Source organism: Carassius carassius, chromosome 16 (genome assembly GCF_963082965.1).
Source record: "Carassius carassius chromosome 16, fCarCar2.1, whole genome shotgun sequence".
In the NCBI taxonomy this organism is placed as follows: Eukaryota; Metazoa; Chordata; class Actinopteri; order Cypriniformes; family Cyprinidae; genus Carassius; species Carassius carassius.
This window is the reverse complement of record NC_081770.1, coordinates 18345296-18467191: the sequence shown is the minus strand read 5'-3', so window position 1 is coordinate 18467191 and position 121896 is coordinate 18345296. Positions and strand designations below refer to the sequence as shown.

Sequence of the window (121896 nt, the reverse complement as noted above, 5' to 3'; positions counted from 1 at the left end):
GTGTCATGTATATAAAATAAAAAATTATATATAATTTATATATATATATATATATATATATATATATATATATATATATATATATATATATATAAAACCCTGGTTCAAATGGTGGCATTGACGTCGGTCAGCATCCCGTCCAGTTACGTTTCCTCAACTTCCTTCCAGCAGCGCGGTGCTGATAAACTCTCTGTGAGTCAGCCTGCAGATGTTGTGTTTATCCTCCTCCAGAAGTTTGGCAGAATATCGATTGGAGCCTTGCATGAGATAGCTGTGACAAATAGGTGTAAGAAATGAGTCATTGGAAAGGGAAAGCGTGAGAAGAGATGGTGACAATAACACGGGACCTCTTGAGACTGACTGTGAACCTGTGTATATATTGTGAGTGTGTGTGTGTGTGTGTGTTGTGGCAGGCTTTGCCATTGTCACCAGAATGACATTTCTGAAAGTTGGAATAATGTTTCAAGAAAACAGATGGACTAAACAGTGTTTTAATTTGAGGGGTTTGGTAAGCCAAGCATCACTATTACTATTGCCAATAAAATTACTATTAAACGTCAGTACCTCGAATACCACAAAATGGAGAGCAAAGCCATGCTTCTACTTTCCTAAGCCATTGGATTTACAATTTTTGCATGTGGCAATTTTCCATTTCAATGAAGGTATGAGACAAACGTCTTTTGAAGATTAATTTTCTTGCAATAAAAGATCTATATTCAAAACAGTCATTCAAGTTGGCTGCAGAGTGCAACAAAAGGAAAACACATCGACTCAGCATTTATACTCCAATCAAATCAGGATGCTTCTATTTCATCCAATCATAATGCATATACAACAAATGTGTCCATTTAGGACAGGTGTGTCAAACTCCATTCCTGGAGGGCTGGAGCTCTGCAGAGTTTTGTTCCAACCCTGCTCCAACACACATACCACGTATCTTTCACTTAACCCTGAAAGACTTATTAGTTGAATCAGGTGTGTTTAATTAGGGTTGAATATAAACTATGCAGGGCTCTGGCCCTCCACACTGTAAAAAATATTGTGCCCGTTTTACTCAATAAAACTGAGGCAACTATTTGCATCAGCTTTTGAAGTATTTTTAACTCTTTTTTTTATTATTCTTGTTTGTTCTATTAGACTTTACTTGTTTCCAACTTGAACTCTTAAGTAATAGCAACTACATTTTCTCAATTGACAAATTATAATTTTAAGTTCATCAAACATCAACCTCATTGATTTTAAAGTAATAAACAAATTTATCCTTATTTAGCCATATTTTTTTATTTTAAAAATGTATTCAATCTGTTTTTAAATATTTCTAAAATGTTCTAGTGTAATGCAACAGTAAACATCTCAAAACAAAACATTTATTCACTTTATAATGTTACAAAAGTGCAACGATGCAAATTACAGAGTATCATTAACACAAATTCTCTCTGTTAGCTAGTTGCTTATTAGCATGCATATTGCTAGCAAACTGACTCTTTATTAGTACATATAGGCCTATATATAGCCTATATAAGTAAGAATTGTGAAAATATATAGTATTTAATCATAAAAAACTTGCTTAGCATATATCAAAGTCTAACTTTGCTTATGTGAATTAAAAAAAGTGTAAATACTGAAAAACATTTTAGTGTAATAATTCTTAAAACATTAATATATAAAAAGTATGAAATAATATATAGAGAGAGAATAATAAAAAGCATCTCGACGCTTGTCAACAAAGTTTCTCTCACCTTTTGCAAAATAATAATTTATCATTAAATTCTTCGTCCACACATCTGGCCGTGCAGTGAATGGATGTCTGTAGGTGTTTAGCTTTGTCTTGCTCAGTGAACCTCAAGAGAAACAGACGAGGAGCGTCGTTATTTGGGAAACATTCCTCGGCTGCTCCAGCTGGGCATGTGGAACTAATTACTGTCGAGGAATTTACACAGCAAGTGAAACCGAGCACATGTGCTGTGTGTCACGAAGCTCGCGCGAGTCGTGGGAGCCGTCTTCTTGAAGATGTTACGAGCGTCTTCCTGTCTCAGGTTAAAGGGACGAAACTCGAGCGGACGAAACTCGAGGTTAATTTGGTGCAAGTGAAGCCAGCTATCACTAGGTGTCTTCGAGATATTAACCGGTGTTTATTAATTACTAATGACTTGACGGAAGTAGTTTTAGCTAGCTGTTAGCGTTACGTTTTTACGATAGCTTAGCCTGTCAGGAGCAGAAGGATGCAGGGTTTTGGGAGAGATCAGGATTGTGAATGAGAGAGTAAACGCTGTTGCTGATCTGCCGTTTTGAAGCCGTTTAATTTCCCTATCTGGCATTTCAAAACAATTATGTGGACTAACTGAAAGAGGAGCTATTTGTGGCGTGTTTCAGACGGGCAGCGTGACCTCGGAAACCGAATATTGCTGTCCTGTCCTCTTTCCTTCTTACTAAGAACAATATTTCTTTATCCGTCACATTTCCCACATTTGTCAGCTAGATCGTGTCAGCCTGTGTAAACCCCTGGATGGCCTTGTTAAAACAGCAGCACCTCATGTGTGTGTGTGTGTGTGTGTGTGTGTGTGTTGGCTAGCTGTAGCCCGTCAATTCATTTGCTGTTTCCTGAGATCAGGGAATGCTTTATGAGGTCAATTTAATTGAGTGACTACAAGTTACAGCCGTTTTTATTACCCATGCTTGAAGGGGCACCAGATCTTTACACTTTTTTTTTTTTTGAAGACTTGACTGTTCTGGATACAAAGACATGATCTGTGTTTAATATTCAAGATAAGCTCTGTAGACAGCGTCTGTACTAAAGTAGTAAACTAATCATAAGTAATAACTAGTATTAATAAAATGATAAACTCTAAAATATTTAAATAGTAAATTGTTTTCTTTACATATTTCTATACACTATAAATATCATTTAAAGAAATTAATATAAACATGTTTTATATAATTATTTCAGGTTATAAATGTATTTATTAATAATCATCTAAAATGGTAAATAATAAATGTATAATTATAATATTATTTAGATGTTTAGTTGTATTAGTATACCACTGCTACTAATAAAAATCATTGTTAAATATTTAAATAATAATTGTATTATTTAAATGTTTTATTATTTATAGAATTGATATAATTGTAAACATTTATTCTATAACTTATAATTGTATTTATTTATTTATAATCATTGAAATATTTAAATGCAGAATGCATTCATTAGATTATTATTAAAATCTATAGATGTTGTTCTTATTATCATGAGTTGATTTAGACATTTATTATATAATTGTATTATTTTTTTGTAATTAAGATATTTAAACACATATATTGATTCATTTATTTACATTTTTAATTGTCGCTGTGTTTATTTAAACAATGTAAATAATAAATTAATTTGTTTTTAATAATTATTAATTTAATAAATTATCACTGTTGTTATTATTAGTAGTAGTAAGAGTAGAAGTAATAATAATAATCGATTAATAATAATAAATTGGTTCATTTAATCTGATACATTTATAAATAAATACTTATTTTATGGACTAAGGTTGAAGAACATTTCTTTCCAAGAATATCATTGTTATTCCATAAATGCTCAAACAGCACAATTTTGTACTGATAATATAATAAATTAATTAAATGTAAAGAAGTTAATTAAAAATATGAGCTATTTTAACCCTCCTGAATCTTGTCCTATAGAGATCCATTGTTAAGTATGGTAATGTAAACACATTTTTGGTTTGTTTGTTTGTTTTTGCATAGGTAGGGTTGAATGGATATTGTTTGTGGACTTGTTTTCATCCCAGAACTCATCAAAGTGTTGCCTCAGAGATTCATGTGAGCCATGTGATGGAAACAGGATTTGTGATATTTTCTGCGTGGGTCAAACATCCTTTGGCTCCACCAATCATCAGTTTGGCACTAATTGTAAAGCTTTTTGATCATGAAATGTGAACTGCAGCTGTAGAGGAAATTCTTGTACACTAAGTGCCGAAGAATTCACAGATTTCGTGTTGACTGACTTATGTGCGAATCGTGCACGATGCCCCGGACACTTTCCATGGAATGTTTCTTTAATTGTCCGTTGTAATGGCTAAAAGTCATCTGCCCATAGTTGGTATGGGAACAAATGGGGTGCGTAGTTGACAGGAAACACATGACATGTTAGGTGAAAGGCTGGGAAAAGGAAAGAAACAAATGTCACGATATCTCACACACACATCACATACACACATCACGTGTCGCGTCGGTGCTCAGAAATGTTTTGAAGAGCTTTCTTAGAAGACACAGCGAATTCTTCTGCCCCCAATGGGACTATTGGCTTTCCTGAAGCGGTGAAACCGTACCATAGGTGAAGTCAGAGAAACACCATTAAAAATAGTGCTCCATCTTCAACTTTGTCCCCCCCTCCCTTCCCACCGAGTCGCTCCGAAAAATATACAGCTGGCAGGGTTTCTCACAGCAGCGCCTGGTGTGTGACCTTTGACCTCTTGCAACCTTGACCTCTCGATCTGATCTTTAAAGAAGCCGCTTTAACAAGAACAGTCACTCTTGAGGACGTGTCTTAAAGATTATGTGGCTAAACAAAGAACACAAACAGAGCTGGGTAGTAACGGATTACATAATCATATTCAAAAAATTAAGTACTTTTTTACATTTTAAAATGCTTGTAATCAGACTACAGTTACTTTTATGGATTACATGATTATATATTATTCACGCTATAGCAATACTTTATTCATAATTTATTGATTCTCCTTAATTCCTCTTGTTTATTTTTTAAATGTTCTTTTCTAAAATAACCTACCTTCATGTTGTTGATAACAACAAATGGAATATATTTTCTTATGCTTTGTATTTTTGTATTGATATGGTACAAGATGATTATATTACCTTAAATCTGTGATGTAACGGGTTATGTTACTAACTACATTTTTTGTCATAGAATTTGGAATCAGTAACAGATTACAATTTGTAAGCTATTTACACAGCTCTGCACATAGAAATACAATGACAACCACCTAGAACTCCCTAGAAACCACTGAGCAACCACTCATAACACCCTGGCAACCACTAACAATGAACAATCTCTTCAGAGTATATGTTTTTAGAATTCTGTGACTGAATACCGTGGCAACCACCCAAAACACTCCAGCAACTGTATATTGATACTCTATCAACACACTAGTAGCCACCTAACAACACACAGCAACTAGATAGAAATGCCCTATAAACTGCCTAGCAATGCCATAAATCACCCAGTATACTCTAACCAGAGAGTAAAAATGCCTTAGCAATCACCCAAAATACCCTAGCAACCACTCAGAACAATCTAGCAATTGCCAACAAATCACTCTTGAGGATGAATCTCTAAAATCCTGTGACTGAACACCCTAGCAACAACCTGACAACAGATGGAAACACCCTAGCGACCACGTAACAACACACGGAAACACCCTAGCAACCACCAACAAATGAACAATCACTTTTGAGGATGAATCTTTAAAATCCTGTGATTGAACACCCTAACAACAAAAAAAGTCCTGCCGACTACACTGTTTATGGGAAGTCGTGGCCTAATGGTTAGAGAGTCGGACTCGCAATCGAAAAGTTGTGAGTTCGAGTCTTGGGTCGGCAGGAATTGTAGGTGGGGGGAGTGCATGTACAGTGCTCTCTCCACCCTCAATACCACGACTTAGGTGCCCTTGAGCAAGGCATCGAACCCCCAACTGCTCCCTGGGCACTGCAGCATAAATGGCTGCCCACTGCTCCGGGTGTGTGTTCACAGTGTGTGTGTGTGTGTGTTCACTGCGCTGTGTGTGTGCACTTCGGATGGGTTAAATGCAGAGCACAAATTCTGAGTATGGGTCACCATACTTGGCTGAATGTCACGTCACTTTCACTTTTACATGGAAACACCCTAGCGACCACGTAACAACACACAGAAACACCCTAGCAACCACCAACAAATGAACAATCAGTCTTGAGGATGAATCTTTAAAATCCTGTGACTGAACACCCTAGCAACAACCTGACAACACATGGAAACACCCTAGCGACCACGTAACAACACATTGAAACACCCTAGCAACCACCAACAAATGAATAATCACTTTTGAGGATTAATCTTTAAAATCCTGTGACTGAACACCCTAGCAATAACACATGGAAACACCCTAGCGACCACGTAACAACACAGAAACACCCTAACAACCACCAACAAATGAACAATCATTGAGGACATATCTTTAAGATAATGACTGAAGACCCTAGCAACAACCTAACAACACAGGAACACCCTAGCAACCATTCAAAATACCCTGTCAAACACCAAAAAATGAACAATCAGTCACTCATGAAGACATAACTTTAAGCAACCACTCAGAAAACCCTAGAAGGGTCTGTTTTTCCCAAATGATGGTGATCAGGCAGAGTGATCACAATTTCTTTTGTTTTACTTTTTAACCTCAGTTTGGCCTGCCACACATCCGAGTGACTGCTGTGAAAGAAGGAATGGACGGAGGGTTTTACGGCTGGATGGATGAACAATGACTCAAGTGTGGCTTAATACTTTTTGGGGTCACTTTTCTCAAAACATTCATAAATATATCTCAAGATGAAGATCACTCCTAACTGAACTAATCTACTAATCCAGCTATGAAGATGTTCCTCAGAGGTGCAAATCCCTGACACATCAAAGCACTTCCCTCACAATAGTCCCTTGCTCTGGGAGGCGCTGGCCGCTGGACCCGCACTAGGGTTTTAGGGGCCACTGAGAGCAGCAGACCTGAACAGATCGGGCAGCACATGTGATTAATGCTGAGCTGAAATTAGGGCAAATGGGGGGTAGATGAGCAGTCATGCTTGGCCAGCCCACCCGCTTCAGCTCATGGTGTTTGGGGTGAGTCTGTTCACAGCTGGGACATTCCCATAGGAAGAGACAAAAGAACACGGGATATGAGGTTAATCTGAATTTATTTGACATAATACACATCAGATCTACTTCTATAATGAACTATAAATAATGATATGGTTTATATTCAACCTTTATATTAATTATTATTCATCAGTAATAATAATTACACACACACACACACACATATATATAAATGTGTGTGTGTATATATATATATACACACACACACACACATATTTATTTATATTTCACCTCTATTTAATAATTATTACAATATTGCTAAATTATTTGTAGTTATATTTATATTAATTGTAGTTATTTATAGTTGCAAATAGTAATTAATTAAATAATGATGAGATTGCTGTTTTTTATTACTTTGTTATTATATTACTCATTATATTTTTTTATGTTTAACATCTATATTTAAAAATGATTAAGATTATTAAAATATAAATTAAACTAATCTTATATGAAATCATGAGACAATATCCAACTGCTTTTTTTTCTTTTTTATTGTGTGTAGAGATTTATGTTTAAAAGTTATTGCTTTGAGCTATTCATTATTATCACAATGTTTGAACTGATGCCAGTCTGTTTCCAGAATCCAGCATATTGCTTTGGAATGTCTTGGAGAGAGCTTTGGGTGCTGTGGAATAATAAGAGGCTAATGAGACTGAGGGAAGGGGAGGGCATTAATTCTGGTGGGCTGAACCGCGGAGAGAGGAGCATTGGCTGGCCGGTCTTTCTCCAGTCAGAGAGAAGTTACCCTACAGTCCTCCACACGAGACTCCTGCGATGCGATAAATACTGCACCTTTGATATCTGGTCATATTGCATCAATATTGTAGGATTAAACTGTCAAGACGTTTGGTCTGGAATTTAAAGGTAAGAGAAACTCTTCTTGTCCACCTTTAACTTTTTGAATGTCAAGCGACAGCGATCTTAACCATCTGTAAGTCTTAAGTTTTACAATGAAAGTTCGTAATATCGCGAATGGCTTTTAAACATTAGAGTAACAGACAAGTTTAATCGTGAATACGTCGTACAAATTTGACAGTGTTGAAATTAGTAGCTATTCGCAAAAGGATATCGAGCATTCAAATAACAAATAGCCTATTTAAAATTTGACAAAATTTAATTAGCGTGATTCTTTTTCGCTCTTATTTCCATGTGCAGCTATTTTTTACCGGTTAACAAAAAGTTAGTTATTTTATTTTTTTAGACACAATAAGTACATAATAACAGAATCTGTTACAGTATTATAATTAGTTTAAGCTAGATGTTTTATTTCTCCAGAAGTCTATTTAGAATGTTGTTATACGATATAGCAGTTTAATCGTCTTATTTGTAGATTTTCTTTTTTTAAATCTCGGTTGTGGCATCTCTTGGCATGTCTGAGTTTGACATCGATTCGATTCGTATTAAGAAAAAGACTTATTTATCGAATGTCTTCTCTTCACATGCGATATATGAAACTTCTTAACTAAACGTTTTCATCTACATGCTTCGCTTTGAAATAGTAAACTACCCATCATTTTGAGATTTTAGTTTTCAAATTTTGTCACTTTGAAGTTTTCAATGAAGCTGTGTTTATATGTTTAACATAATGATATAAAATTAATAATATGGTGTTATACCAATATGCCGTTCTAGTGGTCTAATCTACCGTTATTTATCTCTTATAGTGTTTTCATGATGCAGTTGTTGGATTTGTGGACTACATTCATCCTCTCTAAGGATTTTTACCTGACTTGAAAGAACCTTACTTACATGACATCATACTAAAAGGAGAACTGGATACCCGGCATCCCAAGTCCACCAGCACCCCACTGTGGCCTGTGGTGGCTTGCACGTTGGATTTAAATCTATCAAGCCACTGCTAACCATGGATGACCTAATCGCCAGACACTACAACTTCACTGGGAAATTTCGCAAGGTCGACAAGGACCCGGGACTCAGAGCGGACTCTGTCGTCTTCATCATCGTGTGCTGCTTCATCATCCTGGAAAATGTTCTGGTTCTCCTCACCATTTGGAAGACCAAGAAGTTCCACAAGCCCATGTACTACTTCATCGGGAACTTGGCCCTGTCAGACTTGCTGGCCGGGGTGGTGTACACGGCGAACATCTTGCTGTCAGGAGCCAACACGTATAAGTTGACCCCAATGCAGTGGTTTTTCAGGGAGGGGAGTATGTTTGTGGCTCTGGCCGCTTCAGTGTTCAGTCTCTTGGCCATTGCTATCGAGCGACACCTGACCATGTTGAAGATGAAGCTCCACAACAATGGCAAGACGTGCCGGGTCTTCATGCTCATCAGCACGGTGTGGTTCATCGCTGCCATCTTGGGCGGTTTACCAATTATGGGTTGGAACTGCATTGAGAGCATGAACAACTGCTCTACAGTTTTGCCCCTCTACCACAAGACCTACATCCTCTTCTGCACCACCGTATTCAGCGTCATCCTCATGGCCATCGTCATCTTGTACGCCCGCATCTACGCTCTGGTCCGCACACGGAGCCGCAAGCTGGTCTTCCGCAAGGTCGCTAATGGCCGCTGCAGCAACAAGAGTTCGGAGAAGTCCATGGCCCTCCTGAAGACCGTCATCATCGTGTTGAGCTGCTTCATCGCGTGTTGGGCGCCGCTCTTCATCTTGCTTCTGCTCGATGTGGCCTGCCAGATCCGCACTTGCCCGATCCTCTACAAGGCTGAGTGGTTCCTAGCTTTGGCTGTGCTCAACTCCGCCATGAACCCTCTGATCTACACCCTGACCAGCAACGAGATGCGCCGGGCCTTCATCAGGATGCTCAACTGTGGCGTCTGCGACCAAGCGGCGGGCAAGTTCTCCAGGCCCATCATTGGCGCCGAATTCAGCAGGAGCAAGTCGGACAACTCCTCCCACCCCAATAAGGATGAGCCCGAATACTCGCCCAGAGAAACCATAGTTTCTTCTGGGAATATCACCTCTTCTTCTTAAAGGGACATTTTGTGTACATTTACGTCTCGAGTGTGTGTGCAAGTGAGTGTGTTTGTTTGGCGTCTTCGTTGTTTGTTATCCTTAATGGTAGAGGAAGGCTGGGAGAAACCAGGATTTGTTGGAAGTCTTGGCTTGCACCTACATTAAAAACTTCTGCAATTTCTGACAGATCGCCTGAACTTTTCTACAACTTAGGGAAGCACTTAACCAACCATTATTCAGTTATTATTATTATTTGTATCCCTGTCAAATGGAAGCACTTTTCTGGGAATTGCTCCTTGAGAACCAACATAGACATTACTGACTCTGCCTAAAATGGATTGATGTGAAACATACTAGCTTGTTTATGATTGCTTGTACTACATTTTTGGAATAAAATTGAAGAAATGCGGTCGAAAGGTACTTGTATTTCTTTGAGTTAACACTATTTGGTTTTAGGATGTTATTTTGCCCCTGATCCAGAATGTATTTTGTAAATGTATTTTTTTTCACCTTTCAACAAATAAACTGTTGTTGTAGAAGAGTGTGCATGTACATTAGCTGCCAATATTAATTTATATTGAAAAAGTTCCAGTAAATCTGAAACTTGGAGGGATGGAACTAAGTGTTGTGTTAATTAATTGTAAATATATTTTATTATTTTACTTTGATAGTACGCCATGTATCATAGCTCGTGCACATTGATCTATCCTGCAGGGTTAGTTTTGTCTTCGCTGGGTTGCACGGCTCAACTCTAATGAAGTTCATTTGATGGGATGGAAAGATCTGGAGATTTTAAGATTAATGTGAATTTTCTGAAACAGAATCAATGTACCGGCTTGTATTTATCCATCTGTTCCTCGTATATACAATCGAATCATGAGCCAGTGTTATCCCTGTTCAGTGTTGCACATTGTAACATCTAGTCCATGTGTTTTCGTTCTGTTAGTTGTTAATAAATATTGTTGAAGAAAAAGCAATCAGAGTTGTGATTTGTTTCCATTTAAAATTACATTTAAATGTTTTGCTTCGTATTTAGAATTGGTTCCAAAAGCTGGAGACCATTTATACCATTCAGTATGATCTCCAGCTTTTCGAACAAATTCTATCATCTGCAATGCAGAATACATTTTTAAAATTTAAACCTGAAAATAAATGTTCTTTGAAGCTCAAGATGTAAAACCAATCTGCTTAAGCGCTGCTGTCATTAGACTAAAGAGAGACCTACAGAAATTCATCTTAAATTTTCATGTTAATTATTTCAGTTACTAATTATTAACCTCAAATTGATATGGTGCAGATATGATTTGCTATTAAAAATTATTTATACATGATTCATTTGTACATTTAGAAATAATCTAAATAAGGATTTTCACAAGTGTTCTCAAACCTTGAACTCCAATGTAGCTGTAAAATAAAACTGTATAAATAATATGACTATCTATGCAACTAAATTATAAATTCCTGAAAAGCACCCAGGACAATAAAATGCAATGTAAATATAATAATTCTGATTTCTTTACAGAAGCAAACAATTCTCCTATATATAAGTAAAGAGCGCCACCTAGTGGATAACTATTAAAATGGCATCTTCTTTAGCTTTTAATTTTCATAATGATACTAAACCAATAGCAAATCTTAATATATATATATATATATATATATATATAGTATATGTACATTTTTACACTAAAAATACAGGTATAAATTTAAATGTATGGAATAATATTACGGTTTTCTGAAACAGTTTCACAATATTACTTCATAATACTGCTACTGTAAGCAATCTGCTGTTTGTGTTTGTGTGTAATTATCCAGTGCACACTTTCCTTTTTACATCCATATATATTTAAATCTAAAATATTGATACTGATTTATGAATATGTTATGAATCAACTACCACTTTGCTTACAAACACAGAAATGGGGATTGCAGTGCCGCATATCATCATTTTCCTAAATGATAAAATTATTATCCTTTGTTAATTATCAAGTGTTATTATTATAATAGACTGTAAAACAAAAAAAAAACATTAAAACTGAAAAGTTTAATTGCAGCCTATCACTTATGATTTGATTACTGATGAAGAGATTCTGTTTGAAACTCTGATAATTACTCAAATTAGTGTAACAAGTTAAATTGGTGGGAACAAAGATGTCTTTTTTTAACTCCGTGATGAAAACGTGTTGACAATATAGTTATATGACAATATAACTATAACATGCAATAATAATGATAATAAAATAGTAATGCAATATTTTGAATATACTTAAGGCTTCATTGTGTGAATACAGTGCAAATCACGGATGGCAAGGTATGAATAATGGATAATTATATCACTTTGTTAGTTAAGACACATTACTATTTTTTTCACGGGTTCATTGGGTTCAGTTCTATTGATGTCATGGAATGGGCCTGCGTTGCCCTGCAACAAGACTTTCTTTTACATTTATGTAATAATTTATTAATAAAATGCAACATGTTAATGTTTATAACGGCTTACAGTATTTCAGCAAGCAAATATCTGTTTGTTTATATCTTTATATATTCCCTCACACATACAATAGAGGAAGCAACTGTCATCAAAAAATGCAACCAAACTCTTTACCCACTTTCACAGCGATGGTAAAGCAAAGCATTATGGGAGCGTGAGTCCCTCTCGCGTAATTTCTCCATTTTTGGTTGCTATGGCTGAGGTGTGACAGAACTACATTTCCCAGAGTGCCATTTTCTGTACATTGGCTCATGTTATACATGGGGGAATATGAGAGCGGCGGAGGAACCGAAAGCGACAGCAGAATCCCTGGCGATAAGTATAACGAGAAATAGTGGTCGTAAAATGAGGAAATTCAATGCCAAATAACTCAGAACAGGCTGTCGTGAAAGGAAAATCGTATTTTGGTGTTCCGTTTTTTTTTATATCTATAAATTTGGCGTGGACTGGGGTAAGGCACCTCCCTGCCCGCTCTGCGCCGGGGTGTGTGCGTGTTTCTCGGTTAGGCTTCATCGCATCACCGCGCTGCAGTGAGTTACTGGAGCCGAACTGAGGTGCCACGCCGCCGGTTACAGCTGCTCTGCGCCGTCCGCCGATACTATGTCAAAAACAGAGAGAGACAAAGTAACACTGCGAATCAATCCTCCTGAGCTATGCAATCAGAAAAATGTCAACTTTGCTCTCTAACAGCTGTGATTTGTAACCATAAAGAAGTGCAAGTGTGCCGAACAATATAGGAGAGCGATTTTTGTGCCTCTTATTAAAAAGGTGAGGTAAACCATTTGCATCTCACTACAAATCTAACTTTCTTAAAGAAAATTGGGTCATACTTTACATTACATTGTCATTGTTGCAATGCTACTATGTAATTACGCAACTTCATGGTTTTTGAATGTTAATAATAACAAATATTGAAATTGCTTGTAAGTACATACGCTTGTAATTAAACAGGTTGTTGTAATTGCTCTGGTTAACCTATTCATTTAGCTTAGTTCTGTAGCTTTTCAACATGGTACATTGTAATGTAAAGTGTTACGAAAAAAAAAATGTGTGTGATTTTTTGCAAATGAATGGGTATGTTTAAATTGCTCAGTCACGTCGTGCAAAGTGGACTTAAGAAAATTTGGCCACTACAGTGCTGTATGTACGTTTTTGACTTTACTAAAGCATATCTATCATATGTTTGCAGATATTTAAGAAACATGCTAAGTTAACAAACAATGCTACAGTCTGCAATACCTAGTTCAACCACTCGTTGTCAATCCTACATACAGCACCTTTAAGTTATTAAAGCTGCAGTCGTAAATTTTGCCTCTTTGTCGCCTGAAAACCTGCAATTGCAGCTGTGTGCGGAATTATCTTCCTTGCGTGGGTTGTGCTCCGGCACGGCTCCAGTGCAGATGAAACTAATGTTTTGAGGAGTATGTGTGGCTGGCTGTCAGTCACCGCTCCGGTGTGGGTATTTACTGTACTTCGCAATCACATATTCTAGCCTACGTCTTGTAATATAAGACCCAAATAAGAATTTTCACCATGTATTGTCATCTGAACCAATAAGTAACAAGTCTGCCACATTTGTTCTGACCAACTGAGGAAGAGGTATAAACGATCTGCCACGTGCAGGATCTTCACATGCGATATAGTCTAGTAGCCAGGACAACTTCTGTATGTTCACAGACATGACGAAATGACTCAGCAACATGCTCCAATTTACAGCAATATCCTACCTGTACCACTCAAATTAGAAAACATTATATAAGCTAACTGGTGTGAAACAAAGTAAGGTGATAGTTTTGAACACCAGCTGGTTATGTACTTGCTCAAATATTGATTTCGGATAATTTTTAACCAAAAAAAGTTACAGACTGCAGCTTTAAGTGTTTGCACTGCAGACTGCTAAGGGAACAAGTGTACATCGGCATATGACTTCACAGGAAGTTAAATGGGGGATTTTATCCACAAGCCATTTTGTACCACCTTGAATGTGTGCACTTACCTACTATATAGCATGTCTGATGAAAATTGTGGCCAAATATGCAGTTATAATGAAACTACACAAAAAATATTGACGGATTGCATCTGCTGATATTGTGAGGTGTACAGACTGGAAACTTTTCTGTCCCATAAGACATATTAAGCTGAAGAGATGTCAGATTCAGAAATGCTGACAAATAAAAATAAAAATGATGAGCCAGGTGGCTCTTTCCACATGTAAGCGCAATAGGTACCAAGAATATTGGTCCCACTAGTCAATTATTTATCAAATAAAATACATACTCTGATAGGATTGGATTTTGGACAGAAAAAGTTTGGCTAAAAGAAATGTGATTTAATTTTTTTTTATTCAGAGTAATGGGGAAAAAAGTGATTTTCATCCTGTTTTTGAGCATGTAAAGTGAGATGTGATTAGCGTCACAGTTTAATTTTAAACATAATTTATTGCTAAAGTATCTATTTGAAGACATAAAACTGTATTTAGTTATTATATTCAGTGTTCCTGTAGCTCATTTGGCAGAGCATTGTGCTATGAAGCGCAAGGTTGTGGGTTTGATTCCCCGGGAACACATGGTAGGTAAAAATTGTTAGCCTGAATGCACTGTAAGTCGCTTTGGATAAAAGCGTCTGCTAAATGCATAAATTTAAATTTAATTTAAAAAACATTTATATTTGAAAGTATGTTTTTCCCCCCTAAAATACCTACCTGACTAGTGTTGTTATCTGTGACTGTCAAATGACCAAATTTTCAAATATTGTTGTCTAATATATTTGGGTTTTTAAAAATATATTTAACATTGTTTGCTTATAATGCTGAATGTTCTGTTGTTGTCGTTGTTATGGGGTTTTTATTGCTGACATGCTCAGAAAGTCCCACTGTAACAGTCCTAAACTTCTCTTGTTTTTTTGTCAGCAGCCTTGAAGAGCAGCTCAATAGGCAGCCCGCATGGAACGAGCAGGAAGCATCCAACTTGATATTCCGGACTTCAGCAACTCCGTCCTGTCGCATCTGAACCAGTTGCGAATACAGGGCCGTCTATGTGACATCGTGGTCAATGTTCAGGGCCATAGTTTTCGTGCCCACAAGGTGGTCCTCGCCGCCAGCTCCCCCTACTTCAGGGACCACATGTCACTGAGCGAGATGAGCACCGTCTCCATATCAGTGATCCGCAACCCAACCGTGTTCGAGCAGCTCCTTTCATTTTGCTACACGGGACGCTTGTGCTTGCAGCTCGCCGATATCATTAGCTACCTGACGGCTGCCAGCTTCCTTCAGATGCAGCACATTATTGACCGTTGCACCCAGATTTTAGAGGGAATCCACTTTAAAATCAGTTTGTCAGATGTGGAAGAGGAGCTTGGGAACGGGGCCCACAGGACCGCCAACCCGACCACTGAGTCAGGAAGAGGTGGAACCGTGTTAGGTGGGTCCCGCTCCCTAAGTCCCAGACATACCAGTTCCCGATTGATTGGCAACACTGGGGTGATCAGCATCCGTGATGTGAGGGAAGTCAGAGAGATCAGTCCCCCTGGGGAGTCCATGAGCCCCCAGATAGTGGAGCACAGTGGCATTGGCTCGGAGGAGGTGGGAACTGGGAAAGAGCCCATTCTCCGTATTAACCGAGCCGGACAGTGGTATGTCGAGACTGGGACTGAGGTGGAGAGAGGTGGAGAGGAGAACGTGCAGATGGTGGATGGGTTTCGGATTAAGACTGAAAGGATGGATGAGTGGATGGGGGCGGAGACCCAGGCATCAGCGGAGGAGGGCAGTGGGGCCGAGGAAGGGCCGACGGTCATGATTGACACCTCAGGACGTAGTACACTGGTGCAGGAAGGAAGAAGAGGTGGGAAAAGCTCCCAGCCGTCCAGTAGCTTCAGTGAAACAGAGAGGTGTGTTAAATCGTCCCGAAGTTCACATTCACTGGTAAAACGAAAGTAAAATCTTAGTCTTATTGCACAGAATTCTTCAGTTCATTGTGATGAAAGTGTTTTGATGGTCTTTACTTGAAATGTAATGCCTTTCTCCACTTCAGAAACAAGTTACTATTTCAACTAATGTCACCAAGTCTTCTAACTTTTCAACCCTTTCCCTTTAACCATTTACATTATCCAGTCAGTACAGGATGATACCATATACACCACATTCACACAGCAGCATAATATGGTTGTCAGTCCTGTATTTTACCATTCTACTCTGAATTGGATGTAGTTGCAAATGTCATTTCATGTTGATTATAACGTTTGGGAAGTCCAGGTGTGATAATTTGCCTGGGTTAAATGTGCCTCATTTACCACAGTATCCCATGTTCTTCTGCTGACAAGTTTCCTGTAAAAGATACAACCCATACTGTTTTCTTTCAGGTTTAGTCCAACAGGAAGTCTGGTTGTGATGGGTGATCGCAAGAGAGCCAAGAGTGAGTCTCCAGGAAGAGTTGACGATCAGCGACACCCCACCTCACAGGTAGGGCAACATTAAAACTTGATCAGGTCTCGGCCCTATACACATAACAAACCTTGGTTTAACTTTTTATGACCTCTGAACACAGTTGAAGTAGTTTCAATTAGTGCTGTGTTCAATAAATCGATAAGACCATGTATCGTCACAGAGATTTGACAGAAATTTGATACAGATGGCCCAGTATCGATATTGTGAAACGTTTGCAGCAGTGGACCGCGCTTAATTTGAATACAAGAACAACGTTTAAAATGGAGTAGGAAAGTGAGAAGTTTCTAAAAAAAATAATGAAAAGAGCATAATATAGGCTACAGCAAGGTTTAATCTGGCGGCAGTGGAACACAACTGGGTTGCCTGATATAAAGAGACATAATCCCTGAAACAGAACTTCCCATTTGCGCATTACGGATATATTTGCCAAGTGTGTTATTTATCTTTGTCAACCTGGCAACCATGTGTACATGCTCTCTCTTCACTGTGGATAAACAGTATTGTGACTTTGCTGGTGATATACAGCCCTAGTTTCAAAGCAATATCAGCACACCTTATCGAGCAAATAAGAAGCTTTAAATTGCCTGCAGTTGCGTAATACTCAGAACAGGTGGTGTGCCGAACTCAGAGTGCATTTCGATTTGGAAAAGGGGTGGGAATCATGAAAACAAACCATAACCTCTCACCTTTCCCTTATTAGGGAGAGGAACAAGCCGTGTTTGACATGGGGGGATACGAGGAGTACCTTCGAGAACAGGTTGGTGACCGGTGGTTCCGCTACAACCCCCGTCTCACCTGCATTTACTGCTGCAAGTCCTTCAACCAGAAGGGCAGCCTAGATCGCCACATGCGCCTGCACATGGGCATTACTCCCTTCGTTTGCCGAATCTGTGGGAAGAAGTACACCCGCAAGGACCAACTCGAGTACCACATCCGTAAACATACAGGTAACAAGCCTTTCCATTGCCATGTCTGTGGCAAGAGCTTCCCGTTCCAGGCAATCCTCAACCAGCACTTCCGCAAGAACCATCCAGGCTGCGCCCCACAGGAGGTGTCCCACAGTGCCTCACCCGAGACCACCACGGTCACCTCCCGTGGAGGCCAAAATGAAGATGAGTCCCCTTCCCAGGAGGATGCCGAGGGCAATGGTGGAGGGGGAGGTGCTGGCTCATCCTTCGGAGAAGGGGTCCAACCTTCGGTATCTACCACTGGGCCCGACTGAAAGGCTTTGTAGGAAAACGTTACAAGTTTAGGGAGACACAGGACAGAGGGGTCCAACAGGACCTTCTCTTTAGAGTTCCTCTGTCCTTTGTCTCCCGCCATCCACACTGATATTGCAAGTTGGAAGGAGTTGAGTGAGCAGGAGTTTCTCTCAGCTGCTGTCAATGAGGAACGGATAAAATAAGGGAGAGTCTTCTGCGTCCTACTCGGACAGAGAACCTCTATTTTTTCCAGTGAGAACAAAGATGCAAGGAACAATTTGTTTGGAATAGTATTCTCTAGGGATTTATAAATGGTATTTCCGCTTTAAACCGCATCTACCTTCACCATACAAACTGAACAGGACATCAATATATGAAGACAAGCCACACTCCAACAACCTCACACACCACTGGATGCAGTGATTTTTGTTTTCTTTTTTTCTTTTTAGTCTTTCCTGTCTTTTATATGTTACATTTTTTTTGTAGTTTTGTACTACTACAGATCTTTCAGGATAAACTAAAAGAGAAGATCTAGCTATGATTTGGTCAGATTGCATCGAAATTGCCAAACTTCTCTGTGCCAGAAGATGAGTTATAAAATGAGAGGACATCGTTGTCCTTCGCTACTTTGCCTTGAGACAATCCTGATAAATTAACCTGGGGCTAGACTCTGCACTCCCCAGCCATGGCAAGCTTAGGAAAACGGGTTCAGTTTTTTTATTAGGGACCCTCAGGTCTGACCTAACATCAGATTCTTGATTTATTTTTTGTTTTGTGTTAAGTGCTGATCCAGCCTGCCATAGAACCGAAACACATTGCTCACAATTAGCCTCAACGCAAGGAAATTGTAGTTCTAGAACTTGGGGTTTGTAACAAGAAACATTCACATCATATTATTTTACTTTAATGTTGGTGGAAATACTGTGATATAGGCACGCTGCTGAAAAGACGAAGGAAGAGTATAGCAGTGACATATGTATTTTTCACATTTAATTAACGTTAAAGGGATAGTTCACCCAAAAATGGAAATGAGATGTTTATCTGCTTATCCCCAGGGCATCCAAGATGTAAGTGACTTTGTTTCTTCAGTAGAACACAAATTCAGATTTTTAGCTTTAATTGATAAAGTCTCTCAGTCGTAAAATGCATGACAAATGGCAACATAATCTATGAGAGTACAAAAAACATGCACAGACAAATCCATATTAAAGTCTGCGGCTCGTGATGATACATTGATGTGTAAAGACACAAAACGATTGGTCTGTGCAAAAAACTGAACAGTATTTCTATAATTTTTTACCTCTGATTCACGTGGTGTCCGAACTGTCAGAACTCTTGTGAACGTTTTTCACAGCAGCAGGCACATGAGGCATTCTTCTTCTTCTTGCTTTATGGCGGATCGCAGATTTATAAGTGCATTACAGCCACCTATCTCTCAAGTGGACCATTGACACTTCTAATTGAGATTGTAGATAGATGCCACATTCCAGGCACCCCTTAACCCGTGTTTTTCCAACCTTCTACCTGTGAAAGTGCACTGGAACAGCAGTCAAACACGTGACTTCTCACCCGTGAACCCGTACTAGATCGATGTACTCCCAGTTCCGAGCTCTGACGTCACATAGCCTGCAAAACAACAATGGCAGTCCCAATGGATAATATTTCCTACGGATGCAGTGTTTATGCAAGTGGGACACATTGAAAAAAAAAAAGATTTTAGTACAATATAACATTGCAATAAAATTAAGAATCTAGCTACAATTCCTTGCGCTCAGGAAGTTTGGTGTGACTTGCCTGGAACGCTACAAAATACTGTTCAGTTTCTTTCACAAACTGATCTTTTTGTGTCTTTATACAGCAATGTATTGTCGCGAGCCGCAGGGTTTAATATGGATTTGTCTGTGCATGTTATTTTTACTCCCATAGATTATGTTACCATTTTCCATGCATTGTACGATGAAGAGACTGTAATAACTAAAGCTAAAAATCATAATTTGTGTTTTACTGAAAAAAAGTCACCTACATCTTGGATGCCCTGGGGGTAAGCGGATAAACATCTAATTTTCATTTTTGGGTGAACGATCCCTTTAAGGCCTTCATACATCTCCAAACTCAACAACTCAGCTGCTGAATGTTGGCGATACAGTGATATAAAAAAATACAGGAAATCCTTCAACCTCAAATAAGCTACAATAGACCGCTCAATTACCTCTCTCTCACATCACTACGCAATACCGATCTGTCGCACGCAGATGCGTGGATGCACGAATTTTATGTTCAGTGTTTATTTCTCTTCATACGTTTTAAGCCGCTCATTGAGATTCGCAAGTCTCACCAAATTGTTTTATGGCGATATTTTGTTTGTAAGAAAGTGTTTGAGCAGGGGTAAAGGTGTCCCTCAAGAGGACATAACCTTCTTCCTTTTTTGTGTAAGGCAGTGACGAACCAAAACACGGACTTGGTCGTCGATGCTGTTTAGGAAAACAGAAACCGTATGTCTGTGATGACTGGGAAATGCCGAAATGCCACGGAATGACTTTTGAGTGTAAGATTTCCCTTCATCTGATGGAAGGCACTTTAACCTTGGGGTCAAGTGCCTTTACACTTGGCTTATGAACAGATGTTTCCAGCTGGTGCTATGACGTGAATTTACTGAAGCTTTCAGTAACCAAAGGAACTGAAATTTATTGTGGAAGATCTTAAACCTTTAAGATTTCGAATGGCGAAGAGGAAAATAAGAGATTACATCAGGCACTTAAAGAATGGGTGGGGGTGTTTTTGTTTTGTTTTGTTTTTAGAATATTTCTATATCTATATACATGTCACTTATGCATATTTAGACAAATTTATACTTGTAATAACTATTCAGAGACAGGTTCTAGAACGATCAACAAAAAGCAAAGGCGTTTTAAGCAAAAGTAAAGCTGTTATCATTTTTAAAAGGCTGTGAATCACACTTGGTTGTGACTGATTTTTTTTTTAGGGTTGATGCATATAAAAATCAGCTACTGATGTTTCCAATAGGGATTTTGTGCACCTCACTTCATATAAACACAGGTTAGGACTTACTTTTCCCATCTGAACACAGGTCAGCAGGTAAACACTTCTTATAAATATCAGGAACTCAATATTTACTTTTTGTGTTTACCTTTTTTGGTTTGTATTGTATTTGTATAAGCGGATTTTCTTACTTGGAATTCTAGATCTGGGTAACTTGGGTCGACATATTTCGCAAGCGCAGCAAAAAAATAAAAAATAAATGCAAATGAACATTTCCTCAATGTAAATACCCATGCCTCAGAAGCAGTCGCAGTGAAATACAATCCTGAAACTATAATGTCACGTTTGTTGTACAGCGCAGAACCCAGGTAATATAAGAGCATGTTGATATTGCTTTTATTTGTCAAAATGCAACCTCATGATGATAGAGAAGGGCAAATGATTTTGTCTGTAAACAACATAATCATAATCTAATATGTTATAATATATCAAGAAAAGATGTTTGTTTTATGGACTTTGCCTTTAAGTTGAAATTTAGATTTGGGGCATGGGTCTGTTTTGTGTATGCCAATCATATAAGGGTGATAGTGACTTAAATTATCTCTATGTGAATGAATTAATTGCAATTTTAATAACAAGGGATCTATATCTGTAATCAGTCATTCCAGTTATTGTACTACACATTTTAGCAGTCTAAATTGAATCATATTAATTTGGGTTTTAGGGCTAATGATAACTTTCAGCATGTTTTCCCTTTGTGCATATCTATCGTTGACCTTCAAAACATTGATGGTTGACCAAGCTGCCTGTTCTCTTTTATTTTAAACAATAATATTCTTTCAAATATTATGTTTGGCTTTTGTATTTGTTTCTAAGCTTTAAGTAACATGGTGGAGGATAAATGTGTTGCTACAGTGTATATATTAGGCTGTAATATTTCATGTTTGTATGACAATACATCTACTGCAGTTTAATGGTTTTGACCGAACAAGTCATTTCTAACCAAATTGTGTCTAATCTTAACAGTGTTACAGAATGTGTAGTTTCAAACGGAACGGAACTACTTTTGAAGCAATATTTCACCCCATTTCAAATTCCGAAATTGATTTCAGATAAAGTGGTGCAGAATTATAACACCATAATGAACAAAACGACTTTTAAAAAGTTGGGAAACTGATACCCAATTGATTTTCACAAGAATAATTTGTATTCTGGACTTGTAAAACAGTTACCCATATTGGCAAATGTGATAAAATTTGTTTCAGAGATTACATTTACCTCATGTTTTTTTTGTGATAAGTGATCCAGTGCATGTCTCTACTTAGTAGTTTTTTGGGGGGAAGACCGAATGACAACACTGAGCCATATCTTCAGTTTGTTCAGTCTTGTCACTCTGGAGCAAATATTTTCTACAAACGACACATTTCAGAAGAGGACACTTCAATGCAAATAACCGACGTATATATTTCAACACTTAGTCTGTCTGAATAAGCAAGCAAACATGATGCTTTGTCAAAAAAGGTGTTTTTTTTTACCTCAAAAGAGTAGAAATTGTTTATTTGCATGTTGTCTTTGACTTTTATCACGGTCAAACATAAAGACATTTCCAGGCATCTAAATTTGCACCAGGAGAAGCCAAAATATCGACCTTTACGATTTGTCTCGCTATATTGTTTTATCTTTCAAAAAGCAATATAGTCTGTAAAGTTCTTTCCGTGTGTCTGATGAGATGTTAATCACTTTAATTTATCGTACTTTAGAAATATTTTATTTGACATAACCATGAAATAAAACGAAATATAATAGGTATTTTATTGTTAAAAAAAAGTTCCAAATTCCAAAACATAAGAATTATCTTAGAAATCATTTACTCTAATTTTAATAGCAAACCAGTTTATTTATTGAAAAAGTAAATGTTTTAAGAAAATTTAGAAATTATTTTCATAGATGATTAAGTAGAATAACTTCTTTGAAATTAATCAGTTTATATTTACTTAATATTTGAGACTTTTCACATTTAAAAATGGTACAGGAATCAGAAAGATAAAGCGTTAATAATGTGAATGCCATTTTCACAATAACCACTTATGTTTTTTTCATCACTGGCAGTGTGTCAAGTCCATTCTTCTAAATAGAAACAAAGCACTTTAAGTGTAACTGTGAAGAATTTTTAATTATGTTCTTTAAATGTATAATTATGTAAGCCCAGATTGTGTGATACTGCTAAACCCAAATTTCTAATATGAAAAAAATAAACCTGTTTTATCCTTGTTCTGTGCCTGTACATATTGCTTTTATTTCTTTCATTCGTAAATCCTCTTTGTTTTTCTTGATGTGCTTGTTTCCAGTGCTTGCTTGGTGGATTGATAAAAACAACATATTATGACAAATTTAACATTCATTATTTAGCAATAATGAAGAAACAAGGCTGCCTTGTCAAGTTGAAAATGAGGACAATCAATAACTGTCCCCATAGTGTGGGATCCAGACCCAATCCATGTTAGCTGCTCCCACAAGGATTTGCGACTCGGCCGGTAAAGATCAAGGCGTTGATGCTGGACTCACGGATCAGCAGAACGAAGGGTCGATCTGCCATAAAATTCTCCCGGTAGATGTTTAAGGAACGTCCGGTAGCAACAACTGCTGTGGCGGCAGCAGCTTCGCTACCTTCTTCATTCACCTGAAAAATTGGAAAACCAGACCATTGGCCAAGAAATAGTGTGATCGGTCTTGCTACACAATGAGGCTAATCATAAAAACATGAGTTTGCAAACAATATTGAATGAATTTTACCTCAAGGAAGGCCTTATGGTAGGCATCGGAGATGTACAAGTTGGGCCCATCCTCGGCAACCATCCCTAATGGAACACAACATGTGACAATATTGTGTAGATGCATCTAAACTCAAGATTTCGCCCCAACCATGAACACAAATCCATACAGCAAAATTTCATAACAATCAAGCCAAGATCCCATACAGGTAGTCCATATGACTTGTGCTCTACATTTCTAGCCTCATGAAGCTTTTAGGATCTACAGAAGAAAAAGTCCTACAAGTTTGGAACAACATAATGGTGAGTAAATGATGACCCCAAGTTTTTTTTAGGTGAGCTATCCAATCCTATTTTTGAACATTTTAAAACCAGAACAATAAAAAATTTCTACAGTCAAAATAATTGCATACCTGGGAGACTGGCTTTTTCTGGACTAAAAAGATCTTCAAGGCCCATTTTCATCAGCTGCTCTTTGAGGCTAAAGTTGTCCTCGATACGGAAACGAGGAACATGCACGGACACTGTGGTCTCTTTCATGGCATGTAACCAACCCTCAAGTTTCGTGAGGTTCATTTTTTCCACTACCTTAATTGGATGCAGTTTTGTTAGGTTAAACTAGAAAAAAATCTTTGAGTAGAACTTTTTGTCTATTGTTTATAATCAACTTACTTCTGGCAGGGTTGTACCTTCATAAGGTAATATGAGCACCATTGTGATTTCACCACCGTTGTAGGGTAATTCAAGGATCTGCACCTTGTCGTCATCGATTCTTGCATAGTTAAATTTCCTCTCTTGGTACATCATTGGGACTCGACACTTGTGTGTCTTGCTAACGTGAAAGTCTAACTCCATGACATTTTGTTTATCAAACTTGTGTTTCCATTGACCCTGGAACACAAAACAAGACAGTTACAGTGTTCAAAAGTCAGGAAAGTTCAGTTCTGCTCATGGAGGGCCACCTTCCAGAGTTTAGCTCCAACAAACTTTCCCAGAAGTTTCTAGTGATCCTAAACAATTTGTTGAGGTCTTCTACTGTACATGTATAGGATGAATTAATCTTATAAATATTATTTTTGTTTAAAAGGAATCCCGATATCAAAGTTCCTGAGGTCCATATCGGGCCCAAACTGGACACTTTCAGTTGGCCCACATACCTCATGGAATAATTGCACTTTGGCGGTCCGCTCCTGTTTGCCAAATTGGGGCCACAAGCAAGCCAAAGGAAGGCCCAATATCAGCCATGAATACACCAAATAAAGTAGAACTGGCCTAGTAGAACTAGAATCTGGTCAATATTAAATTTTAATTCTGGCCCAGATTCAACACTTTGCTCTGGTCCACATAGTGTGTAGAATGATGGCATTTAGGTGGTCCTGTTTGCCAAATATGGGCCACAAGCAAGCTATAAGAAGGCTGCATGTCAGCCATGACAATAAATAGATTCATATTGCTGCATGTAAGTCAACCAAATAAACCAAAATTCACAGTTGATGTATCAAAACTCACAAATCAGCACAGTTGGTTTCTTTTCTATTCTATAACCCTAGTCCTCCCCACATTCTTCATGTGGCCCACATACTGCATGGAATGGTGACATTTTGGAAGTGGTCCACATTTTAGCTAATATACCAAAAAAAACAAATAAACCATAAATGTTTCCTACTTGGTAAAATCATCCTGACCCAAATTTTGCACAAGAAGCAATGCAAATGTCACAGAGAAATATTCAAAGTAACATTGCAATACTTTAGAAACAGCAACATTTAAGACAAGTAAATGTAAGACCAGACAAACTTAAAATGAACATACAGAACCTTAAGTATGCAGACCAAACAAGGACAATTAACTATGCACACCTGAACAGAATAATACAGTCAACAAAGGAAAACGGTGCAAAGTCCAAATCAACAGAATCCATGACAGTAAGAGCTATCATTATATTGCACTCTGTTTTTATGCTGCATAAAAAACACAGCATGTTTCAAAAAATAAATTGCTGGGTATGTAGCCTTCTTAAGACTCATATTCAGATCAGCCTGCGTCAGTTAACTGCATTGCATTCTACTGAAAGTAACCAAATTCTGTTAGGGCATATTACAATTTTAAACTTCCATTTCAATTAGCCAGTGTCAAGTGCTATATCCAAACCAGAAGTGGCCCTCATCTGTTTAAAAATGTTTGGGGCATATGGGTCATGTCAAATGTGGTACAAGTTAGGCTCACTGTGCTATATCTTTGGCAAAATTGGCCCAGATACGATTTAATAAACATGGGCCAAATTTGCTGAAACGCGGACTACATTTGGTTTAATTTGTGCTACATTTTTGCCAGAGGTGGCCCACATTTGGTGGGCACTATAATTTGGGCCATATTCACTATTTACCATATGAGCCACTTTAGGGTCAGATTCAGATTACACATTGCCATGAACACAACATCTTTGTCTACAAAGAATTCTCCTGTCTATGCTATAAATAAAAAAGCAATTGTACCAAACCCATGCCATATTATGATTTCAAACCTGAGGTACGCAGCGAACCATAATTTTTGTGTACTGTTATACCACTACTGTCTGGGGTGCTGAAGTGTCTGTTACTAATTTGCTTTACTGTGAGCCCTGTCATAATTTTATTAAATGCTAACATTCAGTTTTGTTGGTATTGTGGTAGGAGGGGGAGTCTGTCATACGTTTTGCAACCCAGCTCGTTGTCAACATATTCTGCTGAAGTGTACACACTAATTTTGTGATGATGCAATTATTTGTAAAGAGAGTTTGCATTTTACATAAATTAGCTGTGTTTTATTTTGATGGTAATTCTCTCACTATGCTTATTGCTTGTTTCTTTTCTGAGGCTGGACTAGTTTCTTAAGAGCTGGAATTGTCAAAGTAACTAGAAGTTTTTTTTCCCCCAATGACTGAAGGTGGTGATAGGGCCAAGGTTCAAGGGTACATTTATACCACAATGACTTGCTAAAAACAAATGTTTTTCCTTTGCGATTTTGTAAAATTTTGCACAGATACAAATGTTCCTCCTCATTCTCCGAAAACAACTAATAGCACTGTATTATATTTGTAAGGCCAGTAGCTGGCGATGCCGAACACTATGCACTTGCACACATATGCATTTCTATAGACTAAACAAATAATCTGTGCGTATGACTTCAGCATTTTCACAAATTTGTGATTTTATAGTTTACATTAAGATGATAATGACATTGTTTTGAAAAACCCATTCGTTTTTTTAAGTTTGAATTTTCAGGTCTCAAAAATGCAGTTGTTGTGTAAATGAAAAATGTTCTGTTTTCAGTGTCGTGTTAACACCCACTAAGATTTGCGGTTTGCTATTGGACCTTGTGTTTAATTGGTGTTGGAGCCAAACTCTGCTGGAAGATGGAGACCCCCAAAAACCACATTTTAATTACAAGTATGTCTCTGTATCCTCACTTACTTTGAAGTAGATTGCGTTCACCAAAACTAATATGGTGTTGGAGTCTATTGAACCTTCAGGCAGGGTGTCTTTTATTCGGTTCTCAGTCTTGTTGGCTATCCATTCATTTATCGTCATCCTTGAAACTTCCGGTTTCTCCTGGAGGATTAAAACTTGAATGTTTAGTACAGGGTCAAGGATAAGATCACCTTCATTTACACACTTATGCCAATGTAACCTTAAAATCAAGAGGCAGCAACTTGGCTCCATAGACCATCTCGCTGATGTGCTGGAAGGACTCATTAAAAAGCGTTGATTTGTCTCCAAACAAACGGTTTGCAGAGATCAATTCCGTTGTCTCGTGCTTTTTGCGATATAGTCGACAATTCAGCTTGGCAAAGAAGAAATGGACCTGGTCTGATGTCTTCTCCTTTATCATATCGAACTTAAACACCTACATGTAAAGAATAGAGAAGTTGTTGACCTGCTCGAGTGATCAATCTTTGTTGAAGTTACAATTACTTGACCTTACTTTCATGAGCTGCTCCAGTGTGGTATTACAAGCCCCTAGCTTCGTCATGGCGAAAGCTGTTGAGATACTAATTGGCGACAGAAAGATGTTTTCATCATTGGACTTTCCCTCAGCAAGCTGCTTGAAAAATGAGAGGGCGAAGTGGCTGTTGGCTTTGGACAGTTCCCACACTCGAGGGTTGGTGCCAGCTGGGATCTTCTCAGGTTTTTCAGTTGGTAGCATTTCAGAATCATGGCTGCGGTAGATGCACATTGGCTGCAAAGGTAGATCTTTGGGCTTTGTGAAGCACATTTCTTTGGCTGCCTGGACCGAACAGAGGGCAAGTACCCACAAAGCCCACGTACATGCCAACAACTTCATCCTGCCTAAGGTGGAATGGAAAACCAGCCCAGGAAAAGCAGTTTAGTGCAAATTCTGGTGGTCAAACAAGTCATCGAATCATGCAATACAATGTCTATAGCGAATTGGGGAGAATTTCTTATTTTTATTAATTTGTACTTTAGACTTAACCAAGGAGCAAACATTTTCTTATAGCACTACTTTCCTAAAACTTAATACAATGAAAATAAGATTTCACTTTAAAATCCACAGTTGTTACAATGAAATAAAACCATTTGAAGTTTAAATTATTATAGCTGAGCCAATTTCAAATTTTTTTTTTACTTCATTACTCATACACCGCTAGTCACAAATGAACATTTTATCTGAATTCTATTTCTCTACCAATAGTGGACTTACAAAGATCCACTTTTTGGTGAAAAGTTAAATTTTAATCCTACGAATCACCAAAACGCTTCGTACAACTCATCCGCTCTTTCTTGATCATGATGTTCAATGTATTTAAACATTTTTCACGTACCTGACGTTGTTGTATTTCCTTGTTAAGTTTCCTCACCAGTTTTGGAGCTATGTTGTACTAAAGTACGCAACAAAATGAAGAAAACACTGTTCTCTGGACAGGTCAGTGCCCTTAAGAGCACTGGAGTGACTAGAGAGATGAACGTTTACTCAGAAGAACCTTTGAGCTATTGATCGGTTTTGTTAGATTAACAACAAGCAAAAGCAAATTTGACTAATAATGTGGAATCTGTTCAAAACATTGTTAAAAAGAACTATTTCAGTACAAATGCCTGAGGTGAAACTATTTAGTTTGTGATCAGTTGTTTTGCCGTTTGTTCAATGTTCAACACCTAGTGGCTGTTGTGTAAAAGTGCATGAATTTGTAAGAAAGACAAGATAGGAAAATGGTTTACAATATCATTTAATCATAATCCATGCCAGAATCACTGCTGCACATAAAATACATTTCTTATTAAATATTTTTCAAGTTTTTCAATATCTAATTCGAAAATCCAGTTAGTTATGCCCCCGCCCTCTTAAAGAAGAAAAGCAATTGTATTATACAAAAATGCAATCCAAAATTTCACACAGTGAATTCTTGTACAAAGAAAAAAAAAAGTATTACAACTACATCCACATTGGAGAAATATTCTGAACATTCCTTAATGGAGTATAATATACAAACATTTACTTTCTTATTCAGGTTGATGTTAAAATGTACCTTAATTTAAGCAGTCTATCATGAGATTACATGGGAGAAATCATCAAAAACAATTGTATATCCTGATGTTAGGAATCATGGTAAAAAAAGACCACAATGCAACACCCCATCTCACAAAAATAGTCAATACATGAGTGCAAGCAATGAGTTACAGTGGGAACAAACACAGAAATGAGGTGGACAGCACTCTCTTTGGACACACTTGAACACAAACACACAATCATTCTTTTCAAAACTACATCCTACAGCTAGAGACTAAAACACTAAAACCTGTGCTCGTGCACAACCCTTACGTTTTCCAGTAACAATGATTTCTTGTAAATCTACTGCGTGTCTATGTGCACGGCGCATACTCTCCCCACCAGGCCAGGGAACATTATGTACCATTAATCATTTATCCGTGTGGGAAAACATACTACAATCTTGGGTGTTTCAGGCACCAAGTGTCAAAATTCAGATTTCAATTCCTATTTTTTTTACCATTTGACACTAATTAGTACTACATTCGTATTTCAAAACGAAACCCTGAACAGAGTCAACAATCACAAAAACAAAACGAGTTCCAGTGAGGAAACTTTTCATTAGACACTGATCATAAATACTATTGTTTTTTTTTTAGTTTTTGTTTTTCTTAAAGAAGTCAGCATTGGGTAGATGAACCTCATGAAAAAAATTAAATAAGTCATATTTCAGCCAAATTTGCAAAAAAAGAAAATTATATAAAGACAGTACTGTAAATGTTACAATGATGTATCAATAATTCTCATTTTTTTTTAAATATATTTTTGTGTAATTATGTCTTACAATACAGTATTACTCTGTTTAATTGTCATGACAATAATATTCACAATGCAAAAACTTCAAGAGGTTGCAAAAACGGGCTTCATTTCATGCGATATAGACTTATTTTGGGGTGAATTGTGACCATTTTTTGAAAAGTTTCATGAGATTCACCTGGGTAAACATTTTGGTTCCCTTTTTAAATCAATAGTGATTCCCAACTGGCTCATGGGCGATCATATAAATGTTACTTTGCAACAATAGTTTAAAACAGTTGGTTTTCAAATGGCTGACTTCAAATACATTATAAATGGAGCCCTTCTGCAAAAGTTTATACAATCTGCGTTTCGTTCAAGGAAACATCGAAAAATCAGTCTTGGTTAGGTACAAAGGAACTTTCAGGGATTGTATTAATTGCTTTAATGAGATCAGCAAACCTTGATTTGTTTATATGTATTATCAGACCTCTAATAATGTTAAAAAAAAAATTAAGCCTTGATACTTTCCTCTCTGAATATGGATATCAAATTACGTTAAAATACACACTGTCATTGTTTTCCTGTTTCAATTCAGAACCCTAACATCCAAGGACCATTACACCATGAAACATGCTTAAATACTCAAGTTCACTTGCATGAAACGTACATAAAATGGCTAAAAAAACAAATGACCTGGCAATAAATTCCTTTATCTCAGAAAGGATAGGCAGTACTCAGTTTGGCGGCCTGAACGCCTGCAGATTCGTAGAGATCATTTAATATAAATGCTGACTTAGAAGACTAAGAAGAGTTGAACATTATAAATCGAGATGGTACGGCTACATCTAAACACCAAACGCGTGAATAACTGCACATCTCCATAAAGGCACAGTCTTCAAGTCCTGAAAAAAAAAAAACCGTGCACAACATGTTTACACCCAAATACACTCAAATCAACCCTGAGATAAAGACAGAGGTGTTCCTTTAAACTGAAAAATAAAGATGATGTTACCCAGGTGGACCTAGGACTTCTAGATCCTAAAAATACCAACAAGAGCGTTTTAAAATGCCTTTGCCTTTTTAAACCGAGGGTTTTCGTAATCCATTTAGTTGTAAATTCGTGCTATCCTTCAAGTCTACACTGTGCTTCACAGTGGTTACCTAAACGAAGTTGCAAAATCCAATCTTTACGATTGCTTAAAATGTCGAAAGCTCAGACCTAAGCGACAGTAATAACGAAAAAAATAAAAACAACAGAATTCAACTCCAACTTAAGAGAAGTTCCACCAAAATAGGTGATTTTAAGGATGTGGTAGGATGTCTCAAGAGACCATTACATGCTAGCAGAAAAAAACTATTAAAAAAATAATACAATTCAAATAAAATAACCTCTAACTTCGAGCTAAATTACTGCAGCTGACAGTGTTTTGTAAGTGAAGAGATCTCACCACCAAGGAAGCAACTACATGGAAGGATGCAAGTTTGAGATTAACAGTGCAAGTGTTATATATGTATATATATAAAAAAAACTAATATAATTTGCCAAGGTCTGAGCAGAGTCTGCCAACACTTTATCCTCATATTGCGTCTTTGCTGGTTTATTTTGGCTAGTTTGATAATGCTGTCAGTTTTTCTTCCAAAATTTGCAGAGAAAATGTGAAAAATGTCTGCAGATTCTACAAAGATTTCCTTTTACACCCAACAACACGAAAGAACTGACTGGTGTCGGGGCTCTGTCAACCAATACATTACATTATTTGCTCAACAATGGATCCACTGTAATGAATGGGTGCCATCAGAATAGGAGTCCAAACCGCTGATAAAAACATCACAATAATCAACAAGTAATCCATACCACTCCAATCAATCAATGAATGCGGTTTCTTACAAACGTGCAGCTTTTCACATAAAAAACTTGAAACTGTTGCTTTTGGCCAAAAATATGCCTCCATAATCTGTAATAATGCTTCTTCCAGTGAAAAACAAAAATCCATCCTCGATTATCCTCTAACCTCAATATCTGTTTTCAATTATAAATGGTGCTTGATCTGTGCATATTTCTCATCTGGTTCAAACGACATGACATTTTCACTGACGAAAGTAATATTAAGGACTTTAGCCAGAAGCAACAGTTTGAAGTTAAAAATGTCTTAAAGATGGATTTGTTTATTACAAAAATGCATCTTTTCTCTTCATAAGTGATTCATTAATGGACTGGATTGCTATGGATCATTGTGATGTTTTTATCAGATTTTTGGACTCTCATTCTGACGGCACCCATTCACTGCAGAGGATGCATTGGTGAGCAAGTTCTGATTCTGTTCAAATCTTTGGGTGAACTAGTCCTTTAAAATGTAAGGAGTCCAAGCTTTTCAAGTCCAAACAGTCTCCTGCAAGCCATGTGACAGTAAAGCAAAGTAAAGGAGCTCAGTTAATCCCCCGCTCAGTATTAAAATGATGTACACGCTTGAGCCCAGCCTGTAGGAGAATTCGATCGAACCGGCCCATCAAAACAACCTTCTTTACACCTCAAAGACGAAATGGAGAATGAAGGAGAGTCTTGAGGCGGCTGCAACTGGATCAAAGTCTTTCTTTTTGCTTTGAATATACACCACATTTTTCAGGATGACAAACACCACATATACAAAAAAACAAAACAAAAAAAATGTGGCTTGATATGAAGATCATAATTTCACTGACAAAGTGAAGAGTAGTATATACGCACTCTTAGAACAGAATGCATCTTTATGCATTACCATAGAGGCTTTCTTTCCATCCTCAGGATGGAAAAATTTAACTATACCCACTATGAAAAAACCAGAGTGACCTGGATTATTATTTCTATTCACGTCCACAAAATACAGAGGCCGAATAATGCATCCCTGAGGACATTACAACAGAAAATGATGATTACAGGCGGTTCAATCGAAATCCCACAGGCAGTGTAGTGTAATATGCTGAAAACAATACAAGGGCCCTATTAAGACTGGAAAAGGCTTATGGGTTTGTTGGCAAGAGAGCAATTGAGGTCAAATCAGTGAGCATTGGGGGTTTACGAGAATTTCTGTAATAGACAATGTAAAAACACTGTAAAAGCCTAAATGAAGCCTAATGTATGAAACATAATACATAGTTTTAACCGTCAAAATTGGTTGAATATGTAGAAAGCCTGCAGTTGCGGTGTAAAAAAAACAAAACAAATCCATTCACACACTGTAAACTCTGACAGAAGTGGAAACGCCACACCAAGCACAACAGAGAATACTACCGAAAACGTAGCACAATGATAAAAATGCTAATTTGAAACCCAAGATAGTGGATTAATGATCGTTAAACAACATAACTGAGATCTGAGATCATTTTATATGTTGCCTGACATACACTTAAGACTGTGGATTTTTCAGATTCACCCTGATTTACACGGCTATGGAAAAAAGGCTAGTCTCAGGAAGGAGGTGAACAAAAAAAAAAAGATAAAAAAAAAACAGGAAAAAAAGTTCTCGACAGCAGATACTGCTGTAAAAAGAAATTAATTCAGGGCATGATTGTGCAAGTCTGCTGAGGCACATGCACAGTGAATCCCACCCATATTTGCCTGATGGGTGTTTGAGGGTCAGCGGAGGAGGCGAAGCGCTCAGGATTAAACGAGTGAATACAGTGTTTTCAGCGTTTAACCTGGCATAATAGAGAATAATAGGTGGCTGCGCAAGGGGAATCTGAGGTAGAAAGAGCCGGCTAGGAGTGGACGACTCCGTTCTTGGGCAAATCAGGGCTGCTGGCCACCTGTTCAGAGGACAAACTGAGAGATGACGTCTTGCTGGTCAACGAGGACATGCTGCTGCTGACGAGACCACAGTCCTGGACCAAACTGATGGAGCCGTTTGAGCCCTCACTAAAATAAAAGAGAAAGACCATGAGAACTACTGTAATGGACACAAGAAAGCACAAATCTTGACTTAAAAAAAAAACATAAATAGCATTTACACAACTGAAATGTTACTGGTAAAATACCGTATATTTTTCCTTTGATTTATTATGTATATTCGTTATATTTTACCTAAGATGGAGTGGATGTTCATCTCGTTGCAGAGTGTGTTCGTCTTGTCCATTTTCCACTGAGACCCGCTTGTACTTGCCATCGTGGTTCTCCTGAAGGCAAAATAATGTAAATCACATCACTTTCCTTCACTTCCTGAACTCGAGTGAACAGAGATATAAAGGTTACTGAAATTACACTCCACAGTACCAGAGTTTAAAAAAAAAACAGTACTCTTACAAATGACCTTGCTTAAAAATGGATTTTCTACTCAAGAAATGGACACTGTTGCATGAATTATTCACCAGTAATAGAATATATTAATTATGAATAATTAATAGAAGCTCTATAAACTGCATGCGTCACTTACCATGGCCATCTCCTGTGTCCTCATGACGATATCTCTCTCCACCTGGTGCAGCTCGAGACTCAGCTGCTCACTGGACAAACTCCCAGACGACCAGTCCCCTCGAGACGGCTGGGACATGACTGAGCTCGGGTTCTGCCAAAAGAGACAGTGAAAAGCTGAATCATTAAAACAACAATACAAGAAGACATTATATATGACATACATATATATATATATATATATATATGTGTGTGTGTGTGTGTGTGTGTGAAAAAATATATCAGGAGCATTTCCTCCAAATAGGAAAGGGGGGCAGTGCCTCAAAATATTGAAAATAAATAAATAATTTTTTACAAAAATAAAACAAATGTCATTATTACAAATATTACATAAAAACGAGAGCGTATAAATCTCCCAACAGTGACGGCAGCATGTAAAGTTACAGCAGGAGTCTGCGCCTTGCGTGCCTCCCCTGAGCCCATTGAGTTTTAACAGATAAAGTGTGCGGTGAGTTTGGTGAGGGCTAATTGAGAATGAATGAGAGAAAGTCACGTGAGTGATATATGATTGGATATGGCTGGTTATGTCAGTCTGTGATTGGTTCAAGCGATAAATCCCATCTCGTGTTCGCGAATCAGTTTGACTAAACAATATAATGGCGTTAATGGAAAAACTAATAAAAAATAAAAAAAGTAAACAACTCACACATTTATATAACCACTTTTAACTAAGAAAATGTGACTGGGACATGATTTTATATTTGATAAAACAAACAAGCAAACAAACAAAACAAACTTTCAGGACTTTGCCTCCTAATTTCAGAACACCACCACATTTAGAAATTAAATAAAGTTCAAATTTGAAAAATTCTATTAAAAATGTACATTTTCTTTATATATTTTATGCGTACACACTAGGGCTGTCGCAATAACCGCAATATTGTAATACCGCGCTATTGACAAGCAAACCGCAGAGAAAAGATAGCAACCTCAGGTTTTTTTTTTATATATATGAGGCTGTGGCCTTCTTGTTTTTTCAATTTGTCACTGTGCATTCAATGTTAAATAAATTAATGATACAATATGGTTACGACTGTAATTTTCTCGCGAGCCGTTGTAGCTTTATGGTGCTTCGTTAGTTTTGAATAGGCCGGCTGAAACCATGGGAGGCGCTCGATCCCGTCCCAAAACCTAATGTCACGTCGCCAGTTTGGGAACATTTCGGCTTTCAACCAAATGAAAAGGGTGAGCCAGCGAATTTAGATGAGCCGATATGCAAAATTTGCGGCAAAAAGGTTCCTGTGACGCGGCAATACATCGGGACATTCTAAAATGCTTAACGTGGTTTAATGTACTAATACAGTGATATTAACAGACCAAACTCACTAAACATCATATTAATAAAGTATACTATCTACAAAAAAATCAGATGATCCCTGAATATGAATTCAACACGTTTAATAACACGTTAAGCCTTTTCCTCCCATAGAAACCCATCATAAGGCTTAACGTTATTAAACGGCTTTCATTCATATTCAGGACTCACCGTTTTTTTTTTTTTGTACATGGTATACTTTATTAGTATAATGTATAGTGAGTTTAAAAATAACTGTCTTAGTACATTAAGCCACATTAACAGTTTTCTTATAACGGTTTTCTATGGGAGGAAAAGGCTTAACGTGTTATTAAACGAGTTGCATTCATATTCAGGGCTCATCTGATTTTTCTATAGATAGTATACTTAGTATGATTTTTAGTGTGTTTGGTCTGTTAATATCACTATCTTAGTACATTAAGCCATGTTAAGCGTTTTTCACGGTAAGCGTTTTAGAGTGTCCCCTGTCATCCAGCGCAGCTGCCCCCTCAAGCATCAGGTCGCGGAGCAACATCAAAAAGAACAGCTGAGACCGGCCGACAGTTAAGAGTAGCCTTTGCGAAATCTGTAAAATACAGCCGTGAAAGTAACAGGCATACCTGCTGAAGTCACGGACAACCTCCGCGTCAGTGCCCATACCCAAGAGAGCGTGAGCAGATAACGAGCTCACACACGCTATCTGCATGAGGAGTGCATCGACTCCAATGCGAATCCAATGTCCTGGTGGGCCAGTGCCGCGATAATCCGCTGCTGTCCAAAGTCGCGCGCAAATACATGTGTAATACATGTTAGAACTCTTGGATTTCTTAAAAAAATTTTTTATTGGAAAACGCATGTTCTTGTTGCTGTTTGGCATTTAACAATAAACAAAAATGTTTTAAAACTGTCTCTCTGTCAGTTAAAAAAGCAACAATATATGCTACATAACTCAACGATAAAGCTTTGTATGCAATAAAAATCAGGATAAATTAGGTATGTAAAAAAAAAAAAAACAGCGGTAATACCGCATATCGCACTATTGAGCCACCCATAATAACCGCAGAGGAAATTTCTTAACCGCGGCAGCCCTAGTACACACTATTTAAATTGTTATGTACAGTCAAACCAAAATTTATTGACACCTTCATCTCACATTATCAACGTTTATTCACTATAGTTTAGAAAATGGTAATAAATTATGACAAGAACTCGGAGTTAAACTGTGTCAGAACAAATTCATCTTGATAATGTCAAGACAACTTGATAGAAAGCTATGTTATGAATTAGTTTGAGTAGCTGTCAGCTGTCAAACTGTTAACCAGTTACCAAGCAATGCTTCATTTTGTTCAGTTTGTGGTGTAAAAAGTGTAGGATTATTCTTGAACAGTCCATTTCATTAAATGAACCCAACACCGCATTCCACAGTTCGGAACGATTCCCCATCGAACCATTAGTGCATCATAAAACACAGTCATGGTGCCGAGATGACTAAAGGAGATGTCACCCCCTTCCCTTTTTGTGCCTGTCTAATCTCATACCAGCGATTCCAGGACAGCAGGAAAAGATTTCTCTTTGTTCCCCAAACTTAAGACCAAATGGCCAAGAAACCCTGTGGTGACCCCAATGCATAAATCCACAGCCTTATCATGAAAGGAAGGATGCTAAGGCATTCCTTTGGCCCAGGATCACCAAAAACCTTAACCCAGGGAACACCTCCTTTCTGCAGCTGTAAATTCCAGAGACTTTTGTCTCCAAAACCAATAGACTGAAATTAACCCACTTGTGGTTTAATACAAACAGTCTCAAAATAGCTTCCAATAAGCTGAATTGATTACCAGTAATTACCTCACATAAATCTTAAGTATCATGTATGTTTTATATAATCTGGGCAATTATTTCTGTGTGTTTAACTTTCATTACAGCCTATTCGTAGGGTTTATAGGAACTAATCACCAGAAGTTGCCTCATACATGTGTATTCTCTGTATTATGCATGCTTTATATTACTCAAGTTAATTTTGTGTTTTAAACATTTATCACGGCTAAATCCTTATTTACTTCCACCTCAACTATGGGAAGTATATGTATTTTGGTACGTACTTGATTGGTAAATGATTTCTAGGATTTTTTTATAAAGTAGATGTAGGTAGGATGCACCATATTTAAACTATTAAGTTTGCTTATTAAAGCGTTTAAACTAAACTCTCAGGAGTTTGGTTCACGTGGACATTACGCTAATTACATGCAAGAACCGGAGAACAGGGCGTAGGTCCCGCCCAAGACAATATCTGATTGGCTATCGCACCAAGAAGGACGGGTCAGATGGACACGCTTATAACCCAATGACAAGCAGCTATGTGTTGCTTTTTGCCCTGCTGTTGCAGTGACTTGGTTCTTGCCTATGTTTTGTGCGGACCTTTCCATTGTCCAGCGTGTACTCTTCAAATCACCAAAAGCTCACTCAAAACTCATCAACTCTTCAAGTTGAACTCCGTCAAACAAAAACCCCTCTCAGAGAAACTCCGTAGCACAGCAACCCACAATCCAGGAAGTCTCGCAAACTAAGCGCCACCCGTCAAAGCCAACCAACCACTCACCATCGAGTGCGGTCCCTCAGAACGCATCATCGACCGACTGCCAGCCAATCAGCGCCAGAGATTCCTTCTCCAGCAACTTCATTACAGAAGGGAACGCACAGGAGCATCCAAACGCAAGTACACAATATCTCCTAATTCTGGCTGAAACTGGTGCAAATCTTATTAAGAAAACGAACTAAGATTGAAGTGCTAGCAGATTGATTCTATCAGGTTGCGGTCAAGAAATAGTGTCTAATGCTAGACACTTGGGACTCCATTCACCCTCCGTTAATAACATCACTTTTCTCTGTCACTGTTTGAATGAATGTTTGTGTGTTTTCGTTAGTTTAGTTTGTGTGTATTAGAGTAGTTCAATAAAGCCTTGTCTGATTTTACATACCAGTGTCTTGTGCTGTGTGCTTACAAGTTACTGCCTTAAACTGTAGATTCTGTTACCTTGCTCATAATCAGTTATCATAATTTTATGATATTATTACCATAGGCCACGGGATAATATTTTGTCCAGAATTGATAAAATACCCTAATCTCAATTTATCGGTGGACGAATAGTTGATAAAGTGTTAAATATTAATTCTGAATAATTTGCATACTAATTTGGTTCTTATTCACTGTAATTCAAATCCCCTTTGAGTTATATTGATCTTAATTCCCTTATTAATCTTACAAAAGGCTGCATTAGAAAAAAGAAAATCAAATGAATAAATAAATAAAAAATATAAAAAATATATACTGTAATAAAAGTTGTTGTCTACATAATATATGTATGTGTACTGTATATATTATGTATATATAAATACACACACAAACAGTAAATATTTTGAAAATGTTATATAGTGTTTTATACTTAAAATATAAACATAACATTTTTCATAAATATATACATGTATGTGTTTGTATTTACAAACAAACGGACAGTCTCACCTCTAGGCCGCGACTCTGTGTCTGTTGGCTGATTTGGAGGTTGACCTTCTGTAGCTCCATCCTCAGCTGCTCTCGCGCCTGCACCGCAGGGGATGAACTAGTTCTGCGGGATAAGCAGAAAATATTTCACTCATTTACACCAGCTCTAGAATAAAACTAAACAGAAACCAAGAGCTTCTTGTAAAGGGTGGGGCTGGAGACATACCGCTCCCTGAAGTGCCCCTGAGACGTTTGGTGTGGCTGGTAGGAGTCACCACTCCACCCGCCGTGCTTCGCATAGGTGTAGTCAGCTTAAAGAGAAGACAAAGACCATTCAGAAACACTGAATCAATCATGTTCTCCCATTGGCAATGCTGAGACAAAGCAGGAGGAGTTTACCAGCTGAAGCGCTGTGCTTGGCTGAGTTTGGCATGGGTGGCATGGGACTGTTTGGCGGGTAGCCCGTTTTAGACGTGCGCGAGATGGCTCCGAAACGAGACACGGTGGGCAGGGAGCCAAAGGGAATGATGGGGTCATCGTCTTTGCCGTCTGCCGCTCTACGCTGAAGCTCCAAGCCATGTGCTCTTAGATTTTTGCCTTTGTCTATATTTTGCTGTGAGAAATGGTTACAGTTAGCTCAAGAATCCTATTTGAATATGCTAATTATTCAGCATGCTATTATTTAAATGCATCCAACTACACTATTTAATATTTAAAAAAACATTATCCAAGCGTTAACATGAGATAAGTCTGATCCAATAACAAAACTCACTGGTCATCTGTTATATATATATATGGCCTTTGGTTTGTCAACAGTATGATTAGTTCAAACTAAACAGAATAAACACTGATAACCTTTTGTAATGGAACAGCCACTGAAAACAGCACATATCTGAATGTGTGGGAGAAACAGGGACAAAATCCTCTTGCAATGTGAAGCCTTTCAACTTTAAATATCTCAAATGTAAAAAAAAATTAAGCTCAGGTTCTTCTTCAATGTGTGCCTTTGACCATTTTTATTTTTTTCTGTTTAAAAGACACCTGCTTGAGAATCCCTTATGTACCTCTAAACATGCTAAACTTACTGTGTCCATGGAGTTCATGCCCTCCTTGGACTTTATCTCTTTGCTGCCAATGTAGGAACCGAAGGTGTCACATGACCAAGGCGAATACGAGCTGGTGTAGTCCGGTTCCCGGAAGTGTCCAAAACTGTGGGAGTTGTCTTCCATGTACTGTGAGAGACATTGATATGGCTGCTTGATTTGGTGGAAAAAAATCCAATTGAATTTTTTTTCTGATAAATATGTGATTTAAAATGCAATTTAAAAAAAAGTTCAAAATTTGCTGTGCTAGCCTGTAAGACTGCACAATTTGTCCCAACATTTTGTGATTATGCATAAATATCAGTATACATTACAACAAGAACAATAATAATAATAATTATTATTAGTATTATTATATAAAAAAAAAATAGAAATATTAATAATGCTGTTTAAAAAAAATACAATATTAAAATAAAATAAATACAATTAAAATAAATCTTTAATATATATAATTCTATTAAAATTGTTTATTCCAGAAAGCAACAATATTATTATATTAAGTAAAATTAGAAATATTCATCTATAATGAAATGACAACACAATATCAATATGAAAATTAAAAATAAGAAATTATATAATTTCAGAATAATAATATTATTATTAGGGCTGGGATAAACGATTATTTTTTAAACGATTAATCTAGCGATCATTTTTTTCCGATGCATCGATTAATCTAACGATTAATTTTTTCAGACCGATTCGATTTCGATTATCTCCCCATTAATTGACTACTAACAATTTATACATGTTAAGGAATTCATGTTTTTTTCATTCAGATATGTAAATCAACATTGCAATATATGTTTATTGCTCTTAAAATTACAAAATAAAAGACTGACTAAGAATGCATTACTTTGCACTTGTATAGAGATAGCATTCAATAAAACCTTGAAGCCTTGAAAACACATAGCTTACTGAAACAAGCTTACTGAACACATAGGGCCTAGCTTACTGAAAAAAAGTTCTTCTTTCAGATGAAAATAACAACAACTTGATGTCTAGCATTCAATAAAAAAGGTCACCCAAAATACTTGTTTTGAGCAATTGAAAGAATACAGTAACCAATGTAAACTTGAGGGCTTTAAGCTAATACAGAGAGTGCTTTTCCAAAAAAAAAAAAAAAAAAAAAAAAATTAACAGTGGGAGCCAGCAGCCTGTCATGGAGAAAAAAAAATCTCTGAATGCTCCACGTGAAACTTTGGCGTTCCGCCCTTTTTCTATCTTATCTAATGATTTTGGTTAATATGCACGAGGGAGGGAGGGGGAGAGAGAGAGAGAGAGCAAGACAGCGCTCGTGTAGTTTGAAGACTGAGTGCGCGAGCGCACGTGAAACTTTGGTGTTTCACCCTTTTTCTATCGTGTTTAATGATTTTTATTAATATGCACAAGGGAGAGAGAGCGCAAGAAGCGCTCGTGTTTTTGAAGACTGTGAGTTTGCGCGCGCACAGCCGGGGCTCTCTCTCGTACGCGCCCTGTCAGGCGCAGCAGACATCCTATTCTACATCACTCACCGATCAAATAAGGCTTTGACAGCTGCCAAAAAAAAGATCAATGCAGAAAAACCCCTGGATTGGTTATATAACGTTGGACAGAATGTTGATCCGGCCATCGCATATATTCAGCGCACATAAGGTAAACGTTTTGCAAACGTTTTTTAGAGAAATAAAAATAGGTCGACGAATCGATGCGCAAATTTTGCGTTGACGTATTTTTTGCGTCGACGTCATCTATGACCTCGAAGGGTTGTCCCAGCCCTAATTATTATATTATACAAATACAGAATATTAATATTAATGTTAAGTGTTACATATATTCAACAAAAATAGCAAAATATTTCACTAAATCGGAGTGTTATTACATTTTTAAAAATTACAATGCTGTATAAATAATAATAACATTAACATTAAATAAAATTAAAATTAATCTAAAATAGATTTTACTAAAATAGATTTCAGAAAAAGATAATATAAAACAAAAAATTTTTTTCTAATTACAATAAAATATCAATATAAATAATAAAAAAGTATCTATTATTAAATACAAAAAAAGGAAATTACTATAATACAATAATAAAACACAGAATACAATTAAAATTACAATACTACTAATATCTAGAAATAACAATACATAAATTAAATTAAAATTAAATTTATGCTTTTAGCAGATGCTTTTATCCAAAGCGACTTACAGTGCATTCAGGCTATCAATTTTTACCTATCATGTGTTCCCGTACATAAATATAATATAAATATAAATATACATAAATACAATTCTAATAAATTCTTAAGATAGATATAATTTTACTAAAATAGATTTCAGATAATAATTTTACAGACCCAGTTATCAAATTATTATAACTTTTTAATTTTTTACAAATCTAATTTATGGCAATCTTAATTTCTTTATTTTAAAACATGAATCCATTGTTTAATTTAGATTAAACATGCATCCCTTCTACATTTTGTTGAGTATTATTATTATGATTATTGTCTATGACATATTCTTCCTCTGGCTTACATGGCTCTGCCCCCTCATGTCCTGAGGGTAGTTGGGGTCGTATGAGTGTGAGGCGCTGAAGGGTGACGGGGAAGCCAACTTTCTCTCCTCCAGCTGGGCCATGATCTCCTGTCTTCGGCGTTGCAGGTAGTCCAGGGAGGGCTGAGGTCGTGTGTACGCACTCTGTGGACACATTATCAGAGATGATGATTTCTTTAGCTTTTAATTGAGACCAGTACAGTTTAAATATAGCAGGTAATGGATCTTACCCTCGGGTAACTCCTGATGTGACTGGAGTGGTTATAGTTGTCTGGCTCTGGCAGGTATGAAGGGTTTTGGGGTGGTAGCGGCGGGGGAACGTCTGGACTCCTCCGCACCAGTTCCTCTCGTGGGGACAATGTCTGAGGATGGGCGTAGGCTGAGTGGCGACGGCCGTCATGGTGTGAAGGGTATCCGTAATGGGAGCTAGCGTTGGCGCACTGGAGTTCTGAAGAATAGGAGCTGGAATAGGAGTCCGGATATGATGACATTCCTGGATCTGGAGTCGGATTGCGGGCGTAACGTGTGTGCACATGGTGGTGAGGATAAGGATTACCTGTAGAAATGAGGAAAATTATCATTTTTAAAAGTGCAAGGATATAGAAGCGCAAAATGTAACGTGTTAACTCAAAAGAACAACGGTGTTTTGGTACCTGCAGGGTACTGGGAGGATTCATATTGGGCAGAGGGTGGCACAGGGACTCTTGTATCAGAGTAATACCGTTCAGACTGGTGTGGTGAGTACATGTGAGGAACTCTAGGCACCGCAGGCATGTGCTTCTGTCCGACTGCGCCTTCACCCGATACCCTGGAGTGAGAATTTATGAGCATCCCTGCTTTTGGGATGGATTCCAGTCTGTAAATCAAGGGATAAAGTGCGCAATCACTCTGCACTCTTGCATTATTAAAATGAAAACTATTTTGATAAATCAATAATTTTGATTCGTTTATTGAAATTAAACTGAATGTTAGCTGCATGATTAATCGAAATTAAATCGCAAAGGCGATAAATTAGGATTAGGCAGAATGTTTATAACATTATGTCAATAATGACATAATATGTTATAAAAATAATTACTAAAAAAAGTTTGACATCCCCCATGCTGATATACGATTTATTTCCCACTGCTAATAAACAAATAAACTCACGAGTCTGGAGGTGAGCCAGGTGCACTGAGGCTCCCAGAGTCCATCTTCCCTGGTTTGTGTGTTGGGTCATATGACGGGTCCGAGCCTCTGGAAACAAGGTGGGCCAGGGTGGAATCAGGTCCTGCTGCTAGGATGACGTTACTGATGGAGGAGTGCTTGCGTGGGAGTCCCTCCATCAGCAGCCCATCGTCAGTTAACAGACCAGTGCCGAGGTCCATCTCGTTCAGCTGGGTCAGGGATTGGCTGAGCTGTCGCCTCATTCCCAAACGTTTATTCATCTTACGGTACCTGTCGACAGAGAAGAGGTGGTGAGGCTGATGCGAATGCTTATTACGCTTTATTTAACGTAGTTCAAGTCTTGCGTACTTTTCAAGCTCTTCCTGAGAGTGAGCGAAGGTGCAACTTGCTCCGCGAGGACAGCCGCCTTTTTGTTTCATGTCCCGACACATGTAGGTCTTGTATTTGCTGTGCTGAGGTGGCTGTGGGCAGTAAGTGAGATATGCTTAGTCATTTCTGGGCAAGTTATTCGAATTACATGATTTAAAAATAAATGTAAATAAAAAAAGCTAAATAAACCATTTAAAAATTAAACCAAAATTAAAAATGAAAATATAAAAGCTGATTAAAAATAATTAAAATACAACAATTGCCTATAAATAACACTACAATAACACAAACATGTGACCCAGGACCACAAAACCAGTCTTAAGTCGCTGGGGTATATTTTTAGCAATAGCCAAAAAAAACATTGTATGGGGTCAAAATGATAGATTTTTCGAAAAATAAACTGAAATTAAAAATAAATCAAAATTTCCTAATGCAAATTTTTAATTTTTGATTAGTAATATGCATCGCTAAGAATTCATTTGGACAAATTCAAAGGTTATTTTCTCTTGAGGTTGACCGTTTTATCGGTTTTGCCGATTAATCGGCAGTGATAGTTGATTGCTGGAACAATCGGTTATCTGCAAAAATCCGTGCCAATAGTTTTCCGTGTTTCGACCTTTGCTGGAGCGGCTGATAGTTACCCGGGTTGGGTCCGTTGCGGGAGCAGCTGAGAAGGCTCTGTTTTCATTATACAGTGCGAGAGCGGCCTGTGGCTGAAATCACTGACAGCACGTGATGTCTGTTTAGACCATAGACTGGTTTAGACACAAAAATCCTGCCGTGCCTTCACATAGTTTTCCATTAAATTACATTGCCCCAAATCGTTGTTAATGTACATAATGAATTGTATATTGAGCATTTCCATCAAAACGTTTGTCTTTCTGTGGCTCTAACAAAGTCTGTATGCTTCATTTATAGAGCTATAATATAGATCGCTCTTTCCGTTTGCTCCGTCAACTTGTGTCCGTTTGGTGAATAAATGAACAGTTTTAGAGCGCTGCTCGAGTTGAACGCGACGCGTCTGGAGTGTGTTTGATACCAATGAGTTCTCCTAGACTCAGTGCTGCTCGTTTATTTTTATTAGATAATCACTTGAGTGTTCAATAACAGAAGCAGTTCAAGTGTGAGAGTATACATTGTGCTGGTATAATTGTAGGGCCCTATGATTTCCACGATGCAGAAAACGTGGACGGAATCGCGGAATCCATTCATAAAAACAGAATTCAAAGTTTAACGCACGTGACGATGATCACGATCGCAATGATTTCAGCGTCTGTCCTCTTAGTAAATGAGGATGAAAACACATGAAGAACATTTCCAGAACTGCTCTTGGAGTCACTTCACGAGCATTTGAATTGAGCAAAAGCATCATAATCACATGCACAGAATTGTAAAGGTATTCATTTGTTTTGCAACCCGTCAAAATAGAAGTCCGGTTTTGAAGTTTATTGTTCAGTAGAATGTATATAGCCTACTACAACTACTAAGATGAAACTAGGGCTGTCAACGAATATTCTAAATTCGAATATGTATTCGAATAGTTTTAAAAAAACGAATTTCGAAGGTGAAAATTAATTCGAATAAAAAAAAATGTGGAAAAAAAGGCCCGCGGTAGTAGAGGCGTGGTTGTCTGCTTTGGGAGTGGGCGCGCTAGCGCGCCTGAGGGTTCAGGGACAGGTCAAAGCCTCACAGGAGTCGGACTGTCTGGCACAGCATCACTGCTGAAAGTTGACGCATCTTCATGGAAGATGCCAGCAAGTGCAGAGCCCAACTCGACCCCAGCAGAGAAAATGAGGTAAAATTGTTGACCCGCGAGATAAAGTTGTATGCAAGCTATTTAAGATACAGTTAGCAGTTAGCATACCATTCGACCACTAGCAACATGAGGTCACATCTCAAAAATGTGCACCCAAATGAGCATGGCATAATGTGTGGAACTCCAGTTAAACAGTCACGTCTTGACACTTAACGTTACTTTGCATCGCCCGCCGCAAGCTTTGTCTGCAACACGACAAGAGGCCATAACGGATAAAATAATTTCGTTCATTTTTAAGGACATGAGACCGATCAGTATCGCGGATGGGGCAGGCTTCGGGGAGTTCTGTCAAGCAACGGATCCGAGGTTTGATTATTTATCGTTTCATGTCAAGGAAAAGTTCCATGTTTACCACGGCAGAGCTCGCTCGGAGCATTCAATGTCAGTTCTATATGCTGTAAAACTTCAATTAATATTAATAATATTTGTTTCAATCACTGAATGAAGCCTGCTATATTTGGGACAACAGTCGCGACCTTAAATTGCTTGCACAAAAATTAGTTTGTTCATTTAAACCATTATGCGCAGAGAACGTGAGGATGAGAGAGCGTGAGGTCTGCCGTCTTGGCCATTAGTTGATTTCCTTGTTTTTGTGTAGGTAATATGTTGTCATATATGTTTAAACTTAAATAGACTATCTATACAAGTAGTTATGTCTCTTTGTATTATTTTTGCCTGTTATTGACGTAATGCATTGACAACATGCGCAACCAATAGTTCGAATATTCGTGTATTTTTTAGAGGGAATATTCAAACGTCAATTTTGCAAAGCAATTTTAAGTGCTGCTGCTACTTAATAAAAAGTAAAAAAAAATAAAAATAAATGTAAAACCATTAAATATTAAAACAAATTAATTATATTTTCCATCTGCAATTTGGTTACCGACCTGCTGCTGATCCCCTCCTTTTTTGCTGTGGTTCTGGATGAAGTCCACCAGGCCGTGAACAACGGTCCGCACCGCTTCCAGCCCTTTGGCAAGCTGCTCCCATATGGGTGCAGGGGCATCTGTCAAAAACCAGGCAAAAAAAAAAAAAATCAGACATTTATGTTTTTATGAATGTACTGCACTGACAAATGTGTGAATGGAGCAGGCTGATGGACCTGGGCTGGGGTCGATGTCGGCCAGGAGCTCCAGATGGGGTCTGAGGCGGTTGAGATTGGCTGGATCTCCGGTTCTCTGAAGGGCAATGGTGAGTTCTTGCACACTCTGAGCAAAGGATGCTGGTGTCTGCAGCTGAAACACACAAAGCCACATAAACACATGCTTCACATACCAGCAGACAAAATCAACATGTTTTTATGCACAATGTGATGTTTGCTAAACCCAAAATGCGTTCTCTACACAGGGAGGGGTCTTACTGGAGAATTTAAACACGTAACAATTGGACATTCAATTAAAAAATTTTTTTTTGCAAACTTGCCTTAAAAAAATACAGCTCCACCTAGTGAAATCTTAAAATAATACCCTGAACAGGATGTTTGAAAGAGTTATTACCTAGGCACTTTGAACCACAATTTATAAATAAAAAGCCATTTTTATGTATCATAATACACGCTTTCTTCATACCTTGTCTATGATGGACTGCATGTGGGATTTGTGCGACTGGTCGCCGTACAGTAGAGATGACCACTGGTCCGGGGCGATACGCAGGCCGCCCTCCATCGCGATCTGAACGATCTGAGAGTCATGTTCCCTCCTGAGAGCCTCGTATGTGCGAAACTCCTCCTTCAGCTGCATCAAGGAGGAATCTTCATCACGTTTGGTCACCTGATTAAAACAAAATTTGATATTTAATATAAAAACAAATACAAATGAAATGTACACATTTAAAATGCTTTTTTTTTTTTTTTTATACATACATTAGTAATAGTTTATATACATTGAAAAAATATTTTAAATCTTAAAGAGATCCGTTTTAGAATGTTTTAAATCTTTTTTATATTTTTAAAATCAGTTCACATGAAATTTAATGTTTTTTTTACTGTAATTTAATATAAATACAAATAAGATAAAATGAAATTATAAAATGTTATATTATATAAATAAAATTTTATATCATTATATATTTTTATTACATAAAATTTTGATGTAATGAGGTTACTATGAAAATACTACACAATAAAAGTTAATTATATACATATATATAAATTTTCTTTTTTTAGGTTTCTTATGCTCATCAAAGCGGTTTCTATTTGATCAAATTTTTTTGTTATTGCCATTTAAAAATTACAGTTTTATACTTTAATATCCTGTGATTTCTCCAGTTTTCAATGTCATTTGATCCTTCAGAAATCATTCTCATATGCTCATTTATAATCAATGTTGGAAACAGCTCTGCTGCTTAATATTTTTTAGGAGCTGTGATACAGAAATAAATTGTACTTTAAATAGGAAACCAATATTAAAAATGGCAAAAAAATCGTTTTTTTCTGTATTTTTATCAAATAAATACAGCACTGATGAGCATAAGAGACTCTATTAATAATCATTAAAAGTCTTACTGATGCCAAAGTTTTGAACGTCAGTGTTTGTGTATATATATATATATATATATATATATATATATATATATATATATATATGTGTGTGTGCTGTAATGAATCTACAGAAATGAGAATCATTGATATTGTGAAGGAAAAGATGAAAAGGAAAAGCACCTTAAAGCAGGAGGCCCTGTAGAGGAGCTGCACCACGTGTCCTATGCTTGTTTTCGAGGCCTGAGGAAAACGTGGTTCGAGTCTCTGGACCACAAACAGGACCAGAACCTTCCGTGAGAGGGCCGAACCATCTTCCAGAGCGAGTAGGACCAGCTTCAGTGCTTCTTCCTGCATAGCTGTTGGGTGAAAACCAATTTTTGTTAGTGCCCACAAATGATTTTATCAGCCTGCTATCACGTTATAGTGGAGAAATCTTACCAGGGCCGAGAAACTGGCAGCCTCTAGCTCTGACGGCGGCCCAGAGGTTGGAGGAGAGCTGCTGGGGGTTCTGGTGCTGGAGGATGAGCTCAGTGACAGTGCGTTCACCCAGAGAGCGGGCGGCCCGCATAGCCCGGATGCGGCCCTCCTCCTCCACCAGCTGGCAGTGAACCAGAGTCACCAGCTTCCTCTGCATGGGTCTGCTGAGAAGGCTCTGAGCGGCGCCATTCAGCCCTGCACCTGCGCAAATCAACACCAACAACACACAAACGTTAACTGAGCCTTTTCATGGACTGCTGATTATCACTTAAAAACAATAGAGCATATGTTAAAGACAATAAACAAGGTGTGTGTATATTATATATATATATATATATATATATATATATATATATATATATATATATAAATATATATATATATATATATATATATATATATATATAAATAAATTACTTTTCTTTTTGAAGAAACTGAAGAAATAATGGAGTAAAAAAAAAAAACAAATGCAACCACAATACAACTATTAGATCCATTTGATAATGGATTAAGGACGATAAAAATAAAAAATAAAATTAGTCCACATAGCATAAACATGGCAAATTGTTAAGTGTCTAAACAATAATAAATACATTTAAATCAAATAAGTTACCTCAAAACAAATAAGATATAAATCATTCAAAATTTTTGCAGTGCAAATCACAATCCAATGATGATATTTTCATGCATTTGTAGACGTATAAGATAAATCACTTAAAAAACACATTTGCTAATTTATTGTGAAAGAATGAATAAAAAGAGTGATGTAAAATGGCAGAGACCTCTGGTGTTGCTCAGGGGTTTGAGATAGAGGGCCAGGTCCTCCACACATGTGCGAGACTCCTCATAGTGCTTGACGTCCTCTGCAGCTGTCAGTAAAGTGACGGGGGGAGCTTTGGGTACCTGCAGGAGAAAACATATGTGTCTTTTACCATACCAGAGATCGTTCCCATTTACAGGGCTTTGAGGGCATTCATCACAAAGAGGTCAACACGTGATGGGCCTGTCAGCATTCATCTACGTGTAGAAAATGTTCACACCCACAGACTCTCATAACAAAGTGATTTCTCATCAAAGGGCCCCGTCATTTGGGCTGTCATGACTGTCAGGTTTGTCATAACTGCAAGTTTTCCCGATGCTCGGGCTGCACAATTAATCGAAATTAAATCGCAAAGGCAGTAAATCACGATTTATTGCCTCCAAGCTTTCAGATGGAGCAGCATTTACTACAAACAGCCGTAGTTCACTGAGGAGATACGCAAACAGCTGGCATTATCGCAAATGATTTTGTTAATTCCATAATCCTACAATTATATCGTCTGCGATTATGAAAGCGTCAACGGGATTTTGCATAGCTTGTCAGAGAACTATGGCTCTGTGTAGTAAATGCCGCTCCATCTGAAAACAGGTGCATATTTACTACTAATCACTAGGGGTGTAACAGTACGTGTATTCGTACCGGACCGTTTCGGTACAGGGCTTTCAGTACAGTGCACGTGTGTAATATTAATATGAATATGAATAACCGAATGCAATATTTTGTGTGTGGAACATAAGTACATTTTCGTGTTTCCAAACGAACATATTAAGTGGCGGAAGTCTCCGCGTTCAGCGCAAATCCCGCCCTGCAGCTCATTCTAAGGCTGGTGACACACTGGCTGCGTGGCGTTTCTGCTGCGTGTCAGCTGCTTCACGTTTTCTGTGTCTTTACACACCAGAATCGTGCCTGACGCGGCTCTGGCGCGCTGCTCCTTTTGTACGTGACATAGAGGGAGGCCGCCGACAGACCAGGATCTTGTCTTCACGACAACAATATCTATACTTCATGTTGAGCATAAATATAAAGCCTACTGATAAAGGACACCGTCAACAGTATTGACGGCAAAATAGACTATGTTTGACAGGTGCAATATGCCAGTGTGTCACCGGCCTAAGGTTTTCAAAAGGCCTCACACGAGTGTGAACATCTCTACAACCAGAAAAAAAAAACGATTATAATTCAAATGCAGCTCCCGTCGGCACGAAATCCGAGCAGGTCTAAAAACTGAAACTGTTGATGCTGCACTTTACACTTTGGAAAAGTGATATATATTTTTTAAATATGAGCAGGCCTACAAGCTGGGATTGGTAATGCTGCACTGTAATCATAGTTATTTATTTATATTTTTCATTATATTTTATTATATGATATTGGTTTTTATATATATTTTATTAAAAAGTATGTGTGTAAACAAAAGTGTTAAAAAAGTTTAAAGTAATAAACAACCTGCAGTTTAATGTTTGCATTTCTTTCCCTTACTGTACCGAAAATGAACCGAACTGTGACTTCAAAACCGAGGTTTTTTTTACTTTAAAACCGTGATTTTTGCGTACCGTTACACCCCTACTAATCACAGAAACGACTTTACTGACAAAATGTGCATGACAATGTTCCTGCAATTTGCCGGGTCCGACGTGCAGTGAGAAAGGGGCTTAAGAAATATTTGGCTATTATTTTCCAATAGTTTTTGTTTTCATTCTAAAGATATTCACTTATGCATGAATAAAAAAAGAAGATTAGAGGGATAATTCATCCAAAAATTTAAATAGTCATTTTTCACTCACCCTAATGTCATTCCAAACCCCTCCGTTTAGCACAAAGAAAACCAAAAACTATTTTGTTTTCTTTGCACAAAAAAAGTATTCTCGTAGCTGTTCATGTAGATGGTGGTTTTTAATACATGTAGCTCATCTTTACCTCATTTGCCTTTTATGAAAACTTGCATGGACTCTGCAAATTTTTCTGCAATTTTGCAACCTTGGTATTTTTGTATTTGTTTAATTCCCCTATTTAAAAACAGCGCACTATGACTGCAGTCATCTGAAATAATCCTAACTAGACAATTATGTAATAGTTACGACAGTCATCATACCCATCATCACGCGTGCAGAATGAAGAAGTATTTTTACAGACTTATATGGGAATGACTGGCAGATGTTCTTGGTTCTCTGTTGGCTGTGTGAGTGAGGAAGCAGTGTTTTTTACAGCCTCCAGTCCTGTCATGCAATCACACGCTTCTGTATGTCACATCAGGCCTGAAATCCAACCAGACCAGAATGATCGCAAGCTGATCATCAGAAACCTGACGCCCTGAGCTACCTCTCCACGCTGTACTTGACACGTTGTGCTCGTCTTCTAGATTCAGAAACAAGTGGATGCAGGAAAGACGCTAATAAACACGCTCCACCTCAAGTACAACTGCAGTGTTGTCTTCACAATAGCTGTTGTCTGGACATTTTGGCTGTTTGCCTCACGTTCCGATTGTTATCAAGGTCATTTGAAAAGGAAAAAAGGGCATTGTTTGGGTGACAAAGAACCACTGTAGTTTTACTTCCTCATCCTCACTTAGATTGAGGCTAGGGTGGAAAACCAAAAAAGTCAATAAAAATAAACATGTTTGGTACAGAATTAACCAGTTCAGTCAGTGTACTGTTTGAGTAAATGTATTACTCCGGGATATTGGTTTGTTTGAACTCAGAGGGAGTGTCAGCTACATTAAATAAGTTAACAGCTTAAGTCATTTGTGGATTAATGCTTATTGGAGACGCGAACCGTTTAAAACGATTCAGTTCGATTTGGTGAACTGGTTCAAAAAGATCCGGTTACATCGAATGATTCGTTCACGAACCAGATATGACAAACTGCTTTGTTTTGAACTCTCTCTCACAACAGACACGGAAGAGAAGACAATGCTGAATAAAGTCGTAGTTTTTGCTATTTTTGGACCAAAATGTATTTTCGATGCTTCAAAAAATTCTAACTGACCCTCTGATGTCACATGGACTACTTGGTGTTTTTCTTACCTTTCTGGACATGGGACAGTATACCGTACACACAGCTTCAATGGAGGGACTGAGAGCTCTCGGACTAAATCTAAAATGTAAAAAATTTTGCATTGAATGTGGATTTTTATTTAAAATTCGGTGAATATTCGGGATTCGAAAAGAAATTTGACAGCCCTAATAGAAAATATTTTATATTTTGTTATAGAAAAACAAGTTACGCTCAGAGTCCAGAGCTTTGATCATAACATTAATTCACAGAACAAATTCCTGTGTTCTGTGATATGACACTAGTTTTACTCAAATGCTCATGAAATGACACTCAGAGTAGATTTGGAAATGTTGTTCATGTATTTATGTACTCATATATTGAGGCAGGAGAGATTTAAAATCACCACGAGCATCACATGTGCTCCAGTATGTGTTTAGTAAACGAAACCATGCACCTGCGCCATTCATTAACACAGAACATACAGGATTCAATTGAAATAGTCTTTTTGCAGCTTAATGTTTACATAACACGATTCGATTTAAGTGTAATGACCTAATTTTGATGAATTAATTTAAAGTTTGACAAATTCCATGACATTCTGCGCTGTACAGTAAATTCCGTTTTTACGACTGATTCCATGATTCCGTCTGCATCGCAGAAACCCTAGGAATATCTGTTTGCAAAATGAAGGCAGCTAACATGATTTGTATTTTTTTTTGGTTTCTATACCCAATATATATATATATAATATATATTTATATATATATATATTTTTTTTTTTTTTATTATTATTATTATTTTTTTATTACAAATGCTATAAAAAAAATAAAGATATCGGCAAGTACCAAAAATAAATTATCGGTATCAGACTCGTTCTAGAAAAAAAGAGTGATATCAGTGCATCCCTACCACTAATACTTCAAGCTAGGGCTGTGCAAAAAATTGAATGCGATTTTCATGCGCATCTCATCAGTAAAGATGCTCCTGTAATTAGAAGTATATCTCCAGCACGTGCGTTCAGATCAGGGTTGCCAGGTTTTCACAACAAATCTTGCCCAGTTGCTTCTTAAAACTAGTCCAAAACTAGCCCAATCGCGCTTCCAGAAAGTTCCCCGATAAAAAATTGCTTCCCAGGGTTAAAATATAAATTTATGGAAGGGTTGCCCTGGTAAAATTCGCATTTTAGGGGCTAAATATCACGTTATTGCTATTGGGGTTGCTTCAAACCGCGGACATGAAAAACAATCGCAGACTTGGCAACACTGGTTCAGGTGGAGCGGCAGTTACTACACAGAGCTGTAGTCTACCGACAACTAACACAAAATCGTTTTCAAAATCGACAAAGAATCGCCAGGGATTTTAACATCGATTTTGTGTAGATTGTCAGTGAATTACGGCTCGGTGTAGTAAATGCCAACCAGTGTTGCCAAGTCTGTGGTTGTTTTTCATGTCCACGGGTCGAAGCGACCCCAATACAAATAACGTGATATTTAGCCCCTAAAATGCGAATTTTACCAAGGCAACCCTGCTAAAACTTATATTTTAACCCCGGGAAGCAATTTTTTTTGTCGGGGAACCTTCTGGAAGCGCGATTGGGCTAGTTTTGGACTAGTTTTGAGAAGCAACTTGGCAGGAGCGTCTTTACTGATGAGATGTGCATGAAAATCGCATTCGATCTTTTGCTCAGCCCTACTTCAAGCTAAATCGGGAAAAAAAACAACAACTGACGTGAAATCATTTTGTACACAAAATCAAGCCAAAATAAAATGTATTTAGAGTTTGTTGTAGGGAACTTTCGAGAACTTTTGTTGAATGCGAAATCGTTGGATTGATAACCGTGCTTGATTAGTGACTAATCTTCATATATCTAGCTACTCCGTTGACTACAGATCTTACCTGTTGCGAAATTTAGCAAATGTGAGCACACATTGAGACTCACCTGTCCGCTGACGAGCTGCAGCAGCGCTGTGTTGACGGGCAGTTGCTCGATGTCCGTGCTGATGTTGGTCTGGTCGAACGGGCAGGCTTTGCGGTGCAGTTTGTTTAGGCACATTTTGCACACAGTGTGGCCGCACCCCAGGCTGATGGGCTTGCGGTGGGTCTCTTCGAAGGTCTGTGTGCAGATGGGACACAACAGAAACTCTGTCCATTGCGGGGCTTGCACGGGCATTGTAGCGAAGCTCGGTCTGTGATGCACCGGTCCCCAAGATCTTCTCTTATTGCTGCATTTGTGTCTATATGCGTTTTGCGTAAAACAATATGACAGTAAGTCCTAAAGGTTCCACTGGAACCGATAAAGCTCTTCCAAAGATCACGCTTCTTAAATATTTCCTGACATCGTGGGCGTTCAGCACAAAGTGTGAAAAACATAACCTGAAAGACAAAAAACAAAACAAAAATGATCACTCACCTCAATATTTTTATGCTAAATACCAACATGCCAAATGATCACATTCAGCCTCAGATCAATTAAGTAACACTTATTAATTGTGTCTTAGTAGATTACTTTATGCAAATTAAACATTAAAAATGCATTTCTAATACTGAAGCTAAATTGAGCCTCATTTATGAAACCGAACAAACAAAGAGTTTACAAATATTTGTTCCACTTACTTCACAAATAACTGTTGACACACAACTTCTGTAATTAAAATGTTACATTTTTGATCAAATCCCAAGAAGCTTTGATATTCAAAACTTGAAAACACGTTTACAAAACAGTTGCATTTAATACCTGAAAACTTAAATTTTCCTAAAAATAATAATAATTTTTTTATTTCATTTTTTTACTTGGCTACATTTACAGTGTGATATTCTTTAAACAAATCTTTTGTTAAAAGAAAAGAAAAAAAACCCACATGATCACAAACACCAGTGAACAAAAACACATGACTCATTCTCTTTTTCCATTTTCGTCATCTTAGACATTCTTATCACTGACCCGAGTACAGCAGGCTTATTTTGGTTATCAAAGATACCAACCAAGCAGGATCTTTTGGCTAACATTAAACCTTTTGGCTTCAGCCTACCAACGCCTCTCCAGCTCAATAACATGAGCTCTATGAAACATTCAGTCCTGACCGGGAAGTCCAGAACAGCAGTAATAACCCGACTCATCATTTATTACACCCCAGTCTGCATACCGTACCTTACAGCTGCCTGAAATAGCCATTATATAACCAAAACAACACAAAACCAAATGACTAATCACAACTAAAGTCCAATTCCTTTGACCGCTCCGGCGGAAACATAACAAGGAAGCATTTCAGGTTACGAGTCCTGAGATCTGACTCATCTGACAAACAAAATCAGCGTGTTTTCAGGAGCAGGAAGGCAGGAATTCTGACCTATAGGGAACAGAAACATGAGCCATAACAAAGAGCACAGTTTCCATCACATGCACGAGAGTTGCAGACTCATGCTTCAGTGACAAAAGCAAGCCGAAAATAAAATCATAGATATCAGTCACGGAATTGAACAAAGTTGAAATTTGGAGTCTCAAAATCATGAAAAATGAAAACTATTCTGATTTCCATCCAGTCAGCTCATCAAGAATGCTAGTTTAGTTTTTGCAAGTGTGCGAATTGCACCATAAAAAATATATAAATAAATTATATAATAATATAAATACCCATTTTAACAATAAAAGTAATTCTGCATTATATATATATATATATATATATATATATATATATATATATAAATATAAACATGCATTGTCTTACCTAATGACTGCATGTATATGTAACATTCAAATACATGCTGTTATCTTCAGCAGCCACCCATGCAACTAAGGTACTTCCTCTTGTGGCAGCCATCAAAAGCACCGTTTTACACGGGCACACCCACGTTTTCTTTTTATGTAATAAATAGTTTCATTAGCACCAGGATTTCTCAGTAGTGTGATGAGTAGTTCGGAGTTATTTCTCAGTGGTGCTGGGATAACTATATATAGAACTCTCTCTTTATAGAAATACTTCAGATTACAAATATTAAAAGTATTGGTAACACTTTAGAATAGGTAACACTCGTTAACTACTATGACATTTCTCTCAATAAATTCTTAATTTGCTGCTTATTAATAGTTAGTAAGGTAGTTGATAGGTTTAGGTATTGGGTAGGATTAGGGATGTAGAATAAGGCATTAATATGTTCTTAATTAGCACTAATACATGGCTAAATTTCTAGTAATATGCATGCTAATAAGCAACTAATAGGTGTTACCTATTCTAAAGTGTTTCCGAAGTATTTTTTTTTTTACTTATGAAAAAGAATATAAAAAGGAAGTATTAATAAAATATTTCAAACTTTAAAATATAGATTTTAAATAATACATTTTAATGACATTTAAAAAATAAATATTGAAAATAAAAAAATTAATAAAATATTTTAATATAATAATATAAAAAAATAATATTTTTTAAGTGAATTTAAAAAAATGCATGCACCAGGAAGTATAATATATCAATGTGTATTCCCTAGTATCTCCATACAACGAATTAATGCAGTGTAATGTAATGTCTTAATGTAATGTGCATCATAAAGGTAATTTACATGCCTGTCATTCACTTTTGTGATTCAAAAAGAGGAATATTTTCAGATGCCAGTGCAGTCATGGAAAAAATTACCTCTGTTCAAAGCATGCCGAGACTTATCTCGTCTTTTGCCTATTGGAAACCCCCGAAGCAAGTTAACAGCTTTTAAGTGCCACTTAATTATCTTGCATTTAATGACAAAACTCAACGTGATCTAACGATATATAAACCACATCTTATGTATTCTGTGCCAAGAAAAGACAATGAGCACGTGTGCATCTTCACATTCCTGTCGGAATTAGCAACCAGATGAAGCCCATCAGATGAAACCCCAGGAAACTCTTTGTCAAAGATTTCTTGAGAAAATCTGATTTCGGTGTTAAATGTTTGCATAACATCAAAACCTTCAGAACAGGAAAAGACGGAGACAAAGCCCTTTGACTTGAGCTGGATGTAGCCGTAATATAGTAAAACACTCGCTTTAAACGATAAATAGTAAGATATTTTATACTTATGACAAATGCCACACGATGAAAAAACATTACTTGTTTAAAAGCTCAGATTTTCAAACTGTTATGCTAGTCAGCTAGCAGGTTAACTAATAACCATTTCTAGATAAAAACCAATAAGAACACAAAAAATGCATTAATAATCTTTACCTACCACCACTGGACGTCTTCTACATATAAAAATTATAACGCCCTATACAATTTAAGCTAATATAAATGTGCATTTGGACCGTTTCAACCGATCTGAAATTTGAATATTAAACAGCTAACGTTAGCCGATGTGCTAACAAAACAAAGCTTGTAGCCCTCGGCTAAATTTCTGAAGTTAAAACGCTTGTATCGCGAATCCCTCGGTGTTTGTAGTAATATTTCGCTAACTGGAAAACTTTAAAACCACATAAACGTAACACTAACCGTTAAATAAATGTATTCTTGCTGAATAATGTGCTCGTGAGCGTTAGCATCTGTGCTACGCCGGTTGCTGCATCCTAGGTAACGCGTACAACGCTTATTTGTAATTGTTTTAGGCGTTTCACTCGACTTAAGCGCATTTTTAACAATACTTAATGCAGAAATGCCCATTTAAGCGTTTTCAATCTGTTTTGTGGTGTTTCTAAGCAACAGACTCTACGCATTGTTTTAGCCTTTATAATACAGCGTGTACACAAAAGAAGCCAAACCTACAAGGACAATGAACCTACATAATATAAGCAGCACAGCATATACTCACAATATCTGGTCCAGCTCAGTCTTCACAGAAGAAGTGCGAATGTTGCCTGCAGCTACTGTAATAAAAGTTTCTTTGGACTGACTGCCTGAGTCTCAAAGCTCAAGCGAGAGAAGTCCAGGATTGCGCAACCGGAGATCATCCGAGACCATCGAGATCATATCCTCCGTGAAGTCAGCAGTCGCAAAACTTAACTAGACAGCATGGGTGGTGTCCAAAACACAAAAGAGCGGCGTAGTATGTGTTAAAACGCAGCCCATCAGTCATAAGCCTCTTTATGTTTGGTAAAGGCTGATTAGAAACTCAAGATGTTGTGTCTGAGTCTACATTCACAACAACAAAACTTTTGAATCAAGTTCTTGTTCATGTTAAACTCATGTCCTTTAATTTAACATGTTGCAATATGGTTGCAGTTTTGTCACTAGGTGCGTTTAAATCAAACATTTACCTTCTAATTAGCTGACACAGAAGTCTTGAGATGTTTACATATCCTTATGAGAAACACAAGGATGTGGTGGTCAGTGATACAACTCGTGAAATGAGGTTATATAAAAGAATATGTAATTTAATTTTGCGACACGTACATGAAGTCATTTAAAAACGTACAAAAGGATGAAAACTCAAGCAGTAGATCTCCCCCTGAAATGGTTTGTGCTAATTTAAGGTAAAAAAAAAATCAAGTATTGCCATAGGACAAAATTGTGAAAGAGTTAAAATTAGTAACGTGAAAACAAAACTGCCTTAAGCTAGTCACTTCATACAAGGCACTTTACTCTGTACATGACACATGAGGAGTCATCAGGTAAACATGTAAAAACGTTTAAGCTTCCACGTGAAAGGAAATACCATTAAGGGGACAAGACGAAAAGTTCCAGACAATAAAACATACTTAAAAGCTCTCACTTAAAAGAGTCTGTACACTTTTAAAAACAATATCATGTTATACTACGTAAACAACGATGGAAGACAAATCTTTGAGAATTGGTTTAGAAACAAAACATTTCTTGGTGAGTTTTTAATGTCAAAGGGATCTGTTTGGGAAAACCCCCATGATGCATTTTAGAAGAGCTTGGGGAGCTGGCGTAACCTACTCAGATCTAGGAAATTTCCCACCGACCCCTCAGGCTCAGTTACTTTCTGCGTCCTCTGGTTTTCAGTTAGCGAGGTCCTACGTTGAGTCAGACCTTTCTTTGGATCATTCTCCTTCTCTGGGTTTACCCTGCTACACCGAAGCAGCTGCATTTTGGGCCGCAAGTTTTGGATTAACTGCTCTTGAGAGTCAATAGGAGATATGTGGAGATTGGCAACTGGCTTGTTTGATATGTTTTTGAGAACGGCAGTGCTTTGGTCTTGCCGGTGTTGCCTAACGCTCACATTTTTGGACGTTTCGTTCTGCACTGAACAACCGAGAGCTGAGTCTAGCAGGACGGCATCCTCTTGCTCTTCCTCACTGCTGTTTTCTCCTTCAGTCAATCCGTATTTCTTCAAGTACTTACAGGTAGCTAGAGACATATTGGTGGGGGAAAGTATACTGAGTCCAACGCTGCTCTTTTCTTCAGCAGGTCTTCTCAGGAGAACCGCGCTGGGGTCTCGATGTTGGCTGGAGGATTGACCACCCAACGAGAGTCTTGACAGTTGCAAATCAGTTAAGTACTTAAGTGCAATGGCATTGGCCTCGAGACTAAGGTCTACACTGCCGCTTGGTCCCCAAATGCTGGTCCCCACTGGTTCAGAAAGAGCAAGTCTTGGAATCACTGCTTCCGGGTTAATGCAGGCAAGAGTACTGAAGAGAAAAAAGATGTTAGACAAGACTTTTAATCATAGCTTTAATAAAACGATTAATCATTTAACTATGTCTTTACCTGGCACTTTCCACAGTTGCACCTGTCGTCTTTCCCTGCTCAGAGTCTAAGTCTATGTTCACCCCAAACTGTTGCAGCTGTCTTAATGTTGCACTTAAGACACGGTCCTGATCTGGTGGACTGAATCTGTGCTTCGTTTTTTGTTGAGTTTGGGGTATGGAAGATGTTGGTGATTTATTTGATTGATGGCCTACAGGGGACAGACTTTGTCTGTTTGGGACACTCTGTTGGTCTTCCTCTACCTTTTCATCCACATTTGCAGTGTCTTGCAGACGACTTTGCACCTGACCCTGCAGAATAAATTGAGTCCAAGTTGGTTTGAACATTCATAATGCATCAATTTCTAATTAAATGTGACAGTTATAAAAAAAATGGGCCATACCAGTAGTTCTTTGTAAAATCTTGGGTTGTCCATTTCTGTGTTTTCAGGCAGATCGTTACTCTGTGATGGAGAGTTATAATACGTGCTAGCACTCTCTCCTAACACTGGACTCTGAAACAAATGGGCGGCGAAACCAGATGACATGCTGCCAAATACAAATACAACAAATACATCAAGCATTGCCTGGAAAAAAACAAAAGTGTAACACTCTTTGAAATCAGCTATGAAGGTTAACAATCTCTAAAAATGGTTTAGGGTTCATTATAGGCTCATTAGGGGTCAACACAGGGTTCATTACTTGGGTTTTGGAGATGTTGGATTTAGAGGGGATCCTGTACTCTGATCTTCAGTGTAATGACATGCATTTTCGGACCCAGGTCTGGAAGTGACTACACTGTAATTTGGAAATCCAGACTTTGGCTCCATCTCAGTTTGCCAATCCAGACTTTGGGCCTCATGTTTGGAGGACTCCCGAGGAGTGTTCCAAAACAAGCTGGCCCCTAAAAAACAAACAACGAAAATGTCATGCCATTAAAAGGAATTTGAAACTAATTCAAGAAAATGAAATCTTCCGTCAAAGCACCTGTTCCTACAGCAACACTGACACTTGTTGGTTTCGGTGGAGATGTGGGCGTCTGATTGTCTCTTTCCTGCTGAGTATCACGTTCTGCAGATGATACCGGGGTTGTTTTGCTTTGAAACTCGAGAAGTTTCTGAATCTGTTGAAGAAAGTCTGTTAACAACATGTAATGACAGGTCAACGATTAAATGTTTGGCTTATTAAAACAAACCTGGAGTTGAAGTAGCTTCAGCTGACGCTCTTGATCTATAAGCATCCTGTAGGCATCGGCAGGAAGAAGACCCATGGGTGTGTCCAAACATGCTACCTGGCTAGACTGGACTTGGCAGCACTGGGCTTGACAGTGCGGGACATGCTCAGCAGAACCTTTGTGGGGGTTGACTGTGGGAACACATGGACTTGGCGATGGAGAGTAGTGACCTCTAACAGTGGGGTGGCAAATAGGACTTTTAGTCGGAGATATGCGACAACCCAAAGACTGCTGAGATGGCGAGAGGCAGTGATCCCCAGGTGGGACACTCTCAGGGGTGCAATGAAAACCACAAGGATTGTGCGCCGCAGTGGGATATGCTGGTGTCCCTTGCCAGGTGTTGTTTTGATAAAAGGGGACTTGGGTGGGCTGGTTGGTGCAGCAGCTGCAAGGGTTGGCCGCTGGGGTGCTATGGAAGAGCCTGTGGTGGGACGGATGATGAATAGGGGTCTGGCTAGGCACTGCTAAACTCTTTCTGGTACTGGTGTGAGCTGATGTTGGGGATCCGTAATAAATTGGCTGGGGTTTGGTTGGGAAACCTTGGGAATAACGCTGCTTTTGCTTATGAAAAGAGTCATTGGGTGAAGCAGCATTCTTTGATGAGGAAGATGATGAAGACGATGACGAGCCTCCTCTTGATCTTCGCATTGAGGGCAGTGATTTCCGATTCACATCGGGTTGTGGTGTCTGTTGTCCCAGATTAGGATGCAGTTCGATTTTCGGCTGAGATAGGATGGGAGCTAGTGGTCTTCGGATTGGAGGAGGTCCAGGGATGCTACCTTGTTTTTGAGGTCTCAACACCGAGAGGCCCTGGTGTGCAGGGCTTATGCTTCTTCGCTGGACATTTGAAAGGCTATGAGAGACAGGAGTCGAGTCTTGTGTATTGGCCACACTCCCATCCAAAAAGCTGCCATCTAATACCATAGAGAGTTCTGGTACTGAAGGATGAACTAGTCGCGTCTGAAGAAAAATATTTGATATGGAAGTTAATGGGTATGAAGTTATCCAACACGAAATGGAGAGGTACATCAGGGGTGAAAGGCCACGAGTTAACAAACCTGCTGACTGACAGGATGAGGGTTTGGAGATGGCCGAGGAGAGAGGTCTTCATCTTCTACACCCGAGTCATGATCACTGATAGACGGTTTCTTTTTTGGAGCAGCTGAAGATGCTGCAAGTGTTGTCCTGATAGGACAAAGGGGATATAGTGTCTCATATTTCCTCTTGCTTACATTATATTGTATTCTGTCAGACACAGTAAACAGCCAAACATAAATGTCAACACACTGAAAAACGTTTTTAGAGAAATAAAGACTGTACCCTGTCAACACAGTCTGGGAGAGAACTTCCTCAAACAGCACAGTTTCCTGATTTTGGTTCTCAGCACTGAGCTCAAATTGTAAAGGCCGTCCTTCTGAAGTCTCTACATTCTATATTGGAAATTAGGAAGTATAATTAAAAACTTGTAATGAAAACAACCCTAAATAAATTTAGTACAGCAAGTTAGCTAAGCAACAACTCTAAAACCAAATCAGCTCCCATCAAATGTAAAACCACAATTACTCTAGAAATACACTTAAACATCTAAAACATGGATAGGCAACTCCGGTCCTGGAGGGCCACTATCCTGCAGAGTTTAGCTTCAGCCCTGATAAAAACTCACCTGCATGTATCTATCTAGTAATCCCGAAAACACTGATTGCCTTGTTCAGGTGTGTTTAATTAGGGTTGGAGCTAAACTCTGCAGAATAGTGCCCTCCAGGACTGGAGATGCCTATCCCTGATCTAAAATCTGATTTAATATACACACTAATTGCTAAGTGAGGAATTTATAAGATAAAATTAACAATTAAATACATAAAACACATAGTAGAACAGGTTGCATGAGGAGGAGAAAAACGTTTCTTATAGTCCTGGGTATATTCCAGTTTAATTTGTTGAGGACAAAGCCATAGACAGGCTAACCTTGTAAAGCGTGAATGACTCTGTGCTGGTGAGCAGCTGAAAGCTCATTGGTTGTTGTCCGACACATGGCTTACACTGGTAGAACTCAGGATCCCGGTGAGACCGGGAATACAGAACCACCAGGAAACTGCCTTCCTCCGACATCACTCTGCAAAATTCAAGCCAGGAATTGATTTATTTTAATAGTAATATTATATTTCTGAGATTTCAAAGATTCTAGCAACATGAGGATAATATCAGGGCCCTTATACAGAAAACATCTTAAGGCTAAAGCCCCGTTCACACTAACAACGATAACTATAAAGATAACGTTATTAGCGTCCACACCAGCAAACGATATTGTGTGTTTATTAACATGCGTCTGTCGCTTTAAATTCTCGAGCTCATTACAGCAGGATAGATTCCGATTGGCTGTCAATGTTTGTATAGTTCATCAGCTGGAAGAAATTGTTCTAAAAATGATTCCAATGATATTGTTTCTCTGTGCCTTTATCGTTATAGTTGTAGTGTGGACTCTGCTATTCTTTAATATTGAGAACGATTTTAATAACTATATCTTTATCCTTATCTTTATAGTTATCTTGCTTGGTGTGAACAGGCCTTTACAGTAACTCATAACTCACCTATTTAGCAGAAAATCTGAAAAAATAAAGGGTGTCAGCCCTAAATTTAGTACTCCTACATCTTTGCTCTAAGAATATTTCACAAACCATTTTAGCACTAAAACTTAGCTTCTAAATCGGTGAAACGTTAGGAGTAGTGAAGAGGAGTTCGAAGTCACTAAGACCGAACCACAAACTATCCTAAAATGGCTATTACTGCATTCTGCCTTGGATTGTAAACATTCTAGAAACATTTGAAAATGAGCTTTTAAAAAGGTATCGCTTTCGGAGGGTGTCACTATTCTAAATTTTCCTTTGATTATATCCTTGTTTTCATTAATCAGTTGGGCAACAAGTAACAGCTGTTCTTGCATCCAGTTTGGTTTTCTTTTACGTTTGCATGTCTTAATATCAGCCATGATTTATTAAAAGGCTGTTTATATGTTTCTATGAATAAATTTCTGACCTAGACCCCTCCATTGTCAGCCAATCACTGTTTGCGTAGTTGGTAAACATGCTGACATCTTCCATAGCAACGAGGTCAACACCGCTCTTACTCTTAGTTTAAGACTTCTCTCTATTCCTTAGTGAAAGTTTGTCTCAGCAGCTTCGTGAATAGATTTTAAAAGAAAACTCTTAGCTTAAATCTTTTGCTGCTATTTAGGAGAACTCTTAGTGGTAAGAATTGTTTTTTTTTTTTATATACGGGCCCCGATATACTTTTATTAACACAAATATGATGAAAAATTCAACAATAACATCAAAACTATGCATTTCTAAACAACAGGATGAGCATTTGATTACATTATGTAAAGTAACATATATGGTTAATATTTTAATATTCTGTGGTTACCAAATCTGAAACTTAACATCAGATGTTGATAAAATTATTACAATTTAATTAAAGCTTACAAAAACATTTTTAATCAAAGTAACATACAGAAATACAGACATTTGAATTTCATTATGGCTTTAAATTTGAGCCCTTTTGAAGGTAACTGCCTTATTGGCCCATAAGAGCAAAACCGCAGATGGATGGGACACTCACTTGTCTTGGAGGGAGGAGCTGTGCAGGTACCTCAGACACCACGCCCACACAAGGGGATTCTGGATGTGTGTGACACCACTCAACCATCTGCCACAGGAGAACAACTGTTACACACATACTCTGAACATCTTGCAAGACTTCAAGCATGTAATTAATACTAATATGGCTGAATTATCATACCAGCCAGAAGCATGAATGAAGCAGTTAAAAAAAAATTCACCATTTCTAAACAATAAAAGCTCTTACATTCCTACTAGCGGGAGAGTGTAAGCCTTGGGATCAGATTCAAGTATGAGGAGAAGTTTCCTGGTCTGATCCATGGTAAGAAACCTGAGGCAGAATGTGTCACATTTTAGCTTTCGAGGACAAAACATGTCCATATAAGGAAACCGAAGTGCTTCCCTACCCTCGTTTCTTGCTGTTTTGGGTGACACCCGCAGGGCTGCTGAGGTTCCTGACCAGTGCAGTTGGGATGATGGGCACAGCCCGGACAGGGACGGCATCTAGCATGCAGGCCAAAGTGACAGCCGCCCAAGAAAGGTCAAAGGTGAGTCTGTCCATGTTCTCGGAGCAGCTGAGATGAGCTCGCAAGGTGAGAAGTTTAGACAACTCCAGCATCTCTTTACTGCAGCAGCAATGTTGAAGCATCTGGAAAGCATCAGAGATCAACTATAGAATCTCAATGTATATAATACTTTAAAATGAGATGTCAACAAAAACACTGGAATAAAATAAGAATTATTATTATTTATTTTTTTCCCAGAAAAAAAAATCTGTTTAAATAAAGTAAAAAAAAAAAAAAAAAATAATAAAAAAAAAAAAATATATATATATATATATATATATATATAATAAAAAATAAAAAGTTAAATAAATTTAAATTATAAAAGGAGTTTGTTTAATATTAATATTCACAAATAAAATATATATTTTCAATTACTTTTAAAATTAATACATAATGTCTGGGGAGGGTAATATTATTTATTTATTGCATTTATTATTATGTTTCTGAAAGAAGTCATTTATGCACACCAAAACTTCATGATCCTTCAGAAATCACTCTAATATCCTGATTTGCCGCTCAAGAAACATTTCTCAACATACTGTAAACAGCTGCGTAATATTTTTATGGAAACCATGATGTATTTTGTCAGGATTCTCTGAGTAGAAAGTTCAAAATATCAGCATTTATTTAAAATCCATTTTTGTAACATATTAAAAAGTATTTTGCCGCAATTTTGTTCAATTTGATTTCATGCATCCTTGCTATTATTGATTTCTTTCAAAAAAAAAAAAAAAAAAGACCCCAAGCTACCGAAGAGTTTAAAAATTGTCAATATAATTAATAAAATGTCTTAGTTTAAAAAGATTAAGATATCTTAAATTAATAACACATCCATGGTTAAATTAAACTGCTCAAAGCAAATTAAGAAACCAAGAAAACCATGCCAGATGGGAACAGCGCAACATTAATAATCACCTGTCTCACAATCAGGGCAGCTGTTACCGACAGCTTACAGAGTGATGTTAATCACCATTATGCTTTACTACGCTGCCACAGAAACAGGAGGAAAGAGCCCTAGCCGTTATGTGTTAAACAGGTGCTGTCAGTAATTCTCAGATCAACCACCTTAAAGGAGATGTTCAAATCCTCCCTGGAGTGCACCGTGCTGCCAGGGGCATGCTGGGCTTCAAATACACATGGCACAAGGATGTCTCCGGGGAGCAGGGCAGTGGGTGTTTTCCCAGGTAATCCCGTCTGCTCTCTGCCCGGATCAAAACGATCCAGGGTTATCACCACACCTTCCTCATCTAGGAAAAGAAAATATTAGTTAGTAAAATGCAGATGCAACATGTTTAAATATCAAACAATCATTACAGGATGTCCAAATACAGGCCTTGTCAATACTAACCGCTGTCTACTGCCAGTGTCCCAAGCAGGAAACAGAAAAACTGAGGCTTGTTGGTCTGTCTAGCGTGCCGGTGAGCTAAACGTAATGCTTTTTCTACAAGTAACAGTCTCGGATTCCTGAAATACATCAAACGTTATTGGGGACATTTGTCAGATCAGTTGTCTTTATTAACTTAAACTAATTCTTTTTTTGAGTAACCAAGGTCAAATTAAATATTACATGAAAAATGTAAACTAACCAAAAGATTTATTCATAAATAATAATAATAATAGAAATGTTGCCTCCTCAACTAAATGAAATGTCCAAGTTTAAGTACTAAAATGACTTCAAAAACTAAAACGTAGTCAAATTAAATTACAGCTAATCAAAAAAAAAAAAAAAAATATATATATATATATATATATATATATAATTAAAAAAATGTTTAAGTTACTAAAACTACAACTCAAAAAATAAATAGGCTCGAATTCAAGCTAAATAGAAAAATAAACGTTAAAAATAAACATGATAAATACACAATTACTAAAACTAACACGAAAATATAAAAATGATTAATGAACACTATAATAGTAAACTGATAATACTATAATCAGGTGGGTTGCCAGACTTTAAAAGTTTTTTTTTTTCTTTTCTCAGTTGACAGAGACATTAAATTTCATGGAAAAATATAAAAAAACCTATTGAGAGTGAAGAGTTGTCATCATATAACAGAGCCCCCCCCTCGATATCACAGTCTCCGCCATGTTGGCAGGACACCGGCGGCGAAACAGGATTGTTTACATGTGTTGTTAACTCTATATTGGAGGAGGTTTTTGCAATTCCGCACTGTTTTACCATGCCTGGAAGTTACTGCTGCGTTAAAAACTGCTCCAGTACCTCACACGATACATATGGAAAACACAGGAACAATGGAATACAGTTTTTTTTAGGTTACACCAAGAGCAAAACAGCGGTATTTGGAGAAGCTCTCAAATATCGACCCACACGAGCTCCCTGCAGCGGAATGGCACAGAGACCTGGCAAAATGACAAAGTAACTTAATTAACTGCGACTGTAAACACTAGATTGTAACGAGATGTTTAATGTACACAAATGTTTCCAACATGTTTTGATGTAGGCTAAAGCTGTGTATGTTTAGTTATAATTTGATTTTAGCCCAATGACACATACTGTACCAGGTTTTTGTGTTGGGGGCTGCAAAGTGGACAAACCAGTTCTGGGTTTGCTACGGTAGTTAAATGTGTGATTGCAAGATGTAAATGTCCTGGTTAGATTAAAGCCATTAACAGCGTGAATGCAAGGTGACTTACATCGTAAGTAATATAATTCACAATGTTCATATGTGTGCATGGAGGTAAATGGTCCAGGTCTCTGTGCCGCTGCAGGGAGCTCGTATGGGTCGATATTTTGGATGCCTGAGAGCTTCTCCAAATACCACTGTTTTGCGCTTGGTGTGAGCTTGTTCCTGTAAGGTCCCCTTTCTTTCGCCTTATCTTTTTGCATTGCTTTACTTTCTTCATTTCTTTCTCGTATTCGTAGATCCGTCTCTGTTCCGCTGACATAATAAATGCGCAAAAATTAAAGAGCTCTGGAATGTTTAGTCACCCTCTGTGAAGTTCTGAAGGCGTTGCCACTGGCAACCGATAGCGTGTCCTACCATCATGGCCGACCGGCTCAGACCCCTCCCAAATCAACCCAAATCGGCACGTGACTCCTCACTCTCAATAGGGGCCTAAGGACAAAAAGATGTACCTGTAATAGGAGAAATCCAGACTGACCACATCACCTCTGGGAGCTGGATCCCACAGAGAGACTTGAGATTTTGGGAATGTCAGTGGAGTAAGGACATTGTCCGATGACCTTAAAAAACGTGCGAAAATATTACTTTCACTAAACAGCACAAGAGCGTTTTAAAATAGATGCAACGTTACCGTTTTTAAATCATGTACAGTAGTTACCTGAGGTTTTCTGCTCGAACACTGATCTCTAAGATGTGGGCTGGTATCTCTTTAAAATCCACTTGAACACGATTCATCCTGCGGAAATAAGATCGGTTTAATAACATTTAAATGCATTTTCAAAACATCTCACAGACACTCAGATGTGATGTTTTGAAAAGTTTGGTGACTTAGCTTACATGGCAAATACAACTAAAACACTTAAAAACCTTTAACATACAGTTCAGAGCTTCTTATAACTGATGTGGGATCTATAATATCGTACCTTTCGGCTGTTTGGACGCTTCACTCATGCCTTCGTCGTGTTTTTAATCGAAACACAGCAGGTCCAGCTGGGTGTGAGCGTGAATACGGATCACAAACGTGTTAAAACCGTCCTTCCAGCCCGGCATTAACCGCGCCAAGCGGTGAGTTAATAACTGAACTCGTTCACTGTGACAGAAAACGGAGAAATACCAGTTGTTGACAATAAACAATGAAATTCAAGACTAACGCGGTTCTTCTTCTTCCTGTATGTTTAATGGCGGTTGGCAAACCAGCTTAAGCTGCACTTCCGCCACCTACTGGGATGAAGTGTGAGGCCTCGATGAACATATATATATATATATATATATATATATATATATATATATATATATATATATATATAATATATAATATATAAATATATAAATATATATATATATAATATATAAATATATATATATATATATATATATATATATAAATATATAAATATATAAATATATATATATATAATATATAAATATATATATATATATATATATATATATATATATAAACTGTTTCTGTTCATTTTGAAATATATTCTTAAACGAAACGTAATTAATTTCCATATCTCTTAGTTTTTCAACAGGCTGTTTTCTTTTCTATTAACGTTATATGCCTCACATGTTCAACAGTTTCTGTTATTCCTCAGTGATTGCCACAATCTGACTCACTTTATCCTTTTATATGCAATGAATGATTAAAGTTAGAGTGTCCTATTCTGGTTATAGCAGTATCTTCTCTTCTGTTTCCATATAGCTTGGCTTTCTTTCAATCCACAAATGCATTCAGCAAACGCAACCACCAGTGTTTGTCAGATTGGAAATGTCCAAGTATCATACTATAAGCTCAAAATTTATGTATTTGGAAGAAAATGACACGCATATTTATCTACTAGACCAACAACAACATTTTGACAGGACTTTCAAATAACCACAACAAATAACTAGGCCAGGGCCCTATGAAATCTATTGTATTATTTCCCAAATTCCGTTTTATTGTACCTCTTTTCCAAATTCTGAGTTTTAGCATGTCTGATCATTTAAATGGATAAAAACTACTTTTACTGTATTTGTGAGATTGAAAAGCAGAACATCTTGTGTCTGCTGGGCTTAACTGCGCTTGCTGTATTTTTCCATATTACTCAATGGTCATAACACAAATATAGCCTACCACTGCCATGTTAGGATATTTTAGCTCTTGATACATTATTGCTCAATATTTCCCTTCTGCTTGACTCTATACACATCACATAACAATAAAACTGAACTGCACCACTTGTGTTTCATTCACCAGGTAATCATATAGCCACTTCGGACCACTGCAATTAGCTAATCATTATTATTTTTATTAAAATTTGTTTTTTTAACAAATGTTTTTTTTTTCTTTAGAAATTCTGCATTGTGTAATTTTTCTGGTTATCAAATGAAGGCACAACATATTAATTTAATTTATATTTTTAATGATGAACATTAAACAAATTTTAATTGTTTGCAAACTAAGGGGATTTACAATCAAAATTAAAACATGGAAGAAATATTGTGAGATTTTTCTTTATAAATAAAGTTTTAATAATTTTAGTAGTCAAAACTAGTTTTTAGTGTTATTACATTACACTGAACAGTAATTATATTATAATGTTGAAAAACTCAACGAGGGTTTATCCACAAAATTATCCATATTTTGTTTAATTAAAAACAATATTTCAATCTTTAAATCCACTAAATTAAAAAGGAGGAGTGACGTGAAACTCTCTAAATTACCTGCAACATTATTGATTAGTTAATTATAATTAAGGCATAATTTCCTTTTATACATTATTTGTTGTTTGTAAGTTATTATTATTACTACTATTACATACGCCTTATGAATAGTCATGGAATAGATTGTATATATTAAATAGTGCACAACACAACACAAGACTTGACATATTAAAATAAATAAACCATAATTATGTACACTATTATATTCCATTATCAATATTATTTCAGTATAGTAGTATAGTATTTAATTATATATTAACTGTTATATTTTTTGTTTTAAATTTATTTGCAACTTTTGTGTTGTATATATATGTATATATATATATATATATAATGTTAATGTTTTTTATGTTTTATTTTTTATTTCAAATTTAATTTTAGTAGCTACTACAGCTTAAACTTACTTTATTTTAGTTAGTTTCCAAGAAAACATTTCCTTTCTTTATTGTCCCCCCCCCCCCATAACATATGATATGACTTGCTTTTATATAAATTTCTATCTTATTTTATGTAATATTTATTATATGTAAGATTATGATTATGATGATGGTCAAGTCACCGTTATTTATATAGCGCTTTTTACATTGTAAATAGTGTCAAAAGCAGCTTATACGAAATATCGAAATAGTGTGTAATAGTGTAATTATGATTAGTAGTAGTAGCAGTATTAGTAGGCTATAAATAAAGATAATTATTGTAATGCTTAATTATTATTATAATTAACAACAACAACAATAAGAAAATATGTATATATTATTATTATTGTCGTGTCTGTGTCAATGGATGAATCCCCCCCCCCCCCTTCACCCGCCGTTTCCGCAGCAACAGGGAAAAGATGGCAGCCCTCGCGACCCTCACTCAGGTAATGACAGGCGAAAAGAACACATTTTTAAGGGAATAGAGAGGAAAAACACCGGCATGTCGAAATGAATTTAAGAATTACACACGAATCTTTTCCGTTACTTGCGCTACTGTGTCGTTTTATCGACATTAAAAGCGAAAATGTCCCGGGCCTCGTTAACCGGGCTCAGATTGCTAATCGATTAGCTCGCTTTATATCGCATGCCTGTCTTAAAACACGAGACAAAACAATGTAGGTTTCAATGAAATTCATAATGAACATTCACTAGCAAGAACATATAAAGACAAGGACCATTTATATGAATGATAAATAGAGTAAACGGAGTTGGACTAATGTTACTAGCTAGCCGCAATGTATCAGATCATCACAAGCACTAAACACTAACAGTCAGGGCGCTTCACATATAAACTCATCATTCCCGATGGTTCATAGTACAGTAATAAAAGTTGCAATAAACAGCGTTGTAGTATAGATATGAGCTCTCTCGCTGTATGTGATGATAACGGCTGCTGAACCGCTATCTGTAATCTCAATCTGAACTCTATTGGATTTAATTGTTGTATATTGAATACAGGTATATGTAGTACACATTAGAATAATAATCATAATAATCAAAACACTTATTACGTAAATGATTATATTATATTGCTTTTTAGTATTATTTAGTACTATTTATATTTATATATATTGCATTTATCAGTGATATTGTAGTGTTATTATAGTTGTTATAGTTGTTGTTTTAATTCTAGTTATTTAAAAAAAATTGCTTTGTCGTATTAGTTATGAATGGTAGTGAATTTAATTGTATGTTAAATACAGTTATGTGCACAACACATTAGAATATCTACAAAAGATAATTGCATTATTGGTATCATTTTAGGATTATTTATATATTACCAGAGGTGGGTAGAGTACCCAAAAACTGTACTCAAGTAAAAGTAAAAGTACTTCTAGAAATATTTACTCAAGTAAAAGTAAAAGTACTAGTCTTGAATAGTTACTTGAGTAAGAGTAAAAGAGTAACGGATAAAACATCTTTACTCCAATTTATGTAATTTATTATAAAACCCTGTCTGTTTACTTAAGTAACAGATATAGGTGTCATGCCATAACATATTTTTAATATGACTGACTTTATATTAAATGTGAATTTAACATTGAAAGTTAATGTGATATAAATATTGCTACTAATCTTTCATTGTTAGAAAGAGAGCAAATAACATTTACATTATTAAAGATAATTTTCACTGACAGTCTAGATTTCAATCACTCTCAGAAACTCCCATTAAAATCACTGAAACTGTTAACACTGTGAAATCAATATCTTAATTAAAGATTCGTACACACATCTGCACTTTGTTGTTCCTGCGAGAGAATTCGCCAGAAAGAGGTATTCAGTCAGTGAGCGAGTGAAGGAAGCACCGGCATTTTAGCGATGACTCATCTGAACGCCTCTGATTGGCCAATGCTTTAATAAGCTCAAAAGAATCATGTGTGATTTGTTATAATGCGCAGCGCTGTATAAACGCATCTATCTCTGGCTAAGCGCCAGCAAGCAATCACAGATCTGAATTTAGCAGCTGATAATATGACTCGCTGAACGTACTTGCACCAGTGTGATTGTATTAAAATTAATAAAATCTTAATCGGCTATTTTTTGTCTTTTGGAAGCTGCATTCAACTTGACTCCCCTCTGTTATAAGCCACACATGTACAACAAACTAATGTCACAGTGGTATCGTGTACTGTAATCGAATGTAGCCCAAGTTATTACCTGTTAAACAGTAGACAGCACACGCGGTGTTCATCTAATAAGGATCTCCATCGCTAGCAAATAATAACCTTTGCAGATTTCAATTCAGTGCAGTTCCAGCCACGTTTTCAACGCTCTTTCTGTTCTTAAACGTTACAACTCCGAGTGAACCACTTCAGACGCTCAGCGCGTGCGGCAGGGAACTGAACGAATCATTCAAACTGATTCATGAACCAATTCACTCGTTTGCCAATTGGTTTGATCAAGCCTTTGAACCGAATTGACTCAAAAGAATGAATCATTCGCGAATGGGCATCGCTCATTGCCCAGAGAAAAGTAGACGGCGCGTTTGGAATAAACTGAAGCATTTATAACATTTATTGCATTAAGATAAAGTAACGAGAGGAGCGTCGCCCACAGTAACGAAGTAAAAGTACAGATTTTTCCCCCAAAATTTACTCAAGTAAGAGTATGAAGTACCCATCTTTAAATATACTCCGAAAAGTATTCGTTACCCCAAAAAATTACTCAAGTAAATGTAACGAAGTAAATGTAACTCGTTACTACCCACCTCTGTATATTACTATAATAGTCATTCATATTTTAAATAGCTTTCACGTTTATATTTTCAGTTTTCATTTGACTTGTATTTAAATTTTGTTATTGTTTATATATTTATCTTAAATATATTTTTATTTCAATTTAGTGCTAGTGATTTTAGTATAAAAAAATACACACACATATATATATATATATATATATATATATATATATATATATATACAGTACAGACCAAAAGTTTGGAAACATTACTCTTTTTAATGTTTTTGAAAGAAGTTTCTTCTGCTCATCAAGCCTGCATTTATTTGATCAAAAATACAGAAAAAACAGTATAATAGTGAAATATGATTACAACCTAAAATAATAGTTTTCTATTTGAATATACTTAAAAAAATAATAATTTATTCCTGTGATGCAAAGCTGAATTTTCAGCATCATTACTCCAGCCTTCAGTAACATCAGTCTATCACATGATCATTTAGAAATCATTCTAATATTCAGATTTATTATGAGTGTTGGAAACAGTTCTGCTGTCTAATATATTTGATGAATAAAAGGTTAAAAAGAACTGCATTTATTCAAAATAAAATAAAAATTCTAATAATATATATTCTAATAATATATATTTTCTTTACTATCACTTTTTATCAATTTAACACATCCTTGCTGAATAAAAGTATTGATTTTATTTAAAAAAAAGAAAGAAAAATTACTGACCCCAAATTACTGACCAGTAGTGTATATTGTTATTACAAAATATTTATATTTTAAAAACATAGATTTTTTTTACTTTTTATTCATCAAAGTATCCTAAAAAAGTATCACATGTTCTGAAAAAATATTAAGCAGCAAGAACTGTTTCCAACTTTGATAATGAATCATCATATTAGAATAATTTCTAAAGGATTATGTGATAATGATCCTAAAAATTCAGCTTTGCATCACAGAAATAAATGATAATTTAAAGTATAATAAATTTAAAAACAATTATTTTAAATTGTAATAATATATCACAATATTAAATTTTTTTTTCTGTATTTTTGATCAAATAAATGCAGGCTTGATGAGCAGAAGAAACTTCTTTCAAAACATTAAAAATAGTAATGTTTCCAAACTTTTTGTCTGTACTGTATATATATATATATATATATATATATATATATATATATATATATATATATAAAGAAATCCTGCCTTGGCATCTACCTGAAAAAAAGTTATTCCATCTAATATTTTTTTATTTTATTTCAGCTTTGACTTTTATATTTTCAATTTTTATTTATGTTTAATAATTCTGTTTTTATTTTTATATTTAGGTTTAATTCATTTTGATGTAAATGTGGGTTTAGTCATTTTTAGTTATATAATTAAGTCATTTTTTGTAATAAAATGAACAAATACTAGAAATCTTTTCTTGGAAAGAAACTATCAGAATAAAAAACATATATTAAGTTAATGTTTTTCTATCTAATATTTATATTTTATTTCATTTCAGCCTTATTTCAATTAACATTAAATAATAATATTTCTCTTTCTTTTCCTCCCTGTTAGCTGTCAAGCGGGAACCCTGTATATGAGAACTTTTACAGACAAGTAAGGCCTTAATTCTGTTAACAAAGCCACATGTAACGTGTCTAGACTGAATCTGTTTTTAGTACATATCAGTCTTTTTTGGAACAAAAAGCCATATTTCCCTCACTCTCTGTGTGTTTTTTGAAGGTGGACCCGGGAAACACGGGGAGGGTTGGACCTACAGAGGCTGCCTTGTTTTTGAAGAAATCAGGCCTGCCTGACATCACTTTAGGAAAGGTTAGTGTTGGCTAAAACTGGTTGCGAAGCGATGTTCAGAAATTCATAATCCATAATTACCTGCTTGTCTCTCTTCAGATCTGGGATTTAGCTGATCCGGATGGCAAAGGTTTCTTGGATAAACAGGTAAAGCTATCAGAGTTTATAAGAGCATCAAATTGGACGCTGACTTGAATCCCTCGTGGTTCGTTTTCAGGGATTCTACGTCGCTCTGCGTCTCGTGGCCTGTGCGCAGAGTGGACACGACATCAGCATTTCCGGTCTAAAGCTCCCCGTTCCTCCTCCAAAATTCGTAAGTGTCAGTGCTGAGAGCTGATATCATAGTTTCCAGGGAGCTTGAGCTCACAGGTTCCTCGTCTCTGTTCTAGAAGGACCATAGTAGCCCATCACTGAGCTCTGTTACATCAACCAATGAGAGCCACTGGGCGGTGCGGGTAAGATATTCCCATTGTTTATCCCACCAGCTTCTCATTGTAACGGCGCATTACAAAAGATCGAACGAATATTTATCCTTTTGTTTATTTTTCTTTTCAGCCTGAAGAGAAGAGCAAATTCGATGGCATTTTTGAAAGTCTTGCCCCGGTGAATGGATTACTGTCCGGTGAGAAGGTCAAACCAGTACTGATAAACTCCAAACTTCCTGTGGATGTGCTTGGAAAGGTAAAATGTCAATAGATGAAGAGATTAAAATAAAGATAATATTTATATTAAAATATGATAGTTATAATAATAGTAAAGCATTATTAAATGACTCCGTCTGAACAGGTGTGGGATTTGAGTGACATAGACAAAGACGGACACTTGGACAAAGATGAGTTCGCAGTGGTGAGTCATTATTTTTTGTAATATAATAAAATCACACTCATGAAATCTTGCTACATACTATGATTTTAGATTATTGCGTGCAGTACGCAATTTTTTTTTGCGCTTGTGAAATGCATGCTAAAAGGTGGTAAAATATGCAGTATAATTGTGGCATTCTATATCCCACAATGCAATGCGATCCTCTTCACCTTCAATTTTCATTGTGATGCATATAGAAATAACTGCAATTTATAGTGTCTTCATGATTAAGTTTTAGTCTAAATAAGAAATTTTTCTAAATAAATATTTTTTATAAAATAGGATTCATATTAATATTTATAATATTTAATATTTAATATACACAAACAAATCTTACTTGTATCTATATTTTTAAAAATATATTTTTAGCATAATATTTTGTGTGAGTGTGTGTGTATATATATATATATGTGTGTGTGTGGATTTTTTTAATAATTATTATATTTTTATTTTTTTATAATTAACGCACACACGAAATCTAAATATATATAAATAAATATATATATATATATATATATATATATATATATATATATATATATATATATATATATATATATATATATATATATATATATACATACACACACACACACATATACACAACAAGTGGCAACCTTCCGCTCCATCTCTTGAAACAAACACGAAAGTGACTAAAACTGTAATTCATCGACTGGCCGCTTGAGGCTGGCTCCAAAAGGGAGTCAATCCCAAATATATATATATATATATATATATATATATATATATATATATATATATATATATATATATATATATATATATATATATAAACAATATTATGAAATATATTATACATATAGTATTATAATATAAATAAGTTTTATTAAATAAAATACATATAAAATAATATACATATAAAATTATATACACACACACACGCATATAGTATATATAAACAATACAAAAAAATACACACACAGTATATCACAGTATACAGTATATCTATCTATCTATATTTATATATATACACACACACACACACACACACGTTTTATATAAACAATATTATAAAATATAGATAATAAATGTATAAATATAAATATTATAATAGAAGTATAAATATATGTAATACAATTAATATTAAATATAAATGTTTTATTATATATATATATATATATATATATATATATATATATATACATATATATATATATATATATATATATATATATATATATATGTATATATGCTTAAAAACATCTTAATTTCTTCTTTTGTCCAGGCTATGCATCTGGTGTACCGCGCTCTCGAGAAGGAGCCTGTGCCCTCAGTCCTGCCCTCCTCTCTCATTCCTCCATCCAAAAGAAAGAAGTCCTCAGGGTCCTTGTCCAGCATGGTGCCAGTGTTACCAGGCAGCCCGCCGCCACCTAAAGACAGCCTGCGCTCCACCCCCTCTCATGGCAGCATGAATTCCCTGAACAGCGCCGGGAGTTTGTCCCCAAAACACACCATTAAATCCTCACAGGTACACTTTTATTGGTGCATCTTGGTGTTCATGTTGTACAGAAGATTTGAAGAGGATCTGATGTTTTTAACTCTTTAACCCTTTCGAGTCGATTAACGCGGATACGCGTTTTGAGTCATTTTCTCCTGATAACCCCGAAAAGACCTTAAATTACACTTTCAGTTTTAATCGTACAGATAAGAGCAATACATCAATCGAATCTGTAAAGGGTCTACTTTTTTTTGGATACAGACATAATGACAACAAATCTTTGTGCACTTATAAAATAAAGATAACAAACAAGGTGTGCTGTCTGCAGCCTTTGTCTGCGCTTATCTTCATTTACAAACAAGTCATTAAAATGAACTGTAACTCCGTGAATACTCAACGAAAATACATGAGAGAGATATCTATAGAAAGCTTGACATGTCTATTTTTAAACTAAACAAGTGCCGCCGAAAACAGATATTCTGTGATAAAGTAATCCATATGAAAACAACGCAATGTCTGTTTTTCATGTCTCCCTTCATTATATCTAATGTGACCACGCCCCCGCGCCGAACGCGCTATTCAGATTCAAACTGAAGCGCGCGGCTTGAATACGCCCATAACAGAAGAAAAAGCAGCGAGCCTATTCTTCAAGTGTTTATTTTACTGTTTGCTTCGCGATGAGAGGAATAAGACATAATTCACCCCAAAAAGATGTCATGTGGTTGAGGATTTGAGAAATGGATTTCCTCAGAAAAAAAGAATGCAGCACTTTATTCAGCAGAGATCATAAACATGAGTAAGTCTCTTTTTATTTATTTATATACTTGTACTAGTTTTCACATAACGTGTAAACATTTTACTAGTTAGACTTTTTCCAAATACTTTTTCCAAACTATAATTCCTGACTAAATGTATAGTAATCAAGTGAAACATTATGAAGTTTCAATAACAATATACAATACTATACCCTTCAAAAGCTTGATGTAAATAATATAAATGTAACAAATAGATAACTGTCACAAATGTAAAAACATGCTTTTCTTTCAATTTATTCCCCCTAAAAACCCAGAAAAATATTCTTAGCTCTTTTCAACATTAATAATAATGATAATAATAATAACAATAAATGTTTTTTTTGTAGAAAATAAGATTGTTAAAAGGATTCTGAAGGATTGTGTGACTGGAGTAAGCATGCCAAACAATTTGTTTGAAAGTCAGCTTTGATTGTTTCTAATAATCTGTTTAACTGCACCCCCAAGTGGATATTAAATTATGTTGTGGGATAATTAAATATATTCTAAATAAACTACAAACATAAAATTATATAGATTTATTTTGTTCTTGCATTCTCTCTTGTAACTCCTTCCTCTCAGTGGCACAGATGACTGAAAGGCTCATTATGCAGCTCATTATGCAGGCCTTTGTCTTCTCAGGTGTAAATCACAATGATATTCATGGTAGTTGACGCCTACTCGCATATGACTTTTACCAACAAAAAGTGTCTTAGAAAATTTAAATCAATATATTGTTCTCTGTGAGTGAGTAAACAAGATGATTTTCACATCATTTAGAAAGAAAAATTCTAGGCTACAAGCTCCAGTTCTCAAAAATCCCGGGAACCATTGTTCTTTATGTGTTTTATGGCCTTTTTCAAGTGTTTTAACATTTTTAGTTTTTCACTAACCACGCATAATATTTTTTTTCTCAAAAACACAATCATGTACATACATGCATTTCACATATTATTATAGCCCAGTTTGTGCTGATTACAGTGAGATTAGACTTTACCCATTTAGATATTTATAAGAAACTGAAAAAAGCACAAATGTCAGGGCATGACAAAACTTCTCCAGGCCCCAAAAATACCCTTAGACTCCAGAGGGTTAAAGAGCCAGTAAGATGAAAATTCTAAGCTTCCTATCACTGTTTAGACCTGTACAACAGGTTTAAATCCATGCAAGGTTAAAAAACATTGTCATTTTGTCAGAATATCATTTTAAAATGACCTCAATTCTCAGAGATCCCCAAACGGTTCGCGCGAAGCTGTTCAAAAGATTCAGTTTCCTTAAACCCCACCTTTCGGTAGCATACTGTGTTCTGATTTGTCAACTGACATAGGCAGTTTTGATTGGTTGTTCCGCATGTATGTGTTGTAAAACGAAACGCCCATAGCTCACCTTCGGATGTTTTTAGATAGGGTATTATTACAGTACATAAATACCATGGCATCTATTTTGCCTTATCAATATGAGCCAGAATCTGAAGAGGAAACAGACGAAGTCGTTCAACCGGCCACACAATTAAATCAACGAATTGACCAGGACGTTTGATTAAGGACCCATACTCATGTAAGCACGTACATAACCAGCATGTACATAACCAAACTGAGCACACAACTTCACGGTAAACAATGCGTTAGCATTAACATATAGTGCTAGCGCAACATACTGATAAGAAGCTCGGGAGAAAACAAACACATAACTTCATAATCATACTTACAGGTTGTGATTCGGAGATGCTTGTTGGTCCAAATAAATTTGGTAATGAACCCTCTTTTATGGCCAAACGCTTTGAAAATCCCGTCTTGAATTCACCGAGATTAGAAAAGCAGTCATAGTGAAATGTTGTGAACACAACAAAAGGGATTTGTTGTACTGCTCTGGTATTGTGGTAAAAATGAATTTTAGCCATTGGTTCTTCTGATCTTCATTCTTTGGCAGTGAATATAAAACAAACTTGCTTTTACAATTAAAAACACAGTCTCCTCGACATGATGCTGCCACACCAACTACTAACCAGAGCGTCTGTGTGGGGGGTGGGGCAGGTCAGAGTTTTGTTTCTCCCAAGACGGAAGGCGGAGATTATTATGCAAAGTGTTCTCATTACGTACAAAGAGATGGGCAAAAGATTTGAAATCTATAACGACTCGTTTCAGCGATTCAGAGTCGACTCCTTACTTTAGTAGCCAATAACTTTATAAATCGTGTACTTTTTGGTTTAATTACTTTGCACATTGTTTACACTGATGGACAGCTACATCATACACTGTAATACAGGTAATTTTTGATTTCCCATCTGTGTGGCTCTTTAAATCTTCAGCATTCAGTAAACTGGGTTGTACCAGTCACAGACAGAGGGCGCTATGACGAGATCTTCCTCAAAACAGACACTGATCTTGATGGCTTCGTCAGCGGCCAAGAAGTTAAAGAAATCTTCATTCAGTCCGGCCTTTCTCAGACCCTCTTGGCGCATATATGGTACCTGCTTTCATTCACTTTTGTTTTTCTTCACTCTTCCTGTTGTGACTTGCACACTTCCTCTGTTCTCTTTGTCAGGGCTTTGGCGGACACCAGGCAAATGGGCAGACTCACGCGCGAGCAGTTCTCCTTAGCCATGCATCTCATTCAGCTGAAAGTCAGCAAAGGCATGGATCCTCCACAAGCTCTGACTCCAGACATGATCCCACCATCTGAACGGGGAACACCGGGACCTGTAAGTCACGCATGCTTAAATTCATCCTGGGGTTCTGCGGCTGACAGAAAGGGTGAAAGGGTGTAGGATTGAACCCCAGAGGAAGCCCAGTCCCAGAGAAGATCCATGTAATGAGCGTGCTGTGATAGAATATATAAGCAGGATCTGCAAAATTATTTTAATGAAATGTCAGTCATTTAATTAAATATAAATATGTGATTTAAAAAAAAACACTTAAACTTGAACGATAATTTGAAACTTTGCCTTGGGTTAGGTTAAAATCTAAAAATGACTATAAAACACAATAATATAAAATACAAATTATATATATATATAATTATATAATTATATATATATATATATATATATATAATAGAGGCAATATTTCTTAGTTTAATGTGATGTAATAGAATTACTAAAACTAAAATTACAATGAATATAAACTATATATACAATATTTAAAAAACAAACGGCAAAACCATTTAAATAAAGCAGTAACATAATGAAATATAAATTATAGATTATATTATATATTAGATAAAAAAAATTTTTTAACTTCAATGATAACTTGAATTTTTGCCCTGGGTTAGGTTCAAATACAAAAAAATACTAATACTAAACTAAATAAAATACTATATATATATATATATATATATATATATATATATATATATATTTTTATATATTATATTTTTTTATACATTTAAATTATAAATAAAATACTATAATACACATACATACAGAAATAAAAAACAAACACTAATAAAATAAAAATCATAAAACCCTCCCTAAACCTACAGGAAACTAATTTTTACTAAAAGTTGTGAAAATTATATTATGACCGTACCTAATACTAAACTAACACTGTCCTGGTCATTTTTACCCCCAAATCAATACATTATGTTGTTGAATTTTTATTTATTTGATACTATATCATATTGGATTACATTTAAAATGAAAAATGGATTAATTCCGATAATGAAATCTCATGAGTTTAATACAAAAATGAAAAAATTACAGATACAATTTAAAAAAAAAAAAAAAAGACTTTAAAATTAGCATAATTTAAATAAATATATTTATATTTATATGTTAAAGGCCGTGTTGCAGGGTTAATTTTTTAACGAATTTGTGCAATTTGGTAATAAACATTTAAACTGTTATCCATTGTATTTTATGTTGTTGGGTATCACAAAACGGAATATAATACGAAAAAGTAGGTACTATCTTACAGCGGTCTCCTTTCCCCCACAATGCATTGCATCACATGACGTTTGGGAGAGAATCTACCAAAGCCCGCCTTGAGAGCATTGAGAGTGACTAGAGAGACGAGTAGTAGACGAGAGTATTCAGTAGGGCTGCAACTAACGATTATTTTGATAATCGATTAATCTGTCGATTAGTTTTACGATTAATCGATTAATCGGTTTATGTACTTATATTTTAGTTTTTTTCATTTTTTCCCCAAGTAAATTATTAATAAATGGTCTTTATCATTCAGCATAGATTTAAGAGATTTTAACCATTTTGCACTGTCATATCCTCATCAAAAATATACCTGGAGTTGTTTTATTGTGTTAGTAATTCTTTTGTTGAACTCTTCTGCAATCAGAACACTGACCCATACTCTAGCAAATTTCACAAGGAGATTTCAAATAATGTTTTCACCATGGCAGTCCTTAGAGCTCCTAAAGTAGTTTAACATCCTGAACAAAGCTTATTAAGGAATCTTTCAGAACATATTTTCACGAAGAATAAGGATAAAACAATAAAATTGCAGTGCATTGTATTTTATTATTTACTGGGAAACAGCTTTATAGCTTTTGCTGTGAAATTGTAAACAATCCTTCAAAAAAAGTGCCAATGGCATGCAACCTGAATGGAACTCACAATTTAAAGTAAAATCCATCAGAAGGTTGTCCAGAAAAAAAATAGGACACACACAAAAAACCTGCTGTGTGAAAAAGAGCATTTCAAATATCTACATTTACCTCTCTCATTCAGTCATAATTAGGCTGCACGACTGAATTTTGAACTGGTAAACGACAAACTGATCACAGAACATGTTTGTAAAGCTTTAAATGTTAACTGTTAAAAAGCAATGTTATCAGCTTTTACGACTAAACATTTGCAAACAACATTGTACTGGAGAATCTGCACAAATGAAAGTCTTAGGGGCCGTTCACATATCGCGCCTAAAACTCGTGGAAAACGCTAGGCGCACCGCTTTCTCCTTCTTTCCAAAGCGCTCGCGCAGAAGCGCCCCTGAGGCGTCTGCCTTTGCTAAGCAACCTCCTTGCTCTCTCCTTGAAGACGCGGAAATTTCAGCAAAGGATAAATGGATTTGCAGCTCAAAAAAATCGCTTGCAGTAGCTCTGCTACTAAATTTATTTCAAAATGGAAATCCATATACAACTATGATCAGCTGTTCCTTTCATCTTGACTGAGCTTTTAACGTTGTTACGGGAAAGGATGAAGCTGATTGATTAGTTCTTGTCACATGACCCGCGGTGCGGTTGCGGCATTCTGAAAAGTTTAAATGTTTTTAACTCGATGCGGTGCGGTGTTGGAAATAACGAACTTGAGCGCGCAAAAGATGCGATATGTGAACGTCCCCTTAAACAGTGCAGTAGTGCAGAGTTTACAGGTTACTCTTCTTTTTTAAAGGCTCAATGTAAAGTACTCCCACATCACGCTGAATGCTGCAGACATAGACATCATATGATGTCTATGGCTGCAGAGACGCTGCTCGGGAAGCACGTGACATAAAACAAGGCCAGCTATTGGCTATTCGCTACTTCTCCTGCTGTACTGGCTGAGTAAAACCTCCGGTGGCTCATTACTGCCACACTTTGGTCACCGCAGATTTGAAATATGCACGAAATGAGCCGCTTACGGCAAATAAAAGTTATTTAGCAACGAATCGATGACTAAATTAGTTGACAACTATTTTAATAATCGATTTTAATCGATTAAATCGATTCGTTGTTTCAGCTCTAGTATTCAGATAGCGCAGATTATAGATAAATAAATTCATAGATATATATAGATAGATAGACTGACAGATAGATAGATAGATATCGACCAACAGCGACCCAAACGCACTCACTTCCCTACAGCACAAGCTTTTCAGCGCAGTTTTAATGGGACAGCACCCACACAAGCCCCTGCCAAACACAGCGACACACACACGGTTACGTTTGCAACAACATTTTCACCGGAGGAAGAGATAAACGCTTAGAAACGCTCAGAAACGCTCATATAGCTAGCATGATGCCTTTTATTTCTAGATGACAAAGACAATGTTTACTTGTTCTACGACACTATGACAAAGGTTACCGGTACTTATCTGAACTAACGTCATGATCACTGCCACTAGATATAAAGAAAACGTTGATTTTTTTCACTCGGTGCTACTCAATGACAGTAAAATAAAATCATTATATATATATATATATACTCTCACGGCTGGCTCGATCGAAATTACACGGCTGCGGGCCATCATACATGTTGGTTCTTGCCACCTCTTCCTCATCCCAGTCAGTCTCTATAACGTTAGTTCTGATGCTGCGTTCCAGGCAGGTTTTTGAGCTCGTAATCACTATTTCATACCACGACTAACGACTTTGTACTGTTCCAGGCAAGTTACGCCAAACTTTCTGAGTGCAAGGAATTGTAGCTAGATTATTTATTTTATTGCAACGTTACATTGACCTAAAATCATTTTTTCAACGTGCATAAACACTGCATCCGTAAGCAGTATTATCCGTAGGGGCTGCCATCGTTGTTTCGCGTGCTGTGTGACCTCGGAAATCGGAGTATATCGATCTAGTACGAGTTCACGGGTGGGAAGTCACGGGTTTGATTGCCGTTCCAGTGCACTTTCACGTGTTTAAGGTTGGAAAAACATGGGTTACGGTTTGCCTGGAACGCGGCATCATACTAGACTGAGGCTACCTTTCCTCGACTTCTCCCCAACGTGACGTCATCAACGAGTTGAGTAAAAAAAACGTTAATACCAAAAACTTAAAAAATAGGTCATTAAGACCATTTTTGAGACATTTTAGAAATGATGTACATATCTTGAGTGATTTATGTACCCATTAATCGAAAGTGGTAGTTAACCTGCAACATGGCCTTTAATAAATGCTTTACTATTTTAATAATATTTATTTATTTCTGTCCGAAATACTCGCGTTAATGATAAAAATAGGTTTCACATTCCTTTTGCAAAATGCTACTGCATAGTTTTTTATTTTGATTTTGGAGATAAAATATATGACCCTACCATGTTTTTTTAGATTTAACCACCTGCATTATCTTCAGTACTATAAATGAATACACAGAAACCTGAGCTGATACAGTATCACTTCATAAAGAATTAAAATGAAATTGCTATTCACTACTATTATACTTCCTATACAGATCTAGGCTTGCTTTAGTAGTATTGCATAATGCATTGTGTAGCAGTATTATTGTCCCTCATTTGAAGTGCTGCCTGTTTTTTTCTCTCAGAGTCTGTCAGGATATATGACACCGGTGGGCTCTGACATGGCCGCACTGACCGAGATGCGCCGGGTAAACAATCTCTTTCAACTATTTCTACAAACCCTAGACCTTCAGCAGATGAATCTGTCATCATTCACAGTACATCAAGAGAGCCACTAACATCTTATCACAAGCAGCACACACTTACCAAACAATCTTCTGTTCCTTTCCATCCACATTTCAATGCTGCTGATGTTTAATGCCGTTAACATTGGCTAAAATCAGACAATAATGTTCAAGTTATGGGTAGGTAATGTTTGGAAATGCCTGAACAAATGCTTTCGATGGTCTGTTAGCCGAGACGTTGAGTTGAAAAGCATTTGTGAGAGATCCAGTGCTGTGTCTTGACTTCCCCATGTTTTGAACGTCAGCGGTGGGAGACAAGCTGCTCTCTGCTCCCGTGTGCCGGCTGCTTGCTGTCCTCTACCCTTCTGTTTGTGTGGTGCTGTGCGTCTGTGTGCTTCACATGCAGCAGGACTGACTTTATGTGCTGGACCTCTCATACAGGACAGCTCCAGCTCCGTGGGTTCGGGCGATTTCAGTGGGATTAAAGAACTGGACGATATAAGCCAAGAGATCGCTCACCTGCAGAGGTAATGCAGGACACTGCCAAAACATTCACTTTTATTGTCCTGTTATTTAATACATTTAATAATCATACACACACACACACATGTTTGTTTTTGTGAAAAGTGGCGACATCCCATATAGGGCTGTGCGATTAATCGAAATAAAATCGCGATTTGAGTGTGCGCAATTTCTAAATCGCTTTATAGCACGATTTTCCGCGGCCCTGACCTCCCGCAGTATGTTATCTGATTCTGAAACAATCAGGATGCAGCACACCTAAGTGGAGCACGAGAACAGAGCAGACTGGGCATATGCCTAACTCATATGACTCCAGGTTCACACACACACTGTCTGTGATGCGTAGCCTTTTTTTTTGAGCCCATGTTAACGGAGCAGAACGTTCACACTGCACGCAGTAAAAGATGAGAACAGAAAAGGTTATAAATAGAAAGGTGCGAAAAGATTTAATATCTTGCGCATGAGCACAGAGAGAGTTGTGAGTGCACTGCACAGGACACAGGTTGAGTGAGAGGAGACACGTTGTAAGGCAGCATATATCTGATCCTTATTCAGTCTATAATCTGAGCACGCACATCTGGTTTTGTTAACAGAGCAAAGGAAATCTGCGTGCGAGTCAATATTTTTGGATGACTCGTAACCGCGGGCGACCGCAGGCACCCGCTCACCCGCGGTTGCCCGCGGTTACGAGTCATCCAAAAATATTTTTTAATGATATTCGGGTTGCCTACACTTTATTGGCTGAATTACTGGCATGAAGATGACGCACGAGCTCAGTCTGCACGTAGAGATGGAGGCGGTAAAGAAGACTGCATGGGGAGCAACGTCGCTGTTTTTGGTAAAACATGATTTTGACGACTTCATTAAGTTTTGTTTTATAGAAAACTATTTTTAAAAGATTTTCATTTTGTATAAATTGTATCTGAATTTTGATCAATGTTTTATCAATCAGTTGCCCGTATTTAATAAATAAGTAGCAAATATATAGCCTAGCAGACAATGTAATAAGGCGCCGGCAGGATCACTTGCATTGCATGTGAACTAAACTCAGCGTGTGCCTCAGATTTGAGAAATATAGGCTATATATTACAGAAAGCTTGAAATGTCTTCTTTTAAATGAAAATGTTCAAACCAAAATAAACGGGCTACTCTCTGATGATGTAATCCATATGAAATGTGCATTTCTCTCTGGCGTTCATGGCGAGTCTGCATTGTCAACTTCATCTTTGTAGCGACACAGAAAACACCAGTGTATTACTAAACAATTAAATGACTCCTTGCATATTTTCGAACTAGCAGGCCATTCTGGGTTGAGCGAGACCACACAGAATGAGCAAGTGGAGCGGGATATTCAGAAATGCGCTCTCTGCTCACGAGCTCTGATCGGAACAAACCCAAGTCATATGTCTGCTGACCTTGCAGAAACATACAAATAGACATAGCCAGACTAGACTATTTTGAGCTTACTGACGATTATAATTATAATATATAAATTTTTTTTTTTTGCCTACGTTCCTATGGTCCAATGACGCTACGATGAGCATTTACTGCGTTTTAAAAATGCGGGTCAGGAAGCGGGTCGGGTACAATATTCAATTTAAATTTTTTTTTGCGGTCCGAGTTGCGGGCGGGTTAGTTGAAAACGTCAGTCGGGTGCAGGTTATTAATACATTGACCCGCGCATCACTGGTGCGAGTGGATAGATTCGTGCTCGCGCATTATTTTAATGTGCTTTTTTTGCTGCTTCTGAACCGCGTACACATAACTTACTGTATACGCACTACAGATGGAGTACGTGTGACCCTTGGGCAATAAATATATTGGGCAAAACATATAACACCTGAGACACCACTACAGTGAGCTCTATGATCAATGCATGTTTTTTTTAGTGATTTTTTTAGCATCTTTACTTAGAGATTATTTTGACTTATGTCTGTTCTAGAGACATTTGATAAAGCTCTCATTGGTTTTCTTTTGGAAATATGTTTAAAATTTATACTGAATGCATTTCTGACTGTAAAGCATGTCTGTGTGTGTCAAAATCGTGATTAAAATCGAAATCGCAAAATTCATCAAAAAATCGTGATAGGTTTTTTTTGTCCATATCGCACAGCCCTAATCCCATAGGCGTAATGGTTTTTATACTGTACAAACTGTATATTCTATGGCCCTACGCCAACCCTACCCCTAACCCTAACCCTCACAGGAAACTTTGTGCATTTTTACTTTCTCAAAAAAACTCATTCTGTATGATTTATAAGCGTTTTGAAAAATGGGGACATGGGTTATGTTCTCATAAGTCACCCTCTCCTTGTAATACCTGTGTCATACCCATGTCATTATACAGAGTTGTGTCCTGATATGTCACAAAAATAAGAGCACACACACACACACACACACACACAACAAAGTTTAGGGTCAAATAAATGATTAATTATTTCAGCAAGGAAACATTAAATTGATTAAAAGTGACAGCACTGACATTTATAATGTCACATGAAATAGCTTTTTTGCTTTCTTCATTAAAGAATCCTGAAAAATACTGAAAATGTATCATGTTTTGTGCTTAAACTTGAATGATACTGAATGTGTACCATGGTTGTTATAGTTAACTAAAACCATAAAAAATATAACAATCAAATAAAAAAAAAGTAAAACCTTAATTTGTTTTATTTCACTTAGTTGCCTACGCAATATTTCTCATTTTTAATTTAGTTCAACTTGATGTGATAGAATAGCTAACAATAAATAAAAAAAATTAATTAAAATTAATATAAACTATATAGACATTTTTAATAAACTAACTAAAATTAAAGTAAATATATATATATGTATATGTATGTATGTATATATGTATATATATATATATATATATATATATATATATATATATATATATATATATATATATATATACAGTCATGGCCAAAAATATCAGCACCCTTGGTAAAAATGATCAAAGAAGGCTGTAAAAATTCATCTGCATTTCTAATCCTTTTGATTTTTTATTTAATAAAAACACAAAAATATATCCTTTCATTGGATAATAAGAATTTAAAATGGGGGGAAATATCATTATGAAATAAAGGTTTTTCTCAAATACTCATTGGACACAATTATTGGCACCCCTAGAAGTTTTTATGAGTAAAATATCTCTGAAGGATATTCCGATTCATATTCATAATTTTGAGCACGCCAGCATGGTTATAAACATGAAATTGACCAGCCATGGTTTCCTGTTTCACAGAAATATAAATGGGGGGAGAACAAAGCCCAAAATCCCTTAATCAGCCATCAAAATGAGAAAAACCAAAGAATATATTTCTGATGTGCAGCAAAAGATAATTTAGCTTCACAAATTGGTGAAGTGGCTTTAAGAAAAGAGCTAGAGCAGTGAAAATCCCCATTTCCAACATCAGGCCAATAATTTAGAATTTCCAATCAACAGAAAATGTTACGAAACTGCCTGGAAGTGGACATGTGTCTATATCGTCCTAATGCATCGTGAGGAGGAGAGTTTGAGTAGCTAAAGACTCTCAAAGGACCACAGCTGGAGAATTGCAGATAATAGTTGAGTCTCGGGGTCAGAAAACCTTAAAGAAAATTGTCAAACAGAACTTACATCTCCACATTTTGTTTGGGAGGGCTTCAGGAAAAATTCCTAGCTCATCCAAAAACATCCAGTTATCAGACATGACTGGAACTTGAAATGGGACTGGCTTCTATGGTTAGATAAAAACTAAAAAATGAGCTTTTTAGCAGCAAACACTCAAGATGGGTTTGGTGAACCCAGAGATAAAAAGTACCCCATGTGTACAATGAAATATGCTGCAGTATTTTTGATGTTGTGGGCCTATATTTCTGCTAGAGGTCCTGGGTGTCTTGTTTAGACACATGGCATCATGGATTATATCAAATACCAACAGATAAAAAATCAGTAAGTGACTGACTCTGTTAGAAATCTTATAATGGACCATGTTTGGATCTTCCAACCATACAATAACCCAAACACAAACCTTAAAAACAACACAGAAATGGTTCACTGAGCACAAAACCAAGCTTCTGCTATAGCCATTCCAGTCCTCTGACCTGAACCCTATAAAAAATGAGAAGAGTGAACGAAAGAGAACAAGCATCAACATGGAGCTGGGAATCTAAAGGTCTGGAGTGATTCTGGATGAAGGAATGATCTCTGATCTCTTGTCAGGTGTTCTCTAACCTCATCAGCCATTATAGGAGAAAATGTAGAGCTGTTAATCTGGCAAATGGAGGTTTCAGAAAGTATTGAATAAAAGGGTGCCGTTAATTGTGGCCAATGTGTATTAGAGAAAAACATTTATTTCATAATGATATTTCCCCCCATTTTAAATTCTTATTATCCAATAAATGGATACATTTTTGTGAATATATATACATAATGGGTCTCATTCATGAAACATTCGTAAATATACGAGTAAATATGTGAGTGATTTGCGCATAAAGAGACCTTCCCGAAAACTCTTCTCCTGATTCACAAATACTTTGTAAACGTCAGATGTGATAGTGAAATGTGTGTTAATAAATTCCAATCGGTCGTAAATGGGACGCGCGTACACGCTCATTCTCAATTACCATAAATCCCGCCCATTAAATCCGACTGACAACTATATATGGGCATCATATTATGACACCAAACAAAGGATTTCAACATGTCTTCTCAAAAGCGAATGAAAAAGAAAAATTTCTCAACTGCAGAAATTGAAGTTTTATTATCAGAAGTTCATTCAAAACGCCACATTTTATTTTCAAGCATACATAGTGGCGTATCAGGTCCTAAAAAAATTACAGATGCTGTTAATGGAGTTTCATCTGTTAATCGAACAGTCCCAGAAGTGAAAAGAAAATCCGTATGTAATTACTATATATAATATTTGTTCAAAATGCTGTGTAAATATGTACCCGATTAAGGTGAATTAAAATGCAGCTGTATTAATGAGCAAAACGTTCAGATGTTAAACGCACTATTTACGCGTGGCTGGGAGCAGGTGTAGATTTCTTTCGTACCAACTATTATTTGGAAAACAATTTAATGAATCCGAAAATTTACACCAGAACCACTTTACACACGATTTACACAAAAATTCGTTCTGCTCGTGTTTCATGAATGAGACCCAATAGACATACATAATATATACATATATACATATAAAGTGGAGTGACATTCAGCCAAGTATGGTGACCCATACTCAGAAATTGTGCTCTGCTTTTAACCCATCCAAAGTGCACACACACAGAGCAGTGAACACACACACACTGTGAACACACACCCGGAGCAGTGGGCAACAATAAACAACACATATACATACACACACATTATATATTCATATATATATATATATATATAAAATACAATTATTTTACATGTTTAAATATTAAGACTAAGTATCACAAACTATATATATATATATATATATATATATATATATATATATATATATATATATATATATATATATATATATAATTATAACCATATATTAAATGTGTTATTAATATGATGCATATGATACAATTCTTAAAATATATTTAAAATATTTGGATTTTTAAAGTGTTTTTGAACTTAAGAAAATGAGAGTGCAAACTGTTTTAATAAGTGTTTGTCCATGTGTGGAAATGTTGCTGTGTAAATCCCTTCTGGTTCTCTTAATTCTTCTGAAACATTCTCCAAAAAACAAGCTGCACAAATCCATGCTGATAATGAACGTGGATTTGCGCAGCTTATCCATAGTTGCATTGTCACTTAACAACGGCTCTGTGAAGTAACAGCTGCTCTATGTGAAATCATGCACCTGATGCTATTTACTGCTGATTAGAGAACCGGCTTTACTGATGAGATGCGCATTAATCATCGGCCGATATATATGGTGCACCCCTAGTATTTCCTTTAGGTGCTGCAACAAAACATAGTATGTGAATATTTATTTCAATCTTTTTTTATGTTTGATTTAACTTGTTTTAAAGTGTGGACATTTTTTTTATGTTGAAAAATAACGCAATCTCAGTCTTTGATTTATTTTAAGGAGGTAGAAATTTAATTAATTAATTAATTTAATTTTTTGGGATTTTGCCACCTCCCGTCTTTGTTTTCCATTTTTCTGTTTGGCTCAACCCACCAAGTCTAGCATATTTGTCCTTTTCCGAACAGTTGCCTTATAGATGACCCTGAACAGACTCTCATGCTAACACGCACCCTTCAGAGAAAGAGGAAAGGTACCCGAGAGCTCTTTCCCTCTCCCTAGCAGATCCTCCTCTCATCTCATCTCCATCCTCTGTTGACCGTGTGTGTGTGTGTGTTTTCTTTACGAGATCTCTTGTTTCACTTGCTTATTCATGCTGCCTCAGCACTCTTGCTTTCACACACTGGGATACACTCAGGTAACACCTTCTCTTGGCTGTCACCGCTTTTGTTTTGCATGTGTGACAGACTTTGTGTGTGGAGGAGACAGGTATGAGGGCTATTTTCTAGTTTCCAACAGTTGATAAAGGTTTTTGTGTCTCTTGTTTTATCATTTCAACAGAGAGAAATACACTTTGGAACAAGACATCAGAGAGACCGAGGAAGCCATCAGACACAAAACCACAGAGGTTCAGGTAAACCTGGCCGTCGAATTACTAGTTGTTGTTATTATTATTATTATTAATATTATTCATGATAAGTAATAATAATAATAAAAGATTTGTGTAATTAAAAAATATACTTCATATTATTGATGTATTTAAATGCAATTGTCTTGTAATTTATTGATATTGTTAACATTTGTTAATAATTGTAACGTTTTGTTTTTGTAATTATATTAATTATAAACAATTTTGGTAAAATGTTTGTTTGAATGTATTAACATTTAAAGGTAAATAGATTTTAATATATTGCATGTTATATAATTTATAATTACCAAATAGAATGATAAAATCAACTGATTATTATTTGAATTAGTATTATTTAAAATATTTAAAAATAATTTTGTAAATATATTTAATAAACATATTTTGTTGTAATTATTTGTATTATATTTGTTAAAATTATATTAAATATAAAATACATTTAGTATTTTAGTATAAAACAGAAAATATGAACATAATATACTTGTAGTTTATTTTTATTATATTCTAAGATAAATATATTAATATTCTTAAGTATTATTAACATATTTAGGAGTAAATGTATTTTAATAGAGTATATTGACATTTAATTATTATTTGAATTATAAATATAAATTATTCTTAGTGTTATTAATATTCAAAAGTAAGTACATTTATAAATAATTTAATTTAATGGAATTTAATTTAATTTAATATAATTGAACTAGTATTTTTACTATTGTTATATAAAAGTATACATTATAAAATGTATTTAAAGAGTTATTATATATATATATATATATATATATATATTGTATTATTGTTCTGTAAAAATATATTTGCATTTGTATTTATAAGTATTCTTAATTATAAATATATGTGAAAATTATTACTAGCATATGAATTGATTTAAAAGTATCTGTTTTTAAGTTATGTGTAGGCTTCATTTATGAACTGAATGTGGTTTGATTGACAGGAGTTGCAGAACGATCTGGACCGAGAGACGTCCACCCTCCAGGAGCTTGAGGCGCAGAAGCAGGATGCTCAGGACCGGCTGGAGGAAATGGACCAGCAGAAGGCCAAGCTGGAAGACATGCTGAATGACGTACGGCAGAAGTGCCAGGAAGAGTCGCAAATGGTGAGTCAAGACAAGACAAGAGATGACAAGATCCTCAGTGACCATAGACATTAAACACATCTGATCTGTTTCTGTTCAGATCACGTCCCTGCAGTCCCAGATCCACTCGCAGGAGTCAGACCTGCAGAGCCAAGAGGAAGAGCTGGGCCGGGCCAAGGCTGACCTGAACCATCTGCAGCAGGAGGAAGCTCAGCTGGAGCAGAGTCTACAAGCTGGCAGGATTCAGCTAGAAACCATCATCAAGTCCCTCAAAGCCACACAGGATGAGATCAACCAGGTTGTGCCTTCTTTTCCAGCCACTAGGGGGTGACAACACCTAAACATGTCCTTATTTCAAATGCGTTCATGCAAATATGCTTGCTTGTGACATTAGAAACGGGATTGTCTAATAATGCCAGAAAAAAAAGAAAAGAAAATGTGCTAAGCATTGGAGTATGTAACTGATGGATCTGATATGTGTATGTTGCAGGCTCGGAGCAAACTCTCCCAGATCCAGGACAGCCAACACGAGATCAGTAAGAGCATCGAGCAGTACAGCAGCACCCTGAACGGAACCCACGGGGGCAGCATGACTAACCTGGCCGACATGAGCGAAGGCTTTCCAGAGAAGGAGAACGCTGCTTTCGGGGCTGTGGTGAGACATTTTGTGTTGTATTTTAAAGAACCTATTGATTAGCATTAAAGAGAAAGTTTTAATGAAAGTTTTAAGAAACACACAGGAGTCTGATCAAAATGCTCATTTTAGAAGAACATTTCAGATGGCACTTAGAAGCTTTTGCATCTGAACTCTTCATATCTATATTATCTGTGTCTATCGATCTATCTATATATATAAAAATAAAGTAAAAAAAAAAAAAAAATAGTAATATATATATATGTATATAGATGACTTGAAATGTCAATCAAAATCAGATCATGCACAAGTAAATATTTACTGTACATAAAATTATATGTACAAAAAAAAAATATATAAATACATTAATGTGATTTACATTTTTTAATTAATGAATTGCACAAAAATTTGACTGAAAATATCCATAAAAGTTGAAATGTCAATCAAAATCAGATCATGCACAAGTAAATATTTACTGTACATGAATAAAATTATATATATATATATATATATATATATATATCTTGTTTTATGTATTTAATTGCAAAATAAATTTGACTGAATATATCCACAAAAGATTTTTTTAAAGCTAATTTTGTGTTAAATGAGAAAGTATCAGTAGACATTATAAATTGCAGCTTTAGAAATAAATATTTATTTGATTCAGCGTAAAATTTATTACACATGTGCATAAACAATGGAACATAAAAGAAGATGATTTAAGAAACATCTCAGTGTTTTTGGTTCATACAGTGAAAGTCATTGGTAACCAAAACAGCTACAACTTTTTTGCATTCCTTTTTAATGCAATACAACAAAATTACACACAGTTATATATTGAATTATTGCTATTTACTTATTGTTATTTATCGGCATTGGAGCTCGAGACTCGAGACTCACTCACTCACTTAAAACAGGAACAGGCCGGACTGAATACATGTCTTCATGATTATTTTAAGTTTCATAGTTGCACAGTTATTAGTCTCTTATTTATTTCTGATCAATCATGAAGCTCTCTCGTGTGATTGCAATTGAATTTCTGTTGACATTCTCTGGTTTCCGAGGGAGAACTTTGCTTGCTTTTCTTTCTGAATTATGCCTTGCATGCAAAAGTACAATTTGGAAACCCAGCACTTTTAACAGAGCTTCTAATGTTATTTGGAAGAGCTGAAGCGCTGGCTTAAATTGCAAACTGTAGGCACAAAATGACTGAAATTTATACTTCAGGGCTCTTATTTCAAATTTTTTTCTCTGAAGAGTTTTTGCTTTCCATCTTTTTTTGTTTGAGCTAGACATTTTCAGCTGGACCCTAAATATAGTGTTGGCCCATTTAGTAAACATCTGGGTTGAGAGCTAACAGGTTATGCTGTTATCATAATCAAATCTAAAACAAGTTCTACAATGTCTTTAAGAAAGAAAATACTCTTGCATCTGAATATAAAACAGCAAATTTGCTGTGGGCAGGAATTATATATAATAGAATCAATTAAAGAGGCCTCGGATCAGTGTGAAAGCAAGCATCTACAGTCAACAACTGTTTGTTTAATCCCATTACAGGAAGACCCTTTCAAGGTGAAAACCACTGTGTTCAACAGCGCCCAGCAGGAGATGCACACAGACCCCTTCCAGTCTGAAGACCCATTTAAAACAGACCCATTCAAAAGTAGGTCATATACTTTTTTTTGTGTCTTTCCATTTTGTTCTGCTCAAATTAAATACCCCCCTTTCTTAGAGATGAATCTGGATGCTATACTAAGCATAAAAACATTGTGTTTAATTTTAAATTCCTGTTTACTGGTATTAGTGTGCCACTTTTTTGGAGCCCAGCTTTTGAAGCCTTTATAATGGCTACTAAACACATCTCCCTCTTTCCTTTTCTATGTTACAGGCGATCCGTTCCAGAATGACCCGTTCTCAAAGCAGACCTCCACAGTTGCAGGTATCCAGTCCATCGAAATACATGAAGCGCCTCTCCAGGGTTAAGCTTTGAACTTTGAAGATATCAAATAAATACATCTGTTACTAATTAAATGTAAATTTAGTTTATATTTAGTAGGGGTGACCCCCCAAAAATATTTGTGGGTGTAATGGTCATGCCATTTTAGCTATATGGGGGTGCTCAAATGTCTGATTTCACAAAGAACTACTGGTTTTCTCCCAATAAGTTAAAATACAGCCTATTAAAATAATGCTGTAAATAAGAGTCTGAAAAGAAAGAAGCTTCAAATAAATGCGTGAATAAATCCAACCACCCCATAGATTTAAGTTTCACTTTCCATAATCTGTGACCGATAGAGGAGCATCTTGGTGACAGGGATTTAAAACTTTATCAAGACTCAAACTGACACAGGCTGAGACTGGATTTTTTTTTTTATCAGGTAGGGTACAAGTGATTTCAGAACATTTCAGCTGGTTTATATATAATATTATTTATCTCGTATAAGATGTATTTGGTTGAATTGTGCTGCAGTAAAGTGCTTCATTAAGCTCGTTTCTATTACAGATATGCGCAAAACTTTGGCGCTATTTTATAAATGTCGATAAAAAGTATTGAAAAAAAATACTGCCGTTGACTGAAACGTAAGCTTTTGCCTCTCGCGATAAGTCATGGCAATGGATTTTGGTGGGATTATTCAAAGGAGACGTATGCGTGTATCTTTACAGAAGCAGCACAGAGAGCCACTTCAGAAACATTTGTGGCTGGAATAAACCCAAGAATTGACTAGAGTGGCCTCAATCAGTTTCAGTGGCCATATCAGAGCAACTGATAACATAATGAACATAACTGTTAACATAAACATTATTTACCCTGTTTGTATCTGCAAGGCCTCTGTTACACTCTGTTACTCTGTCAACGTAATTATGATTGTCGAATGTCTGACTTGACTCTTGGTAATGTATTTTGCCCCCAGCCCCAAAACATATGATTCGACTATCAGATGAATATCAGCAAGATTAGAAAATTCTGATTCAACTATGAAAATCCTTAGCTGGGGACACCCCTAATATTTATATTATATTTTATATTATATTATAATATTTATGTGACCCTGGACCACAAAACTCATGTAAGTCGCTGGTGTATAATTGTAGCAGTAGCCAAAAAACCATTGTATGGGTCAAAATGATCGATTTTTCTTTTATGCCAAAAATCATTAGGATAGTAAGTAAAGATTATGTTCCATGAAGATATTTAGTACATTTTGTACCGTAAATGTATCAAAACGTAATTTTTGATTAGTGATATGCATTGCTAAGAACTTAATTTGGACAATTTTAAAGGCGATTTTCTCAGTATTTAGACATTTTTGCACCCTCAGATTCCAGATTTTTAAATAGTTTTATCTCAGCCAAAATTGTCACATCCAAACAAACCATACATCAATGGAAAGCTTATTTATTCAGCTTTCATATTATGTATAAATCTCAATTTAGAAAAAAATTGACACTTAAGACTGGTTTTTGAGTCCAGGGTCACACATACACACATATACACACACACACACACACACACACACACACACACACACACACACACACACAAACACACACACATATTTATATATATATTAGTGTGTATGTGTGTGTGTGGCAATATTTCATTTTAGTTTGCCCAAAGCTTCATGGTGGTTTAAACGTCATGTTTAGTGACTTTGGCACAGTTCCCTCTTGGTAATAAATAAGGTTTTCAGTTCCCCAACTCTCATAAAATTGGGTTAAAGATAGCTACATGATATCATGTAAATAATGGTATTTAAATTTAAGAATTTCTCTTGACAGTTACATTAATCTGTAAAATCTTTTAGATCCTTTCGGAGGAGACCCTTTCAAAGAGGCCGACCCGTTTAGGACCTCTTCTGAAGATTTCTTCAAGAAACCCTCTAAGCCAGACCCCTTCAGCAACGCCGATCCTTTTAGCAAAAGTGCCACACTTCCCTCAAAGGTACCTAGAAAACCAACAAAATCTCATTAGTTCCCTTATTCTCTGCCTTGTTTCTCATCTATATCTTTTCTTTTGTCTTGCAGAATCATAATTTTTCAAGTAATGACCCCTTCAGCTCCACCAGCCCCAAACCAAAAGGCCAAGGTATGCCGTTTGAATGTGTCTCTCACTTATTTAGCTGAATCATATCATCTCTGCCACTCCCTTTCTTTGAAGATGCTATGCAAAGATCAGCTTCTTCATCTCTGCATGCAACAGAACTTGAAACTCTGAAACTGATCTGGTATCAGCTGAAAATGCCTCATTTCCCTCACAAACGCCTTGAGGGACATGCTTAGGGTGCATTACACAACTCAAGCAAGATCATACTTTCACACCTTGTGCCCAGTGGCGACGCTTTTGTCTTTTTTTTCCAAAGGCCACTCAGAGAGCAGTTCAAGAGAACACGTGTGAAGAAGCTGTCAAAAGAGTTCCCATGCAATACGTCCGCTCACAAGCCACTTTGGCTGCCTGAACGATGTGAAATTCCTCTGCTGTTTCAGTAAACAGTTAATGCAGCATTCTGAGGCGATGCCAGGAAATGCTCAACACATTTTTTTTTTTTAAACCTGTGGGTTGAAGGCAAAAATACATCAACACAAAGACAACAAAGCAAATTGATGCTTTACATTTTTAGTTTTGACTTTTTTAAATGGAAAATTTAAAATACTGCTTGATTGCTTCAGCAGGATTTTATCTTACTAATATTGTGAATGTTTAATCTATTTATTAAAAGTGGTCAACGGAGTACTTTAGTGATTGTAGACCATAATATTATTTTAAATAAAGATAATTCGATTTATTGGTTATTTATTCATTATTTTGTTTAGTAAAATAAAAAATAAGTCAATAAAAGTAGTCACATTAGTAATTCACAAACCCTTGGCCATAATATTATTTTAAATAAAAGCTTTTTATTTTCATTTAACTAAAGTTATTTATTTGGCAATTTTTTGGTAGCTTATTAAAAGAAATGTATTGATACTTAATTTATTAATGTAATTGAAATCAAAAGTCAGTAAAAGTGGTTAAATAAAAACCTCAATGACTCTTGATCTATATATTATTTAAAATAACTAAATAAAATAATTTTTTTATTTAAAGTACCATTGTGATCAAGTATCATTAACATACATTTTTTTAACCACTTATATTGACAGAGAAAAATGAGAGCAGAATATGAAATGTAAATTTTAATACGAAAATTACCCTCACAATATAATCTCTAAACATTTCAAAATGTCTAACATATTTTTTTCCATTTCTTGACTTGTAATACTCGTAATTTTTCTCTGCCACTTCCAGATTTCTTTGGCACTTTGGACCCCTTCGGAAGCAGTTCGTTCGGCAACAACAGCGGATTTGCAGACTTCAGTCAAATGTCAAAGGTAGTGAACACTTTTACACATTTTACTTTTGCATCTTAAGCAGAGTGGAACTTCACTTTCTCACGGTTTTGCAACATGACATTTGTAAGATGTGGTTTTGATTGATGTCCCACTCAAAATTTGCGTGGTTTGCACCTTGTGTCTGATAATGGCCCACATCTTCTCCTTTCCGCTGCGATTTAATTTAGGGCTTTGTAGACGACCCCTTCAGCCGAAAACAAGACATGCCAGCTCTCCCGCCCAAGAAAAGCATACCTCCACGACCCAAACCACCCAGCGGTAAGCATTTAACCTTCATCTTAAGGCCCAAAAACAAACATTGACCCTTTTGAACTCATATACAACCATATAAGGTGTTTAAGCTAGTATTTCAAAGTAAACTATTATTAAAACTACACAGCTAACTGTTGCAATAAACAAAACATAGTCAAAACACGCCATCTAAACGGCCAACATTAAAGACCTGGAGAATGTTGTTTGGGTGGTTCTTTCTCTACATTTTTGACACTTACATTTAAGAAGACAAATCTTCAAAGTGTAGCATCACTACATCTCTTTTATCTAGTTGTCAGCAGTGAAAGCAAAACATCTTTGAACAAGTTGTTGACCGCAGCTCGCACGTTCATGTTGTAGTCTTTTATTAAGCTCAAGAAAACTGAATTCTGACTATCCATGATATCTAAGACTTCCTCCATCAGTTGTCAACAGGAAATTGAGGTACAACCTTGATACGTTTGCTTAAGCTTTACATTTTTTTTTAATGCGCAATGGCACAGTATTATATCTCCATCCAACTCCAAAATAGTGAATGGAAGATGATTTTGTCACTTGGAGAAAACGAAACCTGCGCTGTTTCCTCTCTGCAGTTAGAGGAAAAGGTGAATCTGTGCAGTTCACTCTTTTTTTTTTTTCAGAAAGATGTTTTTTATCCTAGAAAACAAGGGAGTGCTTTCCTGGTGTAACCGAGGTTTAAAATTTGGTGTGGAGGTTAGAAAAGTAGGTTTGTTCGGTGCACGCATGGTGGTATAGCTAACTTGCTTCAATGATCTGCGGTTAGCCTGCACTGCCAGCATCGTGTGCTGATCTACACACCCCTCCCCACTTCCTGTATGTGTGTGTCTGTTTACACACTCTAGTGGGTAGTGTGGCCTGACTGCCATAACTTTTTACTTTATTTCATGTTTTACTCTTGTTCTCCTCTCAAAAACACATTTCGAACATTTTAAGTGGAGTTAAACTGTGTATCCCATAGTATGTAAATTATTATTTTTTTGCAGTTACAGGTGTAAAGGCAATAACAAGTTAACAGATTAAGTAAAAATTAAAAATAACAATTATTAATATTAAAAATATGCAGTATTTTGCTAGTTAATGTATACGTTTTGTCTGGGGAGACTAGAATTTTAAAACCCAAATTAAAATGAATTTGTTGTAAAACAAAAAAATCATTCATTTTTGTTAACGTATTGTATCATTGAAAAGCATGGCTTGTTTTTGACATCTTTCCCTCAGCAGGGTGGAGTCTTTTGTGGTTTAGTATTCCGTTTACTGACAGAAAGAAACTGATTGCTGGTCTGGTATAAATAACAGCCCTATTAAACATGCGGTTAACACCTTTAGAGGAACCAGCAACCAGTATAAAGTTCTCACGAGTAAGTGAATGCCATTCTCGGCAAATGGTGCAAGAGAGGGGAAAAAAAGAAGTGTGCATAAGCATTTTTTAATCCGAAAGTCCTCACTGGTTTGTGAATACTTTTCTTGCACAAATTTCTATACTAAGCAAATTGCTTGTGCAATGATTCTTCTTTCCTATAAAACAATAACAATGGGTGAGCCATATTTAGTGCTCTTGTTGGGTGTGTGTAGAAAGAGATGGAAAGTTCAGTGTTGTTTTGAATTGAGGCCGAGTTACCGCATCATACAAGCTTGAACCTCTGTGGGTTTTTTGGTTGAGCTTCGGAAGGATATGTGCAAATTATGATTGTTTGATTATTAATTTAGTTTTATGATATAAATACATTATTGTTCTAAAGTTTGGGGTTGGTAAGAATTATTATTATTATTTTTTTTTAATTTATTCTGAAATATTATAACAATTTAAATAGTTTTTTAAAATGTCTTTTTTCTAATGTATTTTAAAATGTAATTTATTCATGTGTGTTGCAAAGCTAAATTCTCTACAGTTGTTACTATAGTTTTCACTATCACATGATCCTTCAGAAATCATTTAATATGCTGATTTGCTGTTCAATAATTTTTTTAAAAGCTAGTGTTTTTTTTTTTTTTATAAAAGAAGATAAATAGATAAGTAAAGAAAACTTTAAATAGAATAAAAAGTGCTAGATTTAGAGGGTCCAATAAAGATGAAACAGATGTTTTTAGCCGTTTTTTGAAGATGGCTAAGGACTCGGATTGAGTTCGGCAGATCATTCCACCAGGAGGGAACAGATAATGAAAATGTCTTTGAAAATGATTTTATTCCTCTTTGAGGTGGCACAATAATGCGTTGTTAACTTGCAGAATACAAGCTTCTAGAGGGCACATAACTCTGAAGTAATGAATTTAGGAAAAGGGGTGTAGAGTCAGTGGTGGTTTTGTAGGCAAACATTAGTGCCTTGAATTTCATGCAAGCAGCTACTGGAAGCCGGTGCAAATTGATGAACAGAGGTGTTCATCAGAGGTGCTTCCTTTCCTGCTCATTAAAGATTAATCTTGCAGTGCCATTTTGGATTAACTTTTTTTGGGTTTGATAGAAGTGGCTGGAAGACCTGCCAAGAGCGCATTGCAATAGTCCAGCCTGGACAGAACAAGAGCTTGAACAAGGAGTTGTGAAGCATGTTCTGAAAGAAAGGGTCTGATCTTCTTGATGTTGTATAAAGCAAATCTGCAGGACTGGGCAGTTCTGTGTTCTGAGAAATTCAGCTAATCATCAATCACAACTCCAAGGTTTCTAGCTGTTTTTGAAGAAGTTATGGTGGATAAGCCTAACTGGTTGATGAAATTGTGATGAAATGACGGGTTGGTTGAAACCACAAGCAGTTCTGTCTAAGCCAGGTTGAGTTGAATGTTATGGTCCGTTATCCTACAAGAAATGTCTGTTAGATAAGCTGAGATGTGAGCTATCGTCGGAACACCAGGATGGAATGAGAGGTAGAGCTGAGTGTCATGAGCATAGCAGTGATATGAAAAGCCATTTTTCTGAATGACAGAACCTAATGATGCCATCTAGACAGAAAAGAGAAGTGGTCCAAGAACTGACCCCTGAGGCACCCCAGTAGTTATATGTTGCGACTTGCCTTGAAGGACCTATCTAAGAGGTAAGACTCAAACCACTGAAGTGCGGTTCTTGAGATGCCATTTTTTAATAGGTTTGACAGGAGAAAATGGTGGTTCACAGTATCAAAAGCAGTATCAAAAGCAGATTCTTGCCAGTCTCAGGGCTTTAACAACTGAGAGCAAGGCAGTCTCTGTCAAATGTCCACTTCTGAAGCCAGATTGGTTGCTGTCCAGGAGGTTGTTCTGTGTGAGAAAGGCATAGATTTGTTAGAACACAGCTTGTTCAAGTGTTTTTGCAATGAAAGGTTGAAGGGAAACTGGTCTTTAGTTCTCTTAAAGAGTTGGGTTAAGAGCAGGTTTCTTAAGAAGTTAGGTTATATGAGCCTGTTTACATGTTTAGGGAAAAACACCAGTGTGAAGGGATTTGTTAATGTTGTGCATGAGTCCAGGTACAGCTGCAGGAGAAATGGCTGGAAGGAGATGAGATGGAATAGGATCAAGCGGACAAGTAGTACGATGATTGGAAAGGATGAGTTTAGAGACTTCTGCCCCAGAGAGTGGAGAGAAGGATGAAAACGAGTGTTTGCTGTAAGATGTTTTTGACAGTTTGTGGTGTGGCAGATTGTGCACTGAGGTTTGACATTTTATTAATGAAGAATGTAGCAAAGTCGTCAGTTGTTAGAGTTGATGGAGGTGGAGGAGGAAGACAACGGATGGAGAAAAATGATTTAAAGAGCATGTGAGAGTTAGGCGAACTGTTAATTTCGTTGTGATAGTATGTCTTTTTAGCAGTGGAGACATCAGCAGAGAATGAAGAGAGGAGTGGTCGATATATATTAAGGTCAGTAGGATTTTGTGATTTGCTCCATACTCTCTGCAGCTCTGAGTTTAGAACGATGCTCACAGAGAGCATCAGATATCCAAGGGGCAGAGGAGTTAATACAAGCTGGCATAGAAGATAAGGTGCAGACAGTGTCTAAACAAAACATAAGAGTGGAGCAGAAAGTATCAATAGCTCTGTTAACATCCAGCAAAAATAACTGTTCAGGAGACGGAAGCGAAGATGAAACAATAGCAGATAGCCAGGAGGGTGAGAGTTTAGAGTAGGTTACGCCAAAAAGTGACATGTGGAGGGGAACAAGTTCAAAAGAATAAGATTTATTTGAAATATTTTGTAACATTATAAATGTCTTTACTGCCACTTTTGATTAAATGCGTTCCAGATTAAAGTAAAAAAAATATAAGTGGTATATATTGTAATATTAATTAGGCTTTTTTAAATGTTACTATGTCTGAAAATCATCACACATTTATAGATTATATGATTATACTTTTGGTTTAGGTTATTTAAGTTCAAACCTCATAAATAAGTTTTTTTTTAGTGAAATACCGCTATATGTTTTCTATTATTATTATGTAAGTAAAGCAGTTAGAATTTATTACTTATTATAAAGTTATACAGGGCCAATGTATTGTCATTTAGCTTAACCATAATGAAACAAAAATGTTGGCTTAGACACTCAAAATGAATACTGCTGTTTTTCAACAGGTAAAAGTACTCCAGTAAACGTGCCTGGATCCGCCGATTCGACCAAGACGAGTGATCCTTTCCAGCCCTTCAGTGCCGACCCAGCTGATCCATTTCAGAGTAAAAAGGGGGTGGGAGACCCGTTTAGTGGCAAAGACCCATTTGCTCCATCTGCCTCAAGTAAAGCCTCTAAAGACTCTTCATTGGGTTTTGCAGACTTCAGCTCTGTAAGTTGAGCTAAGTGATACTCTTCTCTTGTCCGGTCCACTTGTTTCTTTCCAAAATCGAAATAAAAACCAACCAACAAACCAAAAAAAAAGTGCTTTCTAGCGATCATCAGTGAGGTTTCCTAGAGCAGACCGCACCATTGGCTTCTGTATCGCTCAGTCTGTCGCCTTGTGCCGGCTACTCATTTATTTTCCTTCATGTCTGCAGTCCATCTATCTGTGATTAACTCACCAACGCACAGTATTCTGGATAATAAGCCCTAATCAAGCAGCCAGACATCATCTCTATCTCTTTCAGTGACTCAAATACAGTTGTTTGTGGTGCACATGGCTATGATGTCATCTGTCGTTTTGCTCAGCATTTGCATGGGCTTGTGGGAAGAGGAGCGGTTGCACATGGTAATACCAAGCGCTCTCGGCTAAGCTAATGTGGCTTCTTGCTGTTCTTCTGGGACTTTTTTTGTTAGCTTTTATGCAAATGTCTTGTTTTTCAAAGAAACACTATTCAGGCTGCAATTGTAATTCAAAAGCAGACAAAGTAAGATCCTGGTTTGAATGTACTTCAAATCAAGACAAGTTACTGTGTAGTTTATGCTAATTTTAATTTGGTGGTAAAGATGTAGTATTTTGAAAAACCTGTGCATAACAAGGTTAGAGATCATAAAGCAAATTATCAGATGATAATTACTTGTAAATGTGTTCAGCGTTAAAATGTGCAAAATAATCAGTATTTTTGCTTATCTAATGCAAACACAAGTTTTCTCGCAACCCAGAAGTTCGTTATCGTAAAATGTTGGTGTTAATGCTTAAATGTATGTTATGTCAGTATTTTGCTTAATCGTTTGCAAAGTAGACAATCTGACTCCTAAAAGAAATAGTTTTCGTCAGCATCACAAAAAATTGTTCACTCAAACAAAACATCAGTGTTTAAAGTTTAATCAGTGTGCTCTATGTCAGTAATTTTCACTATGTGGACAAGAGTGTGGGCCTTCTGATTGGTCTGTGACAAGAAATGTCAATTTTTTAACACAAAAGTTTGTTAGCTTGAACAAGACTTCAGTCTTTTGTGTTATTGATTTTGTCTGATGTCAGTATTGTCCCTTTGTCTGGAAAATTAACCATCTGCTTGGCTCCTAAGAGAAACATAAGGGCCTTTTGCACCGCTTTAGTTCCAGAACGAAATGTACATTACTTAAGTACTGGGAAGATTTTGCTCGAACTATTTCCCAGTACCATTTAAAGGGTTGCATTCACACTGACAGTGTGTACTAGGACTTTACGTAAGTCGGTCGACAGCATCATGGCATTTGTGCGCGACTTTTAACAACGTTAACAAAGAAGAACAACGTTAATAACAGGAGGATGGAGGACGCTGTGATTGGAGCTGTGTTTTTGTTGTGTCTCGTGGGTTTCACAATAATGGACATGGAATTTCGACGTATACTTAAAGCGATTGAAGGAACGGAAAGGAGGATTAAGAATCTCCAACGACAACTGGCAGTGCTACATTTGCTACAAGTGCCTGCACTTCAGCATCCGTCCATCTATCGCTGTTCATCCTACTTGCAAAAAAAGTTGACACAATGTTTACAGTATGTTTACACTGTGTTTTAAATCAAGGCAGGTGAGGGTGTTTTCGAATGCTTCTGGCCAATCAGTGTCTACTTACATCACGGTTAGTACCAGTTGTGCTGGTTAAACCCTGATTTGGTTCTCGAAAAAGGCAGTCCGGTACTAAAAATGCCCAAAAGTGTGTATTTCCACAGTTAGTTCTGGTACTATGAAAAGGTTTCTGCGGTGCGAAAGACCCTATACATTTGCTTGCATCCCAAATTTTTTTTTTGCTTAAACATCCGTGTTTGTAGTATATATCATAATATCAGAATTTCCATCTCAAATCTAGCTAGGTTTTTTTTTTTTAAACAAACATCTGTGTTTGTTTAACCAAAATGTCTAATATGTATATTTTCACCTTATTGTCCATAAAGCTGGACCGTCTGATATTTTCCAAAATGAAATGTAAATTTTCTTGCATCTCGATTTTTTTTTTTTTACTTAAAAACATCAGTGTTTCTAGTATAATTAAAATTCGTAATATCAGTATTTTCATCTCAACTGTTGTTCATTTGAACAAATTTTTTAACCAATGTGTCTTTTGTCAGTAATTTAGCCACATTGTCTGCAAAGATGTACGTTGTATTTTGAAAGTTTGTTTGCTTAAACTTTTTTTTGTATAATCAAATTTGATAATATCAATATTCGCACCTTATAATTCTGCAGCATGAATCATTTGATTGCAATGACAAGAAACACAAGTTTCAGAAACATCCCAATGTTCGTTCACTCAAAAACGTCAGTTTTATAGAATAACCCTTGTTAAACGAACCTAAAAGTGCTTTTGTTCGTTCTTTCTTTCATCAACAATTCATCCTTGTTATGGACTCTTTCTAAACTAGCTCTGGTTCTTACCATTCTCTTATCAGCCATCAGGTCAAGAAGTTTGGGAAGCACTGTGTAGTAGGACTGGGCGATATGGGCAAAAAGTTAATATCTCTGTAATTTTTTGTCTGATTTGCGATATACGGTATATATCTCAGTATTTTCGTTTTTGTGTTTGGATTTTTAAAAATCAGTTTTTAATATATATATGTTTCACTTAGTGCCCAATGTCCAAAAAACAATATATATTAAAGGCTATGAAAGTGAATGTAACCATGTAAGCCTTTTATACTATGTGCAAAAAAGGGTTAAAATCACATTTCCTCCTAACTTTGTAACATTGAAACCTAAATGCACAAATTTGGCTTTTAAAGCGGAAGTTAAATTCACTAAACTAAAAATGAAAATAAATGAGAACAAAAGAGTTGTTAGGTTATTTTGATTACCCCGAAACTATAAACGATATTGTGTCTTACCAGTTTTTAAAGCCCTTAATATAAAGCTTGTTACATGTTTAGAACAAACTGGATTATGCACTTTCTCGGCGGCAGATCAGTCTGTGTCCTCGACTATATTTTCAAATGCGCTCGTGTCAAACAACTGTATATCGATATAAATGGTATTGCCTCATATCGTATCACTTATTTAAAAAATACAAACGTACAAACTCGATATACCGCCCAGCCCTACCATGTGGTCACTCTTCCACAAGGTAGAGAAACAAGTATAATCATCATCATGATCTTATCTCAAACAATGTTTTTTTTCCAGCTCACTTAAACTTTGATCCTCATGTTTGAAATCGTTCTGAAGGTTTAGTAAACTTGTTTACTAAAGGACTAGAACTGAAGTCAAAGTATTCAGAAAAATGGCTGCGAGGTCCTGTTTCGAAGTCGATTGGGGTGATCGTTTGACGCGGGAAGTGTCAGTATCACTACTCAGCTCTCAGGCTGTTGTTTTTCTCTGCATGGGATCACTCTGCGCTCTATATTGTAAATCTGCTTGATCCTAGAGCCACAATGTTTGACGTAGCATCTTCTTCATCTGTCCTGCCTCCAGTTTTAGTATTGCTATGCGTGACTTATGTGCAATAGACCTGCTAAACCATTTCTGATTTGTTATGTGACCAAAAAGTCAATGGAAGAATTATAATTGCATCGTTTAGAATGAAATATATTACAATGGTATTATAACTTTGTATCTTCAAAAAATAATGATTAAGATGGATTATTACAAAGATAACGGCTGCAAAAAATTAAACTTCTTAACAGATTCATCTGGAATATTATTTGTTTTCGATAATGTAAGTTTTACATTTTTTGTAATTTTTTTGTATTAAACTGTTTATTTAAAACATACTACAATTAAGTTGTAGTTGTAGTTGATGCACGTGATATTAAAGAAATGAAAAATAAAAACATTTAAGTTCAGATTTTTTTGAGGCATTCAGGGTGGTTCAGCAGTACTCTCATTCACCTGTAGTCATCTTAGTGTGCATGTTATGTCGCATATATTACACTTATATATCACTGTACACGATTAGAAGCTCTCAATTGAAAATGCTTTGTAATGTCTTTTCCTTCTGTCATATCTTGCTGCACGAGATCAATGCATGTTCATTTTCCTGTCTATGACATCATTCGCTATTACGACCGATTAAAAAGGTCCATCATGTGTCATCAGTGGTAGTGGTCTATTGTTGTCCAATCAGCATTTGTGTGCAAGTTCGGTGTGTGGTTGGGTGGTAGATTGGTGTAAATCTCTTTTTTTTTTTTTTTTTGTAATCCATTCCTCTCTTGCAGGAACTGAGCAAATTAAGGTAAGATCTGTCTGAAAATGTTGTGAATCTTTCTTTTCTTTTGCCATTTTACAATCACAAATGAAGGTCACTGAATAATTTGACAGAAAATGTTCATGGCACGTACAAGATCAATCTATACACTTTTAACCTTTGTGCTGTGCTGAAAATCCTTTAATTTGGTGCCCCCATTTAAAAATGGCCGGTGTTTTAAAAATGTCTTGTAAATTTTTGATTATGCTGTATAATCACCAAATCTTGGATTCAATGTTTTTGTCATCTTGTGTCTTTCAATTAGCACAAATTTTTTTAGAGCAGATTTATTGTAGGATTCATTTAAGTGAGATTGAGTGAAAACGCTTTCTAGACAAATTTGGCAGTGTTCACTCAAAAACGAAGGCGTAAAAGCTCATATACCCCTTAGGCATGCCTCATTTGGGAGTCACACTCATGTCTTTGCAAACAAAAGTGACTGCACACCTGGAATTAATTTTTTTTTTTTCTTCAGTAAAATCAGTCTAATATATTTTTGTTCAATAATATTTTTTATTTTATCTTTTGTATTTTGAGATAATTTTGTGGTACTAATTCATATTTATGCAATAATTATGATCAATTTTACCCATTAAAAATAGTACACACATTTTTTTTTTCATTTTTAAATTTTTTGCAATAATTTTTCAATTATTGCAGTGTTTCAGATTAAAACAAAGACTAGGGGCCCTATAATACACACAGCGCAATGCGACGCAAGGCACAGCGCAAGTGTGTTTGCTAGTTTCAGTCCAGCGCCGTTCGCATTTTCCCGTCTAGTGCCACGTCGTTTAATTAGCAAATGCATTTGTGCTCATTTTTGCGCCCATGGGCCTGCTGGTTTAAAAAAGAGGTGTAATAGAGCATTGCTATTTTAAGGAGCTGAAAATAGACTGCGCCATAGACCAACTCAAACCTGGTCTGAAGTCCGGCGCAATGTTTTTTCTTTGTTATTTAAAGAGCGTACACGCTGCTTATTGAGCACAGGGACGCACAGCAGCACACAAACATGCCAAATATTAAAAATTAAAGGATTGCAATGCATAAGTCATTATGGATAGTCATCGCATGTATCAGAATTAGGCTATCTATTTGCTCACACACGAGCAGCTTCCTTTCGTCCAGGAGAGACGCGTTCTGTCTTTGCGCTTTCCAAATTCCGCCGTGTAAATAGCAAATCCGTCATGGCACGAGTGCAACTGGCTCTTAAAGGGAATGGAAGATGAGACTCTGATTGGTTTATTTCACGTTACGCCCAAAAAACACCCATTACTCATTATGAGAATAGGGACAACCCGTTTGGACCATGCGCCCGGGCGCGCCAACCGTTTTTCCGTCGTTAAAATAGCAAAAGTGGATTTGGACACGCCCTGAGTGCACCTGTGCCATGCGCTTTACACTTTACATTTAGATCATTAGAATAGGGCCCTAGGCCTTTCAAATCCAATATTTGAAGGCAGAATAGCACCTCCTAGTAAAAGCAAAAAAAGAGAAAAACCTTTAATTTCACAGTGTAACAACTAGGTTCCTGTATATGACACTATAGAGAGGCTTGTGAATTCCCTAGATGCTTTTAATACATAATTGTTAACTTTTATTAGGTTGTGGATTTAAATGTGTATATAAAGGCATTGTCAAAGACTACTTTTTGCCAAGGTTTATATTTTTTGTTGTTTTAAATGTTGATTTGAAGTGTAGGTTTTTGCATTATTATTACTACGTTCAAACAAACACAGAAAGCATTTTGTTATACAAAACAAAAATTATATTAAAATGTAACAAAAATGATCTGGAATGCTTTATCAGAGCTTAATACTTCTAGGTCTGATCTGATTTTTACCTCTTATTTCAGTCTTCTGACTCATTTTGGCTATATGGTTATAGCCATTCTAATTAATTTGAGTATATATATGTATAATTACATTTTCCTCTGCATAGTGGGGATTTGTAGATTGTGTACACAATAAAATTTTCCCATTAATTTCCTATGGTCTGTAATTTTTTACGACCAAGTTTCGTACCATTCTGGTGAAGCTATGATTTGTAAAAATTCAAAATGTAAAATTCTCTGGTCAGATGTGACCGAAGACTGCACAAGGGATAAACATTGCCTATGATCAGTCACATCCAAAAAATAAATACAAAACCTGTGCTAATTGAAAGAAAACTTGGTAACGATTGCATCCAATATTTGGTAATAATTTCGCATGAGAAATTTCTATGCAATTTGTTGTAGGCCAGTAATTTTTGCAAAAAAAAAAATAAAAAAATCACCAAAAAGTAAAAAAAAGATTTTTTGTTATGTACTGTGTGAGCAGTTTGATAAATTTTAACTAGGAGTTTTGGGGAAAAGGGTCAAAATAACCAGAACACAACACAAGGGTTCATCTGATTTCATTTAATGTTCAATCTCTCGTTAGTTGATGTTGAGAAAATTTATTTTGGTATTGTTACCAGCACTGAACAGTTTAAAAAAAAAATCTAAAGTTTCAAATGGTCTTCATTATTTGGAAATACAGACACTCACTATATTGGTTATTTCAACATGCCGCTAGTGGCACAGAATTGACATACGTAATGTTTTTGATGCCTTTTTTTGTTAAAATGTGGCAAAGATTTATTAATTGTGTAGCTGTATGTACATGCAAATATGTGTATGTCTATCATTTTAGTACATTTAAATATGATTTTTAAAGCAAAGTGTTGTAGCGATCAGTTCAGTCCACAGCTTGACCACAGTGATTCACACCATTGTGCAATCCCCAATTTGGGACAAATGGCTCTTAACGTGGCGTGTTCCTGTTTTTCCGGCCCAGTTTGGGAATGAAGCCCAGCAGATGGAGTGGGCGAAGCGGGAAAGCGAGAGAGCAGAACGAGAGCGGCTGAAGAGACTCCGCCAGCAGGAGCAGGAAGACCTGGAGCTGGCCATCGCTCTCAGCAAGGCCGAGATGTCCAACGCCTGACCACCTTCTCCTCAGATCCACCCTTCTGTACACTGCGATGGACCAAGATAAAATACATGCAAGACTGTTAAGCCTCTGTCCTTTTGTGTTCATGTGCAGGAGGGCAGCCTATGGTTTGTAAATCAGCTAATTCACTTCACATGCACTGCATTAACCTCTCAGATGGACTATATTGTTTATTTAAAGTGTATTTGTATGTCTAAATGTGCAACAGATCAACAGAGCCATGGACATTTGAAGACCAATATCGGTCTCTGCAGATCATTATTTCCACTGGTTGGGAAAAAGGGGACTGAGAAACTGCTAAGAAAGTTGCGTTTAGATCCCAGCTAGGGTCAAACTAGAAACTTGAATTGCCGACACTACACTCCCTCCCTTGAGCCCTTGTCCAAGACACTTAATTACAGGTTTCTTCCTGAATTCAATTGCTGTAAGCGTACTGTAAGTCAATTTGGATAAAGAGCATCTACTAAATAATAACTTTTACTTGCTCCGGCTGTAGTCAGTATGGTACACACTGGAATTACAGCAGCGCCTGTAGACTAAACGTCTGTAGGGAGCTCTTGACGTGACGTAAAGATGAACGAATGGCAGTCTGGTTCTGGAAGTGTTGTTTTAAAGAGCTGTTTGATTCAGAAGTGAACTTTTTTTTGTTTTATTTCACAGTACTGTTCAGAGAAGAAGGTTAAGCAAAGCTTCTACAACTGCACTGATTTATTTGATTCTTGAGTTTTTCCCATGTTAAAAGGTTTAGCTGGTTGACCCCACTGCAGGACTCAACAGTAAGGATGGTTTTCCTGGCCCCATTTTATTTGCTAGAAATATTTTCCTTAAACATTTTCTCTCATATTGATAATTTATTGTTTTTTATTTTTATTTATTTAATTTTTTAAAACTATCTTTCATTCTGTCTATTGTTTGTTGTTATTTTGTCTATTGTTATCATGTATCTATCATTCGTTCATTCATTTGTTTGTTCTTTTGTTATAGCTATCGCTTGTTATTTTTGTTCATTGTCGTTTGTTTTTTTATTGTTTGTTCTATCTTTCATTCATTTGTTCATTCGTTCATTCTATCTGTCGATTGTTCTGTCAGCCGTTCACAGTGGATTGATGTACAAGATCAACAAATCTTGTACATCAGTCTTGCACAAATCTTGAGATTTTCAGTGACAGAGAAAATATTGGTTATCTTTTGAGCCAGCCTTATTGTTGAGTTCTGCACTGTGGTATAAAATTTGTTTGCTTAAACGAAAACAAGCGCCTACATGAGGGAATTAATAAATATGTAAATTGTTTACCATTTCAATTTTCGTCTTTAATTTGTTACTAATTTTGTATCTGTATAATCAGTTGGCCTGAAAGTGCAATCTTGCAGTTGTGCTATTTAGTAATTTCGCTTTTATTTGATTCCGTAAATGGGCTCGGATGGAATTTCATTCGCAATTTTAGTTATTTTCAAGGCAAATATCTGCAGAACAGATTTAATTTGTTAAATGTTAAACTGAGTCGGGACTACTAAACACCTGTTGGTCACTGGAAGCACAATCAGTTTAGCCTTAAAAAAAACTACGTGGCAACGTGAAGTTTGTGAATTCAGGCGCAGTAGATGCTTTTTAAAAACAGGCGATTGCTGTTAACATTTATTGTTTGCTTAGCCCTGATTTTTAGTCCGTATTCAATTTGAGTTGAACATTTTAGTGATGGTACTTCCTGGCACATTTCAAACCTGTTTTTGTATGATTTAATTATCGTACTACGTTAAGTACCTTCTGCAGTTTTTTTTTAACAGTAGATGGTTTTTCTGGTACTGTTAACAATTTTTGTCCATGATCTGTATTCACTCATCCGACCTCGGATCATTCGAATAGCTGTTGTGGTCAGTTATTACAGGTAAAATTTAACTCCAACGCTGTGGACACAAATGTTGTGTATGTTAAGACGAACAACTGTGGCACATCCAAGTACACTGCTAAATGTCAAATACGTCATCTTTGTCATTTTCTTTTTAGATTGTTCCTCTTTTTTTCTTTGCTTCCAATCAGCTTGTATCGTTTTGACCTCAAATAGCTGCTCGACACTTTTTGGTCTTGTTAGTGTCACACTAAACAGTGTTACTTATTTAAAATGTGTAAAATGTATTAGATGGAGCCTAGCTCACACTGAAACTCATGCTTTGGTTCTTGAATCACATGAATTTATGTGATTGCAGTGCTACACTAATCTTCATTCAGTTGAGCGTTTTAATAAAACTGATCGTCTTTAGGACTGGAATCAAAAGCTGTTGTGTCCCAGACACAGATAATGCCAATTCCTGGCCTATGAAGTGTTTTATGCGTTAACGTAGGTTGGGAATGGCTTATTTCATCTGCAGGGGGCTTTGGTCTTGGCATTTCTGCCAAAAAATAAACTGAACAAACTTTGCAAACGTTTTGGTAGCGATCCTGTTATGCTGTATTCATCTTCTATACCTCCACTGTGCAATAGTTTGTATATTTAATTTTTGTTGTAATACCCGTAAATTAATTTCATGTTTTCATATCCTGTTTTATTATCCATATTTTGTCTTTTTTATTAATGAAAGTGTTGTTTTTTTAGTTACTGTCATAATTTTGGGAATACGTCCCATAAAACTAAAGCTGAAAGCATTTCTTTTTGGGCTGCCTTTAACCCTCGCCTGTGTAGATAAGATAGATATTAACCCGATAGAGAAATGCATAAGAGTATACATAAACCATGTATATTATGTGTTATATTTGTGCTATGAAACTGAGTTACTGTACATGTGTAACTCTAAACATTTTAAGGATTTCAGACTGCATTGACTGATTTAGTGATTTAGTGATGCTTTGATTCCTTTGAAAATGTTCGTGCTCCGTATGTTGTCCCCTTGATTTCACAGAATAAACAAAAGATAACATTTCAGACACACATGTCACTCTTCTATTCGATTCACACGTTTGTCAAGAAAAGGAAATGTCTAAAACAGTAAGCCCAAAATGCATTTGGACACTTAAACTTAAATTGGAATTAGATCAAACCAAATGACTTATTTTTGGCAAAAATAAATAAATAAATAAATAGTACAAATAATAGTACAAAGCATATAAATAGTAAATGCTTTCCTAAAAGTTTCATCTGTTTTTTTTTTGTTTTTTTTTTAGTGTGTTTGATTTGGTGAATTAGAAATTGTGAGCTAGGGCAGCTAATTTTTTGGAAGCATTTGTTGGTGTCCAAAGTAATTTTGCATACTTGGCTTAATATAACTTTAGTGAAAAATGTCTATAGTTTAATCTGATGTGTACTTGAGGGAAACTGACTTAACATATCAACTAATGTCCGTATCATTCATACAAATGAAGTGTGGCTTAAATGCACCAAATCTTGTTGGGATTACTGTATTTTAGAGTAAAGTTGTGTTTTGTTTTCTCAGTAGGCCAAAGGTGCAAAAGTAGGCCATGTTCCTGTATGATACTGCATATTAAATTGCTTTTATTGTAGCTACTAAAATTGGAAATCCAATCTGAATGCAAAAGGATTGAGTCATACTTGTATATAACTTTTAGTTTCTTGAGGGCTTCCTTGAAGCTCAATGGAACTTTGTAAAAACTTTATCCTTAAACACGAGCGAACCTGCATGCGGAATGTTAACTGTAACAGGAAATTCCGAGATTGGTATTTACTTAGTTTGTGTGCTAGTGAACTTTGGGAATCAAAACTGTGGAAATGGGCCAAAGAGCTTTCCAGATTGGACATCTGATGTTTATTCCACATGCTTTAATAGTAATTTTCCTCCTTTCCTAATGTGTTTTTTTTTTTTTGGTGAACGCTTGACGGTACTAATAACCAGTGTACCAAAAACATCTTCAACCTTGGCGAATCTTCTTACATATGCAGGGGGTTCTTGGGAATAGGGCCTGTCAAGTGAGACGATCCAGGTGTGCCAATAATACTCAATTGTGTTCAGAGGTGGGTAGTAACAAGTTACATTTACTTCGTTACATTTACTTGAGTAATTTTTTGGGGTAACGAATACTTTTCGGAGTATATTTAAAGATGGGTACTTTATACTCTTACTTGAGTGAATTTTTGGGGAAAAATCTGTACTTTTACTTCGTTACTGTGGGCGACGCTCCTCTCGTTACTTTATCTTAATGCAATAAATGTTATAATGCTTCAGTTTATTCCAAACGCGCCGTCTACTTTTCTCTGGGCAATGAGCGATGCCCATTCGCGAATGATTCATTCTTTTGAGTCAATTCTGTTCAAAGGCTTGATCAAACCAATTGGTAAACGAGTGAATTGGTTCATGAATCAGTTTGAATGAGTCGTTCAGTTCCCTGCCGCACGCGCTGAGCGTCTGAAGTGGTTCACTCGGAGTTGTAACGTTTAAGAACAGAAAGAGCGTTGAAAACGTGGCTGGAACTGCACTGAATTGAAATCTGCAAAGGTTATTATTTGCTAGCGATGGAGATCCTTATTAGATGAACACCGCGTGTGCTGTCTACTGTTTAACAGGTAATAACTTGGGCTACATTCGATTACAGTACACGATACCACTGTGACATTAGTTTGTTGTACATGTGTGGCTTATAACAGAGGGGAGTCAAGTTGAATGCAGCTTCCAAAAGACAAAAAATAGCCGATTAAGATTTTATTAATTTTAATACAATCACACTGGTGCAAGTACGTTCAGCGAGTCATATTATCAGCTGCTAAATTCAGATCTGTGATTGCTTGCTGGCGCTTAGCCAGAGGTAGATGCGTTTATACAGCGCTGCGCATTATAACAAATCACACATGATTCTTTTGAGCTTATTAAAGCATTGGCCAATCAGAGGCGTTCAGATGAGTCATCGCTAAAATGCCGGTGCTTCCTTCACTCGCTCACTGACTGAATACCTCTTTCTGGCGAATTCTCTCGCAGGAACAACAAAGTGCAGATGTGTGTACGAATCTTTAATTAAATATTGATTTCACAGTGTTAACAGTTTCAGTGATTTTAATGGGAGTTTCTGAGAGTGATTGAAATCTAGACTGTCAGTGAAAATTGTCTTTAATAATGTAAATGTTATTTGCTCTCTTTCTGTACAATGAAAGATTAGTAGCAATATTTATATCACATTAACTTTCAATGTTAAATTCACATTTAATATAAAGTCAGCCGTATTAAAAATATGTTATGGCATGACACCTATATCTGTTACTTAAGTAAACAGACAGGGTTTTATAATAAATAACATAAATTGGAGTAAAGGCTGATGAAATATATACCTCTATACACACACACACACATACATTACATACATTTTATCTATATATCTAAATAAAAATAGGCTCAGTATATATGACCCAAAGTAACTAGTAACTAACTACTTGAGTAGATTTTTTTATCCGATACTCTTTTACTCTTACTCAAGTAACTATTCAAGACTAGTACTTTTACTTTTACTTGAGTAAATATTTCTAGAAGTACTTTTACTTTTACTTGAGTACAGTTTTTGGGTACTCTACCCACCTCTGATTGTGTTTTACCAGAGCAAGGTGAGTATGTTAAATGCGACACACATGTACATGTTGAAGGTCTGGAAGGGGTCATAAGCATCACGCTGGTAACAAGATCCTCTGTGTGTGCTCACTTGGTTGATTGGATTCGAGGGGACCCTTTCACGGACTTAAGCGTATTGACAGCTGGCTAGGAAAAGTTGGACCGCTCCTGCAGCGAGAATTGCTCGGAACAGGTATTGATTTAAATCAGTGTGTTGACTAATCGGATTTCGATTTGCTCATGACGAGCTCCAGACGTGAGCGACCTGAGCTGGATTTTGTGTATTTAATCAGCTGGGCCTGGGCCTGGGCCGGGAAACAAGGGCTCTCCACCGAGTAATGCTGCCCTGGGGATGTTGCGGTGCACTGACGGACACTCTTCTACACTCCACCAGGACCGTCAGTAGAGGTATGCTGGGAAATGTAAGCCAGATGGCCACGTTCCATTATGTTGTCACACAAATGTGGTTTTCCATCAGCCATTGGGATTCTCATTTTTCAGTCTTTGTTTTGTTGGTGCAGAGGTGATTTGGAGGAACTGACATGTGATGTTATTGCCTCCCAATGCAGGGATTTGCCTGGATTCTGATGGTTTTTCCCAAGTTGGCGCAAATGACATGAAATGTGAAAATATGAATTTTCATCATGAAATAAACATCATGGCCTGAAATGTGCTCCATGGGAAGTATCATTTTGAAAAGGTTTGGACATGGATGGGAAAGTCACAGTATGCAGCAAGTATTCCCGTTCAAGTCCAGCAGGTGGCAAACTCTTCCCATGACATTCCCGAACTTTCCAAAGAGAAAAACGTGAAAATTTTGCCCACTATGAAGGGCTTGATTTTGTTTTGACTGAAGCAGCTACATGGATGGACTAAAAGATCCTGGGGGAGTTATGTCCCATAATAATTTCAAATCGTTCATAAGTTAATAAAATAATAATAATAAAAAAATATATATATATACGGCTATAATGGTTGGTCCCAGAATTGGAAGTACCTTATTTGGTATCTCTGGTTAGTGGGTAAACTGACACTTATTTTGAAGAGAATTCAGGGCTTTTTCCATCTAAGATAATTTATATATAGTATTTTAAAGCGCTTTCCTGCTAGCATGAGGAATACCCTCAAGACAATAACAATATCATAGCACGCTTCCAAGAACGTAAAAGAGTCCTGATTTTATCTTTCCCTGTGAAATCTGAGGAGCCCTCTGGCTTGAAGCCAGACAACATAATCCTAAATGCATCATTGGTGTCATTATCAGCTTCTCGTGTAGGTTAAACCATTTCCTCGTTGAACAGTGTCAAGTCTCTGGCATCTCAAGGGATGTAACGTCTGCAGTGGACACATGAGGTTCATCGGAGGATTAGGGAGTTGTTGTAAATTGAAACGGCACATATTTGCCTGGCTGATTTATCAACTATACAGCAACTCCGAAAAGTGATCTGAGACCAACCTGAAAGTGATATGAAAATGTTTTTCTTACTTCACAAAGTAAGCCATCCATTGACAAAGTTTCAATTCCTCATTTCCTCAAAATAGACAATGAGGTGAATACCTTTCAAACAGGTGATCGGTATAATATTTCCATCCCACTGCACAGGGCCCAGAAAAACACAAGAGAAAGGTCCAAGAGTATTATCATACCATGCCACGATGAGCTTTGTTTTCTGGACTTGTCTCACACCATTAGTCACATTATTGGATGGGATTGCTGCTTTGTGTCCTGAATACGCCAACTGGATACACCTTGTTAGGAGATGGATGTGTAAAAACGTACAAGTGTTTTCCTGTGTTTTTAATAGCGTTTCATGCACATTTCATGCAAAAATAACATCTGGTGCCAAATAGCCGTGAGCTCTTGACTTTACAGCACCCTTAAAGTTTGAATTCTCACCCCAACTGTAAAAAGAAATTTAAAGCACAACCTCCACCCCTTTAGATATCCCACATCTTCCGTTGTTTTTCCAAAGCCACTCTCTCTTTAACTGTGGTAAAGCCCTCTGCCCAGACATGGCTATATTCAGTCTCAATAATTATGTAAATGTAATGTTTGTATTTATAGGTCTAGCCACAGCTTTCTGGCATGGTAATATTGCAGCTGGGAAAGATCGCAATCTCCCTCTAGGCCCATAGGATCTACCCTTGGGCGATACCACTAAGATCCGTTCAGAAAGAGTGATTGGCATGTGGACACAGTGAACAAAGTGACAAACAAAATGTTTTATATTTCAATTAAGTTTAATATGTACATTAAAGTACACTATTTACAGTGCATAAATTATGTACAAAACATGTTTGGTCCAGAACAACTCACATAGCCCTTATCATGTCATCCGAACATGGGAGAGTCTGCAATTCACCTTAAAAGCATACAAAATTGTATGAATACGTTAGAAAAAAGGAGCAAAACAAAACCATAAGACCCTGATTTTTTCAAATGTGTATGTCGATAAATGCACAAATTACTTCAAACATTCAGTTAACGGCCTTTTGTTAACTTTTAAGGCAGTTTTGAAAGAGAAAAACATTGTCTTATAAAACGTATTTTTAATTTCTTGAAACAATAGCATACTTTTTTTTTTAAATGCCAAGTGTATTTATGGCACTCGTGAGATGTATACATGTATTAAAAGGCACAGTCGCGATGTCCGTAGCACATCATGTTAACTTAAACACATTTTACTGTCTGATTCCAGTTCCGTCTTGAGGTTTAGGTCCAGCCTAGCATGAGTTGAACTTTGTGGCATTTGTAAAGCTCTTTTTGGAAAATATATTTTGTTTCTTAAAAAAAAAAAAATCTGAAAAGAGATGAAGTGTAGAACCAGCTACAATGCAAGAGTCAAGTCAGTTCATGTTTCCTCTTTATCATGCTGACAATGTCCTACTTTAAATAGGGGGTACAGACAAAATGCTTGCTTTGAACATCCGAGATGTTCACTGTTCAGTGCGTTTAGTCCAAATATTCAGTCTGTTCCTACATATGGCGTTTCATGTGGAGGGCGAGATGGTCGGACCGGGAGAAGGCA

At 36.5% G+C, this 121896-nt stretch overlaps 7 protein-coding genes across 8 annotated transcripts in view; 3 read left to right on the top strand and 4 right to left on the bottom strand.

Annotated features, from left to right (window-relative positions):
* Positions 1–7613: 7613 nt before the first annotated feature.
* On the top strand, positions 7614–10837 carry LOC132159752 (sphingosine 1-phosphate receptor 1). The gene is made up of 2 exons (XM_059569349.1): positions 7614–7789; positions 8590–10837. The coding sequence occupies exon 2, from the start codon at positions 8790–8792 to the stop codon at positions 9876–9878; it is 1089 nt and encodes a 362-aa protein (XP_059425332.1). The 5' UTR covers positions 7614–7789; positions 8590–8789; the 3' UTR covers positions 9879–10837.
* Positions 10838–12627: 1790 nt separating this feature from the next.
* Positions 12628–18528, top strand: LOC132159751 (zinc finger and BTB domain-containing protein 37-like). Its single transcript, XM_059569348.1, has 4 exons — positions 12628–13119; positions 15263–16236; positions 16708–16807; positions 17493–18528. The coding sequence occupies exons 2-4, from the start codon at positions 15293–15295 to the stop codon at positions 18012–18014; spliced, it is 1566 nt and encodes a 521-aa protein (XP_059425331.1). The 5' UTR covers positions 12628–13119; positions 15263–15292; the 3' UTR covers positions 18015–18528.
* A 4286-nt stretch (positions 18529–22814) lies between these two features.
* serpinc1 (serpin peptidase inhibitor, clade C (antithrombin), member 1) lies at positions 22815–28732 on the bottom strand. 2 transcript variants are annotated; one of them, XM_059569346.1, is made up of 8 exons: positions 28588–28732; positions 27729–28089; positions 27435–27650; positions 27218–27355; positions 24438–24656; positions 24179–24353; positions 23788–23852; positions 22815–23674 (listed from the first exon to the last, which is right to left on the bottom strand). In XM_059569346.1, exons 2-8 carry the CDS (start codon positions 28086–28088, stop codon positions 23495–23497), a joined length of 1353 nt encoding a protein of 450 aa, XP_059425329.1. In that variant the 5' UTR covers position 28089; positions 28588–28732; the 3' UTR covers positions 22815–23494. The 2 variants fall into 2 exon arrangements, with proteins under 2 accessions (XP_059425329.1, XP_059425330.1); XM_059569347.1 differs by having other exon boundaries at positions 27729–28093; positions 28588–28727.
* A 4833-nt stretch (positions 28733–33565) lies between these two features.
* Positions 33566–59024, bottom strand: rc3h1a (ring finger and CCCH-type domains 1a). The gene is made up of 20 exons (XM_059569345.1): positions 58816–59024; positions 54981–55414; positions 50010–50130; positions 49189–49428; positions 48931–49106; positions 47840–48040; positions 47374–47506; positions 47159–47277; positions 44435–44547; positions 44069–44356; positions 43573–43775; positions 43150–43475; positions 42902–43063; positions 40367–40513; positions 39681–39894; positions 39508–39592; positions 39303–39405; positions 34454–34585; positions 34105–34196; positions 33566–33939 (listed from the first exon to the last, which is right to left on the bottom strand). Exons 2-20 carry the CDS (start codon positions 55209–55211, stop codon positions 33783–33785), a joined length of 3243 nt encoding a protein of 1080 aa, XP_059425328.1. The 5' UTR covers positions 55212–55414; positions 58816–59024; the 3' UTR covers positions 33566–33782.
* Positions 59025–59356: 332 nt separating this feature from the next.
* stil (STIL centriolar assembly protein) lies at positions 59357–69945 on the bottom strand. Its single transcript, XM_059569344.1, has 17 exons — positions 69638–69945; positions 69373–69450; positions 69167–69274; positions 67415–67530; positions 67132–67313; positions 65908–66149; positions 65748–65831; positions 65502–65588; positions 63852–63999; positions 63216–63316; positions 62945–63071; positions 61848–62846; positions 61640–61775; positions 61355–61556; positions 61057–61201; positions 60675–60964; positions 59357–60595 (listed from the first exon to the last, which is right to left on the bottom strand). The coding sequence occupies exons 2-17, from the start codon at positions 69447–69449 to the stop codon at positions 59872–59874; spliced, it is 3768 nt and encodes a 1255-aa protein (XP_059425327.1). The 5' UTR covers position 69450; positions 69638–69945; the 3' UTR covers positions 59357–59871.
* A 2276-nt stretch (positions 69946–72221) lies between these two features.
* Positions 72222–113348, top strand: eps15l1a (epidermal growth factor receptor pathway substrate 15-like 1a). The gene is made up of 25 exons (XM_059569369.1): positions 72222–72285; positions 76151–76192; positions 76319–76408; positions 76487–76534; positions 76605–76700; positions 76777–76842; positions 76943–77068; positions 77174–77233; positions 78498–78740; positions 81810–81967; positions 82046–82202; positions 86697–86759; positions 87237–87322; positions 93875–93947; positions 94912–95073; positions 95153–95350; positions 95543–95707; positions 97244–97349; positions 97575–97625; positions 99493–99629; positions 99713–99773; positions 100974–101056; positions 101245–101335; positions 105882–106087; positions 113174–113348. Exons 1-25 carry the CDS (start codon positions 72259–72261, stop codon positions 113318–113320), a joined length of 2742 nt encoding a protein of 913 aa, XP_059425352.1. The 5' UTR covers positions 72222–72258; the 3' UTR covers positions 113321–113348.
* A 7741-nt stretch (positions 113349–121089) lies between these two features.
* klf2a (Kruppel like factor 2a) overlaps positions 121090–121896 on the bottom strand; it is a 2744-nt gene continuing 1937 nt past the window's right edge. The window contains exon 3 of the mRNA XM_059569384.1: positions 121090–121896. This exon is cut by the window's right edge and continues 124 nt beyond it. Within this exon, the coding sequence (XP_059425367.1) occupies positions 121845–121896 (52 nt within the window). The 3' untranslated portion in view covers positions 121090–121844.

Bases quoted from the DNA above. Each gene is read 5' to 3' on its own strand.
- eps15l1a (XM_059569369.1), top strand. From the start codon at position 72,259: ATGGCAGCCCTCGCGACCCTCACTCAG. The intron at 76,193-76,318 runs GTAAGGCCTTAA...TGTTTTTTGAAG, and splicing joins ATGAGAACTTTTACAGACAA to GTGGACCCGGGAAACACGGG. The intron at 95,708-97,243 runs GTGAGACATTTT...ATCCCATTACAG, and splicing joins ACGCTGCTTTCGGGGCTGTG to GAAGACCCTTTCAAGGTGAA.
- serpinc1 (XM_059569346.1), bottom strand. From the start codon at position 28,088: ATGAAGTTGTTGGCATGTACGTGGGCTTTGTGGGTACTTGCCCTCTGT. The intron at 27,651-27,728 runs GTAAGGTCAAGT...CTTTACATGTAG, and splicing joins CACTGGAGCAGCTCATGAAA to GTGTTTAAGTTCGATATGAT. The intron at 23,853-24,178 runs GTATGCAATTAT...GTGTTCCATTAG, and splicing joins AGAAAAAGCCAGTCTCCCAG to GGATGGTTGCCGAGGATGGG.
- LOC132159751 (XM_059569348.1), top strand. From the start codon at position 15,293: ATGGAACGAGCAGGAAGCATCCAACTTGATATTCCGGACTTCAGCAAC. The intron at 16,237-16,707 runs GTGTGTTAAATC...GTTTTCTTTCAG, and splicing joins AGCTTCAGTGAAACAGAGAG to GTTTAGTCCAACAGGAAGTC. The intron at 16,808-17,492 runs GTAGGGCAACAT...TTCCCTTATTAG, and splicing joins AGCGACACCCCACCTCACAG to GGAGAGGAACAAGCCGTGTT.
- stil (XM_059569344.1), bottom strand. From the start codon at position 69,449: ATGAATCGTGTTCAAGTGGATTTTAAAGAGATACCAGCCCACATCTTA. The intron at 63,317-63,851 runs GTTAGCCTGTCT...TTTCCAATATAG, and splicing joins AGTCATTCACGCTTTACAAG to AATGTAGAGACTTCAGAAGG. The intron at 61,557-61,639 runs GTGCTTTGACGG...TTTGTTTTTTAG, and splicing joins CAGTGTTGCTGTAGGAACAG to GGGCCAGCTTGTTTTGGAAC.
- rc3h1a (XM_059569345.1), bottom strand. From the start codon at position 55,211: ATGCCCGTGCAAGCCCCGCAATGGACAGAGTTTCTGTTGTGTCCCATC. The intron at 39,406-39,507 runs GTATGTCTCCAG...CTTATCCCGCAG, and splicing joins CAGGGGCACTTCAGGGAGCG to AACTAGTTCATCCCCTGCGG. The intron at 34,586-39,302 runs GTGAGACTGTCC...CTCTTTTGGCAG, and splicing joins CACAGAGTCGCGGCCTAGAG to AACCCGAGCTCAGTCATGTC.
- LOC132159752 (XM_059569349.1), top strand. From the start codon at position 8,790: ATGGATGACCTAATCGCCAGACACTACAACTTCACTGGGAAATTTCGC.